This window comes from Rhipicephalus sanguineus, chromosome 7 (assembly GCF_013339695.2).
Source record: "Rhipicephalus sanguineus isolate Rsan-2018 chromosome 7, BIME_Rsan_1.4, whole genome shotgun sequence".
Lineage (NCBI taxonomy): Eukaryota > Metazoa > Arthropoda > Arachnida > Ixodida > Ixodidae > Rhipicephalus > Rhipicephalus sanguineus.
The window spans coordinates 74,331,199-74,475,377 of NC_051182.1; the positions used below are offsets into that span (position 1 = coordinate 74,331,199).

Below are 144,179 nucleotides of genomic sequence, written 5' to 3' on the forward strand. Positions count from 1 at the left end.
CCAAGTCTCACGCTGCGCCGGGCCTTGGGGCCATAGAGACGGCAGCGTGTTACTACACTGACCACCGAGCCGTCTTTCTCGCAATAGAGAAATGACGTTGAGCAAAAAAATAAATATGCTGTGTCACATAATACGTATAACGTGTGCGTGTGTGCCATTGAAGAAGCAGTAAGCATGATAATCAAGCTAATCCTAGACAACCAGAAGAGCTAAGAGTAATCAGCTCAACCTAAGCTCACGCTACGTATATCCTGGCATAGCCGAACTAAGTCGCTGATATTTTCAGCTACTGATAAAGCGTAATTGTATGTCACTCTCCGTTTGATTGCCGATGCCACGTCGTTACAATATTGATGCTAAATAATTTACTTATAATTAAAGAGGCGGCTCAATAAATATGGCAATGTTCTTAATAAGTGAGTTGTTGAATATAGTGAACGGTTTAATTAAGATTGCTTTATTAGCCGAAATAATTCGTACATGTTTGAAGTTGTGCTTCATTGTCTGATTACATAGAATTGAAGCTGGGGCATCTCTCTGTCGGTCAAAGTTAATTGCACTATAGGGCCCGACGTAGAAAGAACATTACGGGTTTATCACAGTCTAATGCAACACTAATGACAAAATTTTGTCAGTTACTCTTATGAGAAAAAGAGTTAGGTTCGCAATATTTTAAGCGCTTATTACAAACAGTATAATATATCGCGCCAAAACACGTGCGCTCACATATCAACGTAACGCCACTGTTATTTTCTTTATTTTGGCTAATGTTGGCTAAGTAAAGATTCCCAAACTTGCCATGTTCAATCTATGTGTGACTTAGAACATATTTTGCTCCACTTTTACCAAGAGGCAATAAAACAGGCATTTGAGATTGTTGACGTCACGCAAACTTCTCTGGTAAATTAGGGGTGTTCGCGTCACCTGTTACAAGTTGCTTTGCGTATTATGATCACTTTTTGGCTCGCGAAGACTTTTCTCGTTGAAAAAGTGGTATCGTATTGTAGAGCAATGTATGACTGAATGAAGCAGGTTAAATAGTTTTCACTTTTTTGTTAAACTGAAAAAAAGAAGTCACAGTTTCAACGCAAGGGCGAAGCAATGAATGCGATAGCAACAAATTGTAGTGAGGGTGGCAGCTAACTTTTGTATCCGATCTCGCGTAACTACAAAACGCTGGTGTAAGAGAATACGGCCGCTCTAGGGAGACATGCTCTCTGCATAGTCACTTCGCGTTGAGAGCGCAGCACGTAGAAGGGTATAAAAGCCGCCCGCTGTGATCGCTGTTGAGATAGCGCGCGCACTAGCGATCGCGACCACGCCCTTAATGTCCAACCGCATACACGAGATTTTCGAGCGACGGCGACGAGCGACATGATTTGCTGTCGCAGAGGGCCATCCATCGCCGTCACTTGTCGCGTCGCAGCTTTCTGGAAAACTAGAAAAAATCGCTTGCCGCCCGTAAGTGAGCATGACGATTTTCGGCAACATGGCAGCATCACCGATCCTCGCTTCGGCTGCAATTTGCTCTTTATGCTTCCAATCGGCGCGTACTTCAAGGAATGCAAGTTATAGCCTACCTTCTTTACAACCCCATCTCACGCGGAAAGCGAGGCAGCGGCCGTAATTTGTCGTTAATTTTGATCGACGGCTCGTTCTGATGTTTCGGTGGTAGCTTGCTGCATTGTTCGTAGCTTGCTGCAATGTCAACATTGTCGTCGTGTGAGGTGGCCCTTCTCCTTGCGAGGCAGCGATGCGAGTCTCTGCTGCTTTTATTGGCCTCGTGGACTAAACTTAACATAACGCAGTTTGCAAACTGCGACGTAGTAGCGTAGGCAGCGTACGCTTGAGGGCGCCTCATGGAGATCACAGCAGATACCACGGTCGCAGTTAAACATAAGATGCGAAAAAGAGTCACGAAACGCTTTTATGCCTTCCTTATCTCACACAAGACAATTATAAATTTGGCATGTTGTCATTCATCTACTTTGTAATTCTTTTTCGTGATTTACTTGCGTGCACGGAACGGTTTTCATCTCGAGCAACCGTGACACTTTGTCGCTAACATGTGGGTGCACCCGTCGCGACGCGACAGCGCGACGGAGCCCGTTTGTCGCTGTCGGTTGTCGCCGCCGCTCGAAAATTGCGTGCATGCGGTTGGGCCTTTTGATTCAAAATGGCTGCTCGCGCGACAATTCCCACCCGCCCCTACATCGCGTATTTTCACGATCGTTAAAGACGGGTGGGCGTTTCCTGTCTGCTTCGACGGTAGGCCTCTCGAGGGAGTGATGTCTACGCATGCACCCTCCGAGCGACGGAAATGGGTCGGCTCGTTTGATCTCCTGCATCGGCCGCGTTCGTCGCCCCCGCTCGCGCGCTTTTACTAGCGGTAGAACGTACAATGTGCGGGGGGATCTGATCGAATTGGACTTCATACCGAAATGACATGACGGCGACGGCAGAAACCCGTCGAGACTGTCCATATATATTCTATAGCAATAAAACGTGACTTCTCGGAGCTATATTGAACAGTTTTGAAGAACCGTGCATGCTTTGAACATTTACAATTCACACGAACATTCGCAACTGCAAACGATGCGACGATACGGCGTCAACAGAAACGAAATGCGTATTACAAAATGATCAATAATCCTTCATCTATATGCTCTGCAGCTACAGATTTATGATTCCGATAATACAACCTAGATTACTTTCCCGCTGCCCGGTGTCAGAAATAATCCTGCAATTGTACAGTCATGCCTGTTGGTGGTTATCATTATTAGGGGGTAATGGCTGGGCGGCTTTCCGAGCCAGTGTGCCCAGCGGACGAGCGGAGAGGCAAACTGCGCGTGCGCGGCACGCTGCGACAACCGGCGTCTTTACGGAGCGAGCCGTTCGCCCGCTCATTTCGTCTATTCATCGAAGTGTGAGCGGCGGATGAGCGCGCCAGCTTTTTCCATGATGGTAGCCCCCAACACAAGCGGCGGCGGCATGTCGTCGGCGGCACCTCGAATACATCTAATAAAATGTTGTAAAAAATGCCTTTGGCAGTATTGTTTTCGCATTAACTTCAATATTATTCGGCAGGTGACGCAGCAATGTCTCTGGTCAATTGGTAAATCGACAAAAATTTCAACCTTGTTCAACAGGTGGCGCAGCACTGCGCTCCGCAGATGCAAGCAGGGCGTCGCTCAGCTATCACTCTTCTTTGCGTGCTGGGCTCCTCTGCCCTCTCCGCTCGCACGATCGCACCGCTGCCTCGCAAACCCGTCTAGCTATTATTCACTATCTTTAAAGGCGAAGTTTTACGCAGCTAGGTTCTGGCGTATCGAGTCCGTGGACAAAAGACGTGCAGGGCAACAATTTTCGACTGACCAAAAAACTCGACCAATCTATCGTTTCTGCGTTGAAAAGAAAAATGGGCATGGCGTAAAAATAAACATAAAGGTCTATGATTTTACCGACATGGAAAAATGACGTGAAGAATTTTCCCTCAAGAACAAGACCACTTGAATAACAAGCGAACGCCGTGCCATTTTTGTATTATGGTAAGATCGGCGTTTCGTGTGTACTTCCGAATTTCAATTTGAGACCGCCTCTGGCCGTCGTGGATCAGATACCATGTGTCATGCGGAAGGCAAACTCTGTCTGGTACACTAGTAAACAGCCTAGAGAGTAAAGCCAGAAACACTGGCTTTACTATCGCAGGCCCCGATGGACACCTAAGCTGAGTGAAAGCAGAGTCCTTTATTACTTGTTATGGTCACGAAACTTCACCGTCAAGTTATGGGGCAAGTTTATATGCTTCCCAAATCTGCCGCAACGCGGCGCCACTATGCCACAGAGGGCACCGTTCGCGCCCGAAACCGTTGCGCAGTGCCATACGAGCAGATGGTTGTGGTGCTTTCTGTCACTCGAGCTGCGTAATTTTTTGAGAAAGCCGAAGTGTGGGCGTGGGATGGCGATTCTCGACTCCTTTTGCGTGCCGGCGGGTGGTTTCGTTTAGAAGGCGACAAACAAAAGGCGCGTTTGATTTAACGTGTTACAAGCAGTAGGGAGATATATGAAAGTGGGCCCTACCGCTGCAAGGCAGTGGTGATTCCAATTGCTAAGCCGATGAAAAAATATTTGCACGAAACACATTGATGCCCCACTCCTTCGCTAACTGCCATTCGAACTTCAATGGCCTAAATCTTCGTCACGAGTGGCATCGCGTCGGCGAAATATTTGTAGCTGTGGAAGCCTCTCAGTGTGATTTTCTTAGTCATTAGACGAAGTCATTCTAATAAAGTAGCCCTTGCAGTAATGATGTATTGATGTCCTGTTGAAATAATTTTCAGAGTTCAACTGAAAACTGAACAGCCGTGCAGGGCAAACAATCAGCCCCTCTGCGACATCAATAAATCGCGAATCCTTATGGGTGAATGTGGGTGCAACAGCGCAGATGTTTGTCTCTTTTTTTTATAAGTGGCATCACTGGGCCATTGTTGAGAGTGCACAACCTTTATATTTAACATACTGAAACCCATAAAATCGCCGCGATTAACGGCGCTCACCAGGCCACGGTGGCCGTATTTTCTTCGGGGTGAAAAAAAAACGAAAAAAAAATTGCACCATCTCCCACTAAAGGGAACCATGTGGGGATGCGAAGGAGCGCATGGGTCGGCTTAAAGTACCGTTCATCACGGGCGCCTTGCCCGATGTTAACGCGTCCTGCATGTGGAGCACACCATGAATTCACTGTTGTTGCTGTTGTAGTTACTCGTCCCGAACTCTTGTTGGAGCACGCGACGTGTGTTCATCGCGCGTCTGCAGAATGTCGTTCCCCGACGCCATCACGTGATTGCTGAGAGATTGTAAGTGGGTGAGGGCACAGCGTTTTAACCAGCCGCTTGCGCATGCCCGAACGCGCTATCGCGTGCCAGCGCGTTCTGACTAGGATACAACGCGTTGGTTTATCGCGCATCAGCGGAATCTTTTTCGCCGACGCCATCACATGATTGCTGAGAGAGTGTAAGGGGGAGAGCCCACAGCGTCAGCCCCTTACACAGGCCCGAACGCCCTAGCGCTTGCCAGCACGCGTGGTTTTGTCTGCGTTACGCCAAGCTAGGACAGCATACGGCAGCCCGGGCCCCTAAAGTGCTCTGCAAGTATCATCATCGATGCGGTCGAAGAACAAGACGAAGAAGAATGCCTCTTGGCACGAGCGCGCGCTCTGCACGCACCATCAAGGCGGTCGAAGAATAAGGCGTAGAAGACTTCTCCTTGGCGCGAGCGCGCGCTTAATATGTTACAGATGGCTATGGTAGGTTTTAGAAAGCGGACGGTCGCCACTGGAACTACGCACAAGCCCAGCGCAAAACCTGCTCCGCATATAAAATTACCGTGTTCTTTCATTTGCTTAAAGGCCTTATATGATCAAAAAGAGATCTGGAGTCTCCTAGTCTGCCGTACCACCGAATCATATAATGATTATGGCGCTTCAAACCCAGAATTTTTGTGTCTCTAAGGATGATACCACTGCGAGCTGCATGTATTGGGCGGCTACTCGTTTCGCCCGGGGCGCATTACTCGTTTCCCCCAGGGCCCGTATTCAGGCACTCATTTACGCATCTTGTATGTCAAAAGTAGCTATGTGAAAGTAAAGCGACCGTCACGGGAGTTTAGAAAGCTGGAACACAGAGGCTTTACACACGACCACAGCGATAGCAGAGTTCGCATGCCCTCTCATGCGCAGCTGCGCTCTGGCGGCGGCCGCTGGCTCCATCTGACACTGAGGCGCCAGGCTCGTGACCATAAAAAGTAATAAATGACTGTGGTGATAACGTCTGCGACGAAAGTCATACGCCGAAGGTGTTACGTCGATAAATTCCTGGGTGATATAGAGGCCCACCGATGTGAGAGCGAGTTTTTAGATGCGAAAGCATATTATTCTCAGGGCAGTGTCCGTTCTGCGGCGTCCGCACCCATACTGCGCATGCGCCAACTCTCCCTCTCCTCGCGGTCACGCGAGAAGGTGGAAGGAGGTGTCGTGAGCGCTGCCTCCACTTTTTTTCTCCTCTCCAGTTTCTCTCTCTTCGCCATAGCTGTGCGCTCGTATATAATGCGGCGTGCGCTCGCTTCCGTTGCACCCTCATTTGCAACGGCGCTATGGACGCTCGCGAAGCTGAACGTAAACGGCAACGCAGGCAAGCGAATCTCGAAGCTGCGAGGCTGCGAAAGCGCGCGTTCTCTTTGCTTCCGTCATTCTCTCACTCTGCAACGGTGTGCGAGGCGGCATGAACAACGTTGGCGCTCGTTGCAGCGGCCGCGCCACCGCCGCGGAGCAGAGGAAGGCTCGGGAAGCCGAACGTAAACGTCAGCGTCGGCTAGCGGTATTTCAAACGCATCGAGATCCAACGTCTTATAAGTCACATAAGAGAAACGGAAACTCCACGCGCACGCCCCGCGATGCTTTCGCATCCCACCATGATTGCCCGTAGAGGGAGACAATGTGTGGTTCTTTTACTAGAGAGCGCTGACGTAATCGGTAACGTCACACCGCCTGGGCTCGGAGCGGCTGGTTATTGAATCCGCTTCCGCTCAACTCCGCCCTGCCATCTGTTCCGCCGCTCCTCCTCTCCACTCACCTTCCATTTTCTCCCTATCGCCTTACTCATTCCGTGTCTTGACACTCCATAGACTTACCGTGTTTTACTCTCTCCCTTCCTCCTTACCGTCGTTTCTCTTTCCCAACTATACTGTGCTAGACTTTCACTATCGCCTATGCTTCTGTTATGCTTTGGTTTCCCTGAGGCTATGCTCTCAACCTCACCCCCACTCCGCTTTCCCGCTCACCTCGCTCCTCCTTCCCCCTCGCCTCACTCATTCCTTGTATTGACGCTCATTCCTTTACTCTTTCTCCTCACCCTCCTTTCCATTCCTCGTTCACCTCCCTCCTCTTCCTCCCTCGCCTGACTAAATCCTTTCCTTGACACTGTTTAAAAGGGCATCTGTTCGAGCTTGTTGACATGGCCTCATCATAGGAAACAGCACCGGCAAATGGTACAAGACAGACAGGACTGTCTGTTTTCCACTCACCTTTGCATCCAAACGAAGCGAAGGCAGCGCTCACGACACCTCCTCGCGCTCACGCGAGGAGAGGACGGAGAGTTAGCGCATGCGCAGCATGGGTGCGGACGCCGCAGTACGGGCACTGCCCCGAGCATAAGATGCTTTCGCATCTAAAAAAGTCATGCCATATCCACGAAGTGAATGATGATTGAGGAGCTGGCTCGTAGAATATCAGGAAAGCCCGTGAATCTTCCGAACATGTCATCTGCCACCATATGAAAACGTGACACGCGTTGTTATATATAAATATATACGTAATGTTTTATTATTTACAATTTTAATAAACTATATACACAATTTACAATTATATACACATTGATGAAGTAGATATACAAGAAATATCTAAGAGCGTCTGATTCTCCATTGTCGACACTTGCAGGCGCAGCGCTCCTAATGTTCTTTCAATTTGAGAACTGCCCTCGAGACGCGCACGCCGAAGTGGCCCTAAAAATAGCTGTCCGACGCTCGCCTGGCTGTCGATCGCGTTCCTCGATCGCGCTGTGAGAATTAACGGCCAGGCGAGAGGAAAGACACGACGCGCGGAGCGTTTCTCTTCGCGTTCCACGACGCTTTGAATGCATGGATGCAGGTAACGGTGTGGGACTTCGCCCTAGCTTCAGAACCTGGCGAACCAGCTATTAAAACAGCTGTCCGACGCTCATCTGGCTGTCGACCACGTTCTTCGCTCGCCCTGTGAGAATTACCCGCCAGGCTAGAGGGAAGACACGAGGCGCGGAGCGTTCCTCTTCGCGTTCCACAACGCTTTGGATAGATGGATGCAGGTTACGGCGCGGCACATCGCCCCAGCATAAGAACCTGGCGAGCCAGGTCTTAAAGTAGGTGTGCAATGCTCGTCTGGCTGTCGACCGCGTCCTGCTCGCCCTGTGAGAATTAACGGCCAGGCTAGAGGGAAGACGCGACGCGCGGAGCGTTCCACTTCGCGTTTATTGAGGCTTTGAATGGATGGATGCAGGTTACGGCGTGGGACTTCGACCCAGCTTAAGAATCTGGCGAGCCAGCTTAATAGAAGCGAGAAAGAAAAACAAACAAACAAATCACAGCATATCCACGTGGTGAATGATGATGAGTGGGGCGCAGCGAACTCGCACTGCAGCACTGCAGCACGGCGATGGCATTGGCGCGAGCGTGGTCCTTCTTGATGGAAGATATTGTGACTAGATTGTTTGAAAACCGCAATCTCTCGCACACACCGCAACTATGGCCAAAACTGTTATCAAGGAAGTCCCGCTGGAAGCGCGTGTCGGCGCCTTCGGGCAGAGCCCGTCTGATGCGTTTTGCAGCCACTTCACGTGCTCGCACAGCCTCGGTCTCTGCTTGCCGGTACGCGCACTTTCTCGCCGCTTCACGGTCCTTCACAATTGGGAGATACGATTCGCGCCGCAGCCGTGCAGCTTCGGCCTCGCGGGCTCGAACGGCGGGGTCTTCTCGCCGCAGCCATGCAGCTTGTCGAGCAGCTTCGGCTTCACGGGCTCGAACGGCGGCATCTGCTTCGCGGTGTCGACGTGCAGCTTCGGCTTCGCGGGCTCTTTTTCAGGATTCTGTCTGCGAGCGCGCGCTGCCGCCGCCTTCCGTGCCCTCCGTTCCACAGCCTTGTCTTCCATCTGGCGACTCCGAGATAAAGAGAAAGCATTCCAAGAGGAAGCCTTATGGCGCGTTACTTCTGAAATGTTGTCTTCGGGTGTCGTTGAAAACACGAGCCGTAGTAAAGAAGAAAGAACGCTACACAGGTGAACACGCAACGAGAGTGTCACTTGTCAGCGTCGTCTTCTTCTTCTACTGCATACCAGAACGCGCGCAGTAAAGAAGAAAGAATGCCACAAAGGCGAACACGCACCAGAGTCTCACTCGTCAACTTCCTCTTCTTCTTATACTGCACACTAGAGCGCGCGCTTCTCACGAACTAGAGGTGGCTACTGCAAGCAAGCAAACCTACAAACGGAGGATTGCAGACCCACGGCATAAGGAGCTTCGCCCCTAAAAAACACTCGAGTGCCAGGCGCTCCCACGGCGCATGTTGGTTGCAGCCGGCACGTTAATGTAGCTCAGTTGGAATGGAGCGTCCATTTTTACGTTCTTTTTGTATAATTTCGGCGTCTCTCAAACGCACCATCAAACAGCCGCATGCGAGGCCGGGGGACGCTTTCAAGAGTAGTCGACTGCAGCGTCGCCGCTAGTTTCTACACAAAACGGACCGCTCCACGGCAGCCGGTTGCGCCACTCACACTCGCAGTTTGCCACATCCAACCGTTCATGGAGCCCAACATACAAGGGTCCACCTAGCTTGTCATCATGAAAAGCCATCGTGGTCGATATGGTTATACAGCGGAAATCTGCTGTCTATTTAAAAACATTTTACTGATAACCTAAACAATAAAAAGTACTCCAAAAAAGAAATCAGATTCCCATTTCATCATTTAGCCAAACGACTGTAAGATGAACAGGATACTTAGAATGGTACCGTTTAAACGTCTGGTACGTATTCCGAGCAATACGCAGCTTCAACTAAAAGAGCCGCTGAGAGGGAAGCTTGATAAAAAAATCACAGCATATCCACGGAATGAATGATGATGAGTGGGCGAAGCTGCGGAGGTTCATGGTAAACCGTGATTCTTCCGTGAATTCTGCCCAGTACATCATCACCGACGTGAGATAGGGCGCGTTTATACTAAAGGTTCGATGAGTTATGACGACTTGCAGCTCACTTTATTTTACATGTACGCTGTGAATTTTCATTGTTTAAAAAACATTGCTTTAAAAAACATCTGACGTCTTTCGTTAAGCAGCTGGCGTCTATTCGTTTTCCTTTAGAAACATCTGGCGTTCTTTCGTTTTGCTTTTAGAAAACACCTGGCGTCTTTCGTTGGTTTATTTCATCAATCAACGGCGTTTTGAACAAAATTTTTATTGTTTATTCACTCACAGGAGAAATCTCACCAGGCACTACCTTGGAGGTAAACAATGGCTGCTAATGGAAATGAGAGACAGAAGAAGCCGGCTTTTAGCTAACACTTACACTTCTACTTCTACTAACGTTTCCTACTGGAACATGCCAATGGCTGCTAATGGGCAATGAGAGACAGAAGAATTCGGCTTTTAGTCAACGCGCACTCTGCGAGTTTTTTATTGTTCAACAACGCACAGGAAAAATCTTCCACTGGCACCACCTTGGAGGTCAAGATCTGGTACTAGCGTTACGACTGGTTACGCACTACGACTACAACGACTACGAGGGACGAACGGGTGCCGCCTTAAGGAGCTTCGCCCCTAAACATAGTGCCGCCTGTTCTATCGCGCTGAAACATATGGCCACAAGTGGGAACGCTGTGGTGAAGGCCTAGAATAGTCTGGCGTAGCGTCCACGCGCCACCACGCGCGACGCGGTTAAGCTACGCCGGCGAAAAGTGGAGAAATGATAGGCGTCACGGCGTAGCCGGCGTGCCCGGTGACATTCGGCGCGCTCCCCGTGGCCGGCGCATAGATAGAGCATGTTCCTATTTCACGCACTCCGCGCGGCTGACGCCACACCACAATGCATTGCGCGCTACCGCGCCGCTGGGCAGAAGTGGAAAATGGAGGCGTGCGGTGCGCGTCCAGAAAGTTCGGTCTCGCCGTTTTCAACGCTCGTCGATGGTGGATGATCGCTACACAGCCGACGACGCGACAGTTCAGCGCCTATTTGAGGGTATCAGGAATTATCCTTGCGTTTACGACGACAAACGCTTAGATTACCGCGACGCGGGAAGGAAAGCGGACGCCTAGGAAGCCATACGGAAACAGTGTGGTCTCGCCACTGGCAAGTTGCTTTTAGTGCTCAATTTTAGTTGGTGAGCGTAATTGTCCCCGCAGAATTGGTCAGACTGTCGCGTCGTTTTTTTTCTGAATCGCAGTTGACCAATGCATCAAACTTTGAAAAAAATTTCGAGACCGATTCAACAGGGGAAGAAAGTTGATAGAGCCGTCCAAAAGGAGAGGGTCAGGCTATGTGTCGAAGCGCAGATGGGAATTCTTTTCTGCATGGAATTTTACAAGGACTGTGGAAGCATGCGACGGTGAGTTTTCTGTCTCATAGTTAATAATTGAGTGCTTTTGATGATTGTCTGGTTGTTTTATTGTTTAATATGGAGGCCATGTGCGCAAGTGGCACGGTTTGGTAACCCGCTATGAGGTAGCAAACAACGAAATTTTTATTTAGGGGAACAATAATGATGTATATAACTGCTAGAATTGCGATTGTTTTCTAGGCTGCTTACGTGCCGATAACGTTGCTAATTCGTATTATTCTGCTTCAATATAAGCAAGCACATTGTAAGCAAGAGTGCTCGCGAGTTGCAATATGAGGGGTTGTGGGCCGCTTATTTGACGTGATAGACTAAACACACAACCGCCGTGGTAAATGGTCACAGCAAATGGTCACGCTATCGAACTGCGAAACTCCTCAGCGAAGCCCATCGAACGTGATCGACGTGTTTGTGGACGGTGTTCACGCATCTGCCCTTATCTACACTGGAGCCGCCGTATCCGTTATTGACGCCAAACTTAGCCGTTTACTAGGAAAAGTGACGACGCCACTTTCCGGGCTCTCCCTCCGTGCAGCCAGCGCCCAAGTTATTCACCTTACAGCGGTGTGGGCAGCCCGCGTCATGATTAAGGATGCTCTGTACGCCATCGAATTGATCATAATTCCTGCTTGCTCTCACGACGTCATCCTCGGATGGGATTTTCTCTCCCGCCATGACGCCGTAATTCATTGCGCACCAGCCGAAATAGAGCTCTCACCATTCTCTAATTTGGCGCCGGCAGACAGTCCATCGGCTACGAGCAAGGTACTGGTCAAAGACAACATCAAATTGCCTGGAAACTCGTCAACGGCGGTGTCAGTCTACTGCGCCAGTCTATCCGACACCGTTGCACTCATCTCGGCATATGATCGTGTTTGCACGAGGAAAGGCTTGCTGATGCCTTTCGCGATCGTGCATGCCACTCAGGGCAGCAACTCTATTTTTGTAATCAACCCCTTCCCGTACAGTGTTACGTTGGTGCGAGGGGAATGTTGAGGGGAAGTGTTACGTTGGTGCAGCAGCGTGGAACTCCTCGAAGACGCCCAAGTTATGGACGAACTCGATGACACGCACAGCCCCAGTTCCAGTACGCCCAGTGCTGGTTCGACGTCTGATTCATCACCCGCTGACGTATTTGGTTCCTCCATTGCTGACAGCCTTACGCAGGTCTAGCGTTCCCAGCTTGTGGACCTATTGGAAGAATTTCGCTCTTTTTTCGATGTCGCTCAAACTTCTCTCGGCCGCACGTCGGCCGTTATGCGTGGCATCGACACTGGCGCGCACCTGCCACTGCGGCAACGTTCATATCGCGCATGTCCCACAGAACGCCGTGTAATCACCGAGCAAGTCGACGACATGCTTCGACGCGATGTTATTCGACACTCTAACAGCCCCTGGGCGTCTTCTGTAGTTCTTGTTGCGAAGAAGGACGGTTTTGTGCGGTTCTGCGTGGACTACCGACGACTCACCGAAATCACTCGTAAGGACGTGTACCCACTGCCGCGAATAGACGGCGCGATTGACAGCCTGCAAGGAGCCGAATTCTTTTCATCTCTCGATTTGCGCTCACGGTACTGGCAAGTACCTATGTGTGATGACGCTCAACCGAACACCGCCTTTGTCATGCCCGACGGCCTGTACGAATTCAACGTCATGCCGTTTCGGCTGTGTAATGCGCCCGCCACTTTTGGGCGCATGCTGGATACCGTTCTGCGCGACCTGAAATGGCACACGTACTTGTGCTACCTCGACGACGTCGTCGTTTTTGCTCCGGACTTCTCCACGCATCTTCAACGCCTACGGCATGTTTGGACGCGTTTGAGCGACGCCGGTCTGCAACTGAATCTAAAGAAGTGCCGATTTGCAGGACAGCAGCTGACAATACTCTGCTACGTCGTGTCCAAGGACGGAATTCTCCCCGGCCCAGCCAAGCTTCGGGCCGTGACCGAGTTCTCCAAATCTAAGTCCGTCAAAGAACTGCGCAGTTTCGTGGGACTGTGTTCCTACTTTCGGCGCTTCATTCGAAACTTCGCGACTATCATATCGCCCCTGACGAAGCTCCTTGGAAGTAACGGGCGCCTCCATTCTTGGTCGTCAGAGTGCGACGACGCTTTCGCAAAGCTCCGTGATTTGTTGACGTCGCCTCCCATACTACGCCATTACGACCCTACGGCCCCTACAGAGGTCAACGGTGTTGGCCTTGGCGCTGTCCTTGCGCAGCGCAAAAAAGGATTTCTTGAATATGTCGTGGCATATGCAAGTCGTACGCTTACTAAAGCAGAGACCAATTACATCGTCACCGAAAAGGAATGCCTGACCATCATCTGGGCCCTTACAAAATTCCGAACTTATTTGTATGGTCGCCAGTTTGATGTCATCACCGACCACCATGCACTATGCTGGTTGTCATCATTGAAGGATCCATCAAACCGCCTCGCCCGCTGGGCACTTCGCCTACAGGACTACGACATCCGCGTGCTGTACCGCAACGGACGCCAGCATGCTGACGCCGACGCACTCTCGCGCTCCCCCTTGCCTGACGACAATGTCTTAATGTCTCACAATGCCGTTTCTTCACTCTTAATCCGGTTACACATAGGTTCCAGATAAAACTAACGTTCCACATAATTTTACTGGAACGAACGTAATTTTTATGTGGATCCGGCTTTTTCACGAATAATATGGGTATCAGTAGTTGCAGTCTCTTCATATTTTTCTTTATTTTTTCTTCATTTAGGTGGAACATAGCAACGTTATGTGGATCAACGACTTGTTCCACTTACTCTGTTACCGTAACTTTTTTCCCGTTCCACTTAAGCCTTGTGGGCGAGATACTTCTTTTTTTCTTCTGTTACACTTGAAAGCATGCAATGCAGTGAAGCATGCGGCGAAGAAGCTAAGTGACGACATATGTTCTCGCATTCAGGCAATCGCAGTGGGCAGTGACAACTAATAAAAAGGAAGCCTAAGCATTTCGAACTTGACGGTAAAATAGTCTTGCTAACTTTTTTCGCTTCATTGAAACGCCGACGTGAGGTTTCGCAAGAGCAAAAAGTTAGCGAGAGGTAATTTTACTTAGTGGGACAATTAGGTCTGCTTGGAAAGGGGGAAGGAGTATTGGGCTCATGGTTTCTTTTGCAAACGCAAAGACACCCAACAGAGAAGAGCGAGACAAAAGAGGTGAAGACTAAAACTGAAATTTACTCACACAATTAAAGTATAATTACGACAGAAAATATGAGTAGATGAGGAAGATAGTGGAGAGAAACAAAGTTAACTAAGTTGAAGTGTCGTCTAGAAAAAAATATACCAATCTAATAGAGATATAGACGGTGAACTAAACGTCTATATCCTCCCTTCTATGTCATCATGACGATACGAAACTGAAGTACGCCGAAATTCGACAGCGCAGCCACATTTTCAAGAATGAGCAGACATGGAACCCCGGAGCAGACTCCTACGCATTGTGGTGCTATCGCAGGCGTACATTTAAGGAGCACCCATTCTGTCCATTGTATACCTTCTTGCAGGCCAGAGGAAGGCAGTGCTGAACATTACATCAACAATTCGTGTAGAAATAGGCATGATTTGCACCATAATTTCTTTTTGAAAGCACCAGTTTTTGCTATTGTTTATTTACCAATTTTCGCATCGTATTGAGCAGCACGCTTTTGCACGAAGCCGAGAGGGTTACTGTCGATCACGCAAAAATTAATGCATCAGAGCACAATATCTTTTCTGAACATTCTAATTACTTCCCAATCACATCAATTATAATGTTAGTGGCATGACACGTACCTGCGATATGCGAGGACGATGCGATTGGAATAACTGCCATTGAAAGAACTGACAAATTCGTTCCGCAATAATCAGAGAATGAGAATTCGGTTATTTTAATTTTGAAGTATGGAGAGACCGTAATGGGTGCCAAAGTTACATAGGGACCATGCTCGGTGGCTTCTTTTTTTTTTAGCAGTCTGAGACACTCTAGTTTTACGTCGTATGCCACAAAGCGTGGTTGAAAACAAACGCATGCGAAATCGCCTTCCGTCTTGTCCATGTTTACTGAACAAAGATTCTATAGCGTAAGCGAAGTGTGGGATGCCAGCAGGCGAGAGAAAACAGGGTTCTGCGTTCGCCATATGTCACATGAATGAGAGATTTGCAATAATCTTTATTTGATCACCAGCGCGGGGTAATCAGTCTTCATGATTCTCGAGAACGAAAGCGACGACGCGGTGGCATAGTTTGTTTATACTTACACCCCCTGGTAAAGAATGATCTAATCGCATGCCGGTGAGCTATAAATGGCGTAGAATTTCAATATAAAAGTCACAATGTTCACAATGATTACGGATTGCTAAAGCCGAAATAGCATTTGTCACTAGAACATTCAGCGCGATGTTTGTTTTCTGCATTGAATAGCACGCTATAAAAAGAAGACCATTTACACACCGCCTGCACAAAACCAAACTGACCGACAATTATTCTAAAATATACGACGTGTCAGAGTTTAGAATAACTACAGTATATCCGGAGTATGGCATAAGCAATGGAAAAAATTAAAACTGTTAAAACCGGCTCCATCGGCTGAAGTTGAATTCATCGCTATCGAACGTAGCGCCACAACTCTGGAAGCGACGAAATCGGACGCCAACGCGCCAACCCGCCAACTGCGAAGCTCTTGTTCGGATGCGTGCTTCAACGCAACTCGGCTGCTATGTGTGTAAAATCTGGCTTGTTTTCCACGCCTCGAGAAATTCCGTTTGCACTGGAGGCCTGGCTTTAGCATCCGTCACGGACTTTACGGAGAGGTAAGTGCTTTTACTTGTTACTATCGTAGCATATGTCAGTTTTGATGCAAGCAAACGGCGATCACGTTTTCGCGCCATTGTCACACGCACAAAATCTGCTAATTGTATTTCTGTGTTTGCGTAGCAAGTGAAGTTTCGACGAAACGTTGTCTTACTGCCGCAGCTTCTATTCAGCTGTGATCTGGAATGACGGCAGTCTGCACACATGCGCTGCGTTTGCTCGCTCAAGCACAGGACTGTAGCGCTGAGCTTGGCGTCACAAGATGGCTCCCGACGTGCTTGCGCTCGCCTTTCCGAGCGCAAATTGGTGCACGTAGCACAAACTTAGTCGCGCCTGCGGCGCTCGTGCTGTCAGTTTTACCGGATTATTCCTTGCTCGCGCATTGTGGCGGTGAACCTTGATACGCACTTTTTAATGGTCGTCTTTGTGCAAGAGCGTGTCCTTGTCGGCCACATATTTTTACTGGAACAAACCTAATGTTTATGTGGATCCGGCTTTTCGGCGAATAATATGAGTGTCAGTAATCGCAGTCTCTTCACTTTTTCTTTATTTTTCCTTCATTTAAGTGGAACATGGCAACGTTATGGGGATCAACGACTTGTTCCACCTACTCTGTGGCCGTTACTTTTCTGCCATTGGCCGCGGCGCCTGCATTTTCGATGGAGGCGAAAATGCTTGAGGCCCGTGTACTTGGATTTAGGTGCACGTTAAAGAACCCCAGGTGGCCAAAATTTCCGGAGCCCTCCACTATGGCGTCTCTCATAATGATATCGTGGTTTTCGGACGTTAAACCCCAGATATTATATTACTTTTTCTCATACCATTTAAGCCTTGTGAGCGAGATACTTTTTTCTTATGTTCCATTTGAAAACATGCAATGCAGTGAAGCATGTGGCGAAGAAGCTAAGCGACGACATATGTTCTCCTCGTACTCAGGCAATCGCAGTGGGCAGTCACAACGAATAAAAGGAAGCTTAAAGGGGTACTGACACAAAATTTCGCGGCCGAGATAGCCTGCTGGATCGATTCCCGTGTACGTGCGTGTACCATATGCAAAATATCGACAGTGAATAAAGCTTGGAAGGTATTTTATATGAATTTTGAAGTTCGCGAGCGCGATCCAGCATTATAGGCCGCACCTGGTGCATCGACACCCTCGGAGGTGACCCGAGGTGACCCCCGTACTTCCCCTACGTAACCGTTGCAGCCGGTACAAGTTATGATGACGTCGTGGCCGCCATTTCTGTTTTGACGCGCTTCCCGACGAATCGCTCCTCGCCAGCGGGTCAAACCTGAAGTGATTCGCCACGTCAAAAATTCCTTCCATCCCCGCCGCAAGAAAATCGTCGCCATCAGACGACGATGAGCCCGGCGACGACAGACCGTGCGGAAATGCGTCACTGTTCTGTGTGCTCACGTGACCGAGCGTTTCACTCGCTAGGTGGTGATAGTTGCACCCGGCGGCTTGTCGTTTTTGGAGCTCTGTCAAACCGAAACTGAGGCTGTGTCGGTAATGGGGAGCTTGTAATTAATTATCTGTCGCGCGCTGCAGCAAACGATGTGCCGTGTTATGACTAACAGGTCCCCAGCAACACATTGCAGCAAAAAAACGCGGGGCGAAAATTTTTGTGTCAGGACTCCTTTAAGCATTTCGAACTTGACGGGAAAAATATTGGTAATTTTTGAAGAGTATTTTTTAATGGAGGCCTTTTGCTAGAACATGTCCGAAATCGGCAGGCGGGGCCCGCGGAGCTAGAGAAATAGAAGCAAAACAGCTACTCGTCCGGAGTGAGGCGTAGCTAACTTGTATGTCACGCACGCCCGAGTACTGGGCAGCCCAGCGCTGCCCAGCGCTCGGGCGGGTGTGACTTATAGTGCAGAATCCGCCTTTGTCACGGCGCCCCCGCGTATGCGCTCTCCCCTAGCGGAAAAGTCGCGAAACGTCTCATCTCGGAAGCTCTGGCAATACCGGTTGTCCCGGCCCCTACTAAACCCCTACCAAAACGGCAGAGTCAGCACAGGAAAATAAAAGAGGCGGATTGACGTTCCCCCTGTACACGTCACATTTAACAGCGCAGCTGTTTAAGCTAGGTGTAACTCCATAAGCCGTCCGCAAAAAGCTCGATGGGCCGATCCTGGGGATTGTGCAGGAAGGGTCCAAAGGGTCCAAAATTCGTGTGGTTTGTAGACAGGGGGCGGCTATGGAGTGACAAATAATTCAACCATGCACAGCCGTTTTAATATGGAAGTGATGGCCGTTGTGGAAACTGTCATCAGCGAGCTGCTCTATTGCCACTTTAGCCTTGTCATGCTTAGGTCTTAGAAGACCAAAACTTCTGCCGAGTTTAGTAACAGCTCGCACTCGCTAAGAAAGTGTTTAATATTTGTTTCTTGCTGGGACATGTGCGTTTTGTTTACGAGTGTGGTTTACAAGAGCTTGAATAATTTGACAGGTGGAGACATACATGAATAATGGCTTGTTCGACGGTGCCGCGGACGTCACCGGCGATCTGAGAGGGCACTGCAAGGAGTGCGAATGCAATGGTTTTCAGCGCCTTGTTGATCTGGCCATGACAAAGTACCTATTGGCTGGTGCATTCTCTGTGGACACTCGCCTGCCTCACATGGACCTCTCGTCAGCCTCTAAGAAGGTGCCCAAGACGGTAAGTATTATTCATTTGTACAAACCCCCAAAATTTGAACTGCTTTGTTTTAGGTTGGCAGCACACTGTCATGCCCGTTAAGAAGTAATCGTGCTGACATATGGAGGTTTTGTATGTTCACTCCATGCACACACTCTTACGTTCAGCCCCTTCAGACATTGCATTGGTGATAGCTGAAGCTTATGTTAGCAGCATTCTTAGAACCTGAAAAGGGGACAGGTTTTCACTGGGCTGCTGCTCTTTTTTTATTTCGTGTTTGGTTACTGGCAAGCCAGAGGAAATTCTTTTGTGCCTTTTCAAATGTAAGGTGCGTTTACATTCTTCTAGATGGAATTTTCGCTCTCGGTTTAACAGCAGTGCGAGTACGTGCTATGTTCTAAGTGGGATATTCGAGTTCGTCATATTGTCTCTATACAGTAGTGTACAATGCAGGGAAAGTAAAAATGCTGATGTGCCGTGGTAAGTGAAGTAAGTAAAGCTTCAGCGGTTCAAGTTATTCCAGTCCTAAATATTTCCATAATTTACTCAGTACTACCAAGGGGTTTCTTACCGTAATAGCATTGCAAACTGTGATGGTATATGTAGTAAAATAGCTTGTTAGGGAAGTTGGTGCATCTTTTGAAAGTAAACAGTGCAGACAAGGGACAGTGAAAAAAACTACATTAATCCACCATTTTTCTAAAGTGAACCTAAATTACGAGTCTGCACTTGTGTTATTTTGCTCTCCCTTATCATCTGTGCTGTTTACGTACTTCGAAGGATACCTTTGTACCTAATTTCATGACACTTTTGCTTTCATAACTGATAGACTTGGTCAAAGCTTTGTGGAGCAAACAAACCTCTCAGAGAACAGCTTGAATACTTAGATGATTTTTTCTGTTGACATTGATGAAGATTGGAGTATGAGACTGCCCTTTAAAGATGAATTCATCACAGGGCAATTCTGCGCAAAACCGGCTGTTAAAATGAGTGAAATTATTTTGACACCAAGTTTAGCTGCTGTTTGCATTCAAAAGCAAGTGCGAAAGCTTTGTCAGGAGTGTAGCATGTTGTGATAAATGTCCAGGCTACTGCTATCGCACTGCCGAAAAAAAAAAATCTTCCAACAATATTTTTTGTCCAGTTCTCAGTCCTGTCAGGGCATGTTAAAAATGCTGTTAATAAATTTATTCTTAAAGTGCACTTCAGCTTTCTTATTACCTGCAAAAAGTGAATGAGGCACCAGGCGTAATAGGGCACCCGTCAGAAATGCATGCACCAATACACTGCAATCTTTTTAAACCACCAGCACATTGAAAAAAAAAGATGTTCGCTCTTTGCTGCATTATTTAGTTGTCAGTTATTCGGTAATTAAAACAAATCGCTTGAACAGTTTTCTGAATCCCGACGAATGAGGAAATTTACCTTGAAATACATCCATGGAAATTACAGTTGGCGTGAGTGTTAATAAATATGCAATTATAGAACATATGGAGGAGGTATTTCATCTGTATTCACTGTGCACCATACGTGTACGGCATGCACCAGAGAAACATTGATTGCCCATAGCAAATATTAAGCAGAGTTTTTTCATGGCTTGATAAAAACCGTCATTTGGAGCCAAAATTTTTTATTTGATTTAGGACACACACTGTACATTGAAAAAAAAAATGTCCTGACCTCACTGATTTGCATTTTCGTGCTTCTACAGGATGTCTGCAGGAAGCTGGATCTTGCAGTGCACCACAATAGTCTTTTGCTAGACAAATATGTGGCCAGTGGTCAACAGACACCACAACTTACCCAGAAAGAGGGCCTGCGCAATCTGTCGAAGATTATTCTTTGACAGTGCACCAGGCAATGAAGTTCGGCACCCAGGAAGTGCTTCCGCCCCTGTACTGACGCAAGGGGCCGAAGAAAGTTTTCGTTCAAGCACCTCGACCCAGCTACATCATAAGTGTGTACACTGCGACTTTTCATCTTATTATTTTAGTCGTTTTCCATCTCACATAAAGGTTGCTCATCGTTCTGTTAAAAAGTACACCTGTGCCCTTTGTAAGGTCACTTTTGCAGCTGTTACCCGTTAGAAACAGCATTTTGATGAATTTCACATCTTGATCGTGGCCAGTGAAGAGCAGCATTTGATGAGTAGCGACAGTGAAATGGTCCACCAGGACATGAGCATTGAAACTGAGGTCTCAGAATTTTAGCCGTCTGTGCTCAATGATGAAGCAAGGCTCTCCGATCTGTTCAGGCTTTTGGAGGGTGAGCACATATGTGCAAAAAAGCTATCAGTGCTGTTGTCAAAAACATTTCGGAAATGTTCCACGCCAAGGGCCTTCAGCTAGACGCATCAGGTTTAACTGACAAAGCAGGAAAACGTCAGTATGAACGTAATAATATATATGTTAGACCTTCTAAAAAAAGAGTTCCAATGGTTCCCATAGTTATTATGTATCACTAAGGACACTCTTAGAAACCTTGTACCAACATCCAGAAACAAGTAGCCATCTTCAGCAAAAGTTTGTCATCTCTGAAGATGGTTTCCTCAGGGACCTGTGTGATTGTTTAAGGTTCAGGCCCCATGCTATACTGAATAATCAGGACAGTGGCCTTGGCATGCTTCTATACTGCGACGATGTAGAAATTGCCAACCCTTTGGGCATGAAACGAGGCATGCGTGGAAAGCTCACACTGTTTTATGTAATATTTGCCAGCTTTCCTCCCCCAAGCAGGTCTCAGCTGAACTCAATTTTTTCCTTGCTGTTGGTTATACGAACGACCTGAAAACACTAGATGATAAAGCAGAACTGCTTCAAGATTTTATTCAGACAGTGAATGAACTGTCAGACAAAGGAATCTCATTCAAAGTTCAGGATAGAGAAATCAAGACCTATGGCTGTCTCCTTGCATTTCTCTGTGATAGTTTAGCAGCACATAATATTGCTGGCTTCAAGGAATCATTTACGCCACTCGTTCGTTATGCGTGCCGCCGCTGCAATGCACTCACGAGTGATTTCCCTAAGATTTGGTTACACTCTGACTGCCGTTTGAGAAGTGACAGTGAAATTCAAGATAAAATTTAATTGTTGAAGAAAGCAAATAACTTGGCTGAGCAGAAGGAAATATCGGCAGCTACAAGCATCAAGGAACCCTCAGTGCTTCACCTCGTAACAAGGTTCTCATTGACTGAGGATGTACTCTTTGACCCTATGCATATATTGTAAGGTGTGCTGCCTAAAGAAGTTTTCTTGTTTCTCCGTCACCAAGTACACATCCGTCGGGTATTTAGCAGAAAACAACTGAATGAAGCATTAAGGAAGTTCAATTTTCATTCATCTTTAAATTCAGGAGAGCGCTCACGTTTGTTCGATGCTTCGCTGTCGTAGGTGTCTTCAGCAAGTGCATTGGGAGTTTTCGTTCTACACCTCACACTTTTTCTGAATAGCGTTGTTCCTATCAACCTGCTGGATCAATTCTACTATTGTCTGATAATGGCTGTCCAGAGAACACAGCTTGTACTTTCTCCAATTTTGAGTGTCGAGGCCCTAGGTTTTTTTTTCTGAATGTTTAAAGTATTTTATTTTACAAGAAACGAGCCATGAAAGCGTAGTAACAGAAGAAAAATTTTTGCTGGCTTGCGCTGTGTACACTTACAAATACGACCGTGGTTTCTACTGCCTGTGTAAATAGTATAGACAACTTCCATAAGTGTGTACTGTATTTGTTATTTGAATGTTGTATTTCTGCTTTTAATGTACAGGGAGAACTTTTTTTTAAGATATGAAGGTTAAATGAATGATCTTGTATAATGGTATCATTCAGCAGTCTTTTCATTGACTACACATTGTATTACTGGCATGTAGCCTTCAGTCTTACTCCTTCGTCGTTTTTAGCTGTGAAGTATGTCTGTCGATTGTTTAGTAATTTGCTTCGATGCTCTTGTTCATGCATTTCTGCGGTTTTGATACAATTGTGTAAAATGGCTTTTATATAATAAAGTATCAAGTACAGCACCTGTGTAATCTTTACAGTGCTTTCCTTTTACTGAATAAGTGTATTTTCATTTTGAAACAGCATGACTTTGTTTTAAGCACCATTTTCCAGCAAGACTTATATCAGAATTTTTTAGAGTTGCTTCCTGCAATTTAACACCGCTGGTGGCCTGGCTAGCTGAAACAGCGTTCCTGATAATAATATGTGGAGTATTGTTCCTGGTAATATAGTAGTCTATTTATACACAACAGCGTTCCGTAAATATATATGTGGAACATGGTTTTACATATCTCATTCTGCCCATAAGAGGAACATTGTTCCAGGTATTAATGTGGGGTACATGGTATCTCTTATATCATACTAAAGTTAAGAGCAACAATGTTCTACATAAATAAAATTTTATCCAGTTCATGTGTTACTCCTATATAAGGGGAACTTTTTTGCAAAAAAGTTGCCCTTACTAAGTGGAACCTATGTGTAACCAGATTAAGAGTGTTCCATCGACATTCACACCATCGCTACCGAACAGCGCAAGGAACAGTGGATCGCTTCACTGATAGACTTGCTTACTGATCCATCGGCAACACCATCCACTCGCGCGTTGCGTCGTCAAGCCCATCATTTTGCCGTTCGCGACGACCTCCTTCACCGACGCAATTACAACGCCGACGGCCGCCAGTGGGTACTAGTAATATCCCGCAGTCTCCGTTTTGACATATGCGAATCGTTCCACGCTGATCCGCAGTGTGCGCACTCTGGGGTGTCGAAAACATACCACCGTATTCGCCAACGGTACTTTTGGCGAGCGATGTACCGCTACGTGCAGAAGTTCGTTCGCTCGTGCATCGATTGTCAGCGCCGTAAGACTTCAACGCATCAGTCACCAGCAGGTCTACAACCTTTACCTTGCCCTGATCGGCCGTTTGGGCGCGTTGGCATCGATTTGTATGGGCCACTTCCTCTGACGTCGGCAGGTAACCGCCGGCCATCGTCGCTGTAGACTACCTTACGCGATACGCCGAAAGTGCCGCCCTCCCAGCGCCTACAGCACGCGATGTAGCCTCCTTCCTGTTCCACCGGTTCATGCTGCGCCACGGTCCACCCCTGGAGCTGCTCAGCGATCGAGGCCGTGTCTTCCTGTCGGAAGTCGTCGAAGCCATCCTCAAAGAGTGCAACGTTGTTCACTGCAAAACTACTGCCTACCACCCGCAGACGAATGGCCTCACCGAACGCCTTAACCGCACGCTCGGGGACACGCTCTCGAGGTACGTCGCCGCCAATCACACAAATTGGGATGCCATTCTGCCTTTCGTCATCTACGCCTATAATACCGCCCCTCAGATCACTACTGGTTTCTGACCCTTTTGCTTATTTTACGGCAGGCACCCGTCGCACACAATCGACACAATCTTTCCATACAAGCCTGATCTCTCTGAGTGCGCGCCTATTTCTGCCACAGCCAGATTTGCTGAGGAGTGCCGCGAGCTTGCGAGGACATTTAATTTATTTATTATTTATTTATTTTTATTTATTGGTACTGCAACCCCTATGAGGCTATTAGCAGGGTGGAATACAGTACATGAAAGAAAATGCCACATAATGGCACTCAAAATATATGTACATGCGAAGGTTACAGCAAAACAAAAAAACACTAGAAAAACACAAATTCAGGTTCAGACATTTAACAAAGCCTTATCAAATGTGCAAAAATAGAGAAAGAGGCAACACGGATAAAATGCACACAGTCGCTATGAATATAGCCATTTATGTTTAGTCATCAATGAGCGATGAAAATGCTGACAAAGAATATGATTGAATAATGTAGCCACTAAGGTTATTCCAGTCTCTGACTGTTCGCGGGAAAAAAGAATACTTGAAAGAATCATTATGAGAACGAGAAGCTGTTATTGTAAGTTCATGCCTTTGGCGCGTTGAATAACCAGCATTTACTAAACATTTACTACGCATGACCAAGAGCGGCAGAAGAGCATTCGCGGTGACACCACCAGTTCTGCGCCCACGTTCCTCCCTGGAGCGCTCGTATGGCTCTCGGTCCCAACCACTGCAACTGGCCTCTCTTCCAAACTACTGCCCAAATACGAAGGCCACTACCGTGTCGTCGAACGCACATCTCCGGTCACCTGCCAGATCGAACCCATTGAACCATCTTCGGACATGCGCCGTCGAGGGCGCGAGATTGTGAACGTAGAGCGCCTGAAGCCCTACCATGACCCGCTCATAGTGACAAGCAGTTAGGTCGCCAGGTGGCTCCCTTTTGGTACCCGGGGTAATTGTAGCGAAACATTAGAAGTCTGTAAGGGGTCGTCCTCTCGAGCGCCTTCTAGTGGGTCGTCGTCTTCGGCTCTTCTCCGAGAGCACGCCTCTCGCGCTCAGAGTCCGCGCTCTGTCTTGACTGTCGCCGCTGTGCTTCATCGACAACTGCCGTCAATAAACGCCCTTATACTTATACTTTGTGTACTAAGCCTGTATTTTGATAGCTTTTACTTTTACACAATTCCTTACAGCTTTTTATAAAGAAGCACAAGGGTGCTCTTGTTCAGTGCGAGTTCAGTTCAACCTGATGTCAAGTTCGCAAATGAATGAGATGTGTACTTTCGTTTTCCCGCACCATTCACTACCTCTGTATTTTTCCTTCTGTGTTGTGATGCAGTGATTTCATTTTTTTTATGATGCACAATGCTTTTTTTGTGTTTACTTCGAGCAGTGTGTACAGCACAAATGTGATTCATATTGATTTTACGTACCTGTGTCTGTGCTGCTAGACTGTACTTTAACCATACAAGACTGCATCACAGAGTCTAGTATTTGAAAGAGGGCAATATAGCACTCACTGTGCCTTGAAGTGAGCAAGCTGTTCTAGTGAGGAAATTTAGTCATTTCTGCTAAGAAACATTCCGCAGCACGAACCCCGCCGAGATTAGGTTGGTGTTCCCACGCTCCATTTTACCTCCTGCTTGAGCTTATGAATATTCATATGTGCAGTTAGCTTGTCTTTTCGTAATACTAAGGTGCAGCCTCGTCGTGTACTTCCGAGTGCACTAAATTCCTCCTTTTTACTTAAAGTGAGTGCACGAATGTGATTTATATTGCTTTTACGTGCCTGTGTACTACCAAGTACTACCTTTACTATACAAGGCTGCATCTCACCTAGTATTTGAAAGGGCGCAATATAGTGCTCACTGTGCCTTATATGAAGGAAGCTGTCCTAGTCAGCATATTAGGTATTTGGGTTAAGAACCAATCTGCAGCACGAGTCCTCAAATACTCACAGTCATAGGTTTGAGGACAGGGGGATGCAGCACCCCTTTAGTCACTTAAAAAGGGGGGTGCAAAGTCCGCTCCATACTTTGATTAGTAAGGGGGGGAGCACTGTGATGAACCTTCGCCCCTCCCCCGCCTCCTGATGGGGAACCCTGCGCACGTCTATGCCCACAGTTTCTATAGCGATAAAAATTGCCGTCAAAATTGAGACCGGAGTTTTTTTATTTTATTTTTTGAAAATGTACTTTTTTGAAAAAACTCGCTTCTTTAACTACTTTTTTCTTTTTTTGCGCTGCCCGTAGGAAAATGAACTTCCGTATAAATGTTGCAAAGGCTCTTTTCTATAGTTGACACTGTTTTCAAGTTTCTGTTCGAAATAGTAAAGGCGCCAAGGCGCCTCGAACTTAGGACCCTTTTTTGATTTCGGCCGTGTTTGCCATTTTTTCACATTTTCTTCTTTTTGAGGACGGCATTAAAAAAGCATGGATGTAATTCACAGTAATGCGTATTAAAACCAGCAAAAGAAATTTTCGACACATCATTTATAGTTCGCGCTAAATTCGGCCGTGAAATCCCAAAACATTGCAGTGAGCAAAAACAGGAGGCATGCGCCGCCACCTTCAAATATTTTTTTGGCGCGCTGGGAGCGTTTCTTGGAAATAAAATTTTCAGTTCCATGCACTTTGAATGTGCCCACACAACATATAAAAAACCCAGGCAAAACAAAAAATGCGACCGGACAGGCATGTTCGATCTCTCGTGGAATCACCCAGGTGTGACTGCTCTTCTCCAAGACCCGTACTGTATTTGATCGCCGCTCACTTCATCAGCGTCGCCATAAGGCCAGTATGCCCTGTCTGCCATTAGGAAGTTGTGCAGGCACACTGCTGCCTTCACCATGTCCGTGAGGAGTTCCGGTGTCTCTGTGACAGTGCCAAGAAAAGTTCTCCACCGCGACACAAGGATTCCGAAGGCGTTTTCCACGCATTGTCTGGCCCATAAGTAAATATCCTTTTCCTGTCATCCAACTGTCTTCCTGGGAACGGACGCATTAAGTATGTAGCATCTTAAAAGCTGCATCACCTATAATAAAAAATGGCCGACCATTCACTGCTAAATGAAGCTGCAGGCTCTTTGGCTCAAAAGCTTTTGTCATGAAACTTTCATTAAAAATTACCATAAAAATGGCCAACCATTCACTGCTGTAGAGAGCTGCAAGCTGTTTGGCTCAAAAGCTTTTCTGATGAAACTTTCATTAAAAAAATCACAGCATATCCACGGGGTGAATGATGATGAGTAGGGCGAAGCTCCAGATGAAATCATCGGTAAACCGTGAAACTCCTCCGTGAAATTCGCCCAGTACATCTTAGTGAAACACCGTGTATATATTAAACATCAAACTTTGATTGTACTGTTGGTTTACGTGGTCCCTTCATTATCATCGCTTTGTGATCAGTGAAATGCAGGGAAAGTGGTTCTTGTATGGTTGTTAACGTGAAGTTGGGAAACACTACATTGATACAAGTTCCCCTGGTGGTGGTTGGTTTCGAATGGCCTAACGATATGCATCTGAGTCCATATCTGATTGTCATGTGTTGCATCAACCAGTCCTTACTTCTGTCTGCAACGTCGACGTTGAAATTGCGGACCAGTAGACACGCTGTGTTCCTGTCGTACTTGCGCATTGCTTCGTCAATGAACGCCTTGACGTCCCCAGTGGAGAGATTGGACGCAAGATAGACGGTCATGATGACGACCCCATCCAAATCGATGGCAGCATTTTCACCGTTGTGGCTCTGTATCGTTGGTAGTAGTTTCAGATCTTGCGCCTTTTCTGTCTGCTTTACGTACACGGCAACCCCGCCAGCAGGACGATCTGCATCATCGATGCAAACGACAGGAACGTATCCTTTGATGTAGAGTCTGTTGGGGTTCCAGGTCTCGGTGAGACAGAGGATATCGATTGCAGTGACTATGGGATCTCGTTCCACAACGTGTACGCGTGCGCACAGGGATCGAACATTTAGGAGGGCAAATGTGAACTCGGTGGCGGGATTGACGTCGTCTTGCAGGGCTCGGAGGTACCGCTGCGTGACGGTGGGTAGTCGGTGTTCCTCGAGCCGTTGGAATTTCTTCGGCATTGCCCTGTCCTCGTTGTTCTCATTGTGGTAGAACGTGTGGTCTCCCATGGCATTCGTGAAATACAGGTTATTCATATTCGTGACCCTAGTGACTGCAACGTAAACCAATTTTTGTGGGCGTGTTTTTTATACTCGTACACAATGGAAGAGTACGTTGCACCCTGAGATTTATGTACTGTAATGGCAATAGCTTGAACGAGCGGGAACTGTTTTCTCTTGCAAGCGACGCCGGTCTTGCGGTACAGAGTGAGCGCAGTGATTCTAGGTTCGATGGGGCCCAGGACGCGTCTACGTGGTGACCGCTTCGCCTGGCTTCGATGAGCATTTGCTAAGACCGCAGACGAGCAAGACTGCCCGTGGTAGCCGCCTCGTCAAAGTGCAACCACGAGCGTTTCGGAAATTCATTGCCAACGCTTTTCTCGCAAACCTTGAGAATGAGAAGGAGGCGGCCGATTGCCTGACTACCTGAACTAGGAGGAAGTAGTGCAGGTAGTGCCATTTTATGGTGGAGCCAAAGAGTCCACCGACATCTCTGCACCTCTTGTAGACCCCGTTAGCACGGACCGGTGGTAGTTGACGTAAGCGGCCGCACATGGCGATATTGAGACCTCCGAAGGGCTCGTCGAGCCTCTGAGTTATGTGCTTTAAGCGCACATCGATGGTACTGAGGTTGTCGGATGACAGCATGCTCAATTTATCAACGAATAAACATTTGACGTTACGGAACGCAACTCGAAACGTGTTGAGTTCGCTGTCACTCAACCCCATGTCCTTCTATTTGCGGGTAAGCTTGAACGCAGAGGGTACGATGGTGCCTCCGACCGCAACTGCCGCCTTCCCCGTGCTGGCGCAAATGACGTACGAGTAGTAAGGTCGTGCGTCTCCGTTGTATCGGTTGTACGCGTCCATGATGAGCTTGAGAATGAACGTTTTGCCACACCCTGCAGTCCTGTGAGGAAGATCCGCAGAGGGGTTGAAGCGGCGGTGGTTTTCCTGTGCACAATCTCTCTTATCAACTCGTACTGTTATGCGTTGGTCATTTTCATTAAATTTGCATATTCCTTCCTGCCATAACATCTTGCATCTTGCGTACAGCAGGACACGCACACGTCTCTCTGACGACACGAATCAAGTCATCCCTAGGCACGAGGTCGGCGTCTTCTTCGAGTGCGACGGCGGTGGAACGCACAGCGGAATCTGCGGCGGGAACAGCGGCAGCATCTTTTTCTCGTTGCTGCTGTAACCTGTGCTCTTCCATAAACTGAGCCACGGTGTCGTCGTCGTTGCCGATGTTGTATTGGCAATGTTTGGTAGCAATCAGGTCCTTGTTGGCCTCGAACGTCTCGAGGTATTTGTTATGATCGAGAACGTCGACATCCTCGTTCCTGAACGGTACGTAAAGGAGGACCTGCTCTCTCATGTAATCCTCCGGTTGATCTGCGGCACTGTAGTGGCGGTAGCGGATGATGACGGGGTGCTCGCGAAGATCGAATCCGCGTTTGTACTTGCTTGCAAAGTCGGCAAGGCAAACGTATTCTATTTCGGGCGGCCTGCACTCGTACCTCTGGATAATGTTGAGCTTTCAGACGTCGGTGGACGAGGCGCCAATATTTGCCAATTCCTCGTTGGTCTTGCGTACGCGCACTCGTTCCTCTGGGTAGCACGTGGGTATGTAGACGACCTCACAGCTCTTTTCCTACATTTCCTGACCCAAGAGCAACCAGGCTGCCTCTTCCGCGGTCATTTCGACCCCCTTTGCATTACGGCCTTGTATACGTTGGACATACCGCGATCCGCTTTGCTGACGTAATCGACGACATACCTGCCACAGGCGTAGTGGTGTAAGATCACCTGAAGATCCATGTTGGAATCTAGGACCTTGGCAATCCAGGCGTTGAAGGGATTGACAAACATTTGCGCCGGGGTGCGACGATGTAGAACGCAGAGACGCGTAAATCCGGCTCTTAGAATGTCCAGGTATTCTGCATTGGACCGGACGTCAAGGTGGCGATAAACTCTTCCAACGAGACGAACAATCCCCTCTCCAAAGCGTCGTGCATATCTTCGTACCGTTGCTTGAGTTTCTGATGATGTTCCTTCTCAGCCTCGTCCTCGGTCGGAGGAAAGAGTATACAATCCTAGTGTCATTAGTGGGCATGAACGGTGCTCCGTAACGGCATTTGGTACGTCCTCGCTTATAGCAAGTGTGGTAGTGAGCGTGCAGCTGGGTCCTGGGTCACTTTAGAAGGTCTGTGTCGAGCGTGAGCAACGCTTCGACCATTTCCAACGTGTGCGGCATGTCGCCCGACACTTCCTCTTGCGGGGCGTTATCGAGCCACAGAATGGTGTGAATGTTTGGATTGGATAGGAAAAACGTTATTTCTGTCCTGCAGGACGCGCTTAGCGCATAGCGGGCATATCAGTGACAGATTATATTTACTTAGGAATGGCGAGAACAGACATCGGTAATTTAAATGCGACAGCGTTAAGAAAAACCGACATCGGCCGCGTCGACTCTATGAATGCAAATAATAAAAGTGAGGATCCCAGCAGGAATGGAACCCAAGCGTTCTGCATGGCAGTCAGCTATACTACCACAGAACCACTTCGCCAGGTCCAGAAACTGCTTTGGAAAAACACCCTATGCAGGCGTAATGCCCGATAACGTCAATCGTGGTTGCGGTGGTGGCTATCTAATTTTATAAAAAAGCGATACCACTACATATGTACTGCTACGATTCAGACGTCATGTCAGGTTAGGTTCTGTGGTTCCAGTGTTGGCTCGGCTTTTATAGCAGTTTAATAAACAGTACATTTCTATCCTTATGATTCAGCAAGGTATATTGAAGCGTTGCTCGACCCCGGAGCAATGCATTAACGAAAGACACGTATGATATTCACATCATTGCACCGTAAAGTGCACTTCGTTTTGATAATACTGACGTATGTGTTCAAGCATTAGTGCTGACGTTACATCACACCATATGTTGTCCTTTAAACGCCAGTGTTGTAGACTTGCCTCGTAAGCCCACAATGTGCACAAAACTACTACACTTACAAAAGCACGTAGATCCGCCTCGTAACGCTTGGCTCAAAGCCATAATGCCTAGAAGTACTCGCTGACTGCTTCGCACAAGACCGATTCCCGAAAAGAGTGCGATCTGCCGAGCCAGGCGACAAAGCAAGCTAACAGTTCTCCTTGATTTTCATTAAAGATCATTATCTATCTATCTATCTATCTATCTATCTATCTATCTATCTATCTATCTATCTATCTATCTATCTATCTATCTATCTATCTATCTATCTATCTATCTATCTATCTATCTCATTTTTTTTATCGAAATGAACTCCATCGCAGTGTGTTTGATTCTACGTATGTCGACGACATACAGAATGGATTTAATTCGTGAAATCTTGCAATCTGCGTGCGGGACCTACAGCTTTGTCTGAACAAGGTGTCTACGTGGGCAGACGAGAATGCGTTAAGCCTAAACCCACAAAAGAGCATCTGTGCCCATATCTGTAGAAAGAAATGTCGGCACCCGGACCCCGACATTCACATTCTGGGACAGCAGCAGCCTATATAATACATCATACATTTCCATATAATTTGAGACGCAAAGACGACCTTTATGCCTTTTAAAGTATCTAAACAAAGAAGTGTATTGAAACAACGAACATTCAGAAAGCGCTGTCACACACCACATGGTGTAGTTTGAGTTTGAGTTCCGGTTTATTCAACCACGTGAGAAGTACATGGAAATACACTCTATACGTGGTGTCGTGCGAAAAATGGCTGGATTTCACAGCTTGACTGACCCCTTAACCCAGAAAAAAATCTAAATTACAAAGTTACACAAATTACAGAAAATTACAGGCAGCGGAAAGCGACAATACAAAAAGAACACGCATGTGGCCCATGGCCTAGGACAGCAAATAATAGAATGACAACGCTGAAATACATGCAAAAATGTTCCTAATGAAGCAATGTATGAAAGAATGAAACTAAGTAATAATTACAGAAATCCCCCAACATTCATGAACAACGCAATCAGCCCATCCAATTTAACATTTCAGTTTTAGACAATATACGCAGATCATCACTTGTTAGGTTCCATTTGTTCATTACACTTGGGAGACGGTAACGTAGTGACAAAAAGTGTCTGATGTATTTGTGCAAGAGCCTCATGCGCGCACGTCAATATTACGGGGCCATTGTCTATTAGTCGGCGATACCGAGCGCCTTGAAGATGCCGGACTTCACCTAACACTTAGGTATCCGCCTTCCCACAAGTGCCTTTAGAAAACGCCCTGCAGAGAGTCTTTATGGATAATTTGATGAGTGGCCCCTTCATTTGCAGATATCGTAGTTATTCTTTGTATACTTTTTGAAAGCCAACACCAAAGAGGAGCATCCCACGTTCTCTCCTGCAAATGATTTGTGCAGCTCTGCATTCTTTCTTAGCTGTACACGAGTGATACAGACCTACTGCATGCGTGTGAGAAGTGTGGCAGTGCAAATGGGTCTCCCGCTCCTTTAACACCAACTAATCACTGCCGCTAAGCAGTTTTCACTGTGGCAGTCGCACCTTATCGACTGCGTTGTGTTTTCCGCTGATATTACAAATCCCGTGCCTGTGGCAGATATCCACTTGTATTTTGTCGAACGGCAACACAAATACTCTTGCTTAGAGTTTTTCATGGATGTATAGATGCATGATGCCAGTGATACGCAACGGTAAGCCCATCTTTGTCTGATGCCGGTTTTCTGCACCATAACATAGAGATTTTTAGAGCAGCGGCTTACGCAATCTTGGCGGCCATTAAACACATTAGCAGTTGAACATACAAAATGCTGTTGCATACAAATAATCATTACGCGTCGTAACATCCTTCCAAATTCTCATAAAGCTAAAAAGTCATTTCATTGCATCTCTCTACCCACACTTATGCACCATTTGTATATTCAAAGAGCATTCTGTGGTATCCTGCGTGCCAGGGCACGGTGAGATCGAAGGAAATGCATTGGCCGACCAACTAGCCACACCCATTCACCCAAGCGCAGTCAACTCATCCGTGGCTCTCCCTGTGATGGACCTCAAGTCATTCCTTAGGAAAAAGTCAGGAAATTACTGGAAGCGCTTATGCGACACTGAAACACAATAAACTACATTTCATCAAGCCATATATTCGCAACTGGCCACCAGTGTGTAAGTCATGCCGTACAGCGGTAACGTTTTATAGACTCAAGATTGCACACACACACACACGCTCACACACACACACACACACACACACACACACACACACGTAAACATTATGGTCGGTGGCGATCAAGCCGTCTGTAAGCACTGTGGTGAGCGAGTTACCGGGCTACACATTCTGCTACAATGCCCTCGACTAGAAGGCAACGGCAGAAATTATTTTCTTTGAACGTTCCGACAGCATACTCCACTCCACCTTTTATGTTCATTGGCAGAGAGCCGTTCTAAAATATGAGTCAGTGTTGATATTTTACAGCAGAACTGCTATGCGCGCCTTTTGTCCCTTTTGCAATGTAGACAAGAATCGCTCATCATCGTACCGGCGCGCACAAGTTTCACCACCTTCTGCTTCGCTCTCCGAACACGTGCGCCCGGCGCGCGCTTTTCCACTGCGCCGATTTGTACGTGGTGGCATGCTATAACTCGGATGGGCGAGAGTACAAGTACGGAGAGAAAGAAAGAGGGAGCCAGAGAGAAATAGAGAGAAAGAAAGGAAAAAAACGAGGAAAAAAGAAAGGAAGAACGAGAAAGAGAGAGAAAGAAATATAAATAAACGGAGACACTCAATTGAACCCGATCGATAGCTAGCCAATACTCGCGATTTACAATGTGACCGCATCAATACTTCGTGCATACGGGTGTGAATGCACGCGTGCCAAGCCAGGACCAGGCGAATGCCGACCAGCTCTGCTGTGCCTCAGCCTTCCGCAACTCACTGCAAGCTGCGCAATTTTTATAACAGCTTCGTAATTTTCATATCATATTTCTAGGTGTACCGCAGAATGACCTCTTATTAGAGGCTACTGTTGCGGCAGTCATTTGAAGATAAAGAGCCTGCCTCCCATCTCTTGTTCGCAAGGGGCATTATGACTATTTGTACCAGCGACACGTGATTTTATTCTGTTCAATGTCCACATAAAGATATATTTGATCGCCGTTGTTCCCCACACTTTTTATTATTCGTGCATAAATACACACGCACACACACACCCATATATATATATATATATATATATATATATATATATATATATATATATATACATATATATATATATATATATATATATATATATATGTGTGTGTGTGTGTGTGTGTGTGTGTGATACCCACTTCTGTGTCTGTGGCTTGGTCCTTGAGCCATTAAACACTACGATATCATCATCAACATCGATAGATTGAGAGCTGCCCTGGACATCGGCGGTTACGGACAACATTGCCAACAAAACCAGCCATGCGGGTGAGTCAACAGCTAACGCTTTAGAATGCAACACCGAAATGTCGCTATCTGCAGCCACGCGTCGACATTCGAAGACATTACGCATGCAGGTGTGAAGACACGGCGAAAACATCATGACATATTTGCAAGCGCGTCATAAGCTGCATTTCAAGTTCTTTTATATACACTGTTACCAGGGCAGCTTTTAATTTAACTTCTAACGACAACTCATTCATATTTCACAGATTACGTGGCTGCTAAAATAACTATACATGGACAGTGTCATGTGATTTTAAGGGCAACCGCACCGACAAATATAAAGTAACCTTTACAATCTGACATATGAAAATGTTGTCGCTCATCCGTTAGGGGACGCAGATCATGGATTGGAAGCCTATTCATCAACGTGCCACATCACTACCTCGAGCAGCGTTTTCGACATATGCGATCGGGCACAGAGGCCGTTTGCACTACAGTAAGGGCATAGTCGCACAATGGGGCTGCGATGCGTCATAAAGAATTTAAAGGCTTGCATGAAGGCATGTTCAAGTCTGGCTTCAGCTATTGCACAGCGGATCTTCTATGCAAAAGAGGCCCTTGGCAGTCTAGGGGCAAATTACAGAATCAACATTTACATACCGTGGAACACTGTGGTGAGCGATGCTGTGGTATCACTTAAGGCTACATGTCAAGGGAGTGAACCCGCTTCCAGTACATTTAATTTAGGAATTGACATCAGATTCGTACAGACTGGGGTAGAAGCACGAAATCAAATAACTTTGTGGTAGTTCAATGTTCGTGCGCGACTATTTTTCAATTCCCTTTACACGTATTCTATCTTTAATCGCTGGCTTGATTATCTCTGTAAGGTTACGTTAACTGCGAAGAAGCGCATAAATCATATGGCGGGTGTATGCTCAATGGAGTGAGGTGTACACTCCACAACCGACAGAATGAAACTGACAGGGAGGCCGCCGAACGAATTTGTATTGGACGCTGCATGCGACGCTAGTAGGCAAAAATGTGAGTGCTCGCCGTCATCGCTACGAGCGGCGCAGACTAACACTCCCAGGTTCAAAATGCACAAATATACCCTATAAATCCAACGGGGACGACGATCGCCGCCGTAGCGTAATTTATAGAGCATTGGGCGCGCTATTCGAAGGTTGCAGGTTTGGCCCCTGCCGGTGGCAAGTTCTGTTTTCGTCCATCCAACACGGAGGTTTGGACACCGCGAGATGCCTTGGCGTTCGCGCCGCAGAGGTAGATGGAGACGGGTTGTCATAGGAAGGCATGGCCGAAATCTGGACAATGCTGCCACTGCTTAGCTTCGTGGCAGGGACAGGGAACGTTTTAGCTACATCAAAAATATTACGTGAATGACGAGTCTCTTGCACTCTAGATATACTTACAACAGCGGTTGCAGTGCTGACCGTTTCAGCTCGGAGACCGAGCAGAGAGAGACCTTCGTTCTCTTTATCGGGCGCACACGCGCATGGTTCAAGATGTTGGCAATATGCATGTAGCAATATGATTGCATCGCAATGGGCAAGAGAAGAGAAAAACGATATAGAGAAGGACAGGAAGAAAGAAAGAGAAACAGGGAGAGAGAGAGAAAGGAAGAGAAAGTTATAGGCAGAGGAAAATAAATAAAGCGAGAGCCTCAACTTGGCTTTCCCAGGCTGAACTGTTCCTCTTTATGCTCATGTGGTTATATCCATGCTTAATTAGCTATCTCTAGGATAAGCTTGGCTGGCATGCTAAGGAAGGCCGCCCAGCTCCACTCTTTCTAAGCACTTCGAACCGCCGGTACGAAGCTGGCCTAATGTTTTGGAAGGAGCCGTTGGCCAGAGTGCATGAGGTATGACGCAGCAGTCATCAATGGTTGCCCACCACATGTCAAGAACTGGCTTCTACAGGGTGTCGTTCTCTTGCAACGCCGAGACCGTAGCCGGAACGTCGACCGCATGCAGCCGATCACGCGGGCGCGTACGAAGAAATTTACCGCTGGGTCCAATGAATAATAACCTCAAAGATGCAGGCTCAGACTCTATGTAACCGACTAAAAGAGCGTGTACTCCTCGCTCCTAGTTTGAAATCCCGCCAAGAACTCTTGCGACGCCGTCACCACGACGTACTGGGTTCTGAGAGTGAGCCTTCGATTTGCGACGTGTTTCTTCGTTAGGTGCCGCGCCAACAGCTTCGATGACAGCCGGAACGTTCGTGGAACCGCATGGTTAGACAAAAACTTCAACGGCCAGATTGGTAATGGTAACACTCTCGATGAGCGATGATATTAACGCTGTCGCAAATGTGTTTTCATCGTTACGTGTATGTTTTTATTTGTTTAAGCAGGAAATTATATAACCCGAATATTTTGTACACTGATGGAAGAAGGCGGCCGATGTGTGCACGTTGAATTATCTTTACGAAGCTTTTGCGGTATAGGCTAAAAGAAGATGTCACGTAGAAACAACAGAATAGAATCAAGAATACTCATCAACCAGCGATAATTCTTTTCACTAGCTCGAAACATTCCGTTTTGCACATTATGCACTTTCAGATCGAGCCGAAATTGTACAAAGGCGGTGAGAACAATCCTCTTTGTACATATCGGCATTCTTTGAGAAGCTCTCATCAACTGCAGAAACAAATGAAGCTCCTTCCATCTCACCTTCTCACAGTTTATATATTTGCATCTTTCATCGCCAGTAAGTATTGTACATTGTTTTTATAACTATACACCCTTGGTACTTGCATTCGTTTAGCCACCATGTCTTTGTTGCTGAGTGGTGATTTTATGTTTAGTGGAACTAAATAACATAGTGTCAACCTTCTAAGGCAGGACCGGCGTATGTGCATTGCTTAGAATATCATTGCTTGTGCTCATACAAACGTGGAAACGTGATCTTACATTTTTTTTTTACTTTTCTGGCCTATACACAATATTTGCAGGATAGGACGTAACAGCGATGATAAAGGACATTAAGTCATGAACATTTGCACTGTATTTGATGTCTATTTTGAAGGCTACTTCGATAGATGGATACAAAATCATACACACATGACACATTTGACTGTGTGCCGAACCTCGGAGTAGCGGAGAAGATCATAAAGGGTGGTTCTGCGAAACTTCCAGCATTTTACAAGCTCACATCATTGCCTTTTCCTTGTCCATCTGTCTTGCTTCGCACTGCATCACTTACAATTATCAATGTGAAAAGCCGCGTAATTTTAGACGGAATGTCGGCGTCAATCGTTCGAGGCAATAATGAAAACTAAACAAGCAGTTATGACGCGAAAATTTGTTAATTGACGAATTTCCCCTTTTAAAATTTTCAGTTTGAGAGATATTTCTTAAGCTTTTTTTATCAAATCAGAGCTAAGAGACACAAAGACGGACATTGACTTACCAGATAGACTTCTTAGATTAATATGACGGCTGCCGTTGGTTGAGGCAGTGATGTCGAACTTGATAAGGAGCCTTGTAAGAAGAGACTTGCTTGTAATTTGCGATTTGTCAACGTCTATTCCGGCTGATATGCATTTCATTCGTTGTTTTCATAACGCGTATTTGTTTCCTTAAGGCTTTGAAATCTGCTCAAAAACAATACGCGATTTCATTATACTAGGGAGCACGCGCAAGGACTACACAAGAAGGCACAGGACAACCACCGCCAAAGCCCGGTTCTATTACGCGGCTATTATTTGGCATCATTTAGTCAGTCCCAACTAGCCCAGCTAAATGCATTAGTAGGCTCTTCTTTTGACCAGAAATTTCGGTTCATAACGGCAACACTGCCGATTACGAATTAATAAAAGCTGCGCTATAGCAGAACGTTTCCTTCGCACGAGAGATCTGGACGTCACAGTATAACGCATCTTATTTGCTTTTAAGTATTCTACTGGGTAATTACTAAATAATTTGCACAGTGTTACGTGTCAAAACTGCTGCATGTTCGTAATCGACAGTATGGCGGTAAACACAGGTTGAATTTCAACGCGAGAGCGTTAAAGAGCCCGTGTTGCAGAAAGTCAGGTGTCCGCGTCATTGGGTTTGAGAGAGAAATCATCATTGTCCGTGACCGAAAAGTCGCCATGGATACATATAACAGAAGATATACCCGAGGTGGAATCGAACCAGAGCCTTCCGCGTGGGAAAGAGATGTTCTACTACAGAGCCACGTCAATGGTTGGAACTACGCTGAAAGCAAATTTCATGCTTCACAAACATACGGGTCCTGTGTACAGGCGTCACAGTACGAGATGTAATATCGCAGTAAAACGTGGTACAAGCATCGATTGCCATCGAGTGTAACACCATGTGAATTGCATAACGAGTTGTAGGTTTAAAGCCGGCCATCATTACAAAGGGCAACCACATTAGAACGCGTATTTCCTTACGAACGCGTATTGTGTGCATCGCAACTTCTAAAGAACGCCAGGCCTGCGCTGAAATCGTGGCACAATCACAGCGAAAGCTGGAAGAGCGGCGTTTCTAGAGCCCGTTAAGCTCTCTTGGGGCTACAAGTACACTAGAAAGGTACCCACTATGCCATAAATCACATTTTTTGTGAAGTTGGGCAGCACCTACTAAGCCATTATTCGTCATTCTGCGGAGAAGCGAGGCACCAGCTACACGTCTGTAAGGCATTATGTGCACTTTGTTGACGCGACGACTGATGACGATGAAGAATTATGGCTCAGCCCTTTGTAATTGGTCGGAATCTTTAAACGGCCCACCAGTCATGTAATTTGCATTGTGTGACGCCCGGTCGCTATTTCCCTCTCCCGTCATGCAGTATAACATACGTTGACGTGGGAAAGAGACGGGGGGGAGGGGGGGCGAGGAACTTTACTGAGACCCCGAGGAAATGGATCATGCGCTTATGGGCTTCCTTGGCAACCAATACAAGTGCACTTGCGAGGAACCCACTACACTATAAGTCGTTGTAATTTTACTGAGACTCCGAGGAAATGGATCATGCGCTTATGAGCTTCCTTGGCAACCAATACAAGTGCACTTGCGAGGAACCCACTACGCTATAAATCATTGTAATTTTTGAGAAGTAGGGCAGCAGGCACTGTGCCATTTTTCGTCATTCTACGGAGAGCGTTGGTACCTGCTAAACGCATCTAAGCCATTATGCGCACTTTGTTGATGCTGTGCGTGATGGCGATCAAGAATTATGGCACAACCCTTTGTAATGGTTTGGAAGCATTCAACAACCTACTTGTTGTGCAATTCGCATTGTGTGACGCCTGGTTACAGAATTCACGTTGTGCGACGCATGGTTCTTATTTTACTCTTCGACCACGCTATATTGCATATGCTAATGTGGTTCCTTCGCGACATGAAGCCTGTATAGGACCTTTTTGCAAAGCAGTTTCAAGCACCGGCATAGCTCAGAGGTTGAATACTGGGCTCCCACGCAGAGGTCCCAGGTTCTAACCTCGTTCCATCCTGGAATTTCTTTCTTGTTTCGTTTTTTTTTATTTCGAGCGATACTGGTTACGGACACCGGCGGCGGCGGCGGACAACTACGGCGCCAAAAACGGCCGGTGAAACGATCTCATAACTTTCGCTGTAAAACATCATGCGCGTAATGGCTGCTGGTTTAAAGGATGCCACCCATTTCAGAAGACCCACACATTCGTGCGCGCATTCTCTTACACACTGGTAGTGGGTATATTGGTGTCATAAAAGTGCATTTGAAGAGGCGGAAGCCTTTACCTTCACTATAGGTAAGTCGTGTGCGTGTGTGTGTATGTGTGCGTGCGTGTGTACACGCGTGCGTGTGTGAGTGTACGTGTTTGTATGTGTGTGGCTGGCTGGCCGGCTGGCTGAGTTAACATAATGTCAAGGAAAACAAGGTGATGAGGATGGCGCCGCATATCGCTGTCGCGTTCAATTCTGAAAAGCGAAGATTAAGCGTCCGCCAGTTTTTGACCACCTGGGGACAGTCAACTTGTACCGTAATTTATGTTCACTCGAGTACATACATTTTGCCCACTCAGGACCTGAGCTCTCAGAGTAATATATATGCATAACGTGCTAGTCGTCACTTTGTAAGGCACGGCTGGAAGCTTGCAATCTTAACGTTCCCAGTGAACAAGAGCGTCATGTCTTCGTCATGTCTTAACAGCTGGATTTACAAAAGCAAGCTTACACACTGAAAACCCGTGCTTCCTGTTAAGGATTATTGCGAAAGTAATTTTATTATCCCCATTTGTAGCGTTAATTATTGAACTTGCAACTGTGTTACACTGACAATTAAACTTTTTGGGCATTAGTCCTATTACACTTTTTATAAGAACGACGTACTGAGAAACATATGATACTTGCTGCGTGTTTTGTTCCATGGTGTTTTGTTTCGCAATACATAATTCAAACCTGTTTCTTCTGCCTGCTCTATGGTCCACCCGGTAATTTAATCAAAGCCACGACAATCGGCACCCCGATCATGGTAAGCACTGTTGCAAGTATTTAAAGACGAATCAATCCCTTACGAACTCACTAATCATAAATGTGTGTGTCACATTGCCCTATGCTCCCAATGTATGCGATGTCCTTCTGGCAACATGTGCTCTCCTACCGAGTCGAAAGGCCGGAAAATTGTCTCGTTCGCGCGAGCCAAGGCACAGCGCTACCGCGGCCAACGCTCTTTGCTTCGAGTTCTAACTCCGTCGAGTGACACCTGTGATAGCGAAAAGAGAAGCCGTACAATACACAGAGCATTGTAAAGGTCAGCCCAGTGCGTGATCCCTCTAACCAGCTACACGGGCAACACTCCATTAGCATGGCTGTGCAGAGTGCGCACAGCAACACACAGCGCATGCAGTCACACGATTTATGTTGGCCAATTGAAACTGACTGCTGCCGTCAAGTGAATCAGGAGTTTCATGATCAAGCAAAGTTCGCCACTTAGTGAAATGGCGGATAATAGCAGGGCCCTTCCGGTTGAATATTCAGAATTATTATTGCGAAAGCTTTACTGGCCTAGTCGAGCGAGTTTTGCTCTCGATCTCCGCTTGGCCTCGGAGCGAAGAACGCATACCGCTTGACAAGCCAGGTCCGCCGCCGCCGCTGCTCCGACCACTGCTAGGACGACAAACGCTGCCTCGCCAGCCGTGTCCACGTGATTAACCACGTGACTCGCCGCTCTCTCTGCCACGTCGGGTCAGCGCGCGAGTGCTTCAGTTCAGCCGTTGTACCACGGTTGCGCGATGGAATGAGAGAGCAATGACGCTGGTTCATCTGTGCCGAAGTTGTCTGCGTGTTCCCAGCGGCGAAAGCGGCAAGCTGCGTCAGACCATCCTGCGGATGTCGCTCCGCTTGCTAATGAATTAACGCGACAACATGAGTAGTAGCACGGAATGGGGCAGGTTCAAACGAGTGTTGAATGAACTTCGGCGAGCTAAACGCCGGGAGAAGGATGCAGAAACACGACTGCGACGAGCTTTAGGGGCGGCAATGGACGTCTCGCGTTCGGCTTCGGCAACGGTTTCGGAAACTGACGAAACGACGGTACTGTGTGCTTGCAGTACGGCACGTTCGACTAGCCATATCGTTCGGTTGGCAAACTCTGCTTGGACTACGAGGGTAAACAAGCATAAGCAAAAGTAGCAGGCATTCGCATGTATAACCGGACCTAGCCGAGCTAAGCCGCAGCCAATTTATTTTATTTATTTATTTTACATACTGCCGCCCCGTGAGAGGGCTATAGCAGGAGTGCAATAACACAGTGCAGAAAAAGCCGGAACGTGAAGGGAAACGACAGAAGTAAGAACAAAAATCATTTTTAAGAACGGCGGTATCACAGTCGTTCAGTGAGAGCGAACGAATACGGCCATGTATAGAAATCCATATATTTATAGTGCGGAAAAAGAATCTGTGCATAAATGTGTCTCTAGAGGCTAAAAACGGAGTAAGATCGTGGAAGTTCGCTTTGTGAGTTACGCGTGGAGGAAGGCTTTGGTGCAGTAGATATTAGCTTCTGCTATTCGGTAAGGACACTCCCAGCGGGTTTTTGCCACCGCCGCCGCCGCTGTCGGCATAAGGTTCTATGTAAAGTACCATTTGACAGAATCACACCGCGCGTCGTGTATTCTATGTGGGAGTGAAAACGTACGAGCGCAGCCGAGGAACGGGGCTCAAGCGGAGATTAAAGGGGCCATCCGGCCATCTTTCTTCGCGCGAAAGGTTCATGAGCAGCAGCGGGCGGTGTGAGGAGCCCTACGGATGGCTGCGTTACTTAAGTAGAGTCCGCACTTTATTAGATTGGGCGCAGTCGCGCGCGATTTATCCTTACAGAGAGCAGGAAACGGGTCACACCCCTGTACTTGTTCTCACCACTCGCTTTCTGATGAAATGATACATAGCGCGAAGGCCGCTATCCTAGCCACGTATCCTTAGGCCGGCATTTTGTAAACTGACGCTAGGTGGGAAAATATAGGAGTTGGCTGGTAGCATCACTCCGTGTAACATTTCAATTTATTTCTATCGCATTCATTGTTTCGTCGTTATGGCGAAGCTCTGACTTTTTCACCTGTCATCCTACTCGGCGTCCCGAGGCGGCGTAACGCATGTGAGATCTAATATGGCCACTACAAAGAGTGGTAACAGGATTCGGAGCTTTCACTCGAGGTTAAAGAGGGCGAACAGTAGACGAGACAGGTGAACAGCAATAAAGACAATTTACATTTGTACCATTTGGTAAGAAGGTTTCAGAGTTAAATATGAACAAAACCCTTCAGCGATTTGTCAGTAGAGCATCCCTCCTTATTTAGGTAGAGCTGACGGCTCCTATCACTTCATGTCCGGTTCAGAACACGAGACGGGCGATTATTAACATCTAACAAGTACGAAAATCACCGTAGTTATGACGGGTTTCGTACTAAAGCGCATTCATGCGCAGTAGGACAGCGTGAAAATCCGAACAGGTTGTTGCGCATTTATGCCCAGCAACCTCGTGGGGTTTTAATGGTTAGCACGCCTTTTTTTTTTCAATTATTGTCGCCGGCCTGTAAACGTTGTGGCGGCTCCCTCTGTCGCATGCGCGTCAGAGAACCACTCTGCTATTGGAATCCGCTATTGCATGCATGCCAAAATTTTATCGGACAGTGCACATGGCGCGCCGGCGCAAGCACTTTTGCAACCAACCGACCATATCCCCTTTTCGCGATGCTATACCAGGTTGCGCACCAGGCCATCGGCGTACACGTAGCAGAACCGTTTTTCGCGTGACATAGTTCCAGCGCAATGAGCTCGAATGGACTACAAAAACACAGAATACAATGCTCGTGCCGTGTTCTCTGTTGTACTTGTCCACTCAAGCGTTTTGCATTGTCACCAAAGGAAGAACCTGTTTACCTCAAGGAACAACAAACGCCGTTATTTCACGATTCATTTCACCCTACCCGGGTTCAGCCACACGCCATTATCCACGAAAAATGACTGCCATGTTCAGAATGCAGAAAAACAGTTGCATACTCAGCGCCAACTTGGTAACGGCTGCCTAAGCTAAACACATTTAGCAGGCGCTGTGCTTTTCATTACGACAATCATGCGGCTTACACGGCCCGCACTTCTCATGTCCAGCCGTGATACGACTCTTAGCAAATTATTAAACTGCATTTCCTGCTATTTTTGTGGAATATGTGAATAAACATAATTGTGCGGATTTTACGCCATAAACCCACGGTACGATTATGAGAGACGCCGTGAGGAGAGCTCCGAAAATTTCAACCATCTTGTGTTATTTAACGTGCACATAAAGCGAAGTACAAGGGCCTCTAGCATTTCGCCTCCACCGAAATGCAGTTCCCGCGGCCGGGATTCGATCTCGCGACTTTCTGGTCAGCACTCGAGCACCCTGGCCACTAGACTAGCGTGGCGGGTTGGAATATGTGAAAGAACTTCAAGTCTAAAAGCGTTGAAAGACCAGGGAGTGAAGAAAATGTCGTACGTTTGCTATATTATCAGCAGGACAAAGTTACTGAAGTCGGAGTATGCTCCAGAGAATTTCGCCTCAGTGAGCGCCGCTGCTGTATTGTCTCTCTCGACAGTGTCCGCTCCGAGACACCTCGCTGCTAAGATGCCTTCAGCGCCCATCAGATGAAAATGACGGAAAATGTCCATTTTTCTAAATATCACGTCATCTGGCTAACTTCATATATTTTTCAGTCTCTGATCTTAACGCGTGGAGAAGATGAAGACAAGTGACGGGTACCTGTGAAATGGGATCAGCGATACGTTTTGCGATCACTTCGTGGCGATGGTTATGCAGGGTGTTTTCTTAGACAATACATGACTTTTTTATGGATAGCATGTGACAGTCAGGCGACTTTGGTTTTCCCTACACGAACTTTATGAGGAGGCAGAAATACTTTGCCGCACTAAAATGACCCTGTATTGGAAAACCTCAAAAAATTGTCTCGAGGGCAGTTGAATATATTGAAAACGTGTAGTGCGTGATAATTTATATCGTACCCATTTTTTAGAAATAACGAGCGCTGCAATAAATACCAATATGGAAACTGACGGTCCACGGCGCGCAGAAAGCGCGGCCTCGCTTTACGTAAGACCGGAACTATTCATAGGAAAGAAGCGACAAAATTTAAATCGCGGTGCCCTGAAGCAGAATCTCGTCAGGAAAATTGGCAAGCATACTGAAATACACAAGTAGACAGCTTAATCTTCTTGTGCGATGAGTGTGTATGTTTCGTTCATATGCTATCAACAGGCGCGAGAAACTATTTCGCATGTATGCAAATAAAAGCACCGCAATGGCTGCCCCTAATTATTGTGCTCCGCAGAAAAAAAATCTTGATAGTGCGGTTTTCTAGCGCAGAGCACGAAAAGAAAGCAATAAGCACCAGACGCCCCAGGCAGGCATAGACAATGTGATCCGCTGGCGTAACTGATGACTTGCGGCTGTTTACAAAACGATGTTCCAGAACACGCCCTCATTCAAATTTCATCACTTCATTGTCTCAGGGAAGTCCGGTCCGACGTTACGGAATGGTCGCGTTCCCGCGCGCCGAACGCAATCACTTTCTTTATCCCCAATAAAATTCCATGATGAATGTCTGAAATTACGCGCAAATTTTGATATTGCTAAAAAATTAGTACCACATTACTGTCCCGCACTAAATCTTTCTAATCCAAATAACTTCTCTGAAGACAATAATAAGCAAGTGAATTGTTTTACTAGTTAGTCGCTTCAGTGTCATTTCAGCTGCTGCAAAGTATTTCTGCCCCGACGCAAAGTTCGTGTGCGAACACGACAGTAGCCTTACTGTTGTGGCGACCATTGCGCACAGACCTACGCAGCATCCGTCTCGCCACTGATTAGCCCGGCGTGACACAGCTACCTGCTGCAACACGCTTCCGATAAAAGACAGCGCCACGCAGTTTCACCGAAGGCTTACGTCACCACTGCCGGCTATATAACCCAAACTACCAAGCTTGATGTTTGTTTCTCTAACCTTCCGGAGCGCAGCATTGGCATGCTTGCCCTGCTGCTGCTACTACGTTAATAAGCATCGTTTCGTTTTATGTTGGGATCCGTCCTTCACCGACTCCGCATCCCACATCTGGTGACCCGGAAATCGAACTAACCGCACCGCCATGGCCGACTCAGAAGACCTCACCGCTCTCCGCCATCAGGTACAACAACTCCAACAGGAACTACTGACCCAGCAACAGCAGCAAGCTCGCAACGCTTCCACAAACGAGGCCGTGCCCACCGGCCCCGCAGCTGCTGAAGCCACCCCGCACGCTGCTTCCTGGCGTGTTGCTGTCAAGCTTCCGCCGTTTTGGGCGGACTCACCCGAGGTCTGGTTTGCCCAGGTCGAGGCCCAGTTCTCCCTGGCGCACATCAACCAAGACCGGACCCGCTACGACTACGTCGTCGCCCACTTGGACGCACGTTACGCCAACGTGGTCCGGGATATCCTCGCAAACCCACCAACGGCTAACGCGTACGAACACCTGAAGACCGCACTTATCCGTCGCTTGTCACTCTCAGAAGAACAAAAGATACGACAACTGCAGTCCGCTGAGCTCGCCGATCGCAACCCTTCGCAGCTCCTGCGCCACATGCGTGCGCTCGCGGGCAACATGCACGTACAGGATTCTTTCCTGCGATTGCTGTGGCTCCAACGACTCCCGCCGCACGCCCAGGCAATTCTGCAGGCACAGGTCAGGTTACCTCTCGACGAACTTGCGGAAATTGCTGATCGCGTCGTCGAGGCCTCCTTACCGCAGTTGTCGCCCACCATCCAGGCTGTCGCCGCACCGCTGAACACCACGGAGCTTGCGCGCCGTATCGACGACATTGATCGACGGCTCACCTCCATCCAACAACACCTGGGTGAAAGTCTTCCGATGCGACAGCGCCGCCATTCGCCAAGCCGCGACCGGAACACCACTTCATTGCCGCAACCTGACATCAACGGTCCGTGCTACTACCACCGACGCTTCGGCGACAAAGCCCGCCAATGTCGTTCACCTTGTTCCATGGGACATGCGGAAAACGACAACGGCAGCTCGTAGAGACGGCCGCAAGCTGCCATCCCGGAGGCCGTCGCATCTTCGTCACCGACCAGATCACGAAGCAGCGTTACCTGGTCGACAGCGGTTCCGACATTTGCTGCTACCCGCGGTCTCACCTTCAAGGCCCTCACCCGCCGACATCTTCCGAGCTCAGCGCGGCAAACCGGTCCGCAATCAAGACGTACGGCTCGCTGCGTCTGCACATCCAGCTCAAGAACTCACGCCGCGACCTCCACTGGAACTTTGTCATCGCCGACGTCGCCGAGCCAATCATTGGCTCAGACTTCCTGGCTCACTCCGACCTCCTTCCGGACTGCCGCAACGACCGGCTCATCGACGCGACAACCGGACACTCCACACCAGGCCAGCGATCGACCGCCCAACAGCCAGGCATCAAGGTCCACAGTGTTGATGATCACTCGCCGTACCATGCCATCCTCGCCGAGTTTCCCGGCTTGACGCGCCCAAGCGGACTGCCACGCAAAGTGCAGCACACCACCTTGCACTACATCCAGACCTCTCCAGGCCCCCCGGTTTTTTGCCGTGCCCGTCGCCTTGCCCCAGACCGCATGCGCCTATCCAAGGCAGAGTTCGAAGCCATGCTCCGAGAAGGCATCGCCCGTCGCTCCGACGGCCCATGGCACTCGCCACTTCACCTTGTCCCGAAGAAGACCGCTGGCTGGCGACCATGTGGGTACTACCGCGCCCTCAACGCACGCACCATCCCGGACAGGTACCCAGTCCACCACATACAGGACTTCGCCCATCGCATTCATGGCTGCCACGTCTTCTCCGTGCTAGACTTGGTGAAGGCTTACACGCAGATACCCGTCAACCCGGACGACGTCACGAAAACTGCAATAATCACCCCGTTTGGCTTGTTCGAGTTTCCCTTCATGAGTTTTGGCCTTAGGAACGCTGGGCAAACCATTCAGCGCTTCATCGACGAAGTCGTCCGTGGCCTCGACTTCTGCTTCGTCTATCTTGACGACATATTGATCTTTTCACGTGACGCCGAAGAACACCACGGGCACCTTCGTCTGTTGCTCCAACGCCTCGACGACCACGGCCTGCTCGTCAACGTCCAGAAGAGCGCGCTCGGCGCTTCCACCGTCCATTTCCTCGGCCACGAAGTTTCGTCAGAGGGAACTCGACTCCTGCCTGATCGCATCTCTGACTTGCAAAAGTACCCTCAACCCACCACCGCTAAAGACCTTCGCCGTTTCCTCGGCATGCTGAACTTCTATAGACGCTTCTTACCGCACGCCGCCGACTACCAGGCGCCCCTTCATGATGTCCTGGCTGGTCTATGTGGAAACCAACCCGTCACGTGGACACCGACTTTGGTGCAAGTTTTTGAGGAATGCAAGACTGCTCTTTGCACCGCCACGCTCCTCTCCCATCCCGTCCCAGAAGCTTCTTGGGACTCTTCACGGACGCCTCTGGTTTCGCCGTCGGCGCCGCCCTGATGCAACGCGTGGACAACACCTGGCACCCCTTGGCATTCTTTTCTAAGAAACTCTCAGCTCGGAAGGTGAGCCCTTCAATGGCCAGTTCCACCGACGAAACCACGACCGCTGCCCGTTCGAGTTCGCCAGCTTACTACAGAGAACTTCTGGCGATATACGAAGCAGTGCAGCACTTTCGCCACGTTCTCGAAGCGCAGCACTGCACCATCTATACCGACCAGAAACCTCTAACGTACGCCTTCTCCCAACGTCGCGACAAACTCCCGCCTGTTCAGCAGAACCAACTCTCGTTCATTGCACAGTTCACCACCGACATCCAACACATCAGCGGGAAAGGCAACATGGTAGCCGACGCGCTTTCACGTGTGGCCACCATCAGCTCGGTGCAAATAACAGCAGACATCCTCGCCGAGACTCAGACCACGGACGCCGAGCTGCAGGAACTTCTCAAGGGCACGTCCTCACTTCAGCTAAAAGAAGTCCCCATTCCAGGGTCGGCAAGAACTATCTGCTGCGACATGTCGACAGGACGAAGCAGGCCCTACGTGCCCCTGTGCCATCGCCGTGGTCTTTTCAACCAGCTCCACAACCTCATCCATCCCGGCATACGTGCCTCTACACGCCTCGTGGCTGACCGCTATTTCTGGCCCTCCATGCAGCGGGATTGTCGCACATGGGCGGGCTCCTGCATTCAGTGCCAACGTGCAAAAATCACCAGGCACGCCACGTCCCCACTCGGAACATTCGCTCAGCCCTCAGGTCGGCTCGAGCACGTCCACCTCGACATCATAGGACCATTTCCCCCGGCAGGACCCCACCGCTACTGCCTCACCGCCATCGACCGCTACACTCGATAGCCCGAGACATGGCCTCTCGAGGGAATCACCGCGGAAGACGTCGCCTCGGCCTTCTTCTCCGGCTGGATTGCCCGTTTCGGCGCTCCCCGCCGCGTAACCACCGACCAAGGGCGACAGTTTGAGTCTCACCTATTCAGGCTCCTGGGATTGACCATCGGGTTTCAACGCTTGAGGACCACGAGCTACCACCCCTGCGCCAACGGAATGATCGAGCGTTTTCACTGACAGTTCAAAGCCGCCATTATGTGCCACCCGGACTCAACCTGGCTCGAGGCCATCCCAGCTGTCATCCTCGGTCTTCGCGCCACCTTCAAGCCGGACATCCATGCTAGGCCAGCAGAGCTCGTCTACGGGGAACCACTCCGCCTGCCAGGTGAATTTATCGCAGATCTGCCATCCAGCACTACGACGTCAGACCCCACCGACTTCGTCGCAGGGCTCCGACGCACCATCGCTGCCTTACGCCCGTCCCCTGCAGCCCACCATAGCAAGCCCACACCTTTTGTGTTCAAAGAGCTAGCATCGTGCACGCATGCTTTCCTCCGCGACGACACCGTCCGCCGGCCTTTCCAGCCACCCTACAGCGGACCCTATCTAGTCGTCCACCGCGACGACAAGAACTTCACCTTGCGCTTGAACGGGAACGACGTCCGCGTCTCGATTGACCGACTCAAGCCCGCATACATCGCGGCGAACGAACCTGGCAGCGCCACTCTTTCAACTGGCGTCCTTCCACAGCCACCGACGTCGCAGCCCGCTTCTTTCACGACACGCTCTGGACGTCTGGTACGCCTCCCAGATTTCTACAGACCCTGAGGGCTCTGCACTCCGCGGGGGGGGGGGGGGGGAGGGATTGATGTGGCGACCATTGCGCACAGACCTACGCAGCCTCCGTCTCGCCACTGATTAGCCCAGCGTGACACAGCTACCTGCTGCAACACGCTTCCGATAAAAGACAGCGCCACGCAGTTTCACCGGAGGCTTACGTCACCACTGCCGGCTATATAACCCAAGCTACCAAGCTTCGTTTCATGTTTGTTTCTCTAACCTTCCGGAGCGCAGCATCGGCATGCTTGCCCTGCTGCTGCTACTACGTTAATAAACATCGTTTCGTTTTATGTTGGGATCCGTCCTTCACCGACTCCGCATCCCACCCACACTGTCATACGATTTTTAAATGCGAAGCATTTCTTAGCGAAGCTTTGGCACTTTGAGCGTTTCTATCTATCTATCTATCTATCTATCTATCTATCTATCTATCTATCTATCTATCTATCTAGCCGCCTACGTCTGGGTGCTCTCATGATCGCCTCCTCAACCTAGTGTACACCAAAATTCGCATGGGAGGGTAAGAGGATTTGACAAATATGATTGTCGGGTCATGACATGAATAACGTGAAAATCCTGCCGCGTATGTCGTCAAACCCTTTCCTCTAGACACGTGTGGCGCATACCCGTTTTCCACGGGCCGCGGTGTACGGGTATGCGCCACAGGTGATTGTGTGTTTATATCTACTCAGGAACAGTGAGAACAGACATCGCTAACTTAAATGCGAGAGCGTTAAGAAAAACCAACATCGGCAGCCTTGACTTGACGAATGGAAAGAACGAAAATTAGGATCCCAGTAGGAAGCGAACCCAAGCATTCTGCGTTCCAATCAGGTATTCTACCACTGAGGCCCGCCAGGTCTATAAACTGGTTTGGAAAAACAGTCTACGCAGGCGTAATATTGGTGCAACGTCAATCGTGGTTGTGGTGCTTGCTATCAAATTTTGCAAGAAAGCAATGAGCACTACATATGTACTCCTACAATACAGGCGCCATATCAGATTAACGTCTGTGGTTCCAGTGTTGGCTCCACCTATATATACATATATATATATATATATATATATATATATATATATATACGTGCAAAGCAGGACCTACAATTACTATGAAAAAAACATATATACGGGTACAATAAAGATTACTTAAAGTGCATGAATGCGCATGGCACATTACGGGCGCAGGAACGTTAGAGCGCCGGGACTTTCATTAAGCCCAAAAGTAATAGTGTTGAATTTGTGGATGACATATGACTCCCGAACTTCTCTGTCACGATGAGAGCTGAACCCTGATTCTAGAATTGTAGCTTTAATCTTGCTGATGGAATGACCGGGAAGCGTAACTTGTTTTGATAAAGGTAGGTTAGGAAGGGAAGATGCATGTGTCTTATGATTGTTGATACGCAGCCAGAAGCTGGTTTCGGTTTGGCCTATGTACTGCTTGTTACAAGCAGAACACTCCAGAAGATATATTACATTGGGCGTGTCACAGCCAAAGTTGCCCCTAATTTTGAGGCTGAAACCTGAGGCGGTGCTGTGAGTTGAAAGTGAGGTCGTCATATGTGCACATGTTTTGCAGCGTGATTTCCCACAAGGGTGACAGCCTGAACGTACTGGTTTAGTAGCTTTAGATGTGACTATGTCCTGCAAATTTTTAGAGGGTCTGTAGACTACTCTTGGTGGAGTTGGGAATAGGGTTCGGAGACGCTGACTTTCATGAGGATATTATGAAGTTTTTGTAGAATACAACCTATACAACCTTGTACGGAGGCCTGAATGCGTAAGGACAAGGTTAGTTTCGTGTGTCGTGGAAGTATTTTTCGGTTACTCTAAAAGGGTTTCGCGCTCGACATCATTAGCCTTTGCGAAAGCGTAGTCAACTAAACGAGCTGGGTACTTCTGTTTATTTAAGGATTCTCTCAAGGAGGTGCAGTTCTTGTGACAGTCGAACTCATCTGTACATGTACGTTTGAAGCAAAGTGCCTGACTATATGGGATGCTGGTTTTCCAGTGTTTTAAATGACTGCTTTGAAAATGCAGATATTGTTGCCTATCTATAGGCTTCTTGAAAAGCGTGGTTGTTAGTCGCCCGTCCCGTAAAATTACAGTGATATCTAGAAAATCTTCGCGTTCCTCTGAGAACAAATGTGAGAAAGATATGGAATTGTGAACGTTGTTGAACGCTGCTATAAATGAAAGTAATGCATCTTCGCCGTGTTCCCAAGTTTGGAAGATGTCATCGATGCATAGTTTATAAAGAAGTGGCGTTAGTGCTTGGCTGCCCAAAACTTCTTTCTCCAGCACACCCATGAATATATTTGCGTAACTGGGGCCAATCTTCGTTCCCATAGATGTCCCGTTGACTTGTATGAAATACTCATTATTGAATTCAAAATTATTATATTGGAGAAATAATTTCAGTAATGTAGTTAACGTTGCGCCATCAATGGAGCGGTCAGAGCTCAAACGCTCATATTCCTGACGAACAGCTCGGATTCCATTCTCGTGGGGAATGTTGGTGTACAGTGAACGCACATCTAGAGTAACCAAGAGGGATCCTTCAGGAACAGTTAAGTGAGCAATGTCACGTAAAAAATCGCCAAAATCTTTGATGTAGGAGGAGAAAGTTTGCGGGATATCGCTAATGAGGTTATCAACAAAACAGGAAATCTTTTCAGATAGAGAACCTATAGCCGACACTATTGGTCTTCCGGGGTTGTCTGCCTTATGAATTTTTGGCAGCAGATAGAACCGTCCTGCTCCAGGACTTAGCGGGAGCAAGAAAGACATGTCTTTGTCAGTTAATTTTTTATCTGCCACGAGTTGTTCGGTTTCTCCTTTTAAAACAGATTTAAATTCAGTGGTGAGATCATGTTCTAAGCGTCTGTAGAAGGTATCGTCACGCAGCTGCCTGTAAGCCCCAGATATGCAGCCCTCTCGATTCATAAGCACAATCGCTCCTCCTTTGTCAGCTTGTTTGATGACAATATCTGCATTGTTGGCCAAGCTCTTTATTGCCTCACTTTCTTTAGCGGAAATGTTGCTCTTACATTCAAATTCAAATTCAAATTCTTTATTTTTTTCCAAATACATTTGGAATGGGTTCCAGGGCTAAAAGCTGCGGTCTGCAGCTTGACAGAGGCCGGAAACCAAAAAACACAAGGCAGGGCTTGACATCGAGGCACACGTGGCGCCCGTCCTTGGTGCACATACTAAATCTTGAACAGAAAACATGTCAGTAGCTAACATCGTTAAGTAATATGGCATCAGCATAGTTAACAGCGAAATGTGTGAATAGCCAACAAAACGTTGAACAGCATTGTTTTTAAATAGAAAACAGCAACGTTACAGTAATAAATATAGGACTAAAGGTGATACTGAAATGTAGCTTAATTATACAAAAGAAGAAAAAAACATATTGAAAAAGGGAAAAATACCCACAGTTTGCATCTATATAAACACATGCGCATGCATACATATGCACATATACGCATCTGTACAAATTTAGATACACATGTACGATACATAGGGAAAAAATATTCACTGATATTTTTGACATGGTTGACATGATTGACATGACATGGTTGACATGACATGATTGACATGGTTGCTGTTTTTGTAAGATTCAAGTAAATCGCGCTGTACCGCTTCTATATATAAAAAAATTACACCATCTCCCGCTAAAGGGGACCATGAGGCGATGCGAAGCTAGAGCACTTGCACGATCGCGTTTCGTTGGCGTTCGTTGGGCATGCTACCGACCTCGCGTCGTGGAACGCGAAGAGGGACGCTACGCGCGTCGTATCTTCCATCTAGCGCGGCCGTTAATTCTCACAGGGCGAGCGGGGAACGCGGTCGACAGGCGGGCGAGAGGGGGCAGCGTAGGAGATGAGGGAGAAGGGGAGGGGACGCGCATGCGCTCGAGCTCATCGCGGCGTTGCGCAGGAGAGGATTTCGGCATGTCTAGCCCGCGTTTCAGTGAAAGAGTGGAAAGGGGGAGGGGGAGGGAGAGGGGAGAGGGGGAAGGGAGAGGGAAAGTGGAGAGAGGAAGGGGAGAGGGAAAGTGGAGATGGGAGGGAGGGGGAGGGGAGAGGGAAAGCGGAGAGGAGAGGGAGGGGAGGGGAGAGGGAAAGTGGAGAGGGAAAGTGGAAAGGGAAGATGGAGAGGGGAAGGGGAGAGGGTGAGTGGAGAGGAGGTGCGTGGAGAGGGTATGCGCATGCGCAGTAAGGGTGGTCACGCCGCACACCACCACCACCACCACCACCACCACCACCGGATTGAGCTCCGCCTTAAGATACTTCGCATCTAATATATAGACTAGGCAACGTAGGCCACATAGACCCAGGAAGTCTACGAATACGACAAGCGCCGTCCACTGTGGTTGGTCTACGTAGCACTATCCAGGCATACCAGACTCGACGGCCTATACTTCACCAACGCGAAGGGTGGCTTCAGGTTCCGACATGTCGCCGGCTCTATCGACTCACAATTTGTCGACGAAATGACCGAGGCATCCACGAATTCCAACAGCTCTGCTATACCACGTACTTCACAACACATGGATCCCTCGTCACCGCGATCATGACCGGATCCTATAACAAGTCATGACCAGCTGCTGGCGCACACTATATCACTGTGATGATGACCTTGTTCAATAACTGTCAAGAACTTCTTTCACACATGCACATGGGTTTATGAAACGTGCGTGCGTTCTATATAATAAGGGGCAAGTAAAAGTACTACATATCAGCTTACCGCTTCTGCTGCTGGTAATAGCGACGTTGCAGTTGGCAGCAGTGCCCAACCGTAAACAACCGCTTATATGACACATATGCGGCTCTTCAACATATTGTCACGTGGTCGTGACGTCGACGAAGACAGCAGTCGGCGTTTGCAGAATGAAACTGTTTATTTGGGCCGAACTTGTGGCCGGCAAAATGAGAACTAGAACTACAGCAATACACGCTGTACAATGATAGCGGCGAACAGGGCGTCGTCCGTCGATCAACTGACAAGCGGTCACGCGCGTCGGCTTTTATACAGGCGCTATCGAACTTTCCAGCAATATCGCTGGTGGCGGCCTTATCTCTAGACAAAGCTGGAACATTCGCGTGCGGGGCGCAATCTTAACAAACCGATCTACTACAATCGCGACGCTTCTAGAACACTACTTCGCGGACAGCGTCGAGCGTTGATAACCGTCCCTGCCGGTCAAACCCGAATACATCAAAACAAGACAAGAAGTGGGCGTGGCATTGCCCCCATCTGAAAAGCATCGTCCCGATGCTTGTGAAAGAACATAGAAGAGAAAAAAAAACAAGTGCATACACAAATAAATTACAAGAACAAAGGAAAAAAAAAATAGAGTCCCCAGGCTCGCTAACGCGCAAAAAACATCTTAAGGCGCACGACATGGACGACTTCAGGACGCGCACGGCGCCGCTGAGAGTTCGTAATGCCGTCAGGGACAACCTCATAGTCGAGTGCGCCGAGGCGTCGAAGTACCCTGTACGGTCCGAAGTATCGTCGAAGAAGCTTCTCACTAAGTCCTCGTCGGCGTATTGGCGTCCATACCCATACACGGTCACCGGGTTGGTATTCCATGTGGCGTCGGCGAAGGTTGTAGTGGCGGCTGTCAGTCGTCTGCTGGTTCCTGATCCGTAAGCCGGCGAGCTGTCGTGCTTCTTCGGCGCGCTGTAGGTAGGTGGTCACGTCGATGTTTTCCTCGTCGGTCACGTTTGGTAGCATGGCGTCGAGCGTCGTTGCCGGGCTCCGTCCGTAGACCAACTTGTATGGTGTCATCTGCGTCGTTTCCTGTACGGCCGTGTTGTACGCGAAGGTCACGTACGGAAGGATGGCGTCCCACGTCTTGTGTTCGACGTCGACGTACATGGCCAGCATGTCGGCGATGGTCTTATTTAGACGCTCGGTGAGGCCGTTGGTCTGTGGGTGGTACGCGGTGGTGCGGCGGTGGCTTGTGTGGCTGTATTCCAAGATCGCCTGAGCCAGGTCAGCCGTGAACGCCGTACCTCTGTCGGTGATGAGAACCTCTGGGGCGCCGTGTCGAAGGACGATGTTCTCAACGAAGAACTTGGCTACCTCAGCGGCACTGCCTTTGGGCAGGGCTTTTGTTTCGGCGTAGCGGGTGAGGTGGTCGGTAGCCACGACGATCCATTTATTTCCGCAAGTGGACGTTGGGAACGGCCCCAGGAGGTCCATCCCGATCTGCTGGAATGGTCGCCGAGGAGGCTCGATCGGCTGAAGGAAACCTGCTGTTCTTGTGGGCGGTGTCTTCCGTCGCTGACAGTCTCGGCACGTCCTTACGTAGCGAGTGACGTCGGCGGCAAGGCGCGGCCAGTAGTACTTTTCGTGTACTCGTGCGAGCGTTCGGGAAAGTCCGAGGTGTCTAGCCGTCGGGTCGTCGTGCAGGGCATGCAAAATTTCTGGTCGCAGTCCCGAAGGCCGGAGAGAAGTTCTTCTTTACGAGGACGTTGTTTTTCATGGAAAATGATGCCAATCCTCGCCTGAATACTTTTGGGACAACGATGGTCCTGCCCTCCAGGTATTCCACTAGACCCTTCAGTTCCGGGTCGGCTCGCTGTCGTTCGGCGAAGTCTTCGGTACTTATGGCTCCCAAGAAGCTGTCATCATCCTGGTCGTCGGGCGTTGGTGGGTCGACGGGGGCACGAGACAAGCAGTGTCTGCAGGCGTCGTTTCAGTTCATGAAATGCGTCGACTTGCGCTGTTTGCCACCTGAATTCGACGTCGGTCTTCGTGAGCTGCGTTAGTGGCTCGGCGATACGTGAAAAGTCTTTGACAAAGCGTCTGTAATAGGCGCACAAGCCGAGAAATCGGCACACGGCCTTCTTGTCGGTGGGTGGCGGGAAAGCGGCGATGGCAGCTGTTTTCTGCGGGTCTGGGAGCACTCCAGTCTTGCTGATCACGTGACCCAAAAACAAGAGCTCCTCGTACGCGAAGCGGCACTTTTCTGGCTTCAGGGTGAGCCCGGAGTTCTTGATTGCTTGAAGTACGGATTGAAGTCGCTGGAGGTGTTCGTCGAAGTTCGAGGAATACACAACGACGTCGTCCAAGTAAACAAGGCAAGTCTGTCACTTCAAGCCAGCTAATACAATATCCATGACTCGTTGGAAAGTCGCAGGTGCCGAGCAAAGACCGAAAGGCATGACCTTGAACTCGAACAGGCCGTCCGGTGTTATAAAGGCGGTCTTTTCTCGGTCTCTCTCGTCGACTTCAATTTGCCAGTAGCCGGTCTTGAGGTCCATCGACGAAAAGTAATTCGCGTTGTGGAGTCGATCCAGGGTGTCGTCTATCCGTGGGAGAGGGTACACGTCCTTCTTTGTGATTTTGTTCAGGCGACGATAATCGACGCAGAAACGTAGGGTCCCATCCTTCTTCTTCACTAACACCACGGGAGACGCCCACGGGCTGTTGGACGGCTGGATGATGTCGTCGTGTAGCATTTCATCGACTTGTTTCTTAACGGCCTCCCGTTCCCGCGTCGAAACCCGGTAGGGACTCTGACGGAATGGTCGAGCATTTTCTTCTGTTATGATGCGGTGCTTAGCAAGGGGCGTTTGTCGGACCCGCGATGACGACGAGAGACAGTCCCTGTATTCCTGCAGAAGGCGTCGAAGCTGTTGCTGTTGGCGAGCGGGAAGACTTGGGTTTACGTCGAAGGGTGGCTCAGGGATCGTCGTCGTAGCTTCGTCAGAATCCGAAAATGCAAACGCATCGCTGACGGCCGAGATTTCTTCGATGTATGCAATCGTCGTGCCCCTGCTCAGGTGTCTGTATTCCTGGCCGAAGTTCGTTAGCATCACGCTTCCTTTTCCTTCATGCAACCGAGCAATGCCCCTTGCGACGCAAATGTCACGATCTAGCAGCAAACGCTGATCGCTCTCGATGACACCTTCGATGTCTTCAGCTTTTTCGGTGCCGACGGAAATAATGACGCTGGAAAGCGGCGGAATGGTCACCTGCTCTTCTATCACATTCAATGCATGGTTCCCTGGCGTCACGCGGGGCGGGAGCGCTTTATCTGAGGTTAGTGTTATCGACTCGGACCTCAGGTCGATGACGGCGCCGTGTTCACTTAGGAAGTCCATTCCAAGTATTGCATGCCTGGAGCAGTTTTGTAGGATTACAAAGCTCGCAGGATAAGTCCGGTTATTGATGGTGACTCTCGCTGTGCAGACACCAATCGGCGTTATCAGATGGCCTCCAGCGGTGCGGATTTCGGGGCCTTCCCAAGCGGTCTTAACCTTCTTCAGCTTCGCGGCGAACGGTCCACTGATGACAGAATAGTCGGCTCCGGTGTCGACGAGAGCTGTGACGTTGTGGCAGTCGATAAGGACGTCGAGGTCGCTAGTTCGTCGTCTTGCATTGCAGTTAGGTCGTGGCGTCGGGTCACGGCTACGTCGGTTTGTTCCGCTGCTTCCCCGTTGCGTTGTCAGGTCCGCTTCGGTCCGCGAGGCTTCGTCGTCAGGGCTCTGTCTGGTTCGCGTCGGGTCTTCAAGGTTTCGTCGTGGCGTCGTCGTCGGCGGCGGAGGATCTTCGATGTTTCGTCGTACAGCAACCGCACCTCCATCGGTTGCTGCCCTTAGTTTTCCGGATACGGGCTAGGCGACCGGCCCCGGAACGGGCCAGTGTACTGGCGGCGTTGGGGAGAGGCGTAGCGGCCTGGCGACGGCGATCGGGAAGGTCCTCGGGGGTCCAATGCACTCCTGCCAGATAGTCGGCGATGTCACGTGGTCGTTCACCCTGCTGTCGACGCGGCGCGTCGATGGCGAACCCACGCAGTCCCATCCGTCGATACTGGCAGCGGCGGTAGGTGTGGCCAGCTTCTCCGCAGTGGTAGCAGAGTGGACGATGGTCGGGGGCGCGCCAAACGTCGGTCTTCCTCGGCGTGTATCGCTGGCCGGTTGGCGGGTGGTATGGCGTCGGTGGTGGCGGCGGTGGTGCCTGGCGGCGGAACTGCTGGGGCGGCGCGGCGTCATGACGCGGGCGAGGAGGGGGGGGCGTTGCGTCGGGCTGCAGCAGCATAACTCATTGCTTGAAGCTGCGGCGGTGCCGGCTGAGGAACACCCAGTGACTCTTTGATTTCCTCGCGGACAATGTCTGCGATGGAATCCACTTGAGGCTGCGGCGAAGGTAACAGCTTGCGCAACTCCTCCCGCACGATCGCTCGGATGGTTTCGCGCAAGTCGTCGGTGGCTAGTGAGTGCACTTCGGAATAGGTTGCAGACAGCGGAGAGTGGTTGTACTGTTTCGTCCGCATGTCCAATGTCTTTTCAATAGTCGTAGCCTCGGTGAGGAATTCGGCGACCGTCGTGGGCGGGTTGCGGACAAGTCCCGCGAAAAGTTCTTGTTTGACACCCCGTATGAGCAGGCGAACTTTTTTGTCTTCCGCCATCGCAGCGTCGGCCTTACGGAAAAGTCGAGTCATCTCTTCCGTGAAGATGGTGACGTTTTCGTCTGGCAGCTGCACCCGGGTCTCCAGCAAAGCAGCGGCCTTTTCCTTGCGGACGATGCTCGCGAAGGTATTGAGGAACGTCGTCCGAAAGAGGTCCCAGGACTGAAGGCTCGATTCATGGTTCTCGAACCACGTCTTCGCGGCGTCTTCTAAGTAGAAGTAGACGTGGCGCAGCTTCTCTTCAGTGTCCCAGTGGTTGAAGGCGGCGACTCGCTCGTACGTCTCCAGCCAGCTCTCCGGGTCTTCAAAAGACGATCCACGGAAAGTTGGTGGCTCCCTTGGCTGTTGCATTACTACCATTGTAGCTGGCAGTTGGTCTGTCATCGTCTCGGCGGTAGATGTGACGGTCTTCGGCTGCCTGGCGTTTTCGGGAAGGAGCCCGTACTCTGGTTGTAGTCCCTTCTGCCGGCGGCTGGTTCGAGGATCCGGGTTGACCTTAGAGTCGTCTTCTTCGCGGCTTGGGCTTGGGTCAGCGCTCCGCGATGGCGTCCGGATCATGAAGCAGCACCTCCACCAGATGTCACGTGATCGTGACGTCGACAAAGGCAGCAGTCGGCGTTTGCAGAATGAAACTGTTTATTTGGGCCGAACTTGTGGCCGGGAAAATGAGAACTAGAACTGCAGCAATACACGCTGTACAATGATAGCGGCGAACAGGGCGTCGTCCGTCGATCAACTGACAAGCGGTCACGCGCGTCGGCTTTTATACAGGCGCTATCGAACTTTCCAGCAATATCGCTGGTGGCGGCGTTATCTCTAGACAAAGCTGGAACATTCGCGTGCGGGGCGCAATCTTAACAAACCGATCTACTACAATCGCGACGCTTCTAGAACACTACTTCGCGGACAGCGTCGAGCGTTGATAACCGTCCCTGCCGGTCAAACCCGAATACATCAAAACAAGACAAGAAGTGGGCGTGGCAATATATGTGTGCGTATAAAATTTACATAAATCTTTAGCGTCATTTTGTGACGTGTCGCTCAGAAAAAAAATTACGCCACAGTCACCTTCCGGCCGCATGCTTCGCATAACATCGACTCCCACGGTGCGTGGGATGTGCGGATTTTTTTATTCTTAAAATATGTTGTCTAAAAACACCCTGCATAATAATAGTTTTCTTCTCCGATACTTTTTTATCCATGCCAGCATAGGTTTCCTACATCTGAAGATATGAAATCTGTTTCCAGCCTGCAGTCAGCCAACAGAATCTCTACCTCGTGGGATACTCACAGAAACTGTCCAAGTACAATGTGGGGTGCGTCAGAACAAGATACCTATACAAAAATGGCGATTGGGTGAAGAGGAGTCTGACTTACGTGTTTACCTTTGTGAGTGTCTCCTCTATTATTAACGAAACGTTATTCTTCGCATGCATTGCCCCACTTTCGCAGTCACTAAGAACAAAGTTTATTGCAAACTGCGCTCGTTTTACAGATTTGGATACACCCAGCTTTCAAGAATTTTGCATCTCTTCATGCTTCTGTCTCCCTTTCATATCCTGATTTTTATAGTTCGCGAATCCTGCTCTATCAGATAAATCTATTTATTGCAGATAAATTTTGTCTCAAAGAATCAATTTCTCAAGTAATGTTTGTAAACAGAACAGTAAAGAAGACGAGTTGACGTTACTTAATTTTCCATTGTTGCACGAGAAGTGACGCAAAACGAGAAGAACGGCATGAAAGCACATCGTACTGTGGTCACTTTCTTTTTCCGTGTTTTTTGTTACCGCTGTAGGTTTCGCCATGTGTCACTACCAACAAGTGCATTTTTCCGACATTTAGGGCCCCAGAGCCTTCAGTTTTAACTGATATTTTTATAACAGTTTTTTATAAAGCTTGGCTCGTACGGCTATTCATATCATACGCTTACTTCGTATTTTTATATAATAATCTTATTTAATAAAGCCACTCATTTCTAATGGCATAATTTCCAAAATTTATGAACCACGCCCATTTATTGCAATCATTTGAAAGGCATCAATTTGTCTCTCGCTATTTCTGTCCGTCCCATTCAATGCGAGCGGTTGGGCTACTGTAAATATATGCATGAAAATAATCTATTCCCCTGCGTTAAAGACGGCCCGTTTAATGGCACTTTTTGCACGCATTATAGTTTCGTCCTAAGCACTGAGTAGTCGACACAGATGAACAGTCGACTAACTGCTCATCTGTGAAATGCGTCGGCTTTTACACATGTATTATAGAACGTTCCAGCATTATCGTTGCTGCCTGGGTTAGTTCCAGAATAAACTCTATTGTTCGCGCTCAGCGCCCAGTCTTATCGGAATATTCTGAAAAAATCTGGAAGATTCCCAGACACTCGGGTACGGTTTGAATAAAGCAGAGGTTTTACGTGTAACGGACCTGTTACATAAGGAGTACTAAAAGTTGCAAAATCGTTGAAAGTTACATGAAAATATTAAATACAATATTGACACCGCCGTTCTTTCGAGACGGCAAAAACGACCCATCGTTTTTGCCGTCTCAAACAGTATTTGCACTTCCATTCTATTAGCAAGGAAACAATGGCCCAGACACGCTATTAAAAATTACTATGTTGGCACTCAGTGCGGCACAAAACACATGGTAACTAGTTATCACAAAATTTATTTTACAAATGTTCTACAAATAAAAGAAGTACCAAGTTCCTAACTGAGCTTTTCGAGCTCCTGGAAATACGAATATTTGAAAGAAAACGCGAAACGAAATAAAACAGAACTTTGCACCACTTGTTAAAGGTTACGTTGCTTATGTGATAGAGCAAGCGCATACATCGAAATTGTATAAAAACGACAACGCGTCCGATGCTCTACCAACTGTGTTCAGTTGGTAGAGCATCGGACGTGTTATTTAAAGGTCGCAGGTTCGGTCCCTGCCCGCGGCAAGCTATCTCTTCGTTCACTTTTCTTTCTTCACATCTACCTTAGATTTACTAGTAAAAACATCCCCTATACTTTCCTTGGCATTATTGTCTATATATATAAATATATATATATATATATATATATATATATATATATATATATATATATATATATATGAGTCATTCCATGCCAAGTGTCCCAGACGTGGCGCTCGCACATCGCAGATTTTTTTTGATAAAATTTGTGCCTTTTTCCTGTGCCAAAGAGCATTGTGGAAAATATTTCTGCTAAGAAAAAATGTTGACGATCATGGCGCCCCTTCGAAGTTCCCTTTATTTGTTAAACTGTGCCTAATAGAAAAATGTGTATAAAATCTATTTTTGTGTATTGAGCTCCAAAACCACGCTTGCGCTATCGTAGTGGTTCTGTTCAGTTGTCCTATTTATAATTCCGAAATTTTTGTGTTTCACTACCAGCTACGTATCTTCAAAAACCACGAAAATCTTCAAAGTTCGCGATTTTTTCTTGAGCTATCTAGAATTCTCCCTAACCATTCTTAATGATAGTGTGAGCGCAGTCACTGACTCTTCTTTGTCAACTGGACATATATCATCATCCATGTGTGTCAGCTCGAGCTCGACTCGAATAAATCGGTTCCTTATAGGTAGTGAATGGTGCTTTTCGGTCCCCCAGTCCTCTCGCTCAATCTCGCTGAAGCACCGCTCGGCACGTCGAGTAATACCACCTGCCATGCCCGCTCACGAAAATCCTGGTACGTCCGACGCAACCGGCCTAGTACAGCCTCGGCCTTCAGCCTCCGCTCTGGCCATTAGCAGCCGCCAGCGCCATCCGCCGGTCTTCTCTGGTCTACGAGGGGATGACGTTGAAGACTGGCTACAAGCCTTCGACCTTGCCAGTGACTTCAACAGGAGGGACAACCCACAGAAGTTGCGAAACGTCCCCTTCTACCTGTGTGATGTCGCGAAAATCTTGTTTTGGAACCATCAAACAGATGTTCCCGACTGAGACACGTTCACGCAGCAGCTTCGTGAGATTTTCGGTGCCCCAACAGTTCATGCTGAGGCAGTGAAGAAGAAGTTGGATGAACGCATTCAACTGCCTGGTGAATCGTACACTTCGTACATTGAGGATGTCCTTGCATTGTGCAAGAGTGTTAACTCCGCCATGTCCCAGACTGATCACATACGCCATTTTATTAAATGCATAAACACCGTCGTCTTTAACGCCCTTGCTACGCAAAATCTTGCCACCACTCAAGACGTCATCACCATTTGCCAGCGACTTGATGAACTCCAGTCTCAGTATTACCGCATCAGTATGAGAAATACTCTCAAACATGCGACAAATTGCATATATTTTCTAATTTCACAAAGTTTTTCAGGAAGATTTGAAGTATATTTTACCCCTAAACATTTTTGTACTAAAATGCACTTTCCTGAAAAACATACTATTATTAAGAATGGTTTGGGAGAGCTCTAGCAAGCTGAAGAAAAAAATTACGAACATTAAAGATTTTCGTAGATTTTGTAGATACGTAGCAGGTAGTGAAACACAAATATTTCGGAATTAATAAATAGGACAACTTAACAGAACCTCCTCGATAGGGCAAGCGTGGCTTAGAAACTCAATACACAAAAATGGATTTTATACACATTTTTCTATTGGCCACTGTTTAACGAATACAAGCGAACTTCGAGGGGGCGCCGTGATCTTCAAAAGCTTTTGCGAGAAAAAAATGTTTTGCCACAATACTCCATCTGGCACAGGAAAAATGCACAAAGTTTCTCAGCAAAATCTGCGATGTGTGAGCGGCACGTCTGAGACACTTGGCATGGAATGACCCATATATATATATATATATATATATATATATATATATATATATATATATATATAATATTGCCACGACCACTTCTTTTATTTTGATGTGTTCGAGTTTGACCAGCAGGGACAGTTATCAACGCTCGACGCTGGCCGCGATGCAGTGTTCGAGAAGCTTCACGATTTTAGTAGATCGTTTTGTTGAGACTGCGTGCCGCACGCGAATGTCCCAGCTTTGTCGAGAGATAACGCCGCCACCACCGATATTGCTGGAAAGTTCGATAGCGCCTGTATAAAAGCCGACGCGCTCGACCGCTTGTCAGTTGATCGACGGACGACGCCCTGTTCGCCGCTATCATTGTACAGCGTGTATTGCTGTAGTTCTAGTTCTCATTCTCCGGCCACAAGTTCGGCCATATAAACAGTTTCATCCTGCAAACGCCGACTTCTGTCTTCGTCGACGTCATGACCACGTGACAATATATCAGGGCTGGGCAGTATCGAGATGCAAGAGTATCGCGATATTATTTCAGAGATACTTTTGAGTATCTGTATTTCTGTATCGAGATACATTTGAAAATTGTATTTGTATCTCAGTAGTGAAATACTTTTACGATCTATCGCTTGTAACGCGATACTATGCAGGACGCGGTTATCTCGTTATATTTTCTTTTTCTCGGAAATGAGTTGACGCGGGTTTCCAAGGGGGAATTACAGGTTTTTTTTCATGTGTTTTTGTGCCAAGACAAGCAAAAGCGCGCCGCCGGTCGCCGACAGAAAGAGCGGCCATGGTTGCCCTTCAAGCACAGAATGACCCCATGTGGTAAAGCCCTCGACGCCGCAGACGGTACAATCGCGGATGCAGTGTCGATGTCGATCTGCCGATGAAAGTCGCTGTCTATCAAGGCCAGTGCAGCGCGCCTAATTTTTTTTGGGTGGCAAGCCACTATTACGTGACCTCCCGCGCGGATACCGCCTTGGAACAGAGGCTTTGAAGTGTTGCGCGTTCGTTCAGTTCTCAAAGCGGCGGCACTTCTGAAAGCAGTTGCCATAGTCGCGGCCGGAGTAACTAGAGAATGGCTATCTTTGTCGCGCTTTCAGCCACCTCTCCAGCGTGTCAGGGTGCGTTCCTAATTGACTACAAGCGTGGAACGGTCTATTGTTGTACCAGGATCCCCCACCGCTGGAGCCGACTTCGCCGGTTGCGGCTTGCTGAATTGGGTGCTGGTAGCGTCGGTGGTGTTGACAGCTTTATTGAAGAGTTACCCTTTCGACCCAGGCGACGAGTGATTGCTGTAGCTTCTGATGGGGTGCTCTGAGCAGCTGTACCTGTTTACTCGTCTGTTTAAGAGCTGGCAGGGGCGACATGGGAGTGCTTACACCCTCCCGCCCCCAAAGAAAGTGATTTTACGAAGCCAATGTTTGAATTGTGCAGTTTCGACATATTGGGCTCTATCACGCGTAGGTAGTTATGACCGGCCTATATGGGCAGCGGAATCCCCAGCCGACCGGGCCAGACGGCTGAGGATTCCGAAGATGGGGACCGACTTCGGCTTCTGAATGGTGAGAAGAACCCACGTGAGGGAGGAAGTGTTTCCGTATCTAGCTGGCCCAAGAAGAGATATCGCCACGCTACAGGGTTATCCGGCTATGAAGGCGGTATTCATTTACTATAACACGAACCTGTGCTCGTATGCAGTGCTAGATAGACTTTTTTTCTTTCGCGAGTCTTGTGCTGAGGCCGAAACGACGCTGTCTAGAAAACAGCCTGTTTGAGAAGCTCACACAGGAACCTTCTTAGCAAAGCAGATCCTATGTGCAAAATTAATGTATGTTTTTTCTCAATTCACTGGTATTCATTAGTGATTCGAGTGATTTGCCTTAACTATGCTATTTCTAGCATAGCTCATTTAGTTGTCACCAAGCATGTCAATTTCGGTGCCCAATGCTTGTTACTGTTGCTGACAAATAGCGTACTTTTTATTGCGATTAATATGTGTAAATATGTCAATATTACTAATTATGTACTTTGTAACTTTGTAGAGTGCTGTAATAAACAAATAAATTGAAAGTTTCAATCCCCTGCAACTTAATTTACACCATATTTCTGCACTTATAAATGTCTTTGCGGAGTACGAACATCCTTGTAATAAAAAACGAAGCATTCCAGTATCGTATTGCTGTATCTTTATTCCGGAACACTTTTTCGTCACATTTCAAAAGTATCTCCGAAATAGCCCATTACGCTAAAGGCAAATGTATCTCAGTATAAGTATCCTAGGCTTCCAGTACACGTATTTCGATATCTGTATTCCGGAATACTTTTCCGAGTATCTCTGCCCAGCTCTGATATATATATATATTGTAGAGAAGCATTGGAACGCTCTAATGGGTCGTCCTCTCAAGCGCCTCAAGCGCCTCAAGCCCTACCATGACCCGCTCATAGTGACCAGCTGTTAGGTCGCCAGGCGGCTCCCTTTTCGTACCCGGGGTAATTGTAGAGAAGCATTGCAACGCTCTAATGGGTCGTCCTCTCAAGCGCCTCCTAGTGGGTCACCCTCTTCGCCTATTCTCGGAGAGCACGCCTCTCGTCGTGCTCGTGCTCGTGAGAGTCTGCGAGTCTGCGCTCTGTCGTTGTGCATCGTCGCCGTCAATGTCGCCGTCAATAAACGTCTTAACAATATATATATATATATATATATATATATATATATATATATATATATATATATATATATATATATATATATATATATATATATATATATATATATGTGTGTGTGTGTGTGTGTGTGTGTGTATTTCCGGCAAGAATATTTCAGTTAGTCTGCATGTATTTCCTGGTTTCTTTCCTTGGTGTCCCTGCTCTTTTCTTGCGCAAATGCCATTCACAAGAGAACACAGACTTATGAATTCGTACGCCTTACTGAACTAGTATGATGGCATATATTTCCTGCGCACTGCACTCGTTTTTGTCCAAGCCGTTATGTAGGTGTAGCTAACGATAGAGCTTCAGATCAGAGTGCGCTGCGCACTGCCACGCGCTACGTTGCACCAAAAAAGATGTTACAATACTCAATCCACTGTACGCGCGTACCTATAAAATGAGATTAGAGTCGACATAAAGCCTCTGCACATGTTACGCTTTGAAAATAGCGGGAAACGGCTAATAAATTTGGCAGTAACAGCCGGTAAATCGTACCCACTTCTAGGCCCATTTGATATTTTTTGAAGTTGTGTTGTGATTTGTACAAAGAAGTTAGCGCTGTTGACATTATGGACGTTACATTCGTCACCGGTAGCAATTTGTTTGCGTTTAATAAATATGCAAATTGCAGTAGCAGGTGAAGATGGCGTCTGTCTCGAGTATGTGACATACAAAGCTGAAGCCAAACGGTGCATTAGTACGTTGACTTGTCATTTCACAGAAAGCAAAGCATGTGCAAGACCAGACTATTTTGCCAATATTAAGTGGGTGACCACATCCGTTATGTAGCTTGGTGTCCCGCTGGAATATTATAAAGGTAATGAGAACTACTGGCAGGAACAAGGGAAAAAATGCAGCTGAAAGCCAATGGATAGAACGGTAATCATCTGCCAGTGTTTTCGAGAGCGACTGTTTGGAATCTGTTCTTTGCCTCAATACTTTGGTGTGTATTGCAAGTATTGCATTGTTCAAGGGTGAACATACAGAAGGTCCATCACGTATTCGCTGTTTCCATGTGGCCCTTGAAGTGCGAGAGATGCAGTCAAAGTAATCTCTTTAGACGAGTGAGACACGAAGTGTTTGGGTTACCACACCTTTCCATACGCCAAGTCGTAAACAGGTTCCTTTTTTTCTGCAACACAAGTGACGCTTTCCTGAGTATGGTTTGCCAACTGAGACTGATGCGGGCTTTACATGGATAAGTGGTCGGTATGAATCACATGACAGGTGCTCTTTGCAGGTATCATAAGGAGGTTATTTTAAGTATACGCTTTTTATCTGTTAGAATTCCTAACGAGTACCTCTTTTCTGTGACACGTGAAACGTTGTACAAAGGCGTATGCGATGCTTTTCAACCTGTACCTCTATACCGAACCACGTACAGTGGAGGCCAAGCGCAAGATGTGCTTAAGCGGGTGAAGAGAATGCAAGTGGCTCCTGCCACGAAGTCTTTCTTTTTTAAGCTTCACACGGGTACATTGTCTGCCAAGGGAATTAAAAAGACTGTCGTCTTTTTCTTTTACGTTGGGAGCTAGAATGGCTTATCTGTAAAAAAAACGGACACTACAGACCACGTTTTCTTACATTGCTTTGGATTGCTTTGTATTTCAAAGGACGATACAGGAGTATTTACCGTTAGATCCACATGGTATAAGATATCTGCCAGTAGAGGATCAAAACGGATTGCAGCGACTTGGTTATCCTAAATGGCCTTCACTGTTTACGGCAGACTCGTATGGCGGGATTTTATTGCGATCCAGATGTATGGCCTATACGAATGTATGTTCGACAGTGTACAGCCAAGTTTATGGAACTGCAAAAAGCCCAGGAGTTCGTACCTGAGTGACTGTCAAGGGTAGAGGCCTGAGTAAGCGGTCAAGGAATTTTAAACTTGTTTCAGTCCAGTAGGACTAACACAGCTTGTTGGCCTTACTTTCATGTGCTCGTTGTTTGATGCACAAGCCTAAGAGCAGGTTATAACTAGGGCTCCGTGTATTCTTTGTTTATTTTTCTTGAATATTGCCGGGTGCATATCGGAGTTTATATTTTTGGCGGAAAATAGGTGTTTATCGAGGATAAAATTTTTGGCGGAAATACGGCGTTTATCGGCGTTTTGAATTATTCTCGAAACGCCAAAGTATTTCATCAATTCATATCCAAATACTAAAATATCAAAACACACGAAGCACATTTTTCTCTAGAAGGCTTGAACCCACAAAAACATATATGCACAAGCGAAACACTTGTGACAAAGCACCTGTATTTGTGCGTATGACAACCATTTGCTTAAAGCTTATTGTAAAACACGCAAGCATCCTTTGCCAGGTTGCTGTCAGTGATCGAAGCGCGCTCCTTTCGATTGACGACTCTCAGCTTTAAAAATGCGCCTTCCAATGTTAGCGCTAGAAACAGGAAGCAACAGAAGACGCAGCGCGCAGCGAGAAAGCATTGGCCACTGGACATTGTGAAGTCTCCAAAACGACAAGATTTCAACAATGTTACATATTTCATATCCCTTATAGTTCGCAAAATCACTCAGGAGCTGGCTCATGTCGTCAGTTTCAAGAAGCACTAATTGAAAAATAGGCTAATAGATTTCGAACGCCCAGGGCAGCTCATGCTTCGCATTTGGATTCACAATTTGTACGCAGTATCCAGACGATTCTTTGGCGCAGAGGTTCCTCTCAGATGTCTAACTCCACTTTTTGGCGACAGCAGCGTAGTATCCGTGAAAGTCTGCGACAGTCGTTAAGCGGTCAGTCTCGTCACGGAGGTCCAACAGACTTGTGACATCTGATAGGAAGACATCGGTTGGATCACGCCATTGACTGATGAGTGCGTGCAAACGAACCGGCAGTATGCGAAAAACTTGGTGTACCAGGGCACTCTCTGCCTCAAGTTCCTTAATGATTGAGAGCAGGGCACACGAATGAGTCTTCAGAAACCTTATCTTAACGAGGAAGTCGTGCACAGCGTCAGGCGATGAAATACATCTTGAGCTTCTCACACTTCGTTCCCTCGGCTTCGTCGCATCTCAAGAAAGACAAAATGACGTGCCAGTAGTCTAAAATATCTTATAGAGCTTCATAAAAAGAGAACCACCTCGACGAACATACGGTTTTCAGCGACTTGATGGACATGCCCATGGCCAAGCAAACAAGACCAAACTTACGGCGCAGCTCCCGCGACGACTACAACAGGGCAGGAAAGTGCACAACGAAATTGTGAACTACGTTAAACGAGCTCGTCTTGATTCCATCCTTCAGAGCGTTGTAGAGTAGCTGGCAGGGATCTTTGAAGTGAAGCGCCTTGAATTCGAGGTCGGCGAGTTGCAATTCCTTGTGAAGCTTCTGCATGTAGGAAGCTGAGTAAGAGCACAATACAGCTACGTCGCTTAATACAGCTACACGCGGTAAACTTTATATTGCTCAAACCAGAAGATGCATAAATGAGCGCTTAGAACTTGCACTTTCGACAGAGAACGGAACCAGGTCGTACTGGCTCTTGAAATGGAGTTTTTCAGATAAATCCGTACTGTCAAAAATTTTACCGGGAATCTTTATCGGAATTTTTCGGATAAAACCGAAAATACGGAGCCCTAGTTATGACACAAAAAAGTCAATGTGGCGTAGATTTCATGAAGAGTGAATCTACGCCACATTGACTTTTTGTGGTGTAATGTGTGGCTTTATTAGCCTTTTAAGATTTCTGTGTAACGCTTGTACGCTGGTAGAGGCCACCTTGAGTATTTTGTTCGCTATATATGCTAATTACGCACATTTGTAATAAATACCAGGAAAGAAAAAAAACAATGTGGCGTAGTGGTAAAGTACCCGACTCCGGATCCGGGGGTAGCTCGTTCGATTTCTAGTGGCGGAAGTTTTTTTCTTACGGCTTTTTTTCCTGCTTTTGTACTAAAGCTTTCATTATCTTATTTGTCTTATTTCTTCATCTTATTGTGTCTTACTTTGTACTTCTGCCGCGTTGTCGTATGAAAAACTAACCCTCTTCATTTGTCCTTCACCACTCATGTCCCACAAGGAAATGCAGGATCTCTAACGCTCAGCTTTTTAATAGTTGTGAGGTTATCACATTATTTAAACGTCCAGCTACAGTCGCCGCAGGTCACGTAGTTTCCGGCAGTCAGAGGTACATATGAAATCCAGCTGTATTAGGTGCCTGTTCAAGTGTAGACATTCATTTATTTCGTTTTGTACCACTTTTTGCTTTTCACTCACTTCCTTTTGAACCATCGGTAAACTGACAGCTTAAATAAGCACTAACAAGGATACATTCTGGCTGTGTGTGTTTGTGAGTGGTGCCTTTTGCTCGATTACTAATATAACAGCGTAGTCTAGATAATTAGTGCCTGTTCTGTGCGGTTAGCTGCGAGCAATTTGTGAAAAAACAAAGTGCGAGGTTCTAATTAACGTGTTTACTCTCAGCTTTTCTAGGCTGATTGTTCTTGCTGCTGACCTAAAGCTAAAAGCGTGGGAGGCATGTACTTAATTACATGCACGAAAACAAGCTCATGTTAAATTACATATTGAATGGAAAACGTAGGAAAGATGTTGACCTATCCAACGAAAAGCCTGGCAAGAACCGGCATTAAACGCTGAAGGCAAAAGAACGATGGCGTAGCCAACAAAAAAGGCTGGCGAACAATATAGGAGCTCCCAATATTAACAGAATCTTGACAATACGCACGAGCGACATTGTAGGCTGAAGCCATGTTGGCCAATTTTGGAGATAAGAGCGACCGACCATATTCGCTAGAGCCATTTTTGCAAACACTGGGACATAATTGCTCTTCAATGTTAGAACAAAGCACATTTAGGTGAAGCAATATCCCCAAACCCCAGACAAAACCAATATTTCTGCAAGTACCTGCCAACCTTTAGCCGAGATAGGTTCAGTGCCGGCGTGCTGCCTGGAAGATTTCAGAAGTGAAGATTCATTATTGCTGATGTAATATAAACAAGTCGTGTGCTGTTCGTTTGGGTTAAATTGTACTTTGGGTCAAATTTCTCCTCCGATACATACTCATATATCTTACAGTGGTGACTGGATGACGTTACTGCATCCTTGCAGGCTCCTATATATGATGGTGTCCGCGCTTTTATTGCGTGTATCAGCATTTACATTATTAGTGCTGTGTTAAAAATATACAAAAAGCGCCATGACATTATCTTAAAAGGACGTCCGATAATGCACGATTGACTCTTTTTTGCGCGCGATGTGATTAAAGATTCACGTCAACTAGCTTCAGTATGGACCGAACATATGAGTCGTGCTACGCTACCTTAGGAATTATAGTAATATAAAATTTTCGAATGAAATATTGACTGCACCCTGAATGCATGACTAATCTTTTCTATCACAGGAAACAGAACCTTGGCAAACACAGTAAGTATATTAAAGTCTTCTAGTGCTACAGATTGCGCATAGAAGTGAATATCAATGCAGATTGGAACTTTAAACATTCCTATCAGAAAGTGGTAAAATATATGTCAGGATGACTTAGCTTAGGAGTATGGACGCAGCAGCTTTTCACGAAACAGCTGACCATAGCCTTGATGTCGCGTCTGAAGACCAACAACAGATACGGGAACACTGCCATCCACTTTTCAACAACGATCACACGAAAGATATCGCACATCAGCATATTTTTAAGCTATTTATAGAATACTGACATATTTACAACGAACCTCTCAATGTTAATCGAACACACGCAGGCACCACGAACTGTACCACTTGGTGTGCGATAGCACAGAGACAGGGCAAAGGATTCCACTTAGAAGACGGCACCAAACACTCTTACGCAATTTACAGATATACTTTCATCTCGTGGGTTCGACAACCCGCGATCACAGCGTCATATCTCAGCCGGCTGTTGGCATAGTGTTCGAACCTACAATCGGGCTACGCCCCGATAGTGCCTTTGATAAGGAGATGCAAGTATTAGCACTTTTCTGTGAAATCTCAACAATATTTTGTAATTTTCATCGTTCTTAGCCTAACTTTAAAATTCGAAATTATACAGACCGCGCTATCAAACACAGACGCCCTTGTAGGTTCAAGAGATATTGTTAGGATAGTCGGTCCACAGCCTAATCAAGTATAATAATCTGCACAATGACAGCGCTGAGAAAAGCACATTGATGCGCATACAAAATGGATTATGCGCGTGTTTCTATGTCCGTTTCTTCGTGCTGTCTTCTTCGCGCTGTGTCAAAACTTTCCTGATTCTCTTTGGTGCTTCTGTCATTTTGCCTAGGATAGAAAAGAAGGGCAACGTGAACACTTTTCACACGTAAAAGAAGTGCATCGCCTTTGCTTTATATTGTTCGCCACCAATGTCTTCCGTGGCAACGACACGGCAATACCAATTCCCGAAAATGCCGCACTCTCTGTCGTTTTGATGTGCATCGTATTAAGGGGGACTGTCTTTTTCGACTGTAAAAATGTAGTGTTCACCAGATTGACGTTATAATTACCATGAGAAGCGACAAGCAGTAAAAATAGCAAATGCACAAAATTACAACAAATACACGCAAACACTTAAATAGATAGGTGCCAACCGGCTAAGAAAGTCAAATTCTTTCCGTAACAAACATAAAGAGGCTGTATTTTCAGGCATACTGTGACACATGCCAAACAGGCAAAAGCCACACCAATCTGGCGTGTAATGTGATTGTGACAACCACCTGTGAGTCTATGACGACGTATTCAGCGAACCCTGGCATGCAGCCAAAAGGTTGGCATTGTGGAAGAGCGTTCTACTTAGCTTAGTGCCTATTAAGGGGCGGCTAACATTAGCTCCCCAGCGAACACCTCTACATTTGTACTCCATCGACTTCAATGATACGCCGTTGCGATGGGGCAGAAATTACACACACACACACACACACACACACACACACACACACACACACACACACACACACACACACGCGCGCGCGCGCACACACGCACGCACACACACACACACACACACACACACACACACACACACACACATAGCCATAACAGCGTTTATTAGGCTATCGCAAAACGTTGACGTTGTCCTAGGAAGTGTAGTCTCAGTGCCTCGTCGACGGACGGAGCAAGAATTAAGGTAGGCAAGTAAGAAGCCGTTCGACGCACGTCCGACTCGAATTCTCCACTCGTCTGGTTTAGTGCTACTGTCTGGATAAAAGAGAAGAAGGCGCAAATAGCCGGAACGGAGCACCCTAGAGAGGTTGAAGACCCATCTCCACTTATGACATCGACATGTCCGTCAGGCTTTTCATACGGCCGGGCCGAGCAGCGTTAATTAGCAGAGGGACAGGAAAGTCGCGTCGTCACATACTCTCGCAGCTGCTCATAGTGGGAGAGGGGTAAGGGCGCGAATGCACTTGTTTTTGTATTGACTCGCAGTTCCTCAAGAGTATTCAAGAGTAAGTGGTATTCCTGGAACAAAAAATTAGAAATTGCCTCTTGTGGAAGTGTTATTCTACACAAAAAATCTTGGCTTCTCCGATCAAGTGATAATTTGCTTTCAACTCCGGAGCGTGAGCACGGTCAATGAGGGCGGTCAAGCTTTAATACGCTCATTCTTCTGTGGAAGCCCACAAGGGTCATTCGTCTTCGATATAGCCCGGTAGTGCAGATCAGTCGATTTCTCGATACTTCCCATGAACTGCCTTCTTGCTAGATTCAGCCGTGTAAGAATGCATTGCAATGGGCGCGCTACCCTCCACATTAGGCCAATTAGTCACGGTCTATATTTCCCTCACTACCAGAGGTTCACAAGCTGGTGGCGTGTTGGACGGAAAGTTCAATCTTCCTTTGTTTCCGCGCGGACCCAAAGGAAGTCGTCACAGCAAGCTCACCTGCACTCGGCGGTTTCTTTGGAGTTTCCCTGAATACAATACGCAACACCGGGTGTCATCACTCGTAAGAACGTTTCTAATGATGCCACAATCATTTGAAACATTCCCACGCAGCCATAGCAATATCGCATAATCTTTTGATAAAGCTTGTTGAAATACTTCTCGTCTTATGGAGAGATTTTCCTTGCACCATGCATACAGATTGCATATTGAGTACATGCTTTTCACTGCGAGAGAGAGAGAAACATTTTAAAATATATATATATATATATATATATATATATATAAACCAACCATGTGGAAGGGAACCCTAGTCCAGGGTCCCTATGACGATCGCAGCAACGACACGGGCCCGTTAAACCAAGGCCTGGCGGACCTCGGGAGGCCAGTCGCAGAGGGCATCGTCCCGCAGCTCTTTGGTGCGGAATGGGCACAGGATGACTGGAAGGGGAGGGAATAATTTTGCGGCGCAACCACCATGACATGGAACGCCGTAGGGAAGCTGCCAAAGCCCGGGCAAGAGTGCGTAGCGGCCAGGGCAGAATTTATGCGTGGAAAGCAGGTTGGGGAAAGAACTCGTTTGAAGTTGGCGGAGTGCCACCTCTTCCTCTCGCGAGAACGACGTTGGTGGCGGGGACATCGTTTGTCTAGATCTGGTGTAGGGAGTTAATATGTCTTGGTATGTGAGTGGAGGGCCCACTTGATCTGGACTCTCGGCCCCGCCATGCCGGGCAGCTCGATGGGCAATTTCTCGAGTGACCGCGTGAGCCTGGTCATTGCACGGTAATGAGGAAAGGCCAGGACTCCAGAGCAAGTGGATACGTTCTGGGCTGGATGTGTCTATGTTTGATGGCTTGTGTAGGATGCTGTGAGCCGCCTTAGAGAAGCCGCGTCCCATCAAAAAGGCTCGGCATGCTTGCTGGGAATCTGTTAATACGTACACCAAGAACTTCGCCGTCTGCAGGTGTAGAACTGCACAAAGAGGCGGCCGTAAGTAAAGTTTCAGCGCCGTCCAACACTACCGCGGAATACCCTTTGCAGCAACGTGCAGCACCGGTGTATAGCGTGTTTGTCTCAGGGATGTCACCGAGAATGCGAACCAGGTACCGAATACGAGCGCACCGGCATCCCGCGTCATGCTCAGTACTCATGTTCCGGGGTAGCGGGTGCACCTTTAAGGTTCCCAGGGCTGGAGGGCTATGGCAGTGTCCTCGGCGTCATTGGGCAAGACTGGGTATACCAGTCTCGAGAGCAGGTGCCGCCCAGTGGGTGTGAGCAGAAGGCGTTGTCTTTGGCTGGTCCACTGAGCGTCCAATAGCTCACTGAGGGTGCTATGCATCCTTAGGGCTAGCAATCTTGTCGTGGCGGTGTAGTGTAGGAGTCCGCGGGCGAGCTTGGTCGCCTTTCGCAGCATTACGTCGACCCGCATCTGCTCCGACTGTATAAGTCTGTGGAATGGGAGATGGTAGGTGATGTGACTGATCACACAGGCCTGCACCAGCCGCAGCAGGTCCCGCTTTCGCAGTCCCGAGCGCCAGTTTGAAACTCGTAACATGGCGAGAATCTGCTCGGTTTGTCGGGACAGGAGAGAGACAGTGTAGTTTGCTTTCCCGTTTGCTTGAACATGTAACCCAAGTGTGCAAGCACGCTCCACATGAGGGACGGGAACGCCATCTACGAGCACCGTATCTTGGGTGGAGGGGTAATGCTGCGCGACCGGATGAGAACAAGCTCGGATTTTTGAGGGGAACAGGTCACGCTGCACTGTCGTGCGTATGCGGTAACTATGTCAGCTGCCTGCTGCAGTCGATCCTGAATGGCCTCGTCTGACCCTCGCGTCGTCCAGATCGTGATTTCGTCTGCGTAAATCGCATGGGCGACATCAGGGATCTGATCGAGCAGCTCAGGTAGTCTTGCCACGGCAATATTAAACAGGATGGGGGACAGAAGTAATCTCTGACGTGTGCCGCGACCTGTAAGGCGAATCGTGTCGGAACGGTGAGGCTCTATCCCGATGGTGACTGTTCTGTCGCACAGAAACACGTCGAAACACGGCACGTCGAAACACGTCGTAATAGGTGGAAATACGGCGCAGAGAAACGTCGCAACACGCGTGGTGCCGTCGAAACACGGCACCAGACACATATCACATTAGATTCTCAGCAGTTCGCAACCTCAGTGACTCGGATCTAAATCATCTCACCATCGAACCTATTCAATGACTATTGGCATAAGGGTACACTACCACATGCATGGCGGCATGCCGACATTTCCCTAATACCCAAACCAGGCAAGCCCATAGTTATATCAAATTTACGGCCGATATCTCGTACCTCATGCGTCGGAAAGTTTGTAGCGTTATCATCATCATCATCATCATCATTATTTTTACCACCTACGCGCCGCGCCTCTCGCGCAGCTCATGCTGAGAGCTCGAGGCGCGAGCAGTTTAGAACGAGCTCACGCTCCTGGAGGCTGGACGCCGGCATGCCGCTGCCGCTCTGCTTGGACAAGGGCCTTCGAATAAAGTGGCGAGACTTCGGCACGGCCACGTCGGCCGCCTTCACGTCTCCCTCTCGCTACAAGTTAATGGAGCACGTGCTTTTACGGCGTCTGCAACCTTTTCTCGAACGACAGTCGTTCTTCTCCCACTCACAGTTCGGATTTCGGGTACATCTCTCTGCGCCGGACGTGCTTCTACACACGGCGACACCTCAGTCACTAAGGCGGTAGCCCTGTCGGACTACTCCCGGCAACGACTGCAGCAGCTGCTTCCAGCGGCCCACCCTGACACGCGGGTGACAAGCGGCAAACCACCGCCACCCCTACCAGAGACCGGCCTGGAGAGACGCGAGCGCTTGGCCTGCGGCACGCATGTTTTCCAAGGGTCGCTGCTCATCGCCTGCGTGCCGCAGATGCGGTGACGACGAAATTTTGGAACATATAATTTGCGCCTGCCCTGCCCTGGCCGCTGAGCGACGCTTGATGGCGCGCCGCTATCGCCTCCTCGGTCTCCCTGCCACAACGGTGGAGGACTTTCTCTTTCCCGCACGGTCAAAGCTACAAGCCCTGCGAGCCTTCCTCGAGTTTGCGGCTTCTGCGGACCTCGCCACATTATAGACGAGCCCTTTGGCTTCGTGCTCCTGCCTTCGTTGACAAGACACTCTTGCCACGCTAATCACTCCTTCTATCTTCCTTTCTTCTATCGTCTTTACTTCCCCTTCCCCATTCCTAAGGGCGCTGAGCCGTGCCCCCACGACGGGAGGCAGAAAATAGCGCCCCTTTTCATTTCTTTCACGAACCACTCTCTCTCTCTCTTCTACAGCTCAAGGAAGAGGTTATGGGCCCTCCGTCGCGTTCCCAGACGAGGGCCATCCTCGCCCTTGATTTAAAAGGGGCATTTGATAATCTCGCACACGTTTCGATCCTGCAGAATCTCGCAGAATCACATTGCGGCGGCTGCTGTTCACTAAAAACACTTTCTGGTTTGGAGGTTCGGAATCCATGACCTAAAAAACGGAAGCATGCAGAAATGTGCACCGTTTAGCCAAAGTGTCAGTTCCGTATTAACAATGCCGCTTGTTTTAGAGTCATTATTGAGCAAATGCTCCTCTTCATAATTCCAGGAACTGTTGTCATAGTCAACAGACAGCGATCAAACTCATCCTGCCGCCGGTGTAAACACCGATGGGAAACACCGTGACGCTCGGTAACGATCTTCGAAAACATGGCTTGCAGTCTCCGAAGCGGCAAAGGCGCATTACTATGACCGGCTACTAGAAATAAATCTCTAATGTGTGCTTTTAGATCGTCAACGGGAGTATATTGGTAGTGCAATGCATCTATGAAGGGCCATTGAAAAGAAACTTCAAAATAGCACTGCAATGACAAGGAGAAAATGCGCATTGGTGTACTTTCAGCTAGGTTTTAAAAACTGCAGTGCAGTTTGGCTCGGCCATGCGCATATAATGTATACATTATGCATGACTGGTACCTAATAAATATTTATTAAGCGTTCAACACGAAGAGCGTTAGAAACGGTCTTATTCATACGGTCACGCGACAAAGCCTGTATGCTCTTTTGTAGCTTGCCATTCATCTAGTTCTCAAGTCCGTATGCCTCTTTTCAGGTCCGCAGCTATTGATGTCCAATGGAAACCATATGCTGCACTGCTGCATGTGAAGGCTTCAGGTAACCTCGAATTAACATTTTATCTGCGCACATCCTTCGAATGTTGTAACGTAGAGTCCTTGTTTCGTTATAAAAACTTGCATATGCTTCAGCTTCGCCTTGTAGAGAGAACGCGATAGGGTAAACGGGCCTCGTACACATCGCCTTCAACCATGCTGCAAAGAAAGGAATGTTTGTGGGCGTGACACTGGCCGTTTCTAGCTGCCTTAGAATGCCTACTCCAAGTGGACTTGCGAAGTACCCACTGCGCGTCCGTGATGTGCCACGCGCACCTGCGCAGGAGAACGCTTTGTAATAGTTGGATGGCTTTAATGCACCCACTTGTTACGCAATTAACATAATTCGACGCCTGGTGCGATTGTACGATTCTGCTACGCCACATTACGTCGGTTAAGAACTCTCCCTCCACTACATTACATTCTAATAGTGCTTTTCTACAAAGCAGTTTAGAGCACCGTTTCAAGCAGTTTCAAGCATCTTCTACAAAGCAGTTTCCAGTACAGCACTTGCTTGCCACACAGAAGGCCTAATTTGACTTCTCATTCGCACCGAGTATTTTTTTTTAATATTTATTTTTGAAAAAAACGCCACATATGTTCTTTCGAAAAATAAGAAGGTGGCTCAAATGCTTAATTAAAAAAAAATTGGGGGACGTTTAAGCTTCGCCTTTAAGAGTTGAACGCGATAGCAATATCATGCCCCTAGTGCGTACTTCGAACACTACGAGTGTTTAACAGAATGCGCGCAATAAGGTGTGGGCCTTTTGTAATGGGTAGCATGCTTTAAACCAGGAGCAATTATGCGCGAGAACCTTTTTCGAAGCTGCGATGCACCCACTACGTGGTCTGGCAATGTACGCTTGTACCACGCAATATTACTGCGATATTACATCTCGTACTGTGACACCTGTATACAGGACGCGTATTTTTGGGAAGCATGAAAGTTACTTTCAGTGCAGCTCCAAGCAGAGGCGTGGCTGTGTGGTAGAATACCTGCTTGCCACGCAGGCGGCCTGAGTTCGATTCTCACTGGGGCCCAACATTTTTATTATTTATTTTATTTGCACCATTTTCGATTTTTCGGTCACGGACAAGATGATTATTTTTCGCTCACAACCAAAGGTGCCCGCGCCGACGCCGACGGCGGAATTTCTGCGATACGAGCTCTTTAACGCTATCGCGTTAAAAGAGAAAAAAAGCCGGCATACATCAGCTACAACAAAAAAGTGAGGAACAGTACGCACAAACAGCAACAGGAGTGGAGGAGAGAGAGGGGGGCAGTACTTGTACAGTATCATAAGCAACACGCACAAAAAAATTTCCGGCACTTGAAAACTCGTCATTAATTATCTGTATTAGAAAGCACATGCAATCTGAAAAAAACAGTTGTGCAATTCCACTGAGCCCAGATGGTGCGGCCGCACTTGTACGTTTTCTACGGAAATATAGCTGATTAACGCATGCGTCTAACAAAAGGCCCTTCCTTTCCTTGTTCTTTTGAAAATTGTCCATGAGGAGGCCTCCCGTCCGATGAAATGACAGGAAAGTCTTTTTACGAAAAGCTGACGTGGGGCGTGCCCTGGTGCATGTACTGACTAGAGTCGTACACATAGGTGACGCTTTAGCTTTGTTTGGCACACCCGCCCCAAAGTCGATTTTCGTAGATGCACTGAAGGTATGTAAACAGCACTTAGTACAGTCATTCGCCGGTCGCTGCAAGACACAGTAGGTGAGTGACCCCATTCATTTTGTCGCGGTTCTCCTCCAGAATTTGTAAAAGTTATTCACGGTGGAAATGATTGGAATGGTAGAGGTATGAAAAATTGAAAGAAATGATCATGCGGGTCGAAATGCACGTGCGCATTGATCGTCTTTACGCAAAAGTGTGCACCAAAATAGTTATGTTGGCGAAAAGCGCGTTTAAAAGTTCAGAAAGACTGCACAAAATCTTTCTCACCACAACGTATGTTATGAAGCATGGAAACTTGGGCAAGTTGGTAGGACATAATGGAAAATAAGAAGAGCGCAAAAGAGGTATCTTGTTCGTTACACCTTGTATTTTGCGCTATCCTGATTTTCAACGTATGTTAAGGAAATCTCAAATAACAGTGCAATACGCTGCAGTACGATGCGATACAATCACAAGAAAATGAAACAAAACCGTGTTAAGGAAATGCTGAAATAAGAATACTCGGAAACGACCGCATCTAATTCTGCGTTTTATGGTGGTGTACGAAATACAATGTAATACAGTGCAGAACAATAGAATACAATAACAAAAAATGAAACAAATAAAAATAAAAAAACGTATGTTAAGGAAATGCAGAAATGCCAATACCCCGGAGCTACAACAAAGAAAGGATCACGTTTCATTCCGCGTTATATGTATGTGAACTAGATAGGGACTTCTAGCACATAAAGAGGGATGTAAAATAAGGTTAGTCGTGACAAAAATATCAAATAAATAAATAAATAAATAAATAAATAAATAAGCAAGATTATTCTGGAAATCATATTGCTTTTTTAGAGGAAAACTCTGAAGCGCCCGTTCCTGCGGTGAGGCGTTGCCATCGCTATTGGTGGCGTAATCGATAGACATGAAAACATAAAATAAGGACGAAATACCCAGGATGGAATGGGATTTGAACCCGGGCTATCTGCGTGGCAGTATAGTATAGTACGACAGAGCCACGCAGGTGCTTCAAACTCATTTACAAGAACACTCTATAAAGGCGTCATGTCGGGCAATGAATCGCGTTAAGATGTGTAATATAGCGTGGCAGAAGAGGAAAATAACAACCAGTCATCACACCACGGTATTTTCGCAACGAGTGTGTCGTTTAATGCTTCCCACACACTGCAAAGTGCACAGCCACAATTCTTCGTCGTCATCAGCCCCAAGCACAGAGATAAAAGCGAAGGAAAGGCAGGGAGGTTAACCAGGTTATACCCAGTTTGCTACCCTACACGGGGGAGGGGGAATGGGAGAAAAAGAATAGAGATAGCTAGGAGGAAAGAGGGAACGAGTAATACGCGCACACACATCCGTGTTCACCGCATACACACAGACAGTCACAACGGAGAAATATTTACCATCGGTTCCTCTGCGAGACGTTAAAAAAGGCTTGCAAGGACTGGCTCCAAGGAATCGAGAACTTGCAGAGCGCATTGAGCTGACGGAGTTGTCATTCCGTTGAGGAGAGTGCGCATCGTGGTCATGAGAGACCTCAGCACAGCGAGGACTTGTAGGTTTTTGTCGTGGCAGTCATCTGTGGACTATGAAGCACACTGCGGGGCATTCTGCATCGGCTCTTTATGAGTGCGCAGTGGTGGCAGCGAGGGCCACGCGACATCCGCCGCCGCTTTCAAAGCTTCTGCGTCTTTCTGGCTCTCCAATTGTGATGCATTGGGCGGTGGTGGCGGCAGTGGTGGTAGCTGTCGCTTAAGGGAAGTCTGACGATCTGTCGGAGTAGGAGATCGCGTTGTCCGTCCAGATTTGGTAGCAGTAGTTTTAGACCTTCGTCGCCGACGCGAGCGTCGTTGTCTATTTCTCACCACGTCAGCATCATCTTTGTGCGTCGAGCCGTCCCGCACCATCTGTTTCATGACACTCGATTCTTTTTTCACTAATGGACAGTCCCTTGATGAGGCTTCGTGTGATCCATGGCAGTTGGTACACTTCAGGGCACTTGCTCGGCAGGATTCCGCATTGTGTGGCTCTGCAGAGCGGGGGCAAATCACCACGTTCCTGCAAACTCCGCTGACATGGCCCATTTTTTTTATTTTTTGACATTTACGGCACTGGAGTGGTCGTGGTGTAAACGGACGGACCACGTGACGAAAGTGTCCCACTTTCACGTGGGATGGCAATATGTCACCTTTGAAGACAATCTTTACGCAACGCGAGTTGCCCAGACGTGAGACTTGGACGATGTTGCTATGGTCACTAACTTCCTTGATGAGCATTGCAAGGTCGCCACAAGGAATGGAGATGTCGACATCGTATATTACACCTACCATCATGTCCTTGTTAAGTGGAAGGTGAGCTCGAACCTTGATACCGTCGAAGTCTGTGACCCTGGTCAGAGCAGGCAGAGATGCCTGGTGTATAACGTCGATAGCCAAGACATTCTTGCGGGGGTTGACTCGAACATCCTTTATTTCGCTTGGAGCCAGAGACTCGAGTTTCCTCGAGATGGTCTGCCGATTCAAGTGTCTCAAATTGTCCGATGGCGAAACAGGCACAAATAAGACGGTGTAGTTCATTGAAGCCTCCTTCGGCTTCACAGTAGATGCGGTTGAAGCTGGTGAAGCACCCATAGATCGTCGTTTTGGTTTACCACTGTAAACAGGCGTGAATTTATCGTCGGAATCGTCACTGCTTGCCGAATACAGTTCGGTGGACTCACTGTCGGCGTCGCTGAGTTCGCTGTTTCGTTTCCTCGAGGGGCCCGCCGACGGCGGAGGCATGCCTGGAGGGTGAGAAGGCCAGTCTACTTCCAGTGTAGCCAAATAAAATACCGATGGCTACGCGAGGAACATGAACATTCACCAAAAACTGTCACCCGGTAAACAAAACGATGTGCAAGACGCACACTTCGTCGTCGTTCTCAGCCCCAAGCAGCATCAACAAAGTGCACATAATACCTTACATATGTGTAGCGGGTACCTCGCTTATCCGCAGAAAGACAAACAATGGCGTAGTGTGTGCTGTCCTACTTCACCAAAAATCATGATTTATGACGTAGTCGGTACCTTGAGGAAAGTCGAAACTTCAAACACAGTTGGGTTTGCCGGAACTAGAGTGTACTAGAACAGGGGAGTGCTCGGAACGAGCTTCGAAAAGTGAAGCCCAGACAGGGTCAATCCGCTTGCAGCGCTGCAATCGGTAGTCTGCAATGTTTGGTCGTTTAAGAGTTGCGCGCGGCTCCGCCAACGAGGTTCAGGGGTAGAATGCCTGGTTCCCGCTCAAAATGCCCGGGTTCGATTCGCAGCTGTATCTGGTGGGTTTTTATTCTGAGTGTCAGCTTTTATAGCTTATTGGTTTTCCTTTATTTTCTAAAACTAGATTCAGATGTTCCGTGTTGGTTCAAAAATTAACGCGAAATATGTGTAATCCAAGAAATTTGACAGTGAGCGCAGTTATTTGAAGCGCCACCGCCCGGGATTGAACAAAAACGTAAGATATAGCCTCCGAGATTTTCGCAAATACGAGACTGCAAACGAGATTTCACATATTACGTAATTTTTTTAGCAATACGTAGCAACAGAAGCTAGTTTAAAAAAAGGAAAACCAACACAGCTTTACAAGGTGACCCTAGGAATAAAAACCCACCATCTACAGCTGCGACTCGAACCCGGGCATTTTGAGTGGGAAGCGGACACTCTACCCCGCTACCACTTTGGCGGAGCCGCGCGCAACTTTTAAACGACGAGACATTGCAGACTACCGATCGCAGCGCCGCAGGTGGATTGACCCTGTTTGGGCTTTACTTTCTGTACAATGGCGCTGCGGCCGCTCCGAGCACTCCCCTGTTCTAGTACACTCTACCCGAACACAAAACTGCGTACAGAATTCGCATTAGGCAGTGTAGTAATCGACGGGGAATTCTCTTTTTCTTTTTTTGTGTGCGTTGCTGATACCGTATAAGTGTTCTCCCCTTCCCTCTCCACCGCTCTTGGTGTTAGTGCGTACTATTCCTTTTTTTTTGGTGTTGCTCTTGTCTGACAGGTTTTTTTTCCTTTTTTTTTCTTTTAATACGCATTTGTCCCACCTCTTTCTGCTCCGGGCGAACATATATAAATCCAGCAACGGTACCTGTAAACTCCACTGTTCAATTTGCCGGGCCCCGGTCGAAATGTCGAGACTAAATATATTTTTTTCTACCTGCGCCGGCACTTCATTTTAGGGTCGTTCCAAACCAAACATCCCAGTCATTTCGGCGACTATTTTAAATGTATTCGAAAAAAATTGTGCAAGTTTAGTGCATTAAAAACTGTGAATTGGTAAAATATTTCGGTGAGTGAGTGATTGAGTGAGACAACTTTATTCGGTCCAAAATAGACGCGAGTAAACTCAACGTCACCTGGCTAGGCCCACGTAGGAGACTGCAATTTCTCAGAATGTCGTCTGAGTGTAGTTTGTTAGAAAGATTATTCTGGGAGCATATCATTTCTTGTTTAAATACCAAAGTTGGTTCGAAGATTAAGCAAATGCGCTTGTGTAAGATGTTCGAAGCTCAGTTATTTTGTTTCAATTTTTCTGCCACATGCGCCTCCAGAAATATAGCCGGAATGTTCTATGTTCGCCATTTTTCCTTATAATAGTGTGCCATGTATGAATATCTGAGTTATGAATACTGACTCTACAGAAGACATATTTTACGTTAAAAATATTTTCACACAACTGCTCTTTCTATATTTTACGAGAAGAATCACAAATTTGACAAAATCATCATTTTGGTCCACTTTCAGAGGCCATTTACACCACGTGGTCCTCCAATCAAAAATCAGCTTTACACCACAATCGAATGCCAAAAAAATATTTCTTCATATGTGGCAAGTTTTATCATTGCAATTTGTGTTTTGAGGAAGAAAATAATTGTTGAAGTTGCCTATTCACGGCTTTCCATCGTTGGACATGCGGGAGCTTCCTCGTTGAAATTCCTTATTGCCGTCAAATGGGAACTTCAAAAATTATTTTGTTCCTTACAACAAAAATCGTAATGTTAAAATTTGCCACATAAAAGGAGCTTTTATTTGGTTTCAATGGAGGTATAAAGCTGATTATATATATATATATATATATACATATATATATATATATATATATATATATATATATATATATATATATATATATATATATATATATATATATATATGTACATTAAGAAGAGTCTGCATTTGGTCGCCGTAAAATAAATAGGAAAAAGGTATACGCCTCTAAAAACTTATTTGTCGACGTTCCGATCGAAGACCGATCTTTATGATGATCGGTGTTCGATGAGAACGTCTGCAAATTAACAGATTTTAGAGGCGTATACCGTTATCATATATATATATATATATATATATATATATATATATATATATACATATATATATATATAGATACCGTTACAAAACAGAGACGCGTCGTGGTTCAGTTGCCATGCATTTATTCTAATGCACGCGCACTTCTTCGTCGCCTTCTCCCACCGTCGCCTATATATATATATATATATATATATATATATATATATATATATATATATATATATATATATATATTCATGTATGTATTTCTGCATATCCTGAACAAGATGGCAAGAGTAAAAACCGGCCGACAGTGTCCATAAAACTAAAAGATCTAATTACTACGTCACGCAGGTTTGCCCACACTCGCATGTCGAGGAACATTTATTCGCCTAAAGTTCTGATACTTGATATTGCACAATTGTTTTAAGATAGACCACGCGAAATACGTGCAAACCAAGGCAACAAAGGAAACACGTCACACACATGATCGCACACTCCAAGAGTACTCGTGCAACAATAACACATTCTAATATTCTTTTTTTCCCAGATGCATTCGTGAATGGAATGCTCGTGACCGACTTATAGTCGAACAGCGTACAGTTGATGACTTTCTAGAAACGTTGCAAAATACACAGAGCACTTAATCATAACGCTGATAACGTGGCATGTACTGTATTTTCATTTCTTCCTTGAGTTGGCTTGCTTGCCAACATTTGTACTTACGCCAACTTCTACAGCTAAGGTTTATCATCCTTGTTTTCTTTTTTACGGGAGTATAATATGTATAATGCGTACACTACTACTGTATTTCTTGCATATAGTCTCCTTCTTCCTAATTGAACTTGTTGAGAAAAGCTTCTCGGTCCAAAATTTATTGTCACTATTGATGCGATTGCTTTCTGTTTTTCTTTTTTTATTTTGCTCCCACTCTTGTAAAAACCGTGCAAAGGTTAACGGTATGTGCAAATAATAAATAAAAATAATTGCTATTTAAATATTACAAAACGCACAATCTGTGTGGAAAAACGGCTAATGAACACTGCTTAGGTTTGCAAAAACAAGTGCTCTTAGGATGTAGGACAATTCTACGTCTTTGTATCATAACTGAAAGATCCAACAAGACAAATTCTCGTAATTCGGGACTTTAGTGCAGCAATAAAGAAATGGTTGTTAAAAATAGTTCAGCTAGAACACGCACTAAATATACTCAGGGCTGTGTATGTGTATTTTATGCGATGTAACGTTCTGAGACAGCTTCATGTTTATAATGCAAGTTGTTACCTTGCAACTTGCAATATTGTGCTGTGGTTACAGATATTAGTCACTATCGGAAATCACAGTAACTGAATCGCCGGTTCTATTGGTGGATATCTTAAACATTACACACGTTTTCCGTTACTATTGCAGATTACGTGCAAAGAAATTTGGGGGCAAAGCCGACATACGTAATACGGACATACGGCGACAATTTTTTACTTCTTTCAGATCTGAATGGTAGGAGTTAGTGAGTTTTACACGCAAATTTATGCTCTTTTTCTTTCAAAATAATTATTTTAACTGGAGAGCCTCGACCTTCCTTATGCTGTCAATTTAGGAATTTAGGAATTTGTCACTGTCGTTTGGCAGTGACATGTGACTTTAGAGAGTATTTTCCAGTCCTTGCACAGAAACAAAGCACAAAAATAACTTGTACGTAACAGACGCAATTCATAGTTCGCGCAGGAAGCCTATGCATACCAAGCTATCAAGTAAAGGCCACATCTCAAGCTTGAAATTTTGTGTGACTGCTCCTCCAACAGAATGATCTCAAACAATCACGAATATTTTGAAGCATTGGGGCGCAGTCTGCGTCCAGCATTGCTAACATTCCTTGCGGGTGAAACCCGAACATATAAAAAAATACATGGTTGATATCTGCGTCATAGGAATCGAAATAACACGAAAGTAAAACGTGCCCTTATAGAAGTAACTGCTTGTTTACTGTACATTGGTTTAAGAGAGTTTGCACAATGTATATTGATCTCTGACAGCTATGGCACCGTTTAACGTGGATGCACCCAATTTGATGCTTGATGGTAGATCTCCATACCGACGACTAACGTCCATGTTCAATGATTAAAGAAACCCTTGTGGTAGCTGTAGTAGTTAACGGTGAAAGCGCAATAAGAGAACGAATTGTGATAGCCGGAAGGGCGTCGCATATTGGACGCAGAACTTGGTCGCCATCCTACGGCATATTAAAATGTGATTGAAAACTACGGCCGCATTAGAGGGAAACGCAAAGTGCGTCGTGCCGCCCCGGTAGCCCGGCCGCAATTTTTAAAGACGATAGTCTTTCTTGGGGAACTTAAACGCAGAAATTTTGGTCTGTCTTTCTGTCTGTCCTTCTGTCTGTCTTTCTGTCTGTCTTTCTGTTTGTCGGCACGTCCCTCGATTCAGCCACTCGGCCAAATTTGAACCACTTGCCCAAGGGCCAGCCGTCATGAACGGCTGACGATGTTCATACTTGTGTACATTGTTGATCAAAAAGCAAACATTACGCATATCTGAGGCGCAACATCACTAGGTAAGTATTAGGCGGTGTGTTCCTTTAACAGAAAATACATAGATACGCAATTTTAAAGACCTTGATGGTATGCGTTTAACGTTGAGACAGTAACGCGTTTATTAAAAGATTGCCACAGCTGAAGCGATCAGCGGTCCAAGCCGAGCAAGCGCGAGCGCCAACAACAACCGTCTTCGTCGTCTTCTTTCGCAGGCGTTCTTGTCTGCGCCCTACCATGTTACAAATCACTCCCCCGCGGTAAAGGAGCCATCCTGGCGACCTAAGGAACAGGTACAACTGGTGGGTCATAATGCGGCTTCAGTCGATCGACGTGAACAGTCTCGCGGCCGCGACGACGGCGGTCCGTAGATGATTGAACAGGCTCAATCATATAGTTAACTGGGGATGCTTGACGTAGGACGCGGTAGGGGCCTTCGTACTTAGGCAGTAGCTGTGTGGAAAGGCCAGGAGCGGAGGAGGGAACGCGAAGCCACACCAACGTTCCAGGGGAATACGACTGAGGAGGCAGGTTTTCGTCGTGACGGTCCTTCTGGCCCTACTCGCCCTACAATGTTACAACCCTAGTTTCTTAAGGTGCGCTGAAAATGCGACTGCGCTGAAACTTGTCTTCCTCCGTGCCCTCTGCACAAGCTCATGTTGTGTTTCGGTTTCGGTTCAGTATTGCATTGTACGAATGACAGGGGGCGCCGCTCGGGCATTCCTGTTTTACCCAGGCGACGTGTAAGTAAGAGAGTTTGTGGAGAGTACTCGTTGAGTGCGGACGTTTCTTCTCCTTCGGCGCATCGCGCCAAACAGTGTGTTCAGGCTGGCCGGCGTCCCCACCGGTCGCGTTGGTCACCGCCGGTCTTCGCCTGCCGCTGCGCCAGGACTACCAGCCCGCAACACAGCACTCGTGTTTCCCGACGTATTGCCAGATAGCGTCCATATATCACGCAGCGCCTCTTCTATCGTCTTTAGACGACATTTGCAGCGAAGCACGCAGATACGCGGCCAATTTTTTCTAGGCGAGCGCGTAGGTGGGGAACGCAGTGTTACAGCCAGGTGAGGCAGGCACGCGTCGTAGAGCTATTTTTGGTTTGATTAGCGTGATGCTATGAGCGAGGCCGATGCTTTTACGATGCTTGTGTTAAGGTCGCCACCTCGCGGTGTGTTAGGGCACTGACAAAATTGCACTTCTATTGAAAACGCGCCGAATGAGACGAACGTGTGACGCGTTACAGGTACTAATCGCGGGGGCCACAGTAATGATGAATTACTTTACTTTGCCGCTCCCAGAGGGCAACACCGCTCCACCGACCGGGAGAGTGGGAGATATGAAAGGCGCGTTCGTAAAGCCACTAGTGTATGTGGTCGTGGCGCAGTGGATAGCGCGCCCGGTGTCTGTTGTTGTGAACCGAGCGGTCGTGGGTTCGATGCCCGTTGGCGGAACTTTTCTTCTTTGCCATCTGATAGTGTACATTTTTACGACGTCATTTCCATGACGGAAATACATCACTGAAGTCTTGGTGGACCCCGGCGTAGAACACTTTCGTGTAAAAAAGCAAGCGTGGCATTTTGTATTTCACTATGGGAGGGCAGTTAGCCGTCCCGAATAGGCCACACTCGACGTTGTAAACAGCCTGAAAACCACCCTACAAGTTGCGTTTAAAGCTATGTGAACAGCACTTGCAAGGCACGAAATCTGGCCTACCAAAAGTAATCTCTCTGACTTTTACCAGTGATCTTTCTTCCATCTTATAATGTCATTCAGCAAAGGATCACTTTTTTGTCAGTCTATATTTAACTAAACACTGATCACTACCATGCAGTCGCGGTTTTTTGTATTACATTAGCCTGCCGCTCCCTATGGTCCATTTGTTATATTATCCTTGTCACAAATCATTTTCGTCCACCGCATTACCTACGAGCATTATTTACACCAACTACTGCTCCAAAGCACCTAGTTTACAGTCCGTAGAATGTTTTAGATGCGAATCAATCTATGGCGGAATTTAATCCGGTGGTGTGCGGTGCGACCACCCTTACTGCGCATGCGCAAACCCTCTCCAGACAGCTGCTCGCCACTCCCCATCTCCCCCTCTCCACTCCCCCTCTCACGCGCCTCATTCTCTCCTGCTACGAGTAGGCAGCAGCGACGCCTCCGGCGTCTTGACATGGCACGAGCTGCCGATGGCCGCCTCTGCTTCTGTGGCTCTAGACGCGGGGCGCTCGTGCTCTCCCTTCTGCTGCGACGAGCAAGCAGCAGCATCGACTGCGGCGTCTTGACGTGGCACGAGCTGCCGATGGCCGCCTGTACTTCTGTGGCTCTAGACGCGGGGCGCTGGTGCTCTCCTCCCCTTGGTTCAGAATCCCACGATGACACGAATGGCATGGACTGCAGAGAGAGAGAGAGACGAACGTGATATTGCGACTTTGCGCAAGTCGAATACCTCGGACGCCGGCAGTTCCACGCAGCGGAAGCTGGATGGAGCCTGGAAGACAGTGCTGATTCTACACCTGAGGAAGGCACAGGCTCGAGAGCACAAGAAAAAAAATTACGCCATCTCCCTCTCAAGCTAACCATCTCCCCGCTGCTTCGCATCCGCACATGGTTCCCTTTAGCGGGAGATGGTGTAATTTTTTAATAAAATACATTTGTAAGCCGCTTTATCAGCGACGGATTCCTGGTAGTTGAGCGAGTTGCACGAAAGAAAAGTGGCGAGCACTCTTCATTGACCTTTAGTAGCCAAAAAGTTTCACCAGCAAAAAGGCTTCGCAGAAATGCAGCAAAAAGGCTTCGCCAGTAACTCCATCTGCAGTAGGAACTGAAGTGGATGTGTATGCTGCACAGTCGGTGTATATGTAAACAGTACACGCAGGAGACTGCATATTGCGACCTTAAGGAAGGTGGCGTTTGCTGAGGATGGTGTTTAGCGGCGCATTCAAAGTCCCAGGTATCACAGATATGTTTCATAATGCCGTCGCCACAGCTCTGACCCTTCGCGTACAGCATATTGCAAGGTGCCGTTTCATGGTCGATCGCATTGCTTTCGCAGTATCCGGGTTGGGCCGCATTGATGTCCGATGTCGTTTAATATACGCAGGATATGTGTGCAAACAGTTGGAGTGGGGCGAAGCATGTAAGGAAGCGTGATCAGCTCCACTAACGTGAGACCTGTGGGGGGGCGAAGCATGCAGTTTGCGCCGGTGTTTCCCCCACATAGTCACTGCTAATGGGCAATGAGAGGCAGAAGAGAGATTAGACACACAGACCCGCTGTTCGCGTTTAGTTAACGTGCACGCTGTGAATCTTTATTGTTCAACTACCCTCAAGAAAAATCTCCCAGCGGCATGCATTGCAGATGAAGATCCAGTGCCTATATATTCGCAATACCCACGAACTATAGGTGGCGCGCCGTGCGATTCAAGGTGGCGCCAGCAGGAGGGTCAACCCGTTTATTAGCATAGCAGCAGATGGTACGTGCGGACATACAGCCCGTGCCACTTTCACCGGGTACAGTCATGAGCGGCAATGAAATGGATATGAGACCAAAATACGTTCCCAAATCATGGAAAGTGCTAAGTGCTCGCCACCTACCATTTGCTGCAGCGTTAAAGGTTATATTTTAGCGCCGTTACCATGCATCAACAATGCTTTGCGAAATCCTGTGCGTGCTACAGAAAACTGCATGAACTAGAAGTGACGTATGAACTGAACGGTATTCCGAGGTAGTACGTACCGAGCCTGCCTGATGGATTTGTCGCAGTAGTAGGCCGCAAGCGAGTAGCGCCTTCGCTGCTGCACGGGTCCGCATGTTTAACGTGGTGATGGTTAGAAAACATATATTACGCCGTCGTCATTACTTGCGCAATCAGGTAGGCGGAGTTACTTCTTCAACGCAACGGAAGCGTTCAACATCCCATTCAGTAGCACTTGTGTCACGGCCGCGCTCAGGCTCTAGTCGTGTGCAATTCACTGCACTCGAATGTTGCCGGTTCGATCAGCCCGATCGAAACATGAATATCGAAAAGAATGTACACGTATGTTTTTTGAGAAATGTCGAATTTCGAAAAATTTGTTGAACAACAACGTCATTTGGAAGATAACGGTGAAGTATAGGATAAGTTAGCCGAGAGGGGAATATTGTGGCCTTGACTGCACGTTTCATCGCTCTAACCATTTCGCTTCACTGGTCGAGCTGGAGCGTGTTGGCGGCATGTGCCGCTCCGTAATATCCACAATAATTGCTCCACATGCAATGCACAAGAAGAATTCTGCTTTTATTTTGATCTCGCTCAAGGATATTGTACATTAAATATAATGAAAGTGACTTAAGAACGTGAAAAAACAATAACGTACGAGGGGACGTGAAGTTCAACTCGCTCCTCGTGGTTAGCAGCTGATCGGTCATCGTCGCTGTCATTCTCGGTGCTTGCACAGCCTTCTACGTTCAGTGAAAAATCCTCGTCGTCAAGATGGTTTCTTTCAACATCACTGCTGAAAGCAATCTGAAGAATATCCTCCGCCAAACGACTTTGCCCACTCCGCGTCACCATGTTTACACTTAGAGACGTCTGGGCGCGGAGAACATTTTGATCTCAAACCGGTCACTAAGCAAATCGTTTGCAGTGTGCTGCCACCTATCAACAAACGTACAAAAACAAGCGGTACCGCGCTGGCTATGAAACCAATCAACTGGTGAACGCGACAGCGTTGAGAGCGTTTGCTCCACGAAAGGCGTGGAGCGGACGCGTCCTCGAATGACTGAAGCTTCGCTCGCACGATTCATAACAGCGCTTTCCTGACAAAGGATAGAGGCCCTATTTTAATGTATCGTTAACTTGAGATTGCTGAGTTAGAGAAGAGCACATCGCGAGCCCGCCCGGGCTCCCGCGTACAATGTGATCGGATTCATGCACTACAGAGACAATGACGAATGCTATGTGGAAGTAAAACAGGGTGAGTTTCAACTAGAAATGTAAGCCGATAACATTTAACTAACGTACGTGGCTACAGAAAACCTCGCGAAGCTGATGTGTACGCTGTGGGCTATCATAGAACGCGCGAGTTGACACGTATTTTCACGAAAACTTCGCGTCTCGTGAAGGCAGACTCATATTTCTCGTGTGACAGAGAACTCGGGTTTGTTCACTGATGCAGGAAACATGCAAAGTCGTAGTGTTCCTTTCTTGCCAACGCGTTAACACTGAGGCTAGCGCAGCCGAACAAGGAAGCGACGGCGTAGTGCTGCCATTTTTTTCGTCTACTAACCCTCCTCGAGAGGACACTCCTGAATTCCGCGTGGCGGCGCGACACTCTACGGGCTTTGCGAATACGGGGTAGCCGGTGAACGGTTGTGCAGCGCGAGTAGTCGATTTTTTTTTTCAATCAAGAAGCTTTTAAGCCGACGCTGCCTGCGTCGGCGTTGTCTTTAGCGGGCGAGGGCGCGTTCTTGTTCCTTGCGAGCTGGTAGTTCAGCGTTCATCAGAGAAAGAGCGTTTCCACAGTCAACGCGCGCCATTCGCTCTCTCTCGCCACACTGTTAGCGCTGAGGCGCTGGCGCCCTCTCTTGCGCTCAAGCAAATGGACAGGGCACGGCGATGCAAGCAAGCAAATGGGTCACGACGATGCACGCGGTGACAGCAGACGACGATGCACCGCCGTCCAGCCGAGACCCAAAGGTACTTCGCCATTAAATTTTGCTTTCTATTATGCTGCGGCCAAAGCACAGTAGAGGATAAGGTGCTAGAATGAAAGAGGCGGTCAAACTGGTGCCACAAGCGCGTTGCCGTATTTCTAACATCCACCACAGGGAAGTTTCCTACAATCCCGGAGGCCAAGTTTGGGTATGGGCACCCATTCGCAGTCGTAGCATCCGTGATAAGTTAGAGCCTGTGTGGTGGCTCGTATCAAGTGCTACGCCATGCCAGTGACGTCAACTACGAAGCGGTCGCGGACACAACATTGCATTCACGAACCAGGACACGACAACCGAGCACAGACGTAGTACATTTTGTAAGCATGCAACCGTAGATTGCGCGTTCGTAACTTTTTTATCGTTAGCGGGTCTTTACGCTTTTCATTTATCTTTGTGAAATCGCTTGTTCTTTCATTGACTGTCACTGTCACGTTATGTCGCACTTTGGGTTTATCTGTGTTTTCCTATTTTCTTTCCACGTGCCCATGCTGTTGGATCGAGGCGATGCTATTTTTTTCTGAAGGGGGATATTGTCACCTTCATGTAATGGGTCGAGGGCAAGAACGGCTCTAGCCCAAAAGAAGAAAGAAGACCGTGCGCCTTTTGCTGGATGACTGAACAAGATCGAAAATTCCAGTAGTGGAATGTATAAGAGCGATGAGATACAGGAAATTACCAATTTAAGCAGATATGATGGAAACAATACCGAACTAGACAAAATATCAGCACCTAAAGTTTCCATGGAAACCACAATGCAGTCAGTCTAGACAATCTGAAGTTATGATAAACATACTCTGATGCCGTGTAGCCCCAATAAATTCATATTTACACAGGATTGGTCTGGCGATATCACCCCTTTGTCAATTCTCGAGAAAAACAGAAACTAATGAACATTATCGTTTGTCATGCCGTAAAAATTCTTTGGTTAAGAAAAGCTTCTAGTTATTCCGCTTGCTAAGGTACGTCAAAGCTTAAGTGCAGAAATTCTACTAAACTTCGGTGCCTCCGTTTTGAGAGAATACCACAGGGATGTGCTTCGTGCGGTTTCTAAGTTTAATCAAGCTTTGAAAGGCATCCCATTTCAATCTCTACTTTGTAATATTATTGAAGTTTTTAAAGGTTTGTTAAAATTTAACATGTCCAGTCTTAATTGTTCTCCCTCAGATGAATACAGCCGTCTGGTCTGCTCGTGATTGCAGAAGTTCATTAACGTATTAGTTATCCTTTTTTATAATTTCTTTATGTATTTTTTTCCATTATTAGGCATTCTAAAGTTATCATCGAAATGTTACGATAAGCCGTCTTCGCCAAACCCTCATAGTGGGTGTATGCCATAGTGTTAAAGATGCAAACAAACAAAACAAATTTTCTCTGCTCGAAAGCCAGCCCTGATGGACATGCTTTTCTGAAGCCAGCAGCTCTGTGGTTTATTAATTGCCCTAGTCATTATGAAAGCTCGTCACAGTGTATAACAGCCGCATCTTACCGGTACTTGTCCACGGGCAAGAAACCTGGAGGCTTACGAAGCGACTCTCGAAGGCTGCATTCTCACTGAAAAGGGCACGAGGTGGAGGCAGAAAGCTAGGTGGGCAGATGAGAATTAAACTGAAGCAAGGTGTGTGACCGGGCTAGTTGGTATTCCATATTGACGTGAACAGCGCGTGGGATACACAAGGACGAAGAAACGACGAGGACTAGCGCTGACTTCCAACTGAAATTTATTAACACAAACATAGAAAAACGAGAACAAGTGGGCACACGTGATCACCCCTCATTTGAATTGCGCATGACGGCAGGCATGGAGAGGGAACCAAGAAACAAACAATTAATAAGCAAAAACCACAAAACCGCGAATGGACGTCAGGAGAAGCAAACGGAGAAGCACGTCAATAGAGAATTAAACGTTTGTGGAGATAATGTGACCATTGTAAAGAAATGAGACCGACAGACGCCATGGCTGCCCCGTCTTCTTATCTCTTTAATGGAAGACCCCAGTCCCACGATGATGATACGTATGCTCCAGATGCTGCGGTCGTTTTCTCCTATATTCAATAGATTCCCGCCGCCGCCAAATGAACACGCGGAATCGAGAGACGAGTATTGTGCCTCAGAACTTGGAAACTTCGTCAACGGGCTTGCATCGAGTTGAGTAGTTAGATGTTCAGGTGGTCACTAACGTTGCTGCATTTGGTAGAGCATTTGCTGCGATGCGTCTGCTGGCGCTGTCCGGCTTTCACTTCCCCTTTCGCTCTTAAAGCCTCCTGGGCTACCAAAGGAACTCGGCATTCTGGCATCGCGAATCTTCTATAGACCGTTATAGCGAAGTTTCATCATGCAGGCAGAGGCACAGCAGGTGGTTTCAAGGGCCAATGCTGCGTGATCAGGATTCAACATATTAATCACCTATTAGCCCTGAGAACTTGGGGTGGCGCCGCCTGGCGGGAGGCGTGGATGACGTCACGGCACGGAATCTTCGACGCCCGCCGTGACGCGCCGGCATGTCATGCTCTTGCTTCGTGCGCTGTTCCGCTGTTTACGTTTGCTTTTTGCCTGTCTCAAGTTTCAGATGAATGACGAAAGCAGCATCGATATTGTTCCTAGTAAAACGACAAAAAAAGTTGTGCATTTTTTTCTTCTCAGTCGCCAACGGTGCCCGCGCTACCTCGATCACACTTTGAAAGGGGTGGTCAGGTTTGTTGTTTTGTCCCGCTGCTATAACCTCAGGGATGGGTCTGATTCCCGACCACAGCAGCCGCATACCGACGAGTGTGAAAAGCAACATTCCTCTGCATGGATACAGGAGCACGTCAAAGAATTCGAGGCGGTAAAAATTAATCTGCAGCGTGCCTCACAATCTTGTGGTGGTCTTGACACGCAATACACCTTATTCACATTGTTAGGTTGCGTTATTCACGGGCGATTCCTTTAAAAATTATAACGGCTACGCCTCCACAAGTGTTATTTGCACCGGACACATCCACGACCTGCGGACAGCGTTCTTGCCGGTGTGCCAAGCCCCGCGCACGATTACGAAAGCGCATGCGGTATTGAGTTTCGCAGAATGTCTCAAAAGCGCTCGCCCGAGAATACCGCCGCAGTTGTGTTTGTTTTTCTTGTGTATTCGCTCACTCTTTGTTTTGCTTAATTTAACGTTTTTCTCGCAATAATTTCCGGGCATCATTTCACAACATAAACAAGTTGAGGTTAATTGCGGAAACTCCTTATTGCTGTCGGATTGTGTCTTCATGCAACATCGTAGCAACGGCGCTGTTACACTTGTATGAGTACTAGTTTAGATAGCCAGCTCGTAAATTAATTTTCCTTGCATTTGATATACCACTGAGCATCATCAACCTTTATGTGGACAAGACGTGCGAGACCATTAATTGACGCAGTGAGGCGAAGGACGTTTAATTAATACGTGGGCCCCGTCGCTGAGCGTCATCGAAACAGCAGTTCAGAACGTTCATTTCGACTTTCAGGCGCTTGTTTTGCAGGCGATTGCTATCAACAGTGCTCCCACGTGAAGTTAACATTACCGCTTGTGACGCGGCGGTTGATCAGACCAGCAGTTCATGCAAATTACGGTTTACGGTCAAATAACGCCAGACGAGTGTTGAGAAGAAATTTTTACATAATCCAAGTATACTAACATCTCAGCATTTGCGAAACCATTGTGTGCGTGGCAGTATTATTTTGTTTAATGCGCGGGATTTATTAAGTGATTCTTTACGAAAGACAGATTCATCTAAAGTCTCCTGTAGCAGAAAGCGCAATTCTGTCAAATCGCCTAGATAATCTGCAAAGGCAGACATAACTTGTATGATAAACGGCAATGTAATTAGTGAATTGAAAGCGTCCTAGTTTCATTTGTAATTCTACTAATGTAAACTTGCACCTTCTACCTTGGGAGATTTGCATCGTAAGAATGAGCAGTAATCACCACCGTATCGGGAAAGAGCGGGTACGCGGCGGGCGCCGAAAAAGGCGATCCTCGGCCGCGGAGCCAGCCAGCGAGTCCTTGCCGTGACGTCGCATCGCCGCGACCGCCGCGCCGCCAGTGTTCGTTCTCGGGGCTAATAGGGTTTTGAGTATCGAAGCCGCCTTTGTTATGGTAGTTTGCACCTGCGCTTCATGTTCCTGCTGCTTCGAAGGCTGGGCCTACAGCTCAGGTGTCGGGACAGAAATTCGTCGCCCTGGCCTCGCACGTCTAGAAGTCCTTATTGATCAGAAAATCTTGTGATGGGCGTAAATACCTTTCACTGGGGGGAATGCAGGGCTGTCGAGATGTTACTCTACGTTCAAGCCTTGCGAACATCGGGCCATCGTCTTGCAGGGCGAGTCAGTACGGAGCGAAAATAGACGTGAGGGCTCCCATCTCGCGAACCTCCAGACGACGCCTTGCGACCATGGGACCATCGTCGTGAAGGGCGAGGCAATACGGAGCCGAAGTAGACATGAGGACTCCCGTCTCGCTAGCCTCCAGACGATGCCTGCATTCACGTGGCTGGGCTCCATGGGCTGTCTTGCCTTGCGAACATCGGGACGTCGTCGTGAAGAGTGAGTCAGTTTGAAGCCAAAGTAGACGCGACTGCTCCCGTCTCGCGAACCTGCAGACGATGCCTTGCGAACATGGGACGATCGTCGTGAAGGGCGAGGCAATACGGAGCCGAAGTAGACATGAGGACTCCCGTCTCGCTAGCCTCCAGGCAATTCCTGCATTCACGTGGCTGGGCTCCATGGGCTGTCTTGCACTGCGATCATCGGGACATCGTCGTGAAGGGCGAGTCAGTACGGAACCAATGTAGACGTGAAGGCTCCCGTCTCGCAAACCTTCAGACGACGCCTGCAGTCATTTCAGTCCATAGGTGCCCCTAGCGGTCTCAGTTCCAGCCGGAGTCGTGGTCCCGGGTTTCACGGCACCATATGTACAGAAATGAGACCGACCGATGCCATGGCTGCCCCATCTTCTTCTCTTTTTATTGGAAGACCTTAATCACATGATGATGTTACGTATGCTTCAGATGCGGTGGTCGCTTTCTTCTATTTTCCACAACCATAGCAACCAAAGGACAGTATTACAGTGTAGTGGGATTCTAGAACACTGCAACCGGCTTTATTCATCAGCCTGACTACGCTCTGCAGTAGGCGTGATGAGTATGATGATCATGGCGGCATAGCTTTCGTAGACTACGAAAAACCGTAGGAGAGGAGAAAGAGGGGGAAGCGTAGGAGAGGAGAGGGCGATACATATCACGTACTGTCGCAGCGCATTGTCTTTAGGGAGCCTTCATGTGTACATGCCCCCTCTATTTTTAAGACTGGTTACACACTACTACGACGGGGACGAACGGGTGCCGCTATAAGGAGCTTCGCCCCTAAAAATTGGGGCTGACTTAAACTTACTCAATATCTGCATTTTGCGCTTAGGACTTAATCAGACTCAGACTCGCCAAAACTTCTCTCAGCCGGACTCACTTGGATTAAGACTCGCTAAAACTTTTCTTAACCGGACTCGCTGAGGGTCAGGTTCACCAAAATATTACTCAGCCAGACTCAATCTGGCTCAGACTAATCATGGCTTAATTTGTTGCGGCGTTATCTGGGTGAGTGAACTCATGAGTGGATCAGCGTAGAATTAGCTTTTGCGATAATGGTTTCAATGCTATTTGACGCCCCTATGTCATATAATCGGTGCTCTACGATGCATCTCTTGGTCGCGTACCCTCAAATACGAGTTATCAGTGGTTCCGATCCTGTAATGATATTTTATTAAAGACACGACTCACACGAAGTGTTTCTGACTAACTTCCCGAGAAAAAGTTTGCGGAAGAACGTCAAGACGACCCTTCCTCCCTAACTCTCCTGCGATCGATATGTATTGAGCTGGCGTAAGAACGCTAGTGTGCGGAAATGTGAGTGAGGAGAGATTAGCATAAACGCGAGCCGAGATAAGCCTCTTAGTATTGTCAGTGGTTTGCAGATGAGACTATAGCCTCGGTAAAAATTGAAAACTCACTTAGACTCCCTCAAGAAATACATTTTGCTCTGGGAACTAACTCGGTCCCAGATTCAAGAAAACTTGCCGTAGAAGGACTCACTCCGACGCACGCTCACTAAAGTTTTTCTCAACCGATCGCACTCGGACTCAGACTCACTAAAATATTACTCAACCGGGATCATTTAAGCACAGGCTCGCGGCTCGATATTAGTCTGAGTGAGTCTCATGAGTTGGCACATGAATGTAATAATATTAATAATAATATCTGGGGTTTAACGTCCCAAAACCACTATATGATTATGAGAGACACGGCACATGAGTGAGTTTGCCGACCTATCTTCACTGCACACTTACAATAAGTGCTGAAGCGACTAGAATGAGACAAACCACGGATTGGCGATGGAATGTATAATAGGAAATGGGAAAGGCAGAGGAAGGCTGCAGAACGGTATAGTGAAGAAATGAAGAAGTCAGCAGGCATAAAGTGGAATCTGCTACTTCACATAGGCTGGATTGAAGGCGACTGGAAGAGGTGACCATCCTGAAGTTGGGATAAAATAGGCTCAGAATAATGATGATGAAATAATAAAACTTCGGCATTGTGTTGCTTCCATTTCTTCGTTTTGTACATCAGCTTGCGTGCAAACATTTCTCATTAATTTCTACTGTCCTGCATTTCACGGAAGCATTGTGGCATTATGTGCTGACATGAACGTTATTTGCGTTATGCAGAGGTGCCATCGACATGCTCACTCTGGGTGACAATAGACAATGTGGAGATTATCCCAGAGACAATAAACAGAACATTTTATACGATCTGCCCAGATCCTGTCTACGTTCCGTTTAACCAGAAGTGCTTTTCATAACGGGAAATAAAAACTTCAAGTTTCGCAAGTGATTGAATATCACTTCTGTGTCACATTTTTGTCGAGAACGTGTGATTTAGCGATTACCTAACAAGAACAAGGTGCGATCGAAAATTCCTCGCTACGCATTTCCCTGTTTTATTGGAATGTGTAGAACGACCGATGGGCGTTGTCATCCCCTGCCCATTACCTTATGGCCGGTCTACAAGATGAATCTCGCGTGGACAAACCTCGGTGTCTCCTTTCTTTTTTTAAAGACGATGGTCTTTCTTGGGGAACCTAAACGCAGAAATTTTGGTCTGTCTTTCTGTTTGTCGGCACGTCACTCGATTCAGCCACCCGACCAAAGTTGAACCACTTGCCCAAGGGCCAGCCATCTTGAACGGCTGACTAGGTTCATACTTTTGTACATTGTTGATCAAAAAGCAAATATTACGCATATCTTAGGCCACCAGGTAAGTATTAGGTAAGTACATCACCAGGTAAGTATTAGGTGGTGTGTTCCTTTAATAGAAAATACATAGATACGTAATTCTAGAGACCCTAGTTTCCTAAGCTACGCTGAAAATGCGACTGCGCTGAAACTTGCCTTCCTCCGTGCCCTCTGCACGAACTCATTGTTGTGTTTCGGTTTCGGTTCAGTATTGCACTGTACGAATGCCATGGGGCGCCGCTCTGGTATTCCTGTTTTACCCAGGCGACGTGTAAATAATAGAGTGTGTGCAGGGTACTCGTTGAGTGCGGACGTTTCTTCTGCTTCGGTGCTTCGCGCCAAACCGCGTGTTCGGGCTGGCTGGCGTCCCCGCCGGTCGCGTTGCTCACCGCCGGTCTTCGCCTGCTGCTGCGTCAGGACTACCAGCCCGCAGCACAGCACTCATGTTTCCCGACGTATTGCCAGATGGCGTTCAAATCTCACGCAGCGCCTCTTCTATTGTCTTTAGACGACATTAGCAGCGAAGCACGCAGATACGCAGCCAATTTTCGTAAGCTTTAATTTGTATATACTATACTATACAAGGTTACTGTATGCCATGCAAGCGTGCCTGTATAGCCGAGCGGTTAGGACGCTCGCCTTCGGATATTTGGAACGCGGGTTCGAGTGACGCCTCGCCAAGAATTTTTTTTCGCCAAGCATTTCCCTTTTTCCCTGTCTTTCTTTCTCTTTGCCTCTCTCTTTCTTTCTCTCTCTCTCTCTCTCTGTACTCGTTCTCTTTCCTTATGAAATGTGTTTAAGGAGAGGTTGGTGCTTATACATGGCTCCGGCTACTCCTCTTCCCTTACTTATTATTTATCGTCACGAACTTATAAATAAAAGTGGACTCACTCACGGCAATGTCCTTTTAAACGGAATGTTCACACGTCATGCATAATGTCCACTTGATGACAACAATGTTCACACACAAGACACGCAAGAATCGTTCACACTTTGCCGATGAGTTCATCTCACAGTCCTTTGTAGAATGCGATCACATCACACAAGGTCACTGGGCATTGCCCACACTTTAAACACAGCTGTCTTGAATCACAAAAGGCAACGCGAAACATGTGACCACAAGTATCTCAATGTGAAGAATAATTACAAATGTGAATCAATATCTTTTTGATATTCCCGACTCTTCTGAAAACTGTACTAGGCCGCGCGCAGCAATGTTTTGAAGAATTTCTGTTGGCCATGGACCCAACACTTTTGCTAATGATAGCGGCCGTCTGTCCAATCTGTTTAGTTTTTGTAAGAATATTTTACGGGGAACAGCATAGTTTTAAATGCGAATGCATTTCTTAGTCGGGGGTTGTCCTGCGTCCCTGGCCGGCGTACGCACAGGTGTTATCTCTCCGCGCGCGCTCCTCCTCGCCCCTGGCAACAGCTGCGCCGCGCCTAGCAACGGGAGCAGGTGGTGAGCGGCGGAGGGTAAGCGAGGGAAGGAGCACGCGGGCGTGTGATGGCGCTCGCATCGCGGAGCAGCGGAGGGTTAGTGAGAGGAGGAGTGTACGGGGTGAGGGCGCTCGCATCGCGGAGCTCGCTCGGCAGAGAGAGAGCTCGGGCGCTCCTCCTCTCCCCGCTCGGACCTATATATATCATGCAGGGAGCGCGCGCTTTGGTGTCTTCATAGCGATGGAAGTCGGTGAAGTCGAATCTTTCGCGGCAACGATACCACTAGGATGAAGTGTAACACAATGCAACTCGAGCATTACGCCTCTACGTGCACACTTTCGTCTCTCTTCATTAATTAATCGCACACTCATCGCGTGCACCCAAATGCATTCGCATTTCCTCACGATCCCCTTCGGGGAGGTGCGGCTTTTTTTGCAGTGTAGAAGGAGGTGTTTTATGTCTTCTGCCTCTTCACATGTACATGCAGCGCAGTTAGTTTTTCTTATCCAATATAGTAAGCTCTTATTGTAGGCAGTGCCTAGACGAAGTCTGTGAATTACTGTTTCTACAGAACGGCTAATTTTAATCGGAATTTGAAATTCCATTCCAGGATCGATTGTATATAATTGAGAGCTCTGAGCTCCATTAGCGAACCAAGTCTCACTGGACAATCGACCACAGAGTTTGTCAAGAAACATCGTGCATCACTCGCCGCGAGAGGTATTAGAGATAAATCGTGATCTTGATGCGCTGCATGTGCCAAACAATCAGCTGTGATATTTCCGATGATTTCACAGTGACTTGGGATCCACTGGAAAACGATATGATGATGTAAATCTTTTGCTATGGCGTATGTCTTCCGAATTTCATATGTTAATTTGTTATATGTTTTGTCTATGTTGATGTCTTTAATACACACAAATGATGATTGCGAGTCACTTAAAATTACCCAGCGAAGTTGTCCTGTCTTTCTACATATGTAGCGTAAAGCAGAAAAGATAGCGAATAGTTCTGCCGTTGTGGACGTCGTAAAGTGACCAAGCCGAAAAGCTTTTCTCTCTTGGTATTCAGGTATATAGAAAGCTGACGTAGAACTTTGTTTTCGACATAACCCATCAGTGTAAACGTTAATGTGATCAGCATAATTTGTGTAAAGACGGGCTAAAGTAAAATGTTTTATTGCAATAACGGGCATGGCACACTTTCGAGTTAACCCCGGAATCGATGTGACAATTTCTGCAATGGCATGTCGGCACGGGGGATGAGTTAGGCACGCCGACCAGTATTCTTGAGTAGGTAGTAAATTTTTCATCATCATCATCATCATCATCAGCCTGTCTACGCCCACTGCAGGGCAAAGGCCTCTCCCATGTTCCGCCAATCAACCCGGTCCTGTGCTTTCTGTTGCCACGTTATACCTGCGAACTTCTTAATCTCATCTACCCACCTAATTTTCTGTCTTCCCCTCACGCGTTTGCCCTCTCTTGGAATCCAGTCAGTTACCCTTAATGACCACCGGTTATCCTGCCGACGTGCTACGTGGCCGGCCCATATCCATTTCTTCTTCTTAATTTCAACTATGATATCCTTAACCCCCGTTTGTTCCCTGACCCACTCTGCTCTCTTCCTGTCTCTTAAGGTTACACCTATCATTTTCCTTTCCATCGCTCTCTGCGTCGTCCTCAATTTAAGTTGAACCCTCTTTGTAAGTCTCCAGGTTTCTGCTCCGTAGGTAAGTACCGGTAAGATGCAGCTGTTATATACCTTCCTCTTGAGAGATAGTGGTAGACTACTATTCATGATTTGATAATGCTTGCCGAATGAGCCCCATCCCATCCTTATTCTTCTAGTTATTTCACTCTCATGGTTCGGCTCCGCGGTTACTAGCTGTCCTAAGTAGACGTACTCCTTTACAACTTCCAGCGTCTCGCCACCTATCGCGAAGCGCTGTTCTCTGCCAAGTAAATTTTTACATTGCATTATATCTGCATGGTTACCGGCAGCGGTTCTTTCCTGAACTGCTCGGCAAAGAGGATGATTAGCGTGTTGTGTCGCCAATCGAATGTAGTACCTACAGGTTTCCATAAATCTAAGCGCTTGGAAAGTTGGTTGACGAGACTCCGCAATGACCATGGCGTTAGAAGATGCGCGCGGTACGCCAAGACATATGCGAACGCTTCTGGCCATCATTCTTTGGTCAGTTTCTTCCAAATTACGAGATATACCGTATAGTACTGGAGCAGAGTATGCAATTCTTTGTCTAATCATTGCCGAATGAATTCGCATTAACGAAGAACTTCAACTGCCTCATCTCACTCCGGCAAATTGACGAAGAACGTTGATTAAGAAATTGACTTTCTCCTCTAAGGCTTTTATTTTCGGAGCCCATGACAGCCTCCTGTCCAAACTAACACTCAAAAACTTGTGCTGTCGCACACGTTGTAAACGCTGCAGTCAATCTCGAGCTTAAATCTTTTGAGGTACTTCCGCGTAAAAGATAGTACAGCTGTTTTGTCAAGTGGGAGAATCATTCCTCTGCTTTTCAAGAACTCATTAATTGTTAGGCCTGCTTGTAGCGTATGCTGAACAACTTGAATATTCGAGTCCGTTGCCCATATGCACAACTCCTCAGCATAAAGGGAATAATTCAAGGTTGCGGGCAATATGTGTGACAGTTCAGCTATAACACAATTAAACATAAATGGGCTGAGGATGCTACCTTGGGGAACACCTTGATTCACTTTATGCTGTTTGCTTTTGCCATCAGCAGTTTCAATAAAAATTTTCCTGTCTTTCAAAAATTTTGAGATTCACCTCAGTGTTCGTCCAACTATGCCCAACTGAGTTAACCCATGCAGAACATGTATGTGGCGTGTTGTGTCAAATGCCCTCTTTATGTCTAGGAACACTGCTATGGTAATTTTCCCATAACTTCTCTCGTGATCTGCATGCGTAACAAGATCTAAAATGGCATGCATCGTGCACCGATGTCTTGGGAAACCTGCCATATTTTCTGGGAGTACCACTGAAGCCTAGCGTTAATCAGCTTTCTTTTCAATCAAAATTATTGTATCCCACGCCGGACAAATTGGCGCACGTGTTCTGGTTTTTAAAGGAATAGCAAGAATAGAATGAAGAGAGCGCGTGCTGGTTCATTATGGTAATGAAAATTTTCTATCTACGGCACACGGCACACCTCGGCCATAACAGCTCTGCTGCAAAATGGCCATGAAACATGGCACTTAATTTTTCATCTTATTGGAAGCAAATGAGCATATAGGACTGTGGCACACGTATGTGTAACGCAAGAAAAATTAACAAAATTACAGGTGGCAGAAGAAATAAAAGCTTCATCGATCAAGCCTCTATCGTTCTGAGCAATTGAACTTCGCGGTCAAGAAGGGCGATCAGGGGATGACACGTCTTATTAGCGAGGCTGTTTAATTAAAGGAGCAGTGATATCAAATCTACGTTTTTTTATTCAGTACTGCCAGCAACGGTTTGTCCGCCAAGGAAGAAGTGGTGACATTGCAGAGACGGTAACAGTTGTTAAAGTTAACGTCGTGTTACAACCAGGGCTGGGCAGAGATACTCGGAAAAGTATTCCGGAATACAGATATCGAAATACATGAACTGGAAGCCTAAAATACAGATACTGAGATACATTTGCCTTTAACTTAACGGGATATTTCGGAGATACTTTTGCAATAAGACGAGAAAAGTATTCCGGAGTACAGTTACAGCGATACAGATATTGGAATACTTCTTTTTATTTCAAGGATGCTCATACTACGCAAAGACACTTACTAGTGCAGCATAATGTTGTAATTAAAGTTACAGCGCATCGAAACGTTCAGTTCATTTATTTATTTATTACAGTACCCTCAGCACCATGAAGACATTACAGGGGAGGGGGGGGGGCGGACAAAGTACATAATCAGTAATAATGACATAATTACAAGTATCAATTGCAATAAAAATACACTATTTCACAGCAACAGTAACAAGGATTGGACACCGAAATCGACATACTTTGAGAACAAACTAAGCTATGCTAGAAATTGCACACTTGAAGCAAACCACTCGAATCACTAATGAACACCAGTGAATTGAGAAAAAGCACAGATTTATTTTGAAGATCTGCTTTGCTGAGAAGGTTGCTGTGTAGGCTTCTCAAATGGGCTGCCTTTAACAGCGTCGGTTCAGCCTCAGCACAAGACTCACGAACTAAAAAGTCTGTCTACCGCTGAAGGCGAGCACAAATTCGTGTTATGGTGAATAAATACCGCCTTCATAGCCGGATTGCCCTGCAGCGTGGCGATATCTCTTCTCGGGTCATCTAGATACCGAAACACTTCCGCCCTCACTTGGGTTGTTCTGACTGTTCAGAGTCCGAAGTCGGTCCCCGTCTTCGGAATCCTCAGCCGTCTGACCTGTCGGCTTCAACGAAGCTTTCACCACCACTGACGCTACCAGCACCCATTTCAGAAAGTCGCAACAGGCGAAGTCGGCTCCGGCGGTGGCGGAGCCTGCTACCACAAACGACCGTTTCACGCATGTAATCAATTAGGAGCACACCCTGACATTGGAAACGTGGCTGAAAGCGCTTCAAAGATAGCCATCTTCTAGTCGCTTCCGCCGTGACTACGGGAACTGCTTTTAGAAGTGTCTCCGCTTTGAAAACTGAACGCACGCCAAGCATTGCAAAGCCTGTTCCAAGGCGGTATCCGCGCGGGGGGTCGCGAAGTAATGGCTTGCCACCCGAAAAAAATTAGGCGTGCTGCACCGACCTTGAGAGATAGCGACTTTCGTCGGCAGAGGCCGACAACACTGCCCCCGCGATTCTGCCGTTTGCGGCGTCGCGCGCTTTACCACATGGACCATTCTGTGCTTGAGGGGAAACCATCGCCGCCCTATCTGTCGGCGACCGGCGGCGCGCCTTTGCTTGTCTTGGCAAAAAAAGAAAAAAAACGTCATTGCCCCATTGGAAACACGCCTCAACTCATTTCCGACACAAAAAAACAATGTAACGGGATACCCGTGTCCTGCCTAGTATCGCGATACAGGCGATACATCGTAAATGTATTTCACTACTGAGATACAAACACATTTTTAGATGCGAAGTATCTTAAGGCGGAGCTCAATCCGGTGGTGGTGGTGGTGGTGGTGGTGGTGTGCGGCGTGACCACCCTTACTGCGCATGCGCATACCCTCTCCACACACCTCCTCAACACTCACCCTCTCCCCTACCCCTCTCCCCTTCCCCTCTCCACTTTCCCTCTCCCATCCCCTCTCCACTTTCCCTCTCCCATCCCCCTTTCCACTTTCACTCTCCCATTCTCCTCTCCACTTTCCTTCTCCACTCTCCCTCTCCACTTTCCCTCTCCCCCTTTCCACTCTTCCTCTGAAACGCGGGCTAGACATGCCGAAATTCGCTCCTGCGCAACGCCGCGATGAGCTCGAGCGCATGCGCGTCCCCTCCCCTTCTCTCTCCTCTTCTACGCGGCCCCCTCTCGCCCGCCTGTCGACCGCGTTCCCCGCTCGCCCTGTGAGAATTAACGGCCAGGCTAGATGGAAGATACGACGCGCGTAGCGTCCCTCTTCGCGTTCCACGACGCGAGGTCGGTAGCATGCCCAACGAACGCCAACGGAACGCGATCGTGCAAGTGCTCCGGCTTCGCATCGCCTCATGGTCCCCTTTAGCGGGAGATGGTGTAATTTTTTAAATGTATCTCGATACAGAAATACAGATACTCAAAATTATCTGTGAAATACTATCGTGATACTGCCCAGCCTTGGTTACAACGACAAAATAACAATGAAATACATAAACACCAACAACAGTAATACAATGCAGAATCAATCCTTAGTTACTGATGTTAAATAGGAATGCACGCCTGTCGTATTACAAGAACAATACAAGTAACAATCAATAACAAGTAAATCGGTTTCAAGCATAAAAGCACATCCAGTAATCGAAAGTAGGCAACAATAGCCGATAAAAAAGTTTCAGACGTTTTCATGTTTACCACCTTGTTTGGCAGCCCGTTCCACTCTTCTATGGTGCTCGAAAAAAGGAACCCTAGTACGCATTTGTCCTGCATTAAGGTACCAAGAGGGTCTTGTTGTGTTTCGTCCGGGAAGGTCGTCACCTGTGAAATTGCATGTATGGCTGGAATTCTAGTTTATTCTGACGGTTAATCATGTTGAACATCATTTTGAGATTGTGCAACTTCCTCCGAAAGTCAAGTGTGCAAAGACCACACTGTATATAATGCAAAGACCCATACCGACACGTTCGTACTACATTTATGTAAATAAAACGAAGCGCTTTTTTATGAACGCGTTTTATGCGAGTAATCTCTGTTTTAGCGTATGGTTCCCGAACTACATCTGCGTACTCAAGTAGCGGTCGTATGAAGGATGTATATGCAACTAACCTTGTATTGCTGTTGCAGTGTTTGAAGCGGTGCCTGAGCAACCAGAGCTGTTTTGAGGCTGCAGAGAAAATATTTTTAATATGCGTGCTCCAGCCTAATATAGAGTCAATAGTTAAACCTAAGTTTTTAGTGTGATCAACACGTGTTATCAGGCTATTTTTGACATTGTATGCGTAGGGAAGTGGTTTGTTTACCTGTTATTGACATCTGAGCGCATTTCGCGGAGTTTAAATACATCTTCCACGTATGACACCAATTAGTCATATCTATGAAATACTTGTTTAGTACGGCTTGATCCTCGATTGTCTCAATATCGTGATATACGATGCGGTCGTCTGCGCAAAAAACGGCTGAGTCCAGGTGCTTTTGCAGCGTTTTCTGCGTCCATGTCTACTTGTGGACCCCCTAGTACCGATTCGCTACCGATAATGCAAAGCAAGGACGAATAAATAACTGCAATATGGAATAGTAGGATCATTATAGAGAGCGATGCAAAACGGGTGCCAAGGCCGCCATTATGCCGCAGCGGCAGCGCTGCCGCGTGGTCACCTTCGGCGGTCACGTCCTGAAATAAGGGCCCACCTGATCACGTAGCCACACAAAATGGTGACGCAAGTTTCACCTGACGCTTCATCTGCCATGCGCGCAGATGTAGTCATGCCTTCGTCACCACAATCGGCATTGCCGTCGTCATCAGTGTCTACAAGTGAAGAAGAATACAATGAGTAATCGGAGTCGCTGCGATTGGTGACTTCGCGAACCACTGCCACTCCGATCTTCCGCAAAGCATCGACGCCGGTCCAAACAGCGACGAGGAGGCACCTGAAAACGCGCGCTTGGGCCATGCTGACTGGCAAGAACACAGAACAGGAAGAAACGTTGTGTACAGGAAAGGCGTTCTTATCCTGTGCACAAAATAAACAAGCAACGATTCGCTCAACGATTTATTTAGAGTGAAATACGTCCGCACTGCTCAGAACTCCATTCGCATCTGCCGATTCTACCATTAGGCCAGGCTCGCTTCTTTCTGTGCCCCCCCCCCCCCCGCCACACACACACACACACGCGCGCGCGCGCGTTCGCACGCACGTTGTCGACGCTCTGCGCGTCTCGCCCCCAGCCACGCGTCCGTGCTACGTGTCTTGCCCATGTCACCATCAAACTCCAAAGAACAGCACTGTCTCGAGGTGTATTGGACCACTGTTCAATGCATCGCGGAGACGCGTGCAGAGACGTAAATTGCATGCGCAGTCCTACCTGGAAGATTTTATAAACAACCTTTGGAGTTTTCTGCGACAAAGACGTTCCTTGTTGCGGTACTTGAAACGCCACTGGTGTAAGTCGCGCACAACTGTTTCACGACATGCTGGCATGTAATGCAGTTGAGATCTTCGCTCTCAATTATCACAGGCTGACGATCACACGACACATCATTTGAAGCGACATGGCGAAGACGCAGAACTTGAGACAACCAACCCAGACAATCGAAGTGAAGCCACTGCCTGGCATCGCCGCCAGTCGGCACCATGATGGCAACACTGATATCGTGCACGTTACCTTTGCTAGCGCATCGTACCTCAGCGTCTGTGGCGTGGCCTGGGGGCCCACTGAACGCCTCATAGTACTGTCAATGTCGCAGGGTGCCGAACGCCCCGTTGAGCCTTCGTACGCTATTCGCCCTGGAAATAAAGTAATTTCTATCAGACCGACGCGATTCATATTTCGCACACAAAACTTTTCCATACCAAACGATCCCGTGAGGGCCAAAGCTCAACCTTGAAACTTTATGTAGCTGGTCCTTTAATAGGTGAATACAAAGTTACAAGGTCCTTGGGCCGTTAGCATGATCACACCAAATAAATATTACAGATCAAGGAAATTACAGTCGTTCTGTACAAAAACACCTGATCTGCAAAGAAACACATCGCATATTCAATCAGTAACGTGAAGCGATAATTGAAGCTAATAAAACAAGATTTACAGGGGCCCATGCTCTAACGGGGAAATGTCGGCAAGCGAAGCTTGGCGTCGGCGTTTGTCAACTACTGCTTCTTTGTTTTGCATTCTTTCTGTTTTCGTTCTTTCGCATCGCTCAAAGCGGCGTCAATACGTAAGCGTTCAGTTTTATTGTAGGTACCTGCCATCCCCGGAACGCTGTTTTCGGGCCTGATGTCCAAGGAGTATTTCATGTTCTTGCCAGGGTTCGTTAGCCTCTACAACGACAACTTCACAAGGAGATCCAGGACCCGGTCGAGCACCCCCGCAATGATAAAGTGGTTCTCGCATTTGACCCGCGGGGTGCCTTCAACAATGTGACCCACGAGATCATCCTATCCCACTTGTCGCAAACAGGCTGTGAGCGTAATACTTTCCATTATGTGAAACAATTCCTCACAAATCGGTAAGCCTATATCCGGCTCAAGACACAGAACGTGGGCCATATCGGTTAGGCACACGTGGGAGCCCACAGGGAGCGATTTTGTCCCCATTATTATTTTATGTGGTCATGATGAAGCGCCCTACGCAGTTGGCTGAGGTCGCCGGTGTGCAGCACGCGCTGCATGCGGACAACATCACTATCTGGGCAACGCCAGAATCGGTTGGAGAGATCGAGACCAACCTGCAACAAGCGGCCGCTATTGTGAACGAATACGCTCGTCGCTGTGGTCTTGAATGCTCCCCGAGCAAATAGAAATTCGTGCACCTTCGCCCCAACTCGAAGTGCACAACCAAAATTGCCCTCTCGCTGCTTAGCGGACCAATACCCTAACGCGAGGAAATGCTTGTGCTGGGCTTTTCATTCATCAAAGGCGCAAAATTCACACTACCCTACACAAGATACGTAAGGTGGGTGACCAGGTGGGCCGGATGGTTCGTCGGGTATCCAATAAAAGAACGGGACTACGAGGCAAAGATGCCCTGCGGCTGGCTAATGCGTCCGTCACCAGCCGAATTTTATATTCGGCCCCCTACCTCCACCTACGCAAATGGGATGAGAATGCCTTGGATGTAGTTCGCCGCAAGGTTTAGAAGAGAGCACTCGATCTCCCCATAACGACGTCCTTCCGGTATCATGTAACACGGCAACGTAAAGAAGTATACCTAGAAGCTGAACGCTCCTATTTTAATTGATGTGCGCAACGCAGACGTCGCCTATTCCGCTGCTTCTCGGTGTGCGTTCGGTGCCTGGCGGCCGGCGAAGTGGGATGCGTTCTACGTCGAAGTTGCGCATCGCCGTGCTCTTATATGTGCCCACGTCTCCGCACCTGCACTTAAGACGCTTCCTGTGGACGAAACATTGCAATCCTGTGATTGCAGTAGGCTCATCGCTGCAGGTTTAAGAAATTGCTAACACACAAATTTCTCTGAGCAGAGCGTCTTTTTTGAGGCCGTGCACGTGCGCGTGCGCAGTTGAGAGCGGCGAGCGTAAGGTAATTGTTGTTGTGGCAACGAATGAAGGTGGTAGCGCGGTCCAAGATGATGTCTAATGGTCTGTTTGCAAGCGGGGTCACGTCGTCGACAGACTGTGTCGATAGAGCCGGCGACATGGCGGAACCTGGAGTCACGTTTTGCGTTGGTGAGGTTTAGGCCGTCGAGGTTGGTAACACTGGAAAGTGCTACGTAGACCAAATTTCGCAGATGGCGCTTATTGTATACGAAGACTGCCTGGGCGTATGTGGCACTTTGTGATTTATATAGAGTTACGGCGTTTGCTTTTTTCCACGATATATTTTTCTCGCGTATGTCGTGATGGTGGCGGTTCGCGGTCCCACTGGCACCCATTGCAATTGTTAAGCGTGTGCGGTAGTGATGTGCCTCGTCCACTTTGGGATGACAGTAGCTGCCGTGGACGTTGGAAATTGCGGCCACAGCAGCAAGATGTTGCCGTTTTCATCAGGCTCTATCTATCACAAGGTGTCCATGTTTCCACTAATCACGCCGCCGCTTACGTCGATGTTGGCCGTGATCATGTACGGCTTGCCGATACTCAGGTAAATAGAGGCCGTAAGGCTACCCATGTCGCTTGCGTTCATGTTGGCCAGCTTGGCCAGGGCAGCCCTGTCTACCTGTTCGTTCTTATAGCCAGTTATCTCATCGCGTGCGTGATAGCATAGCACGTTGTCCGCAGCCTCGAGGCAACGTGCGTTATAGCGGTCGATGTACGCATTGGTTTAGTATAGCCGTATGCCTTCAGGGCACTTAGCCGCGGCTCCTTCGCGTGTGCCAAACCGGCTCTCAATCAATCTGACGTCATCCTCGGTCAGCATGAGGCAATCGCCCAGCCTCATAAGAAATGAAGAAAACACTGCGTCATTCTGGCGGTCCACGTGAACGAGTGGATGACAGTCGAGCGTCTTCCAGCAGTGTTCTGTCTTCAGCTCCCTGACTTGTCTTGCGTTTCAATGCGCATGTTCGCCGTTTATGTCCTGATTGAGACAGTGAATCACCTGTGGTGCATACGCGAATCACATGAACTGTGGTATGCGGGTATGTGCCACACGTTGCTGATGGAAAACATTTCATGACATACGCGATAGGCGTGTTGCGTTATTCATGTCATGACAAGCGAATCGTGCTCGTCAGGCCTGTAGCCAGGATTATTTTTCGGGGGGGGGGGCACTTCCTGAAAGTCCTGAATATTTGAGAAAAACGCCTATTTTCATTATTTATTTTCGGTAAAACACTATGTATCATAAAAAATTACACCGTTTCCCGCTAAAGGGGACTATGAGGCGATGCGAAGCCGGAGCACTTGCACGATCGCTTTCCGTTGGCGTTCTTTGGGCATGCTACCGACCTCGCGTCGTAGAACGCGAAGAGGAACGCTACGCGCGTCTTGTCTTCCCTCTAGCCCGGCCGTTAATTCTCACAGGGCGAGCTGGGAACGCAGTCGGCAGGCGTGCGAGAGGGGGGCAGCGTAGTAGAGGAGAGAGAGGGGGAGGGGACGCGCATGAGCTGGTGCTCATCGCGGCGTTGCGCAGGAGAGAATTTCGGCATGTCTAGCCCGCGTTTCGGAGGAAGAGTGGAAAGGGGGGAGAGGGGGAGGGGAGATGGGGAAATGGGAGAGGGGAAGTGGAGACGGGGAAACGGGAGAGGGGAAGTGGAGAGGATATGCGCATGCGCAGTAAGGGTGGTCACGCCGCACACCACCACCACCACCACCGGATTGAACTCCGCCATAAGTTACTTCGCATCTAAAAATTTCGGGGAGGGGGGCCACCGCCCTGCCCCTTGCTACAGGCCTGGTGCTCGTCATACGCTGATCACCTGCTATGTCAAGTTTGGTATATTACCGAAGTTTTTTGCGCAAACTTTACAAAAAGTGACTGGGAACAGAGTAAGAGCCCACAAACAGCACATATGTTTGCGCTCATATGTGCAGTTTGTGTGCTCTTAGTCTGTTCCCAGTCACTTTTTGTAAAGTTTGCGCAAAAATCTTTGATAATGCTTAACCAACTAGCCCACTGCCAAGTTTTTCTTGGTATATTACAAGCTATGGAGACGACCAGGAGAGGGCCTAGACTTCGGCGGTTAGATAGATAGATAGATAGATAGATAGATAGATAGATAGATAGATAGATAGATAGATAGATAGATAGATAGATAGATAGATAGATAGATAGATAGATAGATACAAACGGCCAAAGTACCTGTAGATCGCTAAAAAATGCTTCACCTTTAAAATATGAAGGCATCTAAACGCTAAGGGATGCGGCCGCCTAATAGCAGAAGTGTAAAGGCATTTGTCTTGGGAGGTACGAAACATGTTCAATTACTATATACTCACCGTAAAAACGAAAACGAAATTAGTATTCTGGCTACTAAGTGCATTGAACTATTTCTTAACGCGGACGCATCTTCTGCAAGAAGTCTCGCTAGCTTTTACAGCGTTCACCTTATGTGTGGAACGGAGTATAGGTGAGACGACGTCATTAAAGGTGATAGGTCATTCCTAGGCCAGTAGGTTGCCTCGCTGCAGATCGCCGAGATTGCTCTGCTTTTGGCGTTGTCGGGGGCTTGGGCGTGCTCGATCAATCGCCGGCCAACATTCGGTATTCGAACGCCCACATTCCGAACAACCACGTACACGTCGTCGAATATGAGGTAATCTATGTTCCACTTTTCTTCCAAGGCTTACTGCCAACAGCACGCAATAAGCCTAAGTACGCGGTTCAGGCATTGCATTTCAGAGTACTAGTTTCTTGCTCACTGTAGCATTATATAGTGTTCGTGGCATAACCTCGACGACTCCTAGATGTGAGATATGTATCCCACCAGCGCAGCGCCAATGGAGCCAAATATCTAAGAGCCCACCTAGCCTACGTCACCCTTAAAAGCCACCGTACTTGCTCTGGTTAGACTGCAGAATTCTGATGTATTTCATCATAACTTTACTCACAACCTACGAAACAAAAAGTAGTGCAAAAAGAAGATTACATTTCCGTTTCATCATTTCACCAAACGCCTACAAGAGAATCAAAATGTCTGGCACGTTGCCCATTATGTGTCTCCTACCAATGCCTCACCAACCAATGGGCTGGTTCAATCAAAAGAACCACTGATATGAATGAATGAATGAATGAATGAATGAATGAATGAATGATAATCCGGCAGATCCCACGCACTGTGGGAATAAATTGCATGCGATGCTGTCAGGCAGTAGCTGCATATGCCGGATCTTTCACTTTGAACCAAGTGTTACGAGGGGGTTCGACGCCTGCGTGAGCGAGTATATTTACGACTACAGTGGGAATTACCAGGTACACCGAGTACGCTAGCCCGTGCAGGGTAGACCATGGGGCAATGGAACGGTTGGCACTCATGTTAAAGCAGAGAACTCAGTCTCATCGCCACGAAGGCTACGGTGTGAATATTCTTCGTAGCGGTTCGTAGCCGTATTGGCGCTACGATTGATTATAGCTTTCGGAGTCAGATACGCAATCATTGATATAAATGCAGATATCCGACACTGCCGCCCCATTTGGCGTTGTCCTATCATCACGCTTGTATAATGTCTTTTTCTGCAACAGTTTGAAGCACTGGTGTCGCTGCGTTGTGGAATACTTGAGTGCCATAAACAATGCCTACGTGTGATTTCAGCACGAGCCGTGATGTTTATTCTTTCAGAAGAGCTTGGGTGGGGGCTAGTTAGTTGCCTGCTATATTATTATGGTGCGGGCCGAAAGGTGGGGGCTAGTTGGAACGTACATAATTTAATGCTTATTATACTGCTATAAAAGAGGAGCCGACACTGGAATCACAGAAGTTAACCTGATATCACACCCGTATCATATGACTACAAATATAGCGTTGTTTACTTTTTTATCAAATTAGATAGTTAGCAGCACAACCACAATTGACGGTGCACCCACATCTCGCCTGAATAGGGCGTTTTCCCGAAGCACTTTCTAGACCTGGCGGGGCTCTGAGGTAGAATAGATGACTGCCACTGAGAACGCTTAAGCTCGATTCCTGCAGGGATCGTAATATTTAATCTTAGCATGCTTCGGGTGGGGAACCGCGAGGGGGCGTCAAGATGAGCAGACGTCCCCAGATCAGCTTCGCCTTCTGTTATAATTTTTACCGGTCTATTGAGTTAAGTCTTCCCTAATTTTATCACCAACGTTTTCGCTAAGTCAAGGGGAACACCCGGATACTCATTTTGGCTCGGGCCACCCAAATTTTCTTTCTTTTTCAACCAACGTTTCGCCTTCACTCGCTAAGCCTCGAGCAGGCTTAGCACGAGTACGTACCCCTGTGCCGGCGCGTCCCGCCGCAGCGCCGCCGTCATGTCTGAGGCCATGGTGGAGGGAGAACCAATCACTCACGGGGAAGCCAGCGCGCCAGGCTGGATCGACGCAATTCGATGTCGAGCAACATCTTCAACTACTACCACCGCCAAGCCAGCCGGCGCCAGCGTTGGTGCCCTGCCTACCGGAGCTGCGACGACGGTTGCAGCCGCCAGCCGGCTCCCCCCGCTACCAACGGATCATCACCGTATCATCGTCCGCCCCGGAGGTGAACTCGATGTGCGTAAGTGCAAGAAGCTTAAAGGTGTGGTGTCACCAAATTTGTGGCTTGCGCGTTCTTTGCTGTAAGCGTTTCCTATAGCTCTAGGAAGCATGATGCACGAACCAAGATTCATGTATTCTCGCTAAATAAATTAATATCGCCTTTTGATGTGGACAACTTTCGGTTTCGGTTTCTGGGCGCCGAGGTTGGGCAGTGACGTAGAAGTGTAGGAGGCTTGGTCACGTGACTACGCAAGGCTGTGACGCACTTAGCCAGGAAGCGATCGAAACTCGGCGAGTGATGTAGCAACCGATGCTTCGATGGTACTATAGTGAACTAGAATATATTCTAGTTCACTACAGCCGGTACGTACGTTGCGGAGGTGGCGGAGGTCCGGAGGTCACTCGCGTCCCTACAGCAGATCTGGTGTGACGTCACTACAACTTGTCGGCGCGCTAGCGATGGGTTTCGACCGGGAGAATGCGCATTTAGGTACACTTTGGAAGTGAATTAAAATATATACTAAACGTTTGCTGTGTCCGTCCCTTCGTGTGGAGTGTCCTTGCATACAGAGAAAACCCACAACAGGCTTGTTATAGCCTCGAAATTGGATGGCACCACCCCTTTATGTTCTTACAAACTCTGCTATTCGCTGCACAACTCCCGCCAACGGCGGCAGAGGAAGATATCGTCTGCACTAACGACACACAGAATATCTTTGTGATCAGCACGCCGAGCTTACAAACGGCCGAAGCGTACGCTAAAGTAGGAGCAATTGTTCTGATGGAGCGAGCACACCCAGTATCCGCTTACGTAGTCGCCTCTGGCACCGCCAGCCGAGGCGTAGTCCGAGGGGTCGACGCTGACCTTCCAGACTCAGAGCTACAACGCTTGTTCGTCTCATCACACAACCCCACGTCAATGGGGGTACAACGAATCAAGAATACATACAACCACCATCATCATTTTCTTCGACGGACTTAACGTCCACAACTATGTGTGCTGCGGCATGCTTCTGCTGCGTTGCACGCTCTACAAGCGACAGTTCGACGCCTGCCGCAACCGCGGCCGAGTCGGGCATCGACAAGACGTCTGCCCTACCCCATCTGAGAAAGTCTGTGAACACTGCGGTATCAAACCCACCGGACCCGACCGCGTTTGTGTGACACCCAAGTGTGCGTTGTGCGGCCAGGTCCACATTACGGGCGACCGCACATGCCGAAATTGCTATCAAATCCTTTACGTCGTTCGACGTCGACGCCGCCGCAACAACCAACAGACCCAAGGAGGCTCCGCCAAGCAACAGCCGGCGCCCAAGCAACCAACCCCGAGTCCACCGAAGAAGCACCGGCGCACCACCACCAAGAGTCCGACTGCAACACCTACCTGGGCCAACCGGGTCACCAGTGAAGGTGCGACTCGCAGTTCCGCGCGATCGGGTAACTTACCGCAGCATGAAAAAGATGAGATTCAGAAGCTCAAACGCGAGCTAGCGTTACTGCTAAAAGAAAACGCGGAATTCAAAGCACTCATTAAAAACCTCTAGCAACTGAGAGAACGCGTTGTTGAGGCACTGACGCCTGCCGCTCCGGCCGCTGAATCCCCTCCCACTACCTCGTCGAACGCCAATCGCGCCGCGAAGCGTGGCGTGGCCGAGGACCCGCCTGACCAGCCAGTTACTATGTCTAACTTCATGGAGGCACTTGCCCGCCTCCTCGCAGACATTGCGGCAGACCGAGCTGCCGATATAACCCCACACACCCTCCAGCTCACGGAGTTCCACGCGCGGTTAGAAATATTAGAAGGACAGCACGCGGTGGTTCATGCGCCAACCACTATGCAGTAATCATGGCTAACACAGGCAATCTTGTAATTTGGCAATGGAATTGCTTCAGCTTTCCGAAGCGGAAGGCAGCTTTGCAACAATTCATTAAATCTAGCGCCAAGCGGCCTGCCGTAATTTTTTGACAAGAAACGTTAACTGCCTCGTATGCTTGAGAAGGGTCTATTGTTACACAGTCGCTATTGTAAAGTGGTTAAAGACACGAGCCCCATCACCGCAGTGAGTGGCCATGGTAACACTATAGACTACACTACCAATCACTAGCAGACAATATCCTAACTCAGCGGACACAAGCTGTCAGCCATGTAGCTAACACTATATAGCCGACACGAGCCGTCGCTGATGCTAAACTGTAGCTTCTGTCTTATGGTTACTTGTAGCGACAACTGTCGATCGCTGCTTTCTTTCCTTCTGCAAATGTGGCATTATCATGCAGCGCCGTATTTCACTCTCTGCATTGCAATATTTAGAGAATAACTTGCAACAATGATGCAGCTATTCTTCAATCTTTTATTATCAGTCCGTGGTCTAAAACATAAGCAATTTGCGTTACTAGGTCTAATAACAATCCACCAGCCTCTAAGATCGTTAAAATACCTCTGGATTGTGTTTCTTCCTATAAATAAATTGGTCCCCATATCTCATCTGACCTTATCTTGAGCACACACACTGCATACCTACTGAGCAAATCTTACCGATGACTAGGCTATTATCTGAGGAAATTTTACACGGGCCCCACAGTACCTTGAACAAATTCTCAAATAACAACCTATTCGGCCTAAACTTGAATATGCTGTCTATGTTTGGGAACCGAGCCAGCAAAAACACTTGATTTCGCAAAAAAAAAGTATTAAAAGCATTTACACGCGATTCAGTTTATCTAACCATAACTGGACAGCCAGAATCAGTTCAATGGAGAATATTTTCGAGTTATCATCCTTCGCCGCGCGGCGTAAGCACGTGCCACTTTACTCCGTAGGATATTACATCACCCTTTTCTACGACACGAACTCTTCTCGGAACTACATTAAACATCATCTCGCAAAGATCACCAACACCAGTCGGCATTACACGTTGTCTCTCAGCAAGATAGTGCACTCAAACACCATTTTTTGCACGCCAAATTTTCTTTCACTGGAAAAGCTGGGTGAGTTATTTTCATAAGATTTAATTTTTAAATGCCAAAATTGAAGTATTCTTTTTTGCAATCACCGGGCACAAAGGCATGTATTAGTGAGCTTGTTGTAAATGAATACTTCATTATTTCTAACAGTAGCCGCGTGACCTTACAGCATCAGTCAATTGATAAACTTAGATAATTAAGGTCGCTTCACGCTTCGATGTGTGTGATTTTGACCCACTTAGATTTACCGGCAAGAGCCGTCTGGCTCCCTCAGCAGCGGTAACGTGATCCTTCAGGTAAGAGCTTCTTTCACTCTTCCTGAGAGAGTCAAGGTACATTCCTAGTGCACACCGACTATGAGCCGCCAAGAGAGTTCACGTATCTCTTCAAAGAGAATCGTAGACGTGGTAAGCCTGGATTCACATAAAAGAGTCACACACACTCTTTTTTTTTCATTGAGTGTACAGTTGCTCCGCATGATAAGTGCATCATCGCACCGTAGCCTGGATTTCATGGCGATAAAACTGATGTCGGTGCAATGGTAAATGGATGCTGAACTCACTTTCCGCGGAAGAGACTTCGACAGCCTTGGCCATGCATGTTGTCAAAGTACCCACGACTATCTAGTCCTACTCACGTATGGCGGTCAGGACCTTTTTGGCCGGACTAATATCGGAACAAGCAGCGAGCATTGCTCATAAATCCTTTCATAGCACCACTACCAAGGAGAATGGAGGACACCACATATCGTGGCTCTCAGCTCATATAGATGGAGTCGTTAATCAGGCGGGGTGTATTCCCAATGAGTGGGCTCACTGTCTGGAGCGAGATTTCACGCACCGCGCTGGTGCAGATGACCCAGCTCTACTCCTGGATTGTAGCCCTAGAGACCCGTTATCCACAGTCCACGAGATTACCTTGTGTTACATATATTAAGCAGGATGACGTTCCCTCCCTTAGTCCCAAGTTTAATAGGGCTCAGCCGATGACGCTCAGGTTATTGCAGACGCGAACGTGCCCCACCCCTGGAGCACTTATTCTTCTTGATCCTGAATTTCCTCAGTGCTGCTCAAAATGCGGACACAAGACCTGCTTACATGATCAAATCCTCTGGCTTTGCCCATTGAATGCGAGCTCCGGTCTGCGCAATAAGACGAAGTGGGATGAACTTTTTGCATGTTCGGACATCACTGTTCAACTACAGTCTGTCCAGTGGGCCCGGGACGCCGCTGAGAGTCACCGCCTTCCGATTCCTTCCTGAATGGAGCCACCGACTTCATGGGGTGCCCCAGGCCTCCCTTCATCATTTGCGTCAGGACTTGTAAATAAAGTTATTGTCACTTTCACTGTACATTAACTTCAGTACCGATGTTACCTTGAAATATGAGCTACCCTTTACACGTTAATTTACTTCGCATGTCTGGTACGCACGCGACATGTGCACAGCTAGTGAATTTACACGAATACGCCGAACTACCCCATAAGCGACAAATCCGGCATGGGGTGCTACTCCCTGTTTGCTTCGTATGAACATAATTCCCACAATTTTACGTTTTACGTTTTCAAATCATAAAGGGCAAGGCTCGCCACCTCACAATGTTCCCTATCGAAAGCTCACAATGAGATCGAGTGAGCACACCAAGTGTCTGGTGTCCGGCGAGAGAATACCCTATTGCAAAACCCAACGCCACTGGGTACCAGCGTCCAGTGCCATGCCCGATTATGGGCCCAGCGTCGCGCTGGATACTCAAACGCAAAATGGCTCTACAGCGTTAAAACGGCGGTGCCTACGTTCTCTACATAAATTTATGAGTAAATAAAGTGATATAGAAAGCATTAGTGCAATAAAAAAAGCCTTATGAAAAAAAAAGCTCCCCCACGAGGATTCGAACTCGCCACCTCTCAATCTCCAAGCGAGTAGTCTACACTGTAAACCACTTTACACCCGTATGGATGTAACTTGGTGTATATAACTCACACCCCTACACCCCAAAAAATAGGTGTACCAAGCAGGATTACACCTATACAATGGGTGTAATTTCAAACTTTCACCCAATGAGTGTGGTTGGGTGTAAAAGCATATTACACCCAAATGAAAAAAAGGGTGTAGGGTGTAAAAGCACATTACACCCAAACGAGAAAAAGGGCGTTAGGATGTGTATGCACAATTACACCCAAACACCCAGGCAAAAATTTCCATAATTCGAGTGGTTCCCCCCTTCCATTGAAACGCTAGAAAGCTTACCCTTTAGCTAGTCCTTTCAAGGGCGCATGACCTATTATAGTGGCTCCTGCCACAGAGGGAAAATCCTGGCAGCAGCACTGATTTTATGGTGCATATGAAACACGGCATATATGGCCCTTACATATACAGTGCAATCGTGACTGAATACAAAGTCATTACTTAAAATGTGTTGACACATATTGCAAGTACAAAATAATGTCAAGCTTTAATAAACACAGAGCTCGTACATCCGAGACAAATTCTACGCTATTCAATGATCTTTCTCGAGTGTGCAGAGCGGCATCGCGTATGTCGCCAAACAAGGAACACAAATGACATGGAGCACAAATGACCAAGGCGTTTGTGTCAAAATATGAAGCAAGGGCGTTATTTCCACTTCATAATGAGGAATTTAATTTACCATGCTTCATTGTAACACAACCGTATAGTGCAGTGTGGGTCTTAGAACAAGCTACACCCGTGCGAGTGGGGTGTAATAGATAAAAACGCCCTCGAAAAAGTAGCAGTTACAGGGAGAAGCCGTTGGGGCACTACAGACACCTGGTCCCTTTGGGCGCACCCCAGAATGAATTTTCCCGCTGTAGTTGCCCTTCCCAAGAAGGAAAATATTGGTGACACTTCTTATACCTGCACTTATGCAGTTGATAAAATAAGGTGCCATCGTCTTAAATGGGCTGCATAACATCAGCGTATGCGTTTGGAATCAACTGGAACACACAAGGTACGGTCTGGTCGTTCTCCTGTTCAGGAGATAGTTCACAAATGTGCAATCCCTTGATGAGAAAGTGAATTGATAAAGTTTCAAAATTCCAGCAGTGCCCACACCATTGTGCCTGTTGTCGACTTTCTTAGTAGGGTAAACACTGCCATCACACAGCTGTAGCTGATACATGAGCAGGGTATCAATGCTCCGTGACAACTCACGCAACATTATAAGGACTCAGAATGTTGTTTTCCACAGCAGGCCTCCATATTATCTCTTTTTTTAGGGAAAGTACATGAGTGAAGTAGAAAACTGTGCACATTGCTGGAATTATGAAAATTTTCCCACTTTCTTAAAAGCAATGGATTGTGGCTCCAACACAAAAAAGTGAGCAATCGGGCCATGACGCGCACGTTGCAGCGCATGCTAAATGCGGTAATATGCAGGAAATGCATGGGAATACGAACGTTATGACCACGACAGCACTGCAGAAGCATTAGCTACATAACAACAGTAGAATCAAATTTTACACGGGCATGTTCAGAGAAATTTAAAGATTATCCCTTTCCACGCAAAGACAACAGAATCATTGGTAATTGAATAAAACGAGTATTTATTTCTTTTAAAAATATTGACAAAACTTAAAGTTTGTCATATAGCTCAAAAATAAATTTTAAAACAATATTCGATGCACTGATTTCACTGACAAGTACTGGCAGTTTTGTTAAGCTAAAGTTTCAATAGCAAAAGATCTCAATTATTAAAACTACTGCAAAAAAAAAGTCACAAAGTCCTTTCAATATAAAAACTAAGCCAATAACCACAAAGTGGAATGACCTGCGAGAACATGTTAAAATCGGCAGAGACAAAATGGCTTGTAATAAAATGTCACAAGAAAATTAGCAAGAAATTGAAATTAAATACTAGTACAGCCATAGTATTCGTTTCTGTATAATGTAAAACAAATAACTACTCGTTACCATACGAAAATATAGCTTTATGGCTTAAGCTCGAGTTAATCACAGGTGGCGACATATTTTAAGCAGAAGCTAAAGCCTATTTTCTAGGCTTTCTTGAAAATGTTCAGGACCTTTACTACTTGTGTCCTCGGAGTCATTACCCACTGGCCAAGAAAGAGCCATTCAACAGCGACGAGAACGTTGAACGCCTTGTGATGGCAGTCGATATTTAACAGCCAATGTGCTGCCATGAGTGCAGCTACTCATTCTTCGGCATTGGACACACTGAAGAGCAGTTCTTTGTGGAGGAAAAGCTTACTTGCATAGCGAAGATCGGGGCCATCGTACACAATGCAAGGTGTTATTGGAACGTTCTCTCCCTGCATGAAAAAAAATTAAAAAATCATTGTCTGGAAAGCGCTACGCAGACTTCAATTATTTGTTTCAGTAAATAACAATTTCTGTACCGTGTACTATCGTGAGTATTATGAGCTCGAACATGCGAGCACGTGGAAAATAGCCTCAAAACTGAGATAGGGTGATACGTGGATGGCGCTGCGGAAACTGGAGGGGAGAGGGGGTGCGCTGTTCCGCTGACTGTTGGTGCTACCGCCTCGCTAGCGTTGCTGAGAGATGTCGGCTGATTGCGTGCCAATGACCGCTAGCAATAACAAAATAAATAAATGAGGCGCAGCAAAATCCTCAGCCGACACCACCGAGATACCGATGCGCAAGCATGGCCTGCGCATCGTGGCAGGCTACGTCACAGCCGATATCTCAGCAGCTGCCCAGTCTGATGTGGCTGTTCGCGTTGATGGGAATTCATATCACCGCTAGCAGCCACTGACACTCTCTAAGATGCTGTTTCGCATCAACAATATTGAAGCGGGAGGGTCAACAGCTAGTGGAAGCGCGGCGCCCTTTCCACTTTGTTGCCAACAGCCGCCGCTGCGGATGAGCCGACGTAAGGTTCAAGGCTGTTCACCACGCGCTCGCGTGTTCGAGCTCATATTGTTCACGATAGTACCATCCAAATATGAAGCTCATAACATGCCCCATATGTAACTGGAGAGAATTAACAGCTTTTCTACGTGCAATTAGCTTGTTTGGGAAAGAGAAAGTAATATTTGACAAATATCATCCGCATTTTTAAAGAAAAAGGAGCATTCTTTAGTAGCATGAAGCATTCCTGCACATCGATAAAAAGCATATAAAACAAAACTATGCACAAGGACTTCTCTTCAAGGCTGCAAGTTGCAGCCTTGAAGACGATTGGAGAATTTAAAATATCTGATAAATCATTAGGCTTGTCTTTTACCAAATAATATCATTGGAGGTGGTCGCGCAAACTGCGTTTTTTAATGTGTGTACACGTAAATGTATTTAGCGAAGTTACAACGCCAAAGCGAGGCGAGGCGCATATAACTCTTAATAACCACAACAAAATAATGAAAGCTAGACATAATGAAAACAAACAGAATAAAATAAATTGTGCTCGAACGCGGGCACTCAGGCGTACGCACGAAGGCGGGGGGGGGGGTGCGCCCCCCCTGGTCAATTCAGACAGAGGGGGGGGGGCGCAAAGTCTGCCCCCATACTTTGACTTTTTAGTAAGGCGGGGGGAGGGGGGCAGCGATTAACCTTCCTACTCCCCTCCCCCCTGATGGGGAACCCTGCGCACGTCTAAGTGCACACTGATGCTCGAACTAGCGCTTGCACAGTTCAGGTAGGTAAGGCGATTCGGCCACACATAGACAAGTCAAGTTTAACGAACGGCTCCCCATGCACGGGTGCCGGTATTATCAGGCAACCTATGTTACGGATGAATTAAAACATCGGTACGAATTTAACGAAACGGAATGTATTAGCACTTAGGCGAACTTTGCGCGGCGTACCTAAAACGAAGCAACATGCTGCGTTAAAATGACCCACACGCATCAACCTGAGCATCACGGTAGTTTTAGCGCACAAAACAAACACGGACGGAGAAGAACGACGCGGACACCACGTCGCTGTTTTCTGTCCTGTTTTTTTTTTTTCTTCTGCGAAAAAAAATGCAATGGATTACCAACAGGCCGAGGCATACGCGCCTTAGACATGCTTGACGCTTAGAGGTAACAGGAGCTGTCACAACCCAACTATTCTTCAATCAAAATAGTGGCTCATCAAGAGCGGGGCCCCCTTCCAACACCACCGCCGACAGGAGGGCACCGCCACAACTGCGTTCAAATCCCCCTCCGAATCACAGCCGCGCATGCGCACACTGCTTTCAACACCAAACAAAGCAAAGCTTGCCTGCGCCTAATGTCACACAACTTTGCCTTCATCCCGATGAAACAATGCACTCACATATGCTCGCTACGTTAACAAATGCTCACCGATCGTCATCCAGTTAAGAAAAGCTTAGTTAACGGCATTAGATCGCGCTCTCGGAGTTAACAAAGCGCTGGCCGTAGCAACGTGATAGTGGTACATACCGTTTCAGTTCGAGTGCTCCACGATGTGAAGCTGCAGGTTTCCCTTTGAGTATTCGCAATGGATGGATGGATGGATGCTATGAGCGTCCCCTTTATAACGGGGCGGTGACATGTCTGCCACCAGGCTCGAAGGATAAAAAAAAGAAAAAAAAAGAAAAAAAACTTCCTTGTTTCATGTTGTCCTAATGCCTTATCTACATTGATTAAATCTATGTTATTATACCAAAAAATATAAATTCACAGTCCATCTCTCTGTCTCTTAAGGCAGAATAACCTTTTTTCCCCCAATTATTTATTTTTGTACTTTATCTCTACTTTTCTGCCACCAATACTCTAACCGTCTCTTACTTATTTCTATCGCGGGCGTGTTCAGCTTTCCATTGTTGTCCCTAAAACCCAAGGCTTCATGTAGACTCGTGCCCACACGTATACCTGGGTGAATATCGCCACATTCAATCAGTACATGTTCCATCGTTTCCTTAGTTCCCCCGCAGCATGTACATAGCTCTTCTTCGTTTCTGAATCTCGCTTTATAACCACGCGTTCTCAGGCAGCCCGACCTTGCTTCAAACAGTAAAGCGCTTCCCCTTGAATTATCATAAAACCTTTCCCTCCTTATTTCGTTTTTTCCTTTTCGGTAGTTACTCAGAGCCGGCTTCTTTTCCATCGCTGTCATCCAATAAGTCTTCTCCGCCTCTCTGACCTTCCGCTTAATGCTCCTTGTTGCCATATCGCCCGCACTGCCAGCCGTATATTTACTGGTGAGCCTCCTAGTTCTTTTTCTCCACTGCGTGTCAACGCTTTTTCTATACAAATACCTGAAAACCTTCTCTGCCCATCTACTCTTCTTCATTTTCCTCAGCCTCTCTTCGAATCTCATTTTGCTCTGCGCTTCCCTCACTTCAAAGCCTGTCCATCCCATATCACCCTTCACCGCCTCATTTGTCGTCTTCCCGTGAGCGCCCAAGGCGAGGCGGCCCACCGTCCTTTGATTTACATCCATTCCTGATTGCACCTCTGACTTCATGCACACCACTGAGTTCCCAAATGTAAGCCCCGGAACCATCACACCCTTCCACAGCCCTCGAAGCACCTCGAACCTATTGTATCCCCATAAAGCTCTGTGCTTCATAATTGCAGCATTCCTCTTTCCCTTTCCTACCGATGCTTTCTCTTGTACCTCCATATATCTATCCCCCTCATTTACCCATACTCCGAGGTACTTGTACTCGCTTACCCTCGGTATTTTTTGGCCCTGTATTAAGACCGTATGGTCTCCGTGATCATTGAATATCATCAATCCACAATGCCACAATCCACAATCGCAATGCCCATAGACTGTCGCGCCACCGAGCGGAATTCAGGAGCGTCCTCTCGAGGAGGGTTAGTAGACGACAAAATGGCGGCACTATGCAGTCACTCCCTTGTTCGGCTGTGCTAGCCTCAGCGTTAACGCGTTGGCAAGAAAGGAACACAACGACTTTGCATGTTCCCTGCATCAGTGAACAAACCGGGCCCTCCGTGACACGAGAAATCTGATTCGTTCATGCGAGACGCGAAGTTTTCGTGAAAATACGTGGCAACTCGCGCTTTCAATGCTAGCCCACAGTGTACCCATACTATCAGCTTCGCGAGGCTTTCTGTAGCCACGTAGGTAAGTTAAATGTTATCGTCTGACATATTCAGTTGAAGCTCACCCTGTTTTACTTGCATATATAATTGGTCAGTGTTTCTTGTAGTGCATGGGTCCCATAACACTGTACGCGGGAGGGAGGTCGCGCGGGCTCGCGATGTGCTCTTGTATAACTGAGCGATCTCAAGTTGGCGATACATTAAAATAGGGCCTCTATCCTTTGTCAGCAAAGCGCTGTTACGAATCGTGCGAACGACGTTTCAATCATTCGAGGAAGCGTCTGCTCGACGCCTTTCGTGGAGCGACCGCTTTCCATCCACGCCGTCCTTCGCCAGTGTGTTGGGTTTCATAGCCACCGCTGCGCCGCTTGTTTTTGTACGTTTGTTGATAGGTGGCAGCACACTGCAAGCGATTTGCTTGTTGTCCGGTCTGAGAGCAAAATGGCAAAACGTTCTCCGCGCCCAGACGTCTCTCTAATTGTAAACGTGGTAACGCGGAGTGGTCGAAGTCGTTCGGCGGAGGAAATTCTTCAGATTGCTTTCAGCAGTGATGTTGAAAGAAGCCATCTTGACGACGAGGATTTTTCACTGGACGTAGAAGACTGTGAAAGCACCGAGAGGGATAGCGACGATGAACCACCAGCTGCTAACTCACGACGAGCGAGTTGCACTTCACGTCCCCTCGTGCGTTAATGTTCTTTCACGCTCGTAACTCGTAAGTCACTTTGATTGTATTTAATTTATAATATCCTTGAGCGAGATCAAAATAAAAGCATAGTACCTCTTGTGCATTGCATGTATCACAATTATTTTGGATATTATGGAGCGCCGCATGCCGCCAACACGCTCGAGCTCGACCAGCGAAGCGAAATGGTTGGAGCGATGGAACGTGCAATCACGGCCACAATCCACGCCTCTCGGCGAACTTCGTCGACGTTGCGAAAAGCATACGTGTGCATTCTTTTCGATATTCATATTTCGATCGTGCTGATCGAACCTGCAACATGCGAGTGAAGTACACACGGCTAGAGTCTCAGCATGGCTGTGACACAAGCGCTACTGAATGGCATGTTAAATGCTTGTGTTCCGTTGAAGACGTAACTCCGCGTTTCCGACTGCGCAAGTAATGACGAAGGGGTATTATCACAGAACACTTTTATGTTTGCAAGCCATCATCACGCACAGCAGCGATGGCGCTACTCGCTGGCGGCCTACTACTGCGGCAAATCCGTCAGGCAGGCTCGGTACGTACTACCTCGGAGTGCCGTTCAGCTCATACGTCAATTCTAGTTCATACAGGTTTATGTAGCACGCACAGGATTTCGCAAAGCATCGTTATGCACGGTAACGGAGCTGAAATATAACCTTTCACTTCGCAGCAAATAATTAGGTGGCGAGTACTTAGCACTTTCCATGGTTTGGGAAAGTATTTTAGTCTCATATCCATTTCAGCGCAGCTCATCACTTCATCCGGTGAAAGTGGCATGGTCCGTACGTCCGCACGTCCTATCTGTTCCTATGCTAACAAACGGGTCGACCCTCCTCCTGGCGCCATCTTGAAAAGCACGGCGCGCCACCTATAGTTCGTGGGCATTGCGAATAGTGCATCTTCGTAATAAGCAGCACTGGCAGAAGGTAAAGGACGAGCACAGAGCGCAGGCACACTTCAAACAACCGAAACACCGACTGCAAAAGTCGACCGATCGGGAGGCGATGCACAAGACACGCAGAAAACGGTAGAGTCCGGCGGCGTGTCTGAGCACGTTGCATAAGTCACGTGGTGATAGCTGTTCCGCGCGCTGCGCACGCGCGGCGGCGGCGCCGGCCGAGGAGGTGGCGCCCCGGCCGTTGTTGGGTCGCGTGGGCGCAGCTTTCTTTCTGCTGCAGTGTTATGTTTTGTTATGCTTTACACAGTGTATTCGAATCGCAGATAGCATTGCGACGACACAGTAAGGGCTGCATGACTACAAGCAGGGCTTAAAGTCTCCCTTCACTGGAGGGGGGGGGGGGGGCTCACAAAGCGGCAATATATATGTATATATATAATCTTAAAGAAAAGATCGCCTAGCAGCGATCTTTTCGCCGCTAAACTGATGCTGATGTGGACTTAGCGGCTCTGCTACGCGCAGATCGTGGGTTGTTGGAACGCGCTGCGAGCTGGCATAGCGAAGAATAAACGCAGGATTTCTCGATATATCGGTCAAGATCCACTTCCGCGGTCGTATTACCCAGTTTTGGCAAAAATGTGATGGTATTAAACGCATGAAAATGCATTATTTTCAAGGGATGTTGGCAGGGAATAAAAGTGAAAACGTATTAGGATGAAAAACGTATTATGCAGAATCGTATCAACGAGATTTCACTGTATATTTATGCTATAGATTCAGCGTTATGATGAGGTGTTTGCGATGATCACAGTGCAGTGAAGCCAAATGTCTCTAAACTGAACAAATGCTGATGAATGCTAAACAAATACATATATTATTCCGAATGTATTTCGGGAATTCATTCAACGTGTCAATCCAATCAAGCAATAAATGAAATTATTTTGGAAACGATTTCTCAAAAATAAATCGGGATGTAAAGGCTTAAATATATGTGAGCTCAAAATAAGTAACATCAGTTGACTCACTGCATTCAGAACCTCAGGCACGACAATGCTATATTTTATTTTCACTACCACTTGCCTAATAAAGTAGGCAAAATACATGCGTCTTTGCAATTACAGCAGACTTGTGATGCACAACTAAAAGAATGAAGATTGAGTGGCAAGCTTAGTAGACCAAGGTGAACTATTACTGATCCACGAGCAGGTAGCTTCACACTCAGGTGCCTCGTGAAACAGTATCCTGTGCCAAGACGCTCTGTCGAACAGGGTGGTGACCCGTGGTTTCAGGAGGCGTTGCCCGTGCTGTTCAGTGTCTCAGTTAATTGCATTCAGCAGTGCAACGATACCTGTTTACACCTATGGGTCAATTCACTGCGTGAATTGACCCATAGGTGTAAAATTCAAAGATCACCCATGGGTGTTTAACAGAACATACACCCATTGTACACCCAAAAATAAAAAAGGGTGTGCGAAGAAGACATTACACCCTTTCGGATAATCTTGACAGAAAAAAGGGTGTACGATAGGTGTTTTATCGCAAATACACCTATAAGGGTGTGAAACGGTTTGCAGTGTACCACTGCGCCACGCTGAAACACGTCAACGCAGCTGTAAAAGGGCTAGTCAATACAGTAAGACAGCGTTTTCTTTCATCCTTCGGTGTCGTGCATTCAAGGAAGACGCGATCTTCCTTTCCAAATCACGCTTGCTTCTTTATTAGACACAAACAAAGGGTGGCCGGCAACGAATGAAATGCCCAAAATGGGAAGAGCGCTAGGTTTCTTTAACAATTCCCGTTTTAACTCCGAAAAATATCAAATGGATCGAGAAGCAGGGTACAGTTTGACGGCTGTTACTGCCAATTTTTAATAGCCATTTCTCATCCTTGCTAGTGATGAACATGTACAGAAGCTTTATGATGACTCGTTCGATGAACACGCGCCTACATGAATTCATACTGAGTAGTTTTCTCGCGCGAGCGACGATATTACCGAGGGCGGGCATGTCTGTATTCTGCCTTGCAGTTCTATCGATACCTACAACTATAAAACCGCTCCGCAAAAACAAATATAATTAATTGAAAAAAGATGCCGGTGTGTTAGTTCACTAACGCGTACCAGTTGACAGGTATGTGTTCTGACGTATGAGTCAGAGAAGTACCGGCGAGTGCGGCCGGCTGCTTTCGGTGAGCCTGCGTTCGTTGCTAAAACCGCGTCGCATCAATGGTCATCGCTCCTTGTGCGGACAACGTACGCAAGATAAAATGGTTAATTTAGGTTAACGGATGTCCAGACTATACTTTGCAGTAAATCTGACACGTTGGCATTGCGTGTACTTAAACCAAAATGCGCAGGTGGCATGTAGACGGACTCGGCCGGTACGCTAGGCTTAACACTCGCTGGGAGTCGCACTGGGTAGGACCGATCTCGGCGCAGATGAGTTGCGATGGTTGAAGTTTCTGCATTTCAGCTTCGAAACCTTTTTAGCTGTTACCTAACGTATAGCTGAAGTAAGTGGAAGTGCAAGAACTGCCCGAGATGCGTTTCCGGTGTGGCGATATCGAACGACGGCTGTTTTTCTGGCCTTCGTTGGGAGAGGTCGCGAAGCCAGAGCTCATTTACTTTTTGCCAACTGCACGGCGATGTAACGATTTGCTCTGTATGTTCAGACCAACGCCTCCAGACTTATAAACATTACAATATGAAGTCATTACCGCAACACCTCACGAATGCAAAACTGATATATATGAGCGGCATGCACAAAATGTGTATTCATTGCTGCTACGTGCTCCGCAAAAATTAACGATGTTATTGGCACTGCATGAATAACAAGAAAGCGTGGTAGAAAGCAAAGTGACCAGTGTTGGCTGCTTTTGGTTATTAACACATCTTTCTCCACATTTGACAGAGAAACATTAAAAGTGACCGATATTTCACATATCATATCACGTACACTCTAAGAAAAAAAAGAGTCAAGGGATGGTCATGGAACCGTGACTCTCTTCGGGTGTCCATCTGACCCCTTTTTGGAAGGTACAGGCAGAGAAAAAGAGTTGGCATTTCGGAAGGAGTCAGTGGACGCTCCTGAAGCGCGTTTCGATTGGCTTCCGTGATAAAAGAGCCGCCGTATACGCCATGCAAATCGCGCGCTTGCCCTTTGGCGCTGTTGTGGCGCCTTGCTGCCTACTGAGACAGGGTCGGCGCCGGGGAGGCGCGCCGCGCCGCTTCTGCCTCCTCTCTCAGTCGTCTCAGTCTCCTCGTTGCGCGCACACGGACGAGAGGCCCTTCGAGTGTTCGTTATGGCCGGCTACGTTCGCCAGCAGCCAGTATCGGAAAAAGCACACCTTGACTCACACCGGCGACCGACTGCATGAGTGCAGCGTCTGCGGACGGAGATTGGCCACGAAAACAATCCTCGCGCGCCACGCACTGACTCATTCGGGCAAGAAGGCGTTCGCCTGCCACGTGTGCGACAGGAAATTTTCCCGGAGAGACGCACTGAGGGTGCATGCCCGTGCGTACTCAGGGGAGAAGCCGTATATCTGCCACCTGTGCCCCGCTTCGTTCGCGCACTTGATCACGCTGAAAAACCACGTCGCAAGCCACACCGGTGAGCGACCTCACAGGTGCGACGTATGCGGGAAGACGTTTGCAGCAAGAGCCACCCTTTCCCAGCACAAGAATATTCACTCAAGTGTAAAGAAATTTAGCTGTCTGTTCTGTAGCCGCGGATATAGTTATAAACAAGCACCAATAAAGCACACGCGCAAGCATGCGGGCGAGAAGCCGTACCTCTGCCACCTGTGTCCAGCTGCATTCGCGCAGAGCGGCACGCTGCAAGCGCATGTTCTCAACCACACCGGCGAGAGACCTCATAGGTGCGACATATGCGGCAAGGCATTTGCACTAAGGGCGAATCTCTCGCGCCATGAGCGTACTCACTCATCGAGCAGCTGAGCTTCGCCGTCACATCTTTAGCGGTAGAAATTACTAGGAAAGCAGACCTCAATTCTCATATCCACATCTACAAAAACCGCAACGGCTGCACTACGAACTGCAGGATATTTTCGAAGCATTGTATGCTTAGGAAGGGCATGCTGCTATCCCCCTTGAAACATCGCACAGAGCAAGTAGGCAGCAAAGCGTATTGTTTAGCGCGCATATTGCCCCACCCACGCAGCAGGCAGAAGCTGTAGAAGTCGCGGCTACCGTATCACAGTTTATATAGGAGGGCACATGTGGACAATGCCAAGTAGGCAAGCCCCTTGGCATGAGTATGTTTTTTCATTTATGCGTATATGCGCGATTTTTCTTGTAGAGGTGTGCCTAGGGGCCACAATTTGCCATGAAATATGTACCATGAAAGTATCCGAGGAATATAACATCTATTGTTGGTGCTTTTGAAAGCATTTTTTATATGTTGTCTCAGACAATAAAATATAGCCTTTATTTACAGTGCACTCTTTCGTACGCGGTGCCCATGTTTTTCTGACACGTATGTGCATGCGGACCAAAGTGTTCTATATCAAAGAGAAAATAACTATAAATACGGAGCTTTTGCTCCAGTGCAGAGTCGAGATCTATTGGTCTACAAACAAAATCTCAGTTCATGTGGCCTAATGTGATTCAGTGCCTTCTTTACGGCGGTTGAATCTTAACTATGACGTACCACTCGCTTCTAGCGTGAATGTCCCAACTTCAAACTTCGCCAAGTGTTTCTAACAGTCAACCCATCATGCCTTTTATTGTATTACAACATTGCACAGAACTTCCGGCACTCAGGTCATAATCAGCGAATGTGAACGTTAGTTTTGTTCAATTATTCACCCCGAACCTCTACGATTAGAAGCGTATTCCGAGAATAAGAAATGTGTACATACAGCAGCCAGGCCCAAAGCTGAGAGGGGGGGGGTGTTTTTCTCAAATTGTCAAGGTTTTCAGAGTGGGCCCCCCAGAAACATTCCTGGCTACGGGCCTCACAGCAGCCATCATGAATTCATAATCTGCAGATATCTAACCTTCAAGAGTGCAGTACTTAAGTATTTTCCCTGGGGATCCGTCCTCCGCACTTTCTAACCCAACTGCGAGAGCGAAGCCTGAGGAGAGGGAGAGAGAGCATGTGTAGAGCTAAGTGGGTGAGAGGAAAGCCTAGTTCAGCCTGGTAGAGAAAGGGCAGCGAAGTGGAGAGGGTGGAGAAGCGAGCAATGGTGAAGCCATCGCGGGAGCGGAGCAGCCGGCGTGGAGAATAGGAGAGAGCAGGAGCGCGATTGGCTGTGCCGGTGAAAGGAGTCGACCAATAATATCGCCCGCTCGAGCACAAGTGGTACTGGTCTAGTACTTGTGAGAGAGGAGGAAGAGCTCGCCGAGCGTTAGCGAAAGAGTAGGGAACGAGCCCTGACGCCTGATGCCATCAGGTGCGCCGTTTAAGGAGCCTTCTCGACTCAAAGTTAGTTGAACTTGAACATAACTTTTTTAAGAGCGAAGCATTTTAGGCTGTCGGTAACTTGCGCTCCGTCGTGCAAAACTTCTGAGGTAGGTACACGCCACAGGAATTCGGCAAGCCCCACAACCGTGTAGAGCAGGTACGAGTGTCAAACGAACACGCGAAAGGAGATAAAGAAAGTGATGGAAAGAAAAGGGATGAATAAAATACAGAGAAAGGCAATAAAGGCATAAAAAGATAGAACATAGAGCAAGACAGAAAGAAGCAGAGAGAGAGAGATACAAAGAAAAAAACAGACACGAAAAATGAAAAAAAACAGAGATTAAGGCAGAAAGTGAAACAGAGAATGAAGTGGATTGCAAGAGATAAAGGTAGAGCGAGAAAACAAAAAGAAGTAGAAAGAAAGGAACATGCAAAAAAAGATAGAAAGAAAAAATTAAGAGAAACAAGGAAGGCCACCCAGCTGCGCTCTTCTTTCAGGCTTGGCACCACTAGTGCCAAGCTGCCACAACAACAGCCGATTTTAGTGCCGTAGTTTTCGCGCATACTGAGTAAGGAAAACCGGGGTTTGAGGCGTGCTCGAGCCGATGCTTTCCGCGTGGAAAGTAAGTGCTTGCAGTAGGAGACTATTTTCTGCAAAGGAAAACGAAACCGAAGACGACGACGGAGTGCGCGTGCTAGAGGCCAACGTGAAGCGCCTGAACTTCACGTTGGCCTCTCACACGCGCACTCAGTCGGGCAGAGCGCGCGTGGTGAGCGAGCAAGAAGCAGCACGTAAGATCCGCGAGCTGGGGCCATCAGACCAGCCGGGACGAGCCTGCCGTTTCCAGCGGCAAACGGGTGTCCCAGACTAGGCCTTGCGGCGTGCTCCTCCGGTGGACGTGCGAGTGGGCCAGGCCAAGCTACTGATCGCGTGCCAGATGGTGTGCCGAGACCAACCAGCTACCGAGTCGGGCCATGGTGCTGAGGCTGCTAGGGTTCGGTACAACCGACTGCTGAGGGCGTGGTCCTGGTGCCGCGTACGTTCCGGTCTGGCAATACCGACTGCTGAGTGGACTCGACGCTACTCCGGGTGCATCGTGGTCCGGTGCGGAAATGAGCGAGGAGCTCAGGATCTGGTTCTGCCACTTCGACGGCTCATCGTGCCTCTCCTGCTGCTAGCGTGCGTCAACTACGCGGTGTCGGTACCGTGAGTGACGTCCACAGAACCACGGCCTCCGTATTACGCAGGACGCGCGGATGCTAGCGTAGGTGTACAGGACTGCATGGACTGATGCTTAGAGGAAGAGCAATTGTGTATTCTGTTGCCCAGCAAGTGTATGTGTGTGTATTTATCTTTTGATGAGCGCGGTCTATAAATGTTTTCTTGCCGCTGACTCTGTGTCTGAGGGCCACGAACCTACTACAGTGCTATACCACAAAGCCACGCCAGTGCTCGAATCTGAAAAGAAGCCTTTACAAGCGTCGTGTATGTTGAGGAAACGCATTAACAGATTCAGCATTCCGTGGCAAAAGAGTAAAATCACCCAAGGCGTCACATAATGGCAATCGCCTATCTAGCGGATTGTTTAATGCTGGCAACCCATTATACAAATGCCGCAGCCATAATTCATCATCATCCTCGTCAACACCGACCACAGCGTGAACAATGTGTATAGACAAGCAGCTGCGCATATTGGCATAGAAAAACGCAGTGAGTACTTGGCGAAATGTGAATATTTATTGAAGAATGGATTACCTCGCAAGTGTACTTGCAGTAGGCGCCCTGAGAGAGTTTACCGCAGTCTCTGTGAGGGCCGCTTCGCCAGCTTGCACTGCGTCGGTGCTGGGCATTCTGCGCAGGCATGGCGTATTTTATTTAGAAGCACGATTTTAATTTTTATGAAATAAAGAAAACCTGTATTTATGAAAACAAGAAATGGCCGCCACACAGGGCAACTTTTTCGTCACGGCTTCGCGATTTTTCAAAATTTGCTTTTTTCAAAATTACACCATTTCCCGCTAAAGGGAAATGGTGTAATTTCGGTCTCGGTGTCCGCGGCGTCAGCAGCAGCGCCTTTCTCTGGCATTTCTCTGACTCCTTCCTTCTAGGACACTTGATGTGACAAGAGCGCTAGCGTTGTGATGTCGCGACGGTGCAGCGAAGGCTATCATTGGTTTAAAAAGATGCATGTAGATATATTAACAAATGTTTGAATATCCACTTACAACTTTCTGATCCTCTTTTGCGGATTTTCTGGTACATTTTTTCAAACTATTGTCTTACTGATTTACCCAAGAGCCATTTCTCTTGCAATTGACATGTAAAACAGATAGTAGGACCAGAAAACAATGACAGCACCGGCGATCGAGAGAGCTGCAATGTTTTAATATTTTGCTAGTTTGTTGACGTAGTAGTAGAGAATATCCAGCGCTGACAAAAGAAATTTTCATTCAGGTTAAGGGCCATGAGCAATCGATCACTTCAAAGCAATAAAATAATTCAGACTGCTCAGGTGCAGTTTTTATTTCATGTGCCTCCTGAAGCTTCGCACGAGAAACATACATTGAAGCAAAAGACGACATAAACAAGGTGAAATGAAAAATGCTTGGTGAAACGTGGTTGCAAGATACTTTCAGAGCCCCAGCTTAAGGAAACACGCTGCCTTACAACCATGCGCATCAGCATCATTAGGAAGGATTCAAATACAGTAAAACCTCGGTGATACGATCACAGCTCGTACGAATTTCGGGGTGATACGAATTTTTCTGTGGTCCCGGCCAAGGCCCATTATCCTGCAATGTATTGGAGTACGGTTGTTGCGAACCGATTTGCACCCTGCGACGTTTGATACGAACGTACGCTTGCGCACAGGTATGAACAGGTGCTGCTCGCGCTGTCGCGGAAGACCTGGCAGTCACGCGCGGGCGCGAGCATGCGCGCTGCGCGACCATGAATGGTGCATTGTTGCCTCCGAGATAGTGCGCGCGAATCTTGGAGGCCTTTAGGCACCTTCGCGTTTAGGTTACAGATGACGTGGACGTCGCGCTTTTTTTTTCCCGATGCATTGACTCGTGCTCCTGTGCTTGAGGCAGCAGCGTATTTGTACTCTGTTAACACGTGCCTGTCACGTCGATGCAAGCCATGTCCCCGCAATCAGACGTTCTATGAAACAAGACTGAAACTTGGGCTGCGGGTCCGTCATGAAGTCCCATTAAAGGTGGACGAAGATCCCAAGAGACGAAGCGGAGGGTCTTGGCGAAAGAGCTTGGCCTCTATCTATCGTGTGCAAAGCGCTTCCTAAATCACTTTCACTGCAGTACTCTGGCGTCATGCAGAAAAGCGTAGTAAGGTTAGGAAGAGGCTACTAGCGGTCACGGGTACAACAGATCTGGTTCATTAATTACACAGGCGCGCGTGCACGTATATTTGCGAGTACAAGTATGATCGCTGGCGTCTAAAAGCTTTACTGGCAATCATTCAGAGCTGTTCATGACGTCGCTGCGGCCCTGAAGAACACTAAATCAAAGCGTATGCCAACTTCCTTTTGTCGCATACTGATTTTCCATGTTTTCTGGTGATACGAATTTCGGATGATGCGAATGTTTTTGGTAACCCCGCGAGATTCATATCACCGAGGTTTTACTGTAGTCTACCGTAGTCCGGATACCGCGGCACACATACCAGTACTCTTGCTTCAGCACTTGCTCTATGCTGCATTAAGTGCGATCTTAGAAGCATCTGTACGGATTGAAACTTGCATTCGTACTCTCAAGAACATACGAACGACTTCTGGCAATATGCTATGGCAAGAAGGGAAAAATGTTTGCACGCAAACACTCTGAAGTTTCATCGCTTCAACTGCGGGTAAACTCACTAGGTTGGATCACAGCGCCTCCTTGTTTGCACAGAAAAAAGTTCTCTGCAACTTTTGTGACTTTGATCACACCTGTAGAGGGGCTGGTGAGCGACAGGTGCGACGTCGAATAGTTCTTCCTCTGAATTAGCCTGCAGCTAGACGGACTAGAGGCTAGAGAAGCCTTGCAGTGTTCGCAGTTAGGTATCTTTGTTATTTTCGATACAACGTACCCTGCTAGGTAGAATAGAGACTCCTCTCTTTCTTTGTCTAGAATGTTAAAAGCAGCAGTAACACTGTCCCCCGCCCCCCCCCCCCACTCTGTTCATTTCCGGCACTCAAGCCTACGAGCCAGAAGCCTTCGTCGTCTGAGTAACTACTATGAGTACTCGGCTTTAGAAATTGCGCTAATGTCGCGCTCCTAAGGATGCACTTGAATTCATAGAGGCGTGGAATGGGCTTTTTCGCACGCAAAGTTGAAAACAAGTTCTCAAGTACACCTTGACTAAGCCTACTCATTAAAACGTACTGGAACTCGTATTTATTGAGTAGCATCTCTTGCACTTCGAGAGCAGAGAATGTCGACAAAATATGCCTGTTCGAACAGGCTTCCATATCAGTTTTGTCTGCGCACCAACAGAAATTTTAGAAAACAACTCCACTGTCTCATTCAGAAATGATACGCTGTCTTCATAGGCTCCTTCAACTGCGCTGCTAAACGCGAGATTGGTAGTCGTTGTTGTAAGTAAGCGAAACCAGCGAAACATCGCTGCTACAAACTAAGCCGTCGAAAGCGCATTCTTCGATATGAGGCCCTTCTCTACCAAAAGGTGCCAACCAGCTGATGTGTCGTTGTAAAAAAAAACTGTAGGTCATGGTGACTTTCATTTTCTCATAGTGACTAGAATCTAAACATGCCGAATTTAGGTGAGGGGCTAGTTTCAGCTCAGATTTAGCGTCACGTTGAACGAGAATCTTTGTTAATTCAAGCATTACAATAATTGTCGGTAAGTCAGTTTCTGGACTACATCATCCGGAAGATAAATTAGCTGACCTTTCGTAAAGTTGTTTCTCAAACTCTTGAGGAAATGTGGCACATCAGCAAAAAAACAGTTTCCGTTCAGACCCACAGGGGTGAACGCAACTCGTTTGTGGCCTGCTGTGTCTTCCAACGTGAATACCGAAAAGCTTCCAGAGCGCCAGGTTCCCACCCCCATGTCTGAAGTCACTGCATGAATTTTCAACCCAAGTGACTCGCATGCCGTTATGACGTGAATGATCTCTTCCGTCATAGCTAGAGCACTGAATGAATTACCCGTTAAATGATACGCAATAGTTTGCTTCCATCTGGCTGACAGTCCACCCAACATGAACACTAAGCCGTGAGTAGCTAAGGTATCTTCAGGCAGAGAACCATCAGCTAGAGGCAGTGTAGGAGGGCCGAGAACACACCGTCATGAATGATCGTAAACAAGCCCTGGTGTAAGTTGCATTTCGTCGATCATTATTGTGGCGTGGCGTTCATGAGGCTTCATGAGTTTCACCTAGGGGAAAATGACGTAACCAATCCTCAGAATAGATACAAAATTCGCCATAAACACATCTATATATACGTACCTAAGTAGTGCTAACATCATTTTCGGGAAACGGAGGAAAGAGCACAACGCCGTAGACGCTAGGACAAGGGCACGAACGCAAACGCTGATATCCTCCTTGTGTCTACTCTATGTGATCTTTGTGTTGATTCATCAAAATTACGGACGAATAACGAGCCTAGCAGCTAACGTTGGTAAAAGTTGATGCTAATCACCAAATCAGAATTATTTATGCATAATACTCTGAAATGAATGAAAGTAACGTAGCATAATGACAAAAAGTAGCTTGAGGGTGCAGAAGCTCTTATTGTAATTGACAAAATGATTAACGCTATTGCCTATTCATAGCACCGAATTCATTCCTGCAATGTTTTTTAGGTATAAAAAAATTCGCAGTGGCTTAGCTCGGCTATGCCAGGATACACGTAGCGTTAGCAAAGGATCAGCTGATAATTCTCAGCTTTCCAGATTGTCTAGGATTAGCCTTCGCCTGCTCATTCTTCTTGCGCTGAACCGCTAATTGCCAGGCAACTACTTCGGAACCCGATGAGATAAGCTTCTCGGCTCTTCTGCGCCGTTGAGCAGCATTTGCGCTCTCCTTCTCCATGGCGTTACCCACCTGCAAACGCCAGTCAGAGGCGCTATCAAGCGGCTCCAGCGCAGTGTCAGGCGGCGACTTCACAGCGAAGGCGAATAGCTGCGCGCGCGCCGGCGCCAGTGTGTCTGTCGCGGCTACGACGCCACTCCTCCCGAATGCGCAGACCAGCAGTGGCGAGCCGTGCGCGGCAGTGGCGAAGGGCGCGTGAGATGCCGGCCCCGGTGAGCCAGCTGTGTGACATCACTGATCCGCGCGCATGCGCAGCACGGCTCATGAGGATCCACGCGAAATCGGCTCCGGCTAGGCAAGTGTAGCTAACGCTACAAGAGCATTCTTAAGCGTACCTTCTCCCTTAGAGGTTCGAGTATGTCTTGAAGAAGCCCACGCCGAAACTTGAAGCTCTCTAGATGACGTTAGAGTGTATGGTCGGCCGGAAACAGAAAGCCACTATCTCGCAGTAAAGAGTACCCTTGAGACCCGCAGGACAGACGAAGCTTGAGTGCTTTCACCAGTGTGTTGGCCTCCCAGCGCGTTCGCTGCGCTGAAAACCGCTCTAGGGACCTCATTTGGTCGTCGCTGAAGAGATGTGCAATTTTTTACTGCAGCTCTTCCTTTTTTGCTCACTTTTAAGATATTTCCTCTTAGTAACAGCAACCTTTCTCTTTGATTCTTCATGAAGGGGCTCCAGCTCGAATATGCGATCTAACAGAGCCTGGTGTGCTGTTAAACGCGCAGCAACTCACCAGCATATGCAACGTCCGAAGCCGGAGCCCCTGAAGTCGCCATGCTGCTTACAGCTGGTTGCGTGGCTGTTGGCGGATCTGCACGAACGTATCAGACAACGTCAACAAACATATCTTAGGAAACGTAATATTCACCTCCAGGATAGGGTGGCTGCTCCCCGGACTCTTGAAACTTGGGCTCTTCCATGGTGGGGACTGCAAAGAGGAAGGCACGCACTGCTTAAATGACGAGCTCGTGATCCGCTCTATCGGTACCACTGCAAGGATTTTAAGTGACTAGCTACCAATGGGTGGACCACCATGAGAATTAAGGCCATGCTTGTGGAGAAGTGCAAGGTCTCTTACGAGCAGTTTCCGGAGACACGAAAGAATGCGTTGAAGACATAATGCTGCCCGCATTGAAATGTGTGGTTTTTATGATACCTGCGTGAAAAGTATGATAGCAAGCAGTGCAAAGACATGCAGCGCTCCGGCGCTTTACTCATTGCCAGATGTGCACTGCTGGGCACTAGTATCATTTACGCAGGTGTCTTACATTGGCGGTGAAGTGCAAAATCCAAGGGGTCCTGAAATCTGATACATGCATGTGGTGTGCTGAAGTTCAGCTTAACTTCAGTGATGCTCTACTCACCACTGATATTATGACTTGAGGTGCCTTCTTCTATGGGCACTGAAATACAAAGCTCAGACTCGTGAAAGCCTGCAGCACTTGTTTAGGTATGTGCGGAAACGCTGTGGCTCAGAAGAGCATTAGAGGGTGGCTTGGCAGGCATTACAGCTGTGACAGTGTACTGCAAGAAAAAAATATAATGCATAGGCAACGTGAAAAAACTTCATCCTTCAAAATCGTAGCGGGTAATTACTACACAGCTGGCTATTTACTCATGATCTATACCATGAGTAAATGTTTTAAATAGTGTTTTGTGTTCATTCTACAAAACATTCAAGACATGTCCCTGACCATTTATGTTTGGGAGTGGCATCTTTTTCACAATAGGCTTCCTATAATTAAGCGCTCTCCGGTGAGAAAAAATGGTCGGAACAGCATTAGGCTTGAATTCCTTCTTCCCGTAAAGTTTCAGTATCAGCGTCTCGGAATAATCCGTAGCAAAATGCAGCTGCGATAACAAACAATATCATTATGCGCACATGTGGCCAACGATACAATTTAAGCGAACAAGTGACCAGATGATCGCCTATGCTTCCGGCAATATCTATCAATAGCTGTTAGGACATTTATATTCCACGATTTTTCGAGGCAGAGGGAGGTCTTTTTCATATCTGTTTTTCTAGAATGTTACACTGTGGGGGTGCATCACCCCTGTAGGGTCGCTTGCGCCGCATGGCGCGTCTCGCGCGGATTCGCCGCCGACGAGAGGATGGCGTTGTGTTCGCGCGACGGGGGTGACGTAGGCTTGGCGCTGGTGGCGCCGCCCGTCGGTGAGGTTAGATGGGCGCACGGGGTTCCGGGACGACACCAACGAGAGACCCCGCAACACCTTCGTCGGCAATCATCCATCCCTACCATTCCGCTTTATCCTCAAGCTTAACTGGGTCATTCTCCGTCACAGTCACAGTTTTGCCGATACATTTATTACTTTTCTCATTGTGTTTAGTCCTTTTTAGCCATTCTCAATTGCGCCTGGCTATTTTCAGTAATTTTCTCTTTGGAGGAA

The 144,179-nt window shown here is 47.5% G+C and overlaps 1 protein-coding gene and 1 long non-coding RNA gene across 2 annotated transcripts; both read left to right on the plus strand.

Annotated features, from left to right (window-relative positions):
* Positions 1-15,834: 15,834 nt before the first annotated feature.
* Positions 15,835-22,205, plus strand: LOC119399527 (uncharacterized). The gene is made up of 3 exons (XR_005184879.2): positions 15,835-16,006; positions 18,461-18,670; positions 20,361-22,205. It is a non-coding gene; the product is annotated as an uncharacterized LOC119399527 (long non-coding RNA).
* Positions 22,206-34,569: 12,364 nt separating this feature from the next.
* LOC119400727 (uncharacterized) lies at positions 34,570-101,372 on the plus strand. The gene is made up of 6 exons (XM_049417419.1): positions 34,570-34,575; positions 60,949-61,089; positions 72,560-72,582; positions 79,181-79,242; positions 87,669-87,755; positions 101,239-101,372. Exons 1-6 carry the CDS (start codon positions 34,570-34,572, stop codon positions 101,370-101,372), a joined length of 453 nt encoding a protein of 150 aa, XP_049273376.1.
* Positions 101,373-144,179: the final 42,807 nt, after the last annotated feature.

Bases quoted from the DNA above. Each gene is read 5' to 3' on its own strand.
- LOC119400727 (XM_049417419.1), top strand. The intron at 72,583-79,180 runs GTAAGTATATTA...GCCTCTTTTCAG, and splicing joins ACAGAACCTTGGCAAACACA to GTCCGCAGCTATTGATGTCC. The intron at 79,243-87,668 runs GTAACCTCGAAT...TTACTATTGCAG, and splicing joins GCTGCATGTGAAGGCTTCAG to ATTACGTGCAAAGAAATTTG.